The sequence below is a fragment of the Phascolarctos cinereus genome, unplaced genomic scaffold (assembly GCF_003287225.1).
Source record: "Phascolarctos cinereus isolate Bilbo 61053 unplaced genomic scaffold, phaCin_HiC Scaffold_726;HRSCAF=1367, whole genome shotgun sequence".
Classification (NCBI taxonomy): Eukaryota; Metazoa; Chordata; class Mammalia; order Diprotodontia; family Phascolarctidae; genus Phascolarctos; species Phascolarctos cinereus.
Genome location: NW_027556098.1, coordinates 315,845,754 through 315,948,302, shown reverse-complemented (window position 1 = coordinate 315,948,302; position 102,549 = coordinate 315,845,754). Strand labels below are relative to the sequence as shown.

The 102,549-nt window shown below is 40.2% G+C and overlaps 2 protein-coding genes, 1 long non-coding RNA gene and 1 pseudogene across 3 annotated transcripts; 3 read left to right on the top strand and 1 right to left on the bottom strand.

The window, feature by feature from the left end:
- Window positions 1–8,158: 8,158 nt before the first annotated feature.
- Window positions 8,159–84,459, bottom strand: LOC144454465 (uncharacterized). Its single transcript, XR_013482869.1, has 3 exons — window positions 84,388–84,459; window positions 15,335–15,451; window positions 8,159–8,296 (listed from the first exon to the last, which is right to left on the bottom strand). It is a non-coding gene; the product is annotated as an uncharacterized LOC144454465 (long non-coding RNA).
- LOC110210721 (olfactory receptor 2AT4-like) lies at window positions 59,333–60,287 on the top strand. The gene is given in 2 exon segments (XM_020989810.1): window positions 59,333–60,163; window positions 60,165–60,287. Coding segments are annotated over 2 exon segments (954 nt in total).
- Window positions 75,385–78,686, top strand: LOC110210573 (olfactory receptor 2AT4-like). The gene is made up of 2 exons (XM_020989558.1): window positions 75,385–76,307; window positions 78,680–78,686. Exons 1-2 carry the CDS (start codon window positions 75,385–75,387, stop codon window positions 78,684–78,686), a joined length of 930 nt encoding a protein of 309 aa, XP_020845217.1.
- An 11,203-nt stretch (window positions 84,460–95,662) lies between the features above and the next one.
- On the top strand, window positions 95,663–96,458 carry LOC110210757 (large ribosomal subunit protein eL8 pseudogene; annotated as a pseudogene).
- The last annotated feature ends 6,091 nt before the right edge of the window (window positions 96,459–102,549 follow it).

The following is a 102,549-nucleotide window of genomic DNA, read 5'->3' as shown; positions in this document are numbered from 1 at the left end:
GGCTAAAGCAATCTTTTCACTCCTCCATAATTAATTTTCTATTTCACTCTCTACAATAGCTATCATAAAACTCTCTTTCAAGTCTCCCATAGCATCCCCCTCCCTACATCCTTTCAACTAAGGTTCCTGGTTCTCATTTTATGGAGAAAATCTAGGTAATTTACCAAAAGCGACCTCTTTTCTCCTCTCTTCCTCATCCCACAACTCCTTGATAAAAATCTCTATTTCCTCCTTTATCACAGTCTGATGAAAAGGTAACCCTTCTCCTCACCCAGTACATTTCCTATATTTGTATCCTTGAAACATCCCTTCTGCCTTCTCCAGCACATTCTCTCTCTCTCTCTCTCTCTCTCTCTCTCTCTCTCTCTCTCTCTCTCTCTCTCTCTCTCTCTCTCTCTCTCTCTCTCTCCTCTTCCTATCAATTGGTTCCTTCTTTACTGCCTTGTTGTTTGTCCTTCATTTCAAAGAGGACCAATGGCATTGCAGATAATTACCACATAATAATATAGTTTGAGATCAGGTATTGCTAGACCATGTTTCTTCACATTTTTTTTCCATTAATTCCCTTGATGTTCTTGACCTTTTGTTTTTCCAGAAGAATTTTGTTATTATTTTTTCTAGCTCTACAACATAAGTTTTTGGTAGTTTGACTGGCATGACACTGAACAGACAGATTAATTTAGGTAGAATTGCCATTTTTATTATATTGGCTTGTCCTACTCATGAGAAATTAATATTTTTCCAATTTTTTAGATCTGACTTTGTGTGAAAAATATTTTGTGATCGTGTTCATGTAGCTCCTGCGTGTGTCTTGGAAGGTAGATTCCCAAGTATTTTATATTGTCTACAGTTATTTTAAATGGAATTTCTCTTTCTATTTCTTACTGCTAGACTTTGTTGGTGATATAAGTGTCCCTATCCTTAAAAAGCCCTCACTATATACAACCATCATTGTTCTATATATAGCCTCCCCTTCCCAGCCAAGCTCCTTGAAAATTCTGTCTCTATTCCAAATTCCATTTCCTCTCCTCTCATTCACTTGTAGACCCTCTGCAATCTGGTTTCAGTCCTTATCACCCAGTTGCAGCTGCTCTCTCCAAAGTTCACAATGATCTAAGTTGCCAGATCTAATGGGCTCTTTTCAGACTTCATTCTTCTTGACCTCTCTGTAATATTTGACATAGATGATCCTCTTTTCCTCCTGGCTACTTCCTCCTTTCTGAGTATTCATGGCATTGCTTTCTCTCCTGCTTCTCCTATCTGGCTCACCATTCCCTAGACTTCTAGGCTCTTTTCTCCCTATATTTTCATTTTATGATGTCATCAGTACTCAGGTTTAAATGTCATCTCTATGCAAATGACACCCAGGGATATATCGATACAGATATATGCATATCTACATCTATCTATCTCACCTCAGTCTCTCTCCTAAGCTCTATGCCCACATTATTAACTGCTTATTTGACATTTCATACTAGATGCCTTATAGGCATCTTAAACGCATCCTTCTTCAGAACTTCTCTATTATTGTCAAAGGTACCATCATCCTTTTAGCTTCCCAGTTTCACAACCTCATTGTTATCTTGAACAACTCACTCTCTTTCACCCACCCTACATATCCAACTCATTACCAAATCTGATTATTTATAGCTCCATGACATCTCTCACATATGTCCCCTTCTCTCTTTTCTCGTCACCACCACTCCTTAGTTCAGGCCCCCATCCTTTCTCACCTAGACCATTGCAATAGACTTCCTTTAGTCTCCTTGTTGCAAGTTTTTTCCCATTCCAATCCATCCTCCCTACAGCCACCAAAGTGATTTTCCTAAAGTGCAAGTTAGCCATTTCACATTTCTTATCCCATCTTGACTCAATAAATCAAAATTATTCCCTATTAATTCTAGGTTCAAACATAAATGCCAGTGTTGGACATTTACAGTTTTTCATGGACTAACCTCTTCTTACTTTTCCCTAATTCTTACACATGACTCCTTTCTACATGCTCCCCAGTATAACTAAACTGGCTTGTATGGTGTTAGTTACATGACCTTCCCATCATAATTCCTTTGCATTAGCTGACCCCCCTGCTTAGAATGCCCTCCCTCCTCACCTCCACCTCTCATAATCATTCCTTCAAGGATCAGCTAAAGTGTCACCATCCACATTGTCTTGGCAATGATTCCTCTTATGCCTGCCCTCTCCCAAATTATCTCATATTCAGTTTGCACACATTCTTCATATATTTGCTCAAGTTCTTCTTATCTCTCCTATAAAAATGTAAATTCCTTGAGGTCACGGACTGTTTCACTTGGGTCTTTGTATCCTAAGGGTTTAGCACAGTTCTTGGCACAAAGTAGATATCTGATGAATTGATTTCTCATTTTTCATCATCAACAACATATTTAAAGACGTCAGATTGTAATTGCCTCAATTGTCTTCCATATTTGCTTCTAATTTTTATTTTTTCTTATAGATTGATATGGATTTTGCTCTTTTCCTTTAAAAGTCCAGGGTTACAGAATGTACAGAGAGAACTAATTTTGGTAAATGGTGTGCTAAGGTCAATGCAAAGAACTTTGTTAGTTATGTTGATGGAAAGAGGAAAATGAAAGAAGGGATAAGATTCTTGCTTGGGGTAGATAGGATGATGATGCCAGATAATGAAGATAAGGTGAACTATCCAATTCTTTTTATTTATTTCATTAAATTATTTTATTATTCAATTATTCAATTGTTTTTATTTCATTAAATATTTTCCAATTACCTTAAACATTTTTAACATTCATTTAAAAAAAATTTGAGTTTCAAATTATCCAAAACTTTTTTTTTGGCCACTATTTTATCTTTCAAGGAGAATAATTTTCAGACCAGGAAAAACAGACTAAAATATTCGAGAGAGTTGACTTGTAAGATAAATGAGCAAATCAAGAGCAAGCAGCTAATTGTTCTCAGTAATTTTTAAGTCTCTAGGCCTGGATTTTTCCATTCAACAAGCATTTATTAAGCACCTACTATGTGAAAGGCAGTATGCAAGGTGACAGAAACAAAAAGAAATAGCTCCTTTCAAGGAACTGACATTCTGGTGGGGAGAGAATGTAGAATAGAGTCAGATAAGTGAATACAAACTAATTTTAGGAAAAAGAAAACAACAGGGCAGTGGTTCTCAAACTTTTTGGTCTCAGAATCCCTTTATACTCTTAAAGTTATTGAGGACCTCTAAAGGTTTTCATATGTTATATCTCTTGATATTAGCCATATTTGAAATTAAAACATCTTAGTATTATTATGAAAAATAGTTTTGATCTTGAAGACTCCCTGACCCAAAGTTTCCTGGACCACATTTTGAGAATGACTGAATCAGGGGGACCACTAACTAACAGGTTTCTGTAAGATTTGGTGCCCAGAACATAACTCAAAATTCCAGATATAGTCATAGCAGAAGAGAGAATACAGAATTACTATTACCTTCCTAGTCCTGGACATTATACTTCTCAATACAACCTAAGGTAACCTAATATTTTGGGACTATTACATCACATTGTTGGTGCATATTAAGCTTGTAGTCCACTAAGATCACCAGACCTTTATGCATGAAAACTGTGTCCAAGCACACCTCCCGTGTTCTGTGCTTGAGAAGCTGATTTTTTAATCTCAACACTAGAACTTGAGATTGATCCTGTCACATTTGAAAATTAAGAAAAACTGAGAGACAATCAATTTAGACTAGCAGTTAGACTAGCAGTAACCAATAAATTGGGTCAATGGCCTCTCTCAATGACCAAAGTTCCTGAGGTAGCCTTAATATAGTTTTGGGGAGTACAGAGTTGGCATGGTGGGGAAGACAATACAAGTGGCTTTAGGTTAAACAACATCATGGGGGTGTGAATAACATGATTGGTTATTTTAAAGAAAGCAGGCTAGTGCACGATGTGGGGCTAGTAACCACCTCCTTCTGACAATTAAGGAATGTTAATTATTTCATGAGACCCATCAGCATCTTGCAGACCTTGCTTGTAGACCTGAGTTAGCAGACTCCCTAGAGCCTGGGAGGGTCTGTTAGAGAGATAAGACCCTCAAGGACAGGCAAGGATGGATAATATATCTTTTGGGGATGATAGCAAGTTAACATAACTTTAAATTAACTCAGAAGAAAAGCTGACTCAATTATAAAATTAATATAGCATAAAATTGGTTAAACTCATACAGGGAGCATAGGTGTTATTTATTTTCATTTTTGTTGTTATTTGATTGTTTCATTCATGTCTGATTCTTTGTGACCCTTTTTGGGGGTTTTCTTGGTGAAGATACTGGAGTGGTTTGCTGTTTCCTTCTTTAGCTCATTTTACAGGTGAGGAAACTGAAGCAAACAGGGTTAAATGACTTGCCCAGGGTCACATAGCTGGTTAAGTGTCTGAGGCTGGATTTGAACTCAGGTCTTCCTAGTATGCTACGCACTGCATTGCCTAGCTCATTTTACAGATGATTAAACAAAGGATCTTAGGGGTTAAGTGACTTGCCCACCATCACAAAGCTAGGAAGGTTCAAAGCTGCAACTTGAACCCATCTCTTCCATCTTCAGGTCCTGTACTCTTTCTAGTGTAATCTATATCTCAAAGCCCATTGGCATTTATACTTATAGGCACTTAATAAATGTTTATTGAATTGAATTGAATTTATAAATATTATCTTATTTGATCCTTACAACAATCCTGAGAGATAGGTGCTATTATAATCCCCATTTTACAGTCAAGAAAATTGAGGCAGACAGAGGTTAAACGACTTCCCCCAGTCACACAGCTACAAAGTGCCTAAGGCTGGATTTAATATCATCTCATTTTGTCCTTACAACAACCCTGAGAGGCAGGTGCTATTATTCCTATTTTATAGATAAAAGAACTGAGGTAAACAGAGATGAATTGGTTTGTTCAGAGCCACAGGGGTAATAAATGCCTCATGCTAGATTTGAACTCAGATCTTCCTGACTTAAGGAGCAGGTCCCTACCCATAGCAATGCCTAGCTCTTTCTGACTTCAGGCCCAGCCCTCTGTCCTCTATACCACCTAGTAATCTTGAGGAGTGGGTGGGACTTCAAGAGAAGGAGAGGGATTGTGGACAGAGCTAAGGAGAGGCAGAAAAGAGCAGAATGAGTTTAGAAATGAATCCAATTTGACAAAATCACAGGGTTTAGGTTGGAGGAGTGTAATATGAAATAAAATCAGAAAGGTAGCTGAGGGTCATATTATACATCACTTTGAATTGAAGGCTAAGGTTTTTATCCCAAAGATGATAGGAATCACTGAAATTTATTTTTATCAAGAGAGTGACACTATTGAGTTAAGTTATAAGTCATAATATAATATGATATAATATAACATAACATAAGACAATATAATATAACAATATGTTATAAGAATACAAATCATTCTCCAATTGACAAATGGTCAAAAGATATGCACAGTCAGTTTTCAGACAAAGACATCAAAGTTATCTGTAGTCATATGAAAAAATGCTCTAAATCATTATTGATTAGAGAAATGCAAATTAAAACAACTCTGAGGTACCATCTCATACCCATCAGATTGACAAATATGACAGAAAAAGAAAGTGATAAATGTTGGAGAAATGTTGGGAGAAATAGGACACTAATGCATTGTTGGTGGAGTTGTGAATTGATCCAACCATTCTGAAGAACAATTTGGAATTATGCCCAAAGGGCTAGAAAACTGTGCCTACCCTTTGATCCAGCAATACCACTAATAGGTCTGTATCCCAAACAGATTTTTTTAAGGGAAAAGGACCTATTTGTACAAAAAATATTTATAGCAGCTCTTTTTGTGGTGGCTAAGAACTGGAAATTGAAGGGATGTCCATCAATCGGTGAATGGGTAAACAAGCTGTGGTATGTTATTATGATGTAATGTTATTGTGCTAAAAGAAATGACAAGAAGGATGATGTCTGAAAAACCTAGAAAGACTTATATGAACTGATTCAGAGTGAAGTAAGCAGAACCAGGAAAACATTGTACATAGTAACAACAATATTGCGTGCTGAATAACTGTGAATGACAGCTATTCTCAGCAATACAATTATCCAATACAATTTCAAAAGATTTATGATGAAAAATGCTATCCACCTCCAGATAAAGAACTGATGGCACCTGAATACAAACCAAAGCATACTATTTTTTCTCCTTCTTTCTTCTCTCCTTCCTTCTTTTCTTTCTTTCTTTCTTTCTTTCTTTTCCTTCCTTCCTTCCTTCCTTCCTTCCTTCCTTCCTTCCTTCCTTCCTTCTTCCTTCCTCTCTTTTTTTCTTCCACAAAATGACTAATATGGGAATATGTTTTACATGATTGCCTACCATCTCAGGGAGGGAGGAGGGGAGGAAGAGAGGGTTAGAATTTGCAACTCAAAACTTAAAAAAAATCCAAATGTTAAAAATTGTTTTTACATGTAAGGGGAGGATAAAATAAGAGAGTGACAGGGTTAGAACTGAGCTATAAGAATCTAGTGCTTCACAACTCCACGGAACATCCTCCCAGCTTAAAAAAAAAAAAGAAAGAAGGCAGAAAGACTAGTTCTTGCAGCTACTTAAAATAATTCTGACAAGAAGCAATGAGGGCCCGAACTAAGTAGGTGGTAATACTAGGGGAGGGGAGGGACAGCTACAAGAGAGATTGGGGAGGAAGAATTGACAGGAATTAATTGGGATGTGGGAGAGAGGGAACTATCCAAGATGACTCTAAGCTTCAAACCTGGATGACTAGGAGGGTGGTAGTGCCAGAAAAAGAAATCAGGAAGTTTGTAGGAAGGGTAAGTTTTAAAGACAAGAGGCTGAGTTTCCTTTCAGACATGCTGACCATGACGTGCTCCCAGTGGGTATTCAAGTGGGGATGTTTCAGTTGTTGGTTTAAAATTTTTCTCTCTCTAGCCACCAGACCTTGGGTCAATGGCGCATCCATTCTTCTCCTGGAATCTGTTTAGTCTCTCTCTAATCAAGCCTTTTCACGATGACCTCTCCTCACATCCCTCCAATCAATTCCTGGCCTTTTTATCCAATCCCTAATTCTTTAAAAAGGTTTCCTTCTCCCTCTTCCTCCCCTGACCCCTAGCTCTGGTCACCCCTCAATAAGACTGACTCTAACCTCTTATATGTGCATGCATGTATACACATATATGCACAGATATATACATAAACACACATGTATGTGTAAGACAGACAGATAGATCCTAGCTTCATTAGTGTCTCTGCCTTCTACCACCCAACTCCCATTACACAGAACCACAAAGGGATCTCAATGTCCACCTGGTCCAGCTCAAACCCACTATATATCTGCCATGTGGTCATCCAGGCTTTGCTTGAAGCCAACCAAGAAGAAGAGGAAACCACCATTTCGGGAGGCAGCCTGCTCCACTTTAGGATGTGCCTAATTATAATGTTTTTCATGACTTCCTGCTTAAATTTGCCTCTTTGTAATGTTGCCACCTATAGAAAAAGAGAATTGTTAAGCAGGGATAATTTCTTATTGTGTTGGTATATTCCTCAGCACCTAGTAGGTAGTTAATAAATCTTTATGGAAATTTAGAGGTGGGAGAGAACATCAGGACTGGAAGGAAGCTTAGAACAGAGAATGTCGGAGCTGGAAGGGAACCTAGTTAAGAAAATGTCAAGAATGGGAAAGACCTTAAAATACAGAATGTCAGAGATGAAAGAGACCTTTAAATTAAGAATATGGAAAGAAGCTTAGAGACCAGGAAAAATTCTTAGACATCATAGTCCAATTCCTTTATTTTAGAGGGGGTGATGTGATTTGCTCAGGGTCGTAGAGGGAACAAATACTTGTTGATTAAGTGAGTCAAGGGCAGGGAAAGAACTAGAATCAAGGTCTCCTCACTCTCAGCTAAGGACTCTTTTTTACACTGTACTGCATGTTCCAACACAAATCATGATAATTTGGGAGAGAAGGAACACTGGACAAGGTTTTCATTCCTATAAAACATAAGATAAAAGATGGGGCCCAAACACCTTCTCCTCCCTTCTTCTTTAATACCCTCTCCACCAAAGTCACCTCTCTCTTCTTTGAAATCCCACAGCCCTCTGTCTAACTTTTCTTTTTATGACCCCAGTCACATTTATTAACCGTATCAGGATTACCTGTGTCTGTGTCTTATCAGGGACCACCTCTATCCCATTCCCCAACAAACTGGGAATTCTTCAAGGCTCTCATCTTGTTCGTCTCTGTCTCTCCCACATCTCCCAATCACAGGCTCTGTCCAAGGTAAGTCCTTGATAAGTGTCTATTGAATTAAATAGGAAAATATTTAAATATCAGAAAGTAGATACAAAAAGGCAAAAGTGTGATACAAGGGAAAGATTTGGAATCAGAAGACAATGATACTACTGAAACCAAGGACAAATTGGTTCTTCCCCCTTTGAAGTATCAGTTATTTTCCTCCATGAAAGGAAGAAGTGGGGCTAAAGGCCCCTTCTAGGTCTGAGACACTCTTTTCTCTATTTTAAGATACCTTCTAATTCTAGCATTCTGTTTTCTATGTTTTAAGCTCAAGCACGAACATTCTCTGCTTGAAGTTCTAATATTTCATGATTTTATGACTTAATTGGGCTGTTGGCAAAGGGATGGTATGGGTCTTAAGTTTGATTTCTTCACTGTGTGGAACTCCTAGTGTGGAAAGTCCCTCTATCAATGCAGGTAAGCACCTCATCCTAACCTATGGTTTTAGAGAGTAGACTCAGACACAAAGGGTGACTTGCTCATGGTCCCACAGTTAGTATATGTCAGAGGCTTGAACCCAGATCTTCTTGACTCCAGGTCCAACACTGTCTTTCCTAGAAAAGACATCTCAAATATCTGTACTCCTCCCCTGTCTTTTGAAACACGGAGCTCAGAGAAGTCAGAACAAATGTACAGGCTGTTCTAGAAATACTGAATAGGCATAAATTGCCAAGATTTCAATTTGAGAGTTTTGAAGGAACTCTAGAGTGAAATTGTCAAGGACTGTGCAAATTGTCCTTAGGGAGATCCACAGAGCCAGGGGCTGGAAGTCTGCCTATCCTTGAGGAAGTCTCCAGAGAGGACCCTGCATATCCATCCAAGCTTGCTCTACCACTGTGTGACCTTGGTCAAGCTACTGAATCTCTAGGGGCCTCAACCTCCTCATCTGTGAAATGGGGTTAATGACCCTTTCTTTCCTGTCTCCCTCTCAGTGCTGCTGGGAGGTCTGAATGTGAAAATGAATTTGAAAAGTGTTTCAAGTACTCCTCAAAACTGCTACAGTCATTGTTACAGTTGTTGCTGCTTTTCACATTAGCTGAAAACTGGTCAGATTTCTCTAAAAGAGGAAAAAAGGCAAGAAATGGCTAAATGATCCTTCACAGCTGTAAATTGATATAGATTCAAATTCCAGTTCTGCTATTTACCACTGACAGTGTCTAAACCACTTCCTTCTCTGGGCTTCCTTTTCCTCCTCTATGAAAGGAGGGATTTGGATATAGATGATTTCTAAGGTCCCTTCCATCTTTGAAATTCTGTATTCTATGTTTTATGGTCAGGTATTCTCAGGTCTTTCCCCACTCCATACTCTACATTCTAAGGACCCTTTCACTCATGACATTCTGTGTTTCCTCCCAGCTCAAAAATTCACTGTTCTAAGGTCCCTTCCAGATCTAACACTCTCTGTTCTAAGTTCCCTCCCAGTCCTGGCATTCTCTGTTCTAAGCTTCCTCCAGGCTCTGACATTCCATGGTCTCAGCTCCCTTCTACCTCTAACATTCTCTATCACTTTAATACTCCCTCCAGTTTAGGCAGATTCTTTTCCTATAGGATACAAGGAGAATTCATCAGGTTTTTGGTGGATATTTTAAATATGTTGAATCTAGAGGCCAAGTGACCTCATCCAAAGGTGATCTAATTTATGCCTTTTCATAAATTGTCCCCTTGCCTGGAATGCACTCTTTCCTCACCTCTGCCTTTTAGAGTCCCTAGCTTCCTTTAAAGATTATGGCTCAAATGCCATTTCCTAAGTGAGACCTTTCCTAATCCCCCAGCTGTTATTTCCTTCCCTCGCTCGCAGTGACCTTGTATGTATTTTGTATAGATGTGTTGTTTCTCCCGATAGAATGTAAGTTCCTTGAAAATAAAGACGGTTTCATTTTTCTCTTTGTACCTTCTCACATAACAGGTGCTTAATAAATGCTTATTGATTGATTGAGTACTTAATTGAATACCGCCCCACCATAGTGCCAGGCCTACTCTTCCAGTATAACAAAAAAGAGATTTCACCCTTACATTACCACCATAGGTCTGTGGAACCCAGAGTCAGGCATACGTAGGTTTGGCTTTTGCCTTAGACACTTACTGTGAGAACGTTGGCAAGTCATCTAACCTCTCTCAAACTGTTTCCTCATTTGTAATAATAATAGTTATAATATCTTTCCCCCAGGGTAGACTGTAATATATTTGCATTTAAATGGAACCTGCCAGAGCTTGGGTTCTTCTGAAAAAGCCTTTGAGAATCCAAGGTCAGCTCTTCTACAGGGCAGTGTATGGCATCATAAGATGGAAGTCCTGCCCAAGAGAAAAGGGCCTGAGAGGACTGGATTGAGCATCTGTTCTCTAAGAAGCAACTGAGACTCAGCAGTAGGTTGGCTAGTCACCCCCTCCCTGACCAGCTCGTTTTTATGTGAACATTTGTCTGGCCACATTTCCCCAATCTTGCATTGGTACAAGTAATTTTTTTCTTTTTTTCTCATGTTGTAAAAAACTAAGCATATTTCCCTTCATCCTATCCCCCCCCTCCCATTTATTCTATTCTGTCTTTTGACCCTGTCCCTCCTCAGAAGTGTTTGCTTCTGATTAACCCCTCCTGCAATCTGCCCTCCCCTCTATCATCTCCCTGCTCTCTTGTCCCCTTCCCCACCTATGTTCCTGTAGGGTAAGATAGATTTCCCAGCTGAGTGTGTATGTTATTTCCTCCTTGAGCCAAATCCAATAAGAATGAGATTCATTCATTCCCTCTCACCTTCCCCCATTTCCCCTCCACTGTAAAAGCCTTTTCTTGTCTGTTTTATGAGATAATTTACCCCATTCTACCTCTTCCTTTCTCCTCCCAGTTTAATCCTCTCTCACCCCTTAATTTTATTCTCCAGATATCACCTCTTCATCTTCAACTCACCCTGTGCCCTCTGTCTATCTATCTATCTATCTATACATACATACATATAATTTTTACCCTCCAATTAACCCTAATACTGACAAAGGTTTCATGAGTTACAAATATCTCTCCAGGCAGGAATGTAAACAGTTCAACCTTAATAAGTCTCTTATGATTTCTCTTTCCTGTTTACCTCTTCATGTTTCACTTGAGTCTTGTATTTGAAAGTCAAATTTTCTATTCAGCTCTGGTCTTTTCATCAAGAATGCTTGAAAGTCCCCCTATTTCACTGAATGACCATTTTTTCCCCTGAAGGGTTACACTCAGTTTTGCTGGGTAGGTGATTCTTGGTTAATCCTATCTCCTTTGCCCTGGAATATTATATTCCAGCCCTCTGGTCCTTAATGTAGAAGCTGCTAAATCTTGTGTTATCCTGATTGTGTTTCCACAATACTTGAATTGTTTCTTTCTGGCTTGCAATATTTTCTCCTTGACCTGGGAACTCTGGAATTTGGCTACAATATTCCTAGGAGTTTTCCTTTGGGATCTCTTTCAGGAGGTGATCTGTGGATTCTTTCAATTTCTATTTTGCCCTCTGGTTCTAAAATATCAGGGCAGTTTTCCTTGATAATTTCTTGAAAGATGATGTCTAGGCTCTTTTTTTGATCATGGCTTTCAGATAGTCCAATAATTTTTAAATTCTCTCTCCTGGATCTATTTTCCAGGTCAGTTGTTTTTCCAATGAGATATTTCACATTGTTTTCTATTTTTTAATTCTTTTGGATTTGTTTTACAGTGTCTTGATTTCTCATAAAGTCACTAGCTTCTAATTGCTCTATTCTAATTTTTCAGGCAGTATTTTCTTCAGTAAGCTTTTGGACTTCCTTTTCCATTTGGCCAATTTTTCTTTTTAGGGCATTCTTCTCCTCATTGGCTTTTTGGACCTCTTTTGCCATTTGGGTTAGGCTATTTTTTAAGGTGTTATTTTCTTCAGTATTTTTTTGGGTCTCCTTTAGCAAGCTGTTGACTTGTTTTTTATGATTTTCTTGCATCACTCTCAGTTTTTCCTCTACTTCTCTTACTTGCTTCTCGAAATCCTTTTTGAGCTCTTCCATAGCCTGGGACCAATTCATATTTTTCTTGGAGGCTTTGGATGTTGGAGCTTTGACTTTGTTGTCTTCTTCTGGTTGTATGTTTTGATCTTCTTTGTCACCAAAGTAAGATTCTATGATCTGACTCTTTTGTACTGCTTGCTCATGATCTCAGCCAATTACTTGAGTTATAAACTCTTTGTTAAGGTAGGGGTCTGCTTCCAATGTGGAGAATGTACTGTCCCAAGCTTTGGGGGTTTTGTGCAGCTGTTTTCAGAGATACCTCTAGGGACCTGTGAATTTTCAGTTCTTCCAAGGTGGTATGATCAAGGGCAAGGTGTTTACTCCTTTCCTGGCCTGTGCTCTGAACTGTAAGTGACCACAAGTACTCTTTTCTGTCTTGGAACTGTGAGGAGAATTTTCTCTGTACCACCACTACAAGCTCCACCATGCCAGCACTTCTCCTTACCCCAGGACTGCCACCCAGAACTGTGACCCAGATCCAAGCATGGGCAAAGCAAGAGAATCCTGCACCAGCAGAGAGATCCCTGCAATCCCTCTCTGATTAGCCACTTCCTGAGCTTCCAGGAGCAGCTGCCACCCCAGGGCCAAGGTCAGGGACTGGGGCTAGGACCATGCTTCTCTCTCTCACTGCAGACATAGACTTTTCCTACTGACCTTCTAAGGCCTTTGGCATTCATGGGAAATCACCACAGCTGCCTGTGATTCAGTCCTCTGAAGGCTGTTCCAGGTTCCCTAAGGCCTGCCTTGCCTAAGCGCCCATGCTGAACTGTGGTCCTCTCACTGTCTTGCATGATATACCTTTTGGACCAACCATCCAGGCTCTCTTGGGCTGTAAATTGGTTTCACTCTGTCTTTTTGTGTGTTCCGCTGCTTTAGAATTTGTTTAGAGCCATTTTTTATATGTATTGGGAGAGAGCTCAAGCAAGTCACTACTTTTACTCCACCATCTTGGCTCTGCTCCCAGGTAATTTTTTCTTAACCCACATATAAGACTTTATATTTATCTCTATTTAATTTCATCTCATTAGACTTGGCCAATTGGTTCTAGTCTCTCAAGACCTTTCAGGAACTTGATTCTGCCCCCATAATGTTAGTTATCCCATTTAGTTTTATGTCATCAACAAGTTTGATAAGTACTAACCCAAAGCCTTTATATAAGTCATTGACAAAAAAGTTGAACAAAACAGGGTTAATGACAGAGCCTCAGGACCCTTTCCTAGAGACTTCTTCCCAGATTAACATCAGTCCATTAATCACCACTGAGTCTGGTTATTCAATCTGCTATGTATCCATTTAATTGCTACCATCCAGTCTACATTTCTTGGTTTTGTAAACAAGGATATTGTGAGAAACTTCATCAAATGCCTTACTGAAACCAGGGTGTACTATGTTAACAGTATTCCTCAGACTTACTAGCCTACTTACCCTATTAAAAAAGGAACAAGTCTAGCACGACCTAAACCCAGGCTTCCTCCTAGTGATCACTACTTCCTTCTCTAAGTGCCCATAAATCATTCTTTTAAATGATGACAATAATAATAACAGCTAGCAGTTATTTGGGTTTTAAGGTTTGCAAAGCACTTCATATCTATTAACTCCCTTGGTTCTCACAACAAGCCTGAGAGGTAGGTGTGTTTATTATTTGCATTTTACAGACAGGGGAACTGAGGCTGACCAAAGATCATGCAGCTAATGTCTATGAAAGGATTTGAACTCAGGTCTTCCTGATTCCAAGTCTAGCACTCTAGGTGCCATATTAAAGATATGTGTTATTGGGGCAGCTAGGTGGCAGAATGGATAGAGCACCAGCCCTGGATTCAGGAGGACCTGAGTTCAAATCCAGCCTCAGACATATAACACTTACTAGCTGTGTGACCCTGGGCAAGTCACTTAACCCTACTGTCTAGCCAAAAAAAAAAAAGAGAGAGAGAGAGAACAAAGATATGTATTGTAAAGATTCGGATGATTTGAGAATTTTACCAGGAACCACACCAAGCTCACTGGCCTATAGTTTCTAAATGTGCTTTCTCTGTGTTTCTGAAAATGAGCATATCTGTTGATCTCCAAATTTGCTGAAGAGTCCTTCAGCTTCTCTTCCATTCTCCATAATTCATCAGAGATCACAGATAGGTTTCAATGATTATATCTACCAAGTATTTTGGTACTCTGGAATATTGTTCATTCAATCCTAATGACTGGAACTCACTGAGGATAGCAAGGTGCTCTCTTACCATCCCCCTCATCATGGGATTTTGCACCACATTTGCCAGTCTGAAAGTCATCCTCCATGACAGAGAAAACAGAAGTTAAATAGGTAAAAAGTTCTGCCTTCTCTCATTCATTACTATTGTTCATCTATCTTGAGCAAAAGTCATCCTAACATTGCCTTGAAAAAAGCTCAAGAATTAAAAAGTGGAAAAGGACCTACTTGTACAACCTGTTTATAGCAGCTCTTTTTTGTGGTGGCTCAGAATTGGAAATCAAAGATATGCCCATCAATTGGGAAATGGCTGAACAAGTTGTGGCATATGACTGTAATGGAATATTATTTTCTATAAGAAATGACAAGCAGGATGATTTCAGAAAACCTGGAAAAACTTATATGAACCGATGCAGAGTGAAATGAGCAGAACCAGGAGAACATTGCACACAGTTATAGCAATATTGTAGGATGAATAACTGTGAATGACTTAGCTATTCTCAGCAATACAACGATCCAAGACAATCCCAAAGGACTTATGATGAAAAATGCTATCCACCTCCAGAGAAAGAACTTACATTGTCCAAATACAGACTGAAGCATACTCTCTCTCTCTCTCTCTCCCTTCCTTCTTTTTCTTTCCTTCTTTCTTGTTCATCTTCTTGCACAAAAAGACTAATCTGAAATTTTGTTTTACAAATGTATAGCCTATATCAGATTGCTTTTCAGGGAGGAGGATAGGAAAGGAGAGATAGAATTTGGAACTCAAAACTTTTTTTTAAAAAAAAGGTTAAAATTGTTTTTATATGTAATTGGGGGGAAAAATAAAATATTATTCTAAAAAATTACCTTAAGAATGCCTTTTTGAGGAAGAGCCACGTTCCATGGAAGAAATCAAGGTTGTGGTTGCCAACTGAAATCTGAAGCCAGCTTTTACGGAAATAGATGTTCACCAATTGATTAAACCTGCTTGTAAGGAGTAGGGCAGGAGGAAGATATAAAGAGATAATTAAATAATTGCTAGATGGTTGATTGTAAAGATTAGAGATTAGAGAACCAGGGAAGTAATGGTGTGGATCTTAATTGTTTCCTAAAAGAGGGAATATGTAATGGTGTCAAATGAAGTAGACAAGTCAAGGAACTAAATTAGCAAAACTTTGGATCTGGTTGGGAGGAGGGTAGGGAAGACTAGAGCAATTTGTCAGCAACTGTATTAAACACATTCTCTTTGGAGGTCTGTTAATGAGAAACATTTTGATAAGGGTCACTGGCAAAAAACAGCAGTAATGCTAGGTAGGAATATACTATGAACCACCTGTACAAGAGGAAGAACTAGATAAGGTAGGAAACCTGTAATGGCAGCAGGATATTGTTAATCATAGAGGGATTCAAGACTATTTCTGGAGTTATCCCTCTGCTCAGAGCAGATGACAAATTATTGACAAGCTTCTAAGATGACTTTGCTTTTGTCTTTTTTTTCATGCTTCCTTTTTTGTTTTATTTTTTAATTATGAATTTAACAATTATCAGCAAACTCAAACATTTTCTTACATAAAGAAGTGGGTTATATAAGAAACTGTGAATTGGTATGTATTTTAAAAGCATATATTAAAGGAAGTGACAAAATTGCTTTATTTGTGTCTACTTCTGTATTTCTTTTTTTATTAAAAAAATTATTTCCATAGAGTAATGGTTATTAATCTAAAGTCTATAGACCAGTGGTGTGGAACCTATGGCCTCAAGGCCACATGTGGCCCTCTAGGTTCTCAAGTGTGGCCCTTTGAATGTAAACTTTTTTAAAATATAAATTTATTTAGTTTTAGTTTTCAATATTTACTTCCAAGAGACTGTGAGTTTCAAATTTTCATCCCATCTTGCCCCTCCCCCGACCCCAAGATGGCATGCATTCTGAATACCCTTTCCCCTAGTCTGCCCTCTCTTCTGTCTCTCTTTCTCTATCCCCTTTCCTATCCCCTTCCCCTTCTATTTTCTTGTAGGGCAGGATAGATTTATGCACCCCATTTCCTGTATTTTTTATTTCCCAGTTGCATGTGAAAACTTTTTTTTTACTTTGCTTTTCAAAAGAAGAACAGGTAGAACTAATAGTTTGGGTCTAATTCTGAGTAATAAATGGTAAAACAGAAATGATGGGAGCTTTGGGAAAACATGACCATTTCATCTTATGAATTTGTGATAGGTAAAGAGAGAAAAGCCAGGAATAGAAGTACATTCTAGATTTTGAGAAAATTGAGTTTCAAATAATTTAGAGATAGGGAGGTTAGCATTCCAGAAAGGAAGTAAACCCAAGTGACCTACAGAATGAAGTTTTGACAACAAATGTTATTCTAGTGAAAGAGGAAATATCTAAGGAGACATGGATGCACAGGATACTCACTGACCACCTTATATTTCAAAGGCATGTACAGAAGACGGAAGTAATGGCAGATATCTTGAACAAATACAAGGATGCCAATGTTAAGAGAAATGTCAGAAGTCCTGACAACAAAAAGATAAAAGAAGGCACTTGAGTTACAGAAATGGTGTAGCTACATTTTATGCATTGCACTTCATTTACTTGAGATTAAATTTTAAAAACAAACCAAAAAGATGAATACCTTTTTGGTGTGCTTAATCATTTTCTCCTCAGGTGCTTTTCTGATCTATTTTCATGTAATGGAGGTGAGCCTGGATTCTTAAGTCTTGAAAGTCTGTGAAATGGATCCAGCAATGTGCTATGTGTCTTTTGGACCAGGACCAGCCTAGCTAAGGGCAGAGGGACTGATTCTTCACCAGAAGGCTGGTCACAAGGGAATGAGTTTTAAGGCAAGGAGAGACTGCTGTCTGTTTTGTTGTAGAGAGTGAGTGCCTTACTCTGTTGCAATCCCATTCATCTTTTAAGGTATAGGAGTAAACTTTGATCATGCCAAACCCAAGATTTTTCTAGGATTTGTCAAGCCTAAGCATATACTGGACTTTACCCTTCCTTGCATTGTTTTTAAGAAATCATTTGCTTTTGTTTTCAGTTTTTGTACATGTGCTTTTAAATTCTGAATGGGACTAACAAATGAGTCTAACAAAAAGATTTACTGAGTAACTGCCAGATGCTGGGCATTGTGCTAGATACTAAATATACAAAGACAAAGATGAAAGAAGTGATACTACACTTATCGATACTGTTGTTTGTTCTTCATCCTTGAAGGGGACTGTGATGTCAGGAAAGTGATGCCATGACATGCAAATGAATTGGATTTCAGTAAAGGAGGGTTGTGAAAAGCCACCAGTCTCATTTCCCCTCTGGAGTCATCTGGAGTCCAGTGGCAAGATATAGATCAGAATGAGTGGCAGTGACCCTGGACACAGTGGGAGACCTTAAGCCAATAGTCTTTCCCAGGTCTCAGTTTGTCTGAGGCAACACCCATTCAGTGAGTTAGTGTTTGCCTTACTGTTATTACATTCTACTAGGAGGGTGTGACCTGAACACACATAAGTATAATGTAGTACTAGTAATTGGGGATTGGATTGTGGAGGGCACAATTGGCCAGCTGACACTTATCATTGTCCTTTCCCCCTTAGTCTCTGGAGATTTAATCAATCACACTCTGTTTCCACAATTAGCTCCTTTTTTAAAATCTAGGAGCAATATAATGGCCCCTCAGGTCCATATGTCCCCTCCTCTGCCAATTTACAGTTTATATCAGATGAAAAGTTGGTAACACAATCACAACAGCTCCCATCTAGGAAAATTCCAACATTCAGGCAGAGTTTTGGTTTTTCTCCTTAATTTAATTTCATATTTATTTCTAGATAACCTCTGGTCACTTTATGTCTGAGGCAAAATCAGGATACAGGAAATATTTAGGTAGAGAAAGCAAAGAGAGTAATTTAGAGTATCTTTTACTCGATAGGCAGGGAGAGGGAGTCAGAGGAAGACAAACCTTAAAAAAACTGTCCTTCATCTTTGAAAAGTAAGTTTACCATGAAACTTCATACTAACCAAGTCTTCTGCTCTTCGATGGCTATAGGAGAAAGGCTATGGCCTCCCTTTCACTTTCTCCTTTTCACTGTTGTCCCTCTACTCCTGATTCTTTCTGGCTTAAGTCCTGAATAGGGCTGAGGAGACCATCCCCCACTCCTACTGCTGCTGCTGAACTCTTAAGACTCTCACTTCTTCCTCTGAGTATGTCTCTGGCAGACTATGTTTGTTCCTTTAAGAACTCTAGGGCATGATTCAGTTTCATCTTATGTCTCTAAAGCTTCAAATGGTCCTCAGGGTTGAGAGGAAAATGTTTGCCCCTCCAAACTAAAAATTCTAGGATACTAGTCAGTTCTCAAACCCTTATTACAATAAAAAAACAATATTACAATAAATACACATTTTGAGAAGGAAGAGAGTGCCAGCAACTGGAAGGATCTGGGAAAGCTTCATGGAGGAGGTGGCCCCTGATGTCTTTAGGGAATATAAAAATTCAGAGAAGTGATGACTAGAAGTAGTACAGTCCAGGTATGAGTAATATCTTGTTCAAATGCACAAAGGTGGGAGATACAATGAGCAGTTGTCAATCCAATATGGATTTGGAGTTCATGAAGGGGAATAATGAGAAATAAAGCTGGAAAGGTAGGTTGGAGTCAGATCATGGAGGGTTTCATTCTCATTAGAACTGCTTTTGGCTGTCAGAATTCTGGTCTTGAGAGCGCCCCAACCCTCTTGAGCCAACTTCCCCTTCAGAATAAAAGGTGGTGGGATTCTATCCAACCTTGAGCTAACTCTTTGAAATTAATTTTTCCTAAAGTCTAGGATACATGCCATAACCTGCTTTGCTCTCCTCATCACATGAACTCCAAGACTGAAGGGTTACTTTATGCCATGGTTCCCATTATTTCTTCTGAACCAATCATTTTCTCCCTCTCCTCATTGCCCTTAGTCTTACTTCTCCCCAGTTCCTATCCAGCTCTGCCACTGCCTTCCATTGTGGTTGTCTTGATAGGAACTACTACAGAGAATTATCATGGTCTGACAAATGCAGCATATTTGTGGTTGGCTTTCTTGCATAGGCTTTATTTTATTTATTTTAGGCGATTGGGGTTAAGTGACTTGCCTAGGGTCACACAGCTAGTAAGCATCAAGTGTTTGGTTTGAGGCTGGATTTGAACTCAGGTCCTCCTGATTTGAGGGCAGGTGCTCTATACAATGCACCACCTAGCTGCCCCTACAGGCTTTATTTATGGAGACACATATATAGGAGTTAGCACCCTCCCAATGGTCACGAGTACTAACAGCTGCTCCATATGCTCCTTATTGCCCCTAAGTACTTTGAATTCTAGGGACACAATAGCCAGTGCCACAAGTTTGTTCCACAAAGGGCTAGACACATGTTAGAACTGAAGAACCAACTGCCTGAGTTGGTGGTAGGAAGGGGTTATGATTTACAGAAAGTCTCTAGAATAGGAATCATATGCAAAGGGATTTGGATTAAGCCTAACCCATTCCAAGTAGTGTTTATTGCCTTACAATTTCTTTGCTCTGAGTTCAAGCACTAGGTATGTTTCCAGGCTCAATTGCTAAATGCAGGCTAGGAAAGCTATCATTATCTACACATACCTCTAAATATACCATGCAAAACAGTGGATTCCTCTACTCTGAGAGAATCTATAAATCAAATTCCCATCTTTGTCCATTGCATTCATGGGATTTGGGATATTCCTGGACAAGTAGGACCAATTAGAATAGCTACTACTGCTATGGTCACTGTAGAAATGTTAGTTTCTAATATTGTATCTTCGAGTAAATATTGTGCATGTTTAACCTTTATTAGATTCTGGGAGTCTATCCCAATTCTCAATTCCTACTCATACTGATGGGTCGGATCCTCAAAGGGATCATGGCTAGCTGTATTTCCCCCTCGCTGTTCTAAGGGTTCACTAGAGAGGTTGGGGTTTCCTTCAATGCCATAGGTTCAAGCCCCCATTGCAGTGTATTTTGACCAATATCAATGGCCAGTAATCTCTTCAATACATTCTAATCAATGCCAGTTAATATCTCTACAACATTATCCATGTCATTGATAAATGTCCTAGCATCATTTAGCCAATGAACATCAATTGGCTTTAAATGGATCTTTACTGCAAAGATATAGAAAGAAGTTGAAAACATTTCTTAAATTTAGGACCAAAGAAATATAGAGAGCATTATAAAATGTAAAATAGATAATTTTGATTGTATAAAATTAAAAAGCTTCTGCACAAACAAAACCAATGCAACCAAAATTATAAGGAAAGCAGAAAACTAGGGGAAATTTTGTAACAAGCATCTGATAAAGGCCTCATTTCTCAAATATATAGAGAACTGAGTCAAATATATAAAAACACAACTCATTCCCCAATTGATAAACGATCAAAGGATATGGTCAGTTTTCAGACAAAGAAATCAAAGCTACCTATAGTCATATGAAAAAATGCTCTAAATTACAATTGATTAGAGAAATGCAAATTAAAACAATTCTGAGGTACCACCTCACACTTATCAGATTGCCTAATATGACAAAGAAGGAAAATGTTGGATGTTGGAGGGGATATGGGAAATCTATGCACTGTTGTGGAGATTGTTCCAAACTGATCCAGCCATTCTGGGAAGCAATTTGGAACTATGCCCAATGGGCTATAAAACTGTGCATACCCTTTGATCCAGCAATACCACTGCTAGGTCTAAATCTCAAAAACATCCAGAAAAAAGGAAAAGCACCTATTTGTACAAAATATTTATATCAGCTCTTTTTGTGGTGGTTAAGAATTGGAAATTGAAGGGATGCCCATCAATTGAGGAATAGCTAAACAAGTTGTGGTATATATGATTGTAATGGAACATTATTGTGTTGTAAGAAATGACAAGCAGGATGATTTCAGGAAAACCTGGAAAGACTTGCATGAATAGACACATAGTAAAGTGAAAAGAACTAGAAGAACATTGTACACAGCAACAGCAATATTGCTTGATGAACAACTGTGAATGACTTAGCAATGATCTAGCATACGATCCACCTCCAGAGAAAGAACTGATATTGTTTGAATACAGACTGAAGCATACTATTTTCTACCCTTTCATTCTTTTTTTTATTTGAGTCTTCTTGTACAAAATGACCAATATGGAAATGTGCAATTGTGTATAACATTTCCATATTCTATATCTGATCTCTTACTATCTCAAGGAGGGGTGAGAGGAGGAAGGGAGGGAAGGAAAGAATTTGGAACGGAAACCTTCAAATAAAAATATTTAAATTTTTTTTTAAAAACAGTAAAATCAATTTTAAAAAAATTTAACACTTAGGCACACATTTTCTCCTATACTGTCTCAGTCTCTGGAAAGAGTGGGCTCAAACTTAGTATAGTTGCTACAAAGCATTCACCTCCACCAAGTTCATTTCCAAATATGGAGAACAACTAATCAGAGTTACTCCCTTTCTTGGAAGACCCAGGATCTTGGCTGTGGGATCAACCCATTGCTGGGCTGGATTCCAGTCATTCCTCTGGGTTTTTCTGGAGGACCAGGCTCAATTGCCCAAAGTTCTCACATTGAGTTTCTGGTGGCTTTCCTGACTGTTTTAAGTTCTCAAAGTCATAGCCCAGTCTGTTCCAACTCCAATACTCCTTTACCTAAGGCAGCAAATAATGGGTACAAGGGAGACAAAAACAAGGGCAGGCTTCAGGTAGCCCTTGGTAGGGACAGCAGACTGCTGATGCTATGTCTTTCAGGAAAAAAAAAAAAGAAAGGCAATATACTCAAAGCTTCATTCTGGCTCCAGGTGACAGAGGGCTGGAGGGTCCTCCCCAACCTGGAAGCTCACATCAGCTCATCCTCCTCACTCTGGCAAGAGAACAAGTTCTAATTATTTGGTCCTTTTGTATGCATGTTCATTTCCAGCTTGGAAGCCATTTTAAAAAGCTTTTCCTGCCCACGGGGTAAGCAGGCTAGAAATAGTCACAGATTATCTGCACATGCTCCAAAGCCCATGCAGAGCATTGCATCAGGTAAGCATGTGTGCATGTTCATAAGAGATGGCCTTTCATTGGTCATTCTCCTTTTATATAATCAAAGCAACTGTGAGGTGCTCTTTTTGTCAGTCACAGATTTAGAATTGAAAGGAACTCTAGAGGTTATCTAGTCCTCTTGTTTTACAGATGAGGGAACTGAGGCACAGAGATGTTAAATGAGTTCTTCAAGGTCACAAGAGTAGACAACAGCAGAGTCATGATATGAACCCAAGTCTTCTGCCCCCAGTGATGCACTCTTTATACTATCCCATCCTTCTTGCCCCAAGTCTACACCTTCTAACTCCAGATCTGGTGCTCCTTCCAGGACACCATATTTTACATCTTGCCTGGAAACTTTATCTTCACTGATAAGCCAGAACACAGTGAGTGATTCTTTTTCTTAGGTAACAAGATTATGATAAAATCAGTCTCCTCTAATTGTAGGTCAATATTGTCTGGTTATTGCTGTTAAATTGCAGGTCCTATTGTAAAACTGCAAGATAGGACTTTGGCTAATTATTCTCCAGAGGATCACAAGGGATAATCACTGAAGGGAACTGAACCAGGAAGGGTATGAATTTTGACTTAAGATATCTGTCATCTATTAGGATCCTGGGAGTTAGGGGGCACAATGGATAGAGTGCCTTGCCTAGTGTCAGGCAAGAAGACTCTTCTTCTTGAGTTCAAATCTAGCCTCAGACACTTCCTAGCTGTGTGACCCTGGGCAAGTCACTTATGCCTGTTTGTCTCAGTTTCCTCATCTGTAAAATGAGCTGGAGAGAGAAATGGCAAACCACTCCAGTATCTTTGCCAAGAAAACCAAAATGGGGTCATGAAGAGTTGGACATGACTGAAACTACTTAACAACAAATTAGGATTCTAGATGAGGAAACTGATGCCCAGAGAATTACTCGGAGGTTGTGAAGGATCCAACCTAGGGTTTTATTCTTTACTGACAAGATAATATGGCTTGGGGAAAAAAGCACAGGCTTTGGAGTAAGAGGGCCTGGGTTCAAATATGGCCTCTGTCACTTGTTTTACTTGTGTGATGTTAGGTTCTAGATGAGTTTCCTCATCTGTAAAATGGGAAGTTTAGATGAAATGGTCTCTAAAGTCCTTTCCATCTCTAAATCTATGATCTTTCTGCTCCAAACATATGATACTCCATCTCTCACCTCTATGCTTTTGCAGTGGCTGTCTCTCAGGCCTAGACTGTACCCTCTCTTGCTTCCTTTAAGGCACAACTTCACCACCACCTCCTGCGTTAAGCATTTCCTGAAACTCCCAACTGCTAGTGGCCTCCCTCTACAACTGTCCTGTATTTAATCGCCTCGCATTTATTCACTTCATATTTACGCTGTTTATATTTTTATATGCACTTGTTGTCTCCCCTACGTAAGTTCTTCTCGAGTAGAGATTGCTTTGTTCTTTGTACTTGTAACCCCAGTGCCTAGCACAGTGCCCGACATAACACAGTCAGCCCTTCCACATCGAAACTTTCCCCACTGAGGTTTCGATATATCATGGATCGGCATAAGAAATTAAATGGGAATTTTGGGGAAGTTTTGCGGAAGCCACAGACAACACATGAAGGCCAGCAGACGACACAGAAGTTTAGAAATGCAGAAATGCATAAAATACATGAACAGTATTATATAATATTAACATATTTTATCTTTTAATACCACAATAATTCAGACTTCTTCTCTGGTATGAAGGGAAGGCCAACAATTTTTATGCAGATTTTCCAGATCATGGGGATACTGTATCCCTCACCCCCTGAAATGTGTAAGGGATAACTGTAGCAGGTGTTTAATAAATACTTGTTGTTTAATGAATGATTTTATGAACTCAGGGGGAGGCCTTTGCCTTCCACTCAAAGAGGCTGGCTTTTAAATTCTTTCTAATCTTTTCTGTCCTGATCTTTGAATCCTCCAAAAGGCATCAAACTTCTGAATTTTTCCTTGTCCCAGAGTCTGTTTACCTACTGGGGTTCAAAGACCCGTGTTCAGTGATCTCTGATAGCCTTGACTCTTTTTTAGCTTACCGCCTTATCTAAATTCCATTCCTAGCCTCCCCTTCCACCTTTCCACCCCATCTCCAACACCATCACACCCACTCTGTATTGCCAGAATGTGTTTTGGGGGTCTTCACAAAGGAGAAGCAAATACACGGATTCAGAAACAGACACTGGGGTAAAGTTGTTAGTAGTACTGGTAAAAGAGAATCACACAGTCCCACACTGGGCAGTCCATACACTTTCCTTCAACAAATATTAATTAAACACTATGTCAGTCACTAGGAAAATAGAAAGATGAAGAAAAGAGTGTTACTTACAGTCTAGAAAAGGGGTAAGAATCACTGAATCTCAGATTTGGAAAGACCCTCATACTTGACCAAGTACTCTCTCTGTAATATCCCAAGGATTTGGATATCTTTCCTTGCATAGACTTGAAGGCCCCTAGGAGTTTTTAATTTGAGTCCCACGGATAGATTTTGGGAGGCCCATGAACTTGGATGGGGGAAAAATGCACCTTTTTCTTGGCTAATGTCTTAATGAAATTTAGTATTTCCTATAATTATGAATTTTAAGAAAACATTATTATGAGAAGGGGGCTGGCCAGACTTCGCCCAATTGCTAAAGGGTTCCATGACACAAAGAATGTTAAGAACTCCTGGTCTAAGCAGAATGAATCCAATACCTCCTAAAGAAGCCCATTCTATTTTTGGATAACTTGAATTATAGAATCACAGGAAATGAGAATTGGAAATGCTTTGAAAACTTTAAGTTTTATATAAATGCCAGTTATTTTTATATGGCATGAGCTCAATATTTTTCACCATCTTGGTTGTCTTCCTTTGGATATTCTACAACTTAGCAAGGTCCCAAAATATTCCAGATGTGCAGAGGGCAGAGTATGTTAAGACCATTATCTTCCTGTTTCTGAAAACTGTAACTCTTTTAATCCTAAGATCATTTTGTCTTTTGTGTCTAGGTAACACAGTGGTTAGAGTGCTAAGCCTGGAGTCAAGAAGAAATTAGTTCAAATCTAGCCTTAGACACTTACTAGTTGTATGACCCTGGGCAAGTCACTTTACTTCTGTCTGCCTTAGTTTCCTTATCTGTAAAAAGAGGATGATAATAGAACCTACCTCTCAGGGTTGTTTTGAGAACCAAATGAGATAAATGTTTGTAAAGCATGTCACATATTGTAAAATGCCAAATAAATCCTCACTATTATTAATATCATTATTGTTGTTTAGTCACTTTTCAATTGTGTCTGACTCTTTGTGACATCTTTGGGGGTTTTCTTGGCAAAGATACTGGAGTGGTTGGCTATTTCCTTCTCCAGCTCATTTAAAGATGAAGAAACTGAGGAAAACAGGGTTAAGTGATTTGCCCAAGGTCACACAGCTAGTAAGTATCCAAGATCAAATTTGAATTCAGATCTTCTTGACTCTAGATCTGGCACTCCAACCACTGTGACACCTAGCTGTCCAGCATTATTACAGTAACAATTACTTTACTATTGTTACTATGATTAGTTGCCATTGAGGTTGGAGTTAAAGCTCGTATTCAGATTAAGAATGGAGGTAAATTTTAGGAATAAGATTTGAGTTTGGGTTGGGATAAAAGCTGGACCTAAGGTAGCATTTGTGGTTGTGTTTAGATTTTGATTAGAGCTGGGCTCTTAATTGAAGTTTTGCTTAGCCTTGTCAAGCTTACAAATCTCCCAGATCTTTTTCAGATGAATAGACATGTCTCCCTCCCCATTTTGGGCTTCTGAAGTTTATTTTTGAACCCTTGTTAGGATTTTACATCTATTCATACTAAATTTAGTTTTATCTTATTTTATTGATATTTTGGGGGTTTTCTTTTAAAATTTAAAATTCTGAACTTAACATTGAATAAAATGGGCATTTCCATCCATATATATGGCTTAATAGAAGAGAATTGAACATGAAAATGTGAGTCTCTGTTTTATGAAAAGTTTAATGAATTAAACAAACTTTCAAAGCTGTAGCACTTGTCTGTAATTTTTTCTTGCCTATCCTATGCTTTCTTCTGTGTTTTAAAAAAAGATGCTTCAATGACCCTATTTTCTTCTTTGCTATCCTATCTCTATCACCTGTTTTCCTCCCACCTCTACCCCCAACTGGGGGAGGAGTTCTTATAATAAATATGCAGAGTCAGACAAAACAAATTTCTACATTGATTGTATTCAAAAAGGCATATCTTATTATGCATCTTGGTCCCATCACCTCCTTATCAGTAGCAGGTAGCATGTGTTATAATGAATACTTTGGAACTGCGTTTGGTCATTGCATTGATCTGAGTTTGTAGGTGTTTCAAAGCTGTTTTTCTTGATAATGTTGCTCTTGGTGTATAAAGTCTTCTCCTGGTTCCACTCTATTCACACTATATCCCTTTATACAAGTCATCCCGTTTTTTTTCTGAAATCTTCCATTCCATCATTTCTTATGACACAATGCTACACCATTGCATTCATATACCACAATTTATTGAGCCTTTCTCCAATTTATGGACATCTCCTTACCTTTCAATTCCTTACCACCACAAAAGAGCTGCTATAAATATTTTGTCTATGTGGATTTCCCCTCTTTCTTTTACAAACTCTTTAGGAGTACAGGCACCATGGAGTCAAAGGGTATGCACAGTTTAGTGACTTTGGGGAACATAGTTCCACACTGCTTTCCCAACCCCATCAAGTGTACTTAATTTCCCATAATCCCCTCCAACAACTGTCATTTTCTTTTCTATTCTTTTTTGTGTGTGTGTGGGGGGAGTCATCTTTGCCTATCTGATTGGTACAATGTGAAACCTCATAGTTGCTTTAATTTGTCTTTTTCTAATTATTAGTGGTTTGCAGCCTTTTTTCATATGGCTATTGATAGCTTGGATTTCTTCCCGTTAAAACTGCCTGTTCACAGCATTTGACCATTTATCTATTGGGCAAATTGCCTTTTGTTTTTCTATTACATTCATTTCTAAATATATCCCTTTCTTCTTTTTTTTTTTCACAGATGACTGGGTTTTATTCTAATAGAGCTGCTGTGGATCACATGGGCTCCCAAGCCTAAGGCCACAAGGCCTCACGTGGAATAACAGGACACATGGTCCAACAGCATTTGAGATCTACAGTGATGGGAAATGATGCTAATGAGGTGACCCTCTTCCCCCAATGGGGTAAAGCCTGGAGCAACTGACAGGTGCATGAAGACATTTACTTCATACATTCAAAGAGGAATTCCCCATTATAACAAAGACTTAAAATAAAGACAGGGGAAAAAAAACCAGTTAAACAAAATTAACCAATATAAAGTTCAGGTCAAAGGGTTTCTATGATGTAGCACACCCATAGTCCCCTACTTATATAACAGAGGGTAAGACGTACATTTTCTCTACCTTTCTGAGGAGCTAAACTTGGTATTATAATTACAATCAAGGATTTACTGGAGCCATTTTAAATAGGTTGGTGAGAGTTGATTGTTAAACTTTTAGTGTAAGGATTTATACCTTGTAAATCAGCAAATACTACAATCAGGGCTTGATTTACTGTTCTGTTGAATGTCCTTGCCTAAGAAAGTGATGAAGAAAATATTAATAAGCAAATTAAACTACAAAATGTGTTGTGGGTACAATTTTTTTTCAGAGATTCAGTTGTTAAACACCTACCAATACATCCCTGGCACAGGCATCAGTGTCATTTTTTTTTTAGTTCTTTCCATTCACGTTATTGCAGTTATCACATGTGTTGTTTTCTTGGTTTTCTTTATTTTGCTCTGTATCTTTCCTGAGTTCTTCATATTAATTGTTTCTTACAGTGCAATAATATGTATCATAATTTTATGTGTCACAATTTGTTTAGCCATTCCTTAATCAGTACTTCCAGGTTTTGCTACCATTTAAAGTACTGTTATAAGTATTTCCTTCTGTCTTTGACCCCCCCCCCCCCATGGGGTATATGCCTAGCAGTGGAATCTCTGGCCAAAGAGTCTGAACATTTCAGTCACTTTCTTCACATAATTCCAAATTCCTTTCCAGAATTGTCATATCATTTCATAGCTCTACCAATAGCATATTAGTATGCCTATATTTCCATAGTCCTCCTACATTGGCTGTTTTCATCTTTTGCCATCTTTACCAATTTGCTGGGTTTGAGGTAGAACCTCAGAATTCTTTTGATTTTCATCTCTCTTATTAACTGGAACAATCTTTCATATGATTCTCCTTTGGAGAACTATTTGTTCATATCCTTTGACCATTTATCCATTGGGCAAGGGCTGTTATATTTATTAATTCCCTATATATCATGGGTATCAGATCCTTATCAGAGATATTTACTGCAAAGATTGTTTCACCAATCAGTAACTTCCCTTCTTATCTGTCTACATTGATTTTATTCTTGGAAAAGCTTGCCAGTTTCTGGAACAAAAAAACCCCATTTTTCTATTTTTCTAAATCTTTTATCTCTTGGCTGATTAAAATTATCTCCCTAGACATACTTGTGAAAAGTATCTACATCCTTCTGTGCTAATATTCTTATATTTTATGTTTTTATACATTTGTATTCAGATCGCTCTTATATTCAGATCCATTTTGAGCTTATTATGGCATTTGGTGTAAGATGCTGATCTTAACCTAGTTTCTGCCAAACTATTTTCCAATTCCCAGAAATTTTTGTCAAATAGGTCATTCTTTCTTAAGGCATTAATGCTCTTGGGTTCATTAAATACTGGGTTCTTGAATTCAATTGTGGGTCTTTATTAGGCACAGCTTGATTTTCTTTTAAATATATTAATTTAATTGACTAAATTATTATTAATTAATTATATAATAAATCCAGGAAACTGTAAAAGCTTCTGAGAGGCAGCTAGTTGGCACAATGGTACAAAGCTGGAACTGAGGTCAGGGAGATCTGAGCTTGAATTCTGCCTCAGAGAATAGCTGTATGACTGTGGGTAAGTAATTTAACCTCTGTGAGTCTCATTTATATAGGAGTTTACTCATCCATAAATTGGGGGTGATAATAGCACTCCCTTCCTGGGGCTGTTGTGAGGATCAAGTGAGGTAATATATTTAAAGTGCTTTGCAAATCTTAAAGCACTATATAAATGCTAGCTATTATTACTACTTATCTGTGACTCTGTGGTTGCCTTCTGTCCTTATCTGTGCATTAAAAGAAAAAATGCTTCAGTATTTTTGATAATCTAGTTTGATCTATTTTTCTGTTATTTAAACATCATTGAATAGTTTTTGATGATTACTGATTCACAATATAATTTGAGGTCTGGAACTGCTATTCCCCCTTCATTCCTTTTTCCCCCATTACTTTTCCTGAAATTCTAAGTATTTTGTTTCTCCAAATGAATTTTGTTATAATTTTGTCTTATTCTATAAAGTACCCCCTTTGGTAGTTTGATAGATATTGCACTATCCCAATTGAATTCCCTTTTATTGGATTTGGTCCAATGTCCTAGGCTGTCAAGATCTTTTTGGCTCTGGCTCTGTCATCCAGAGCGTTATCAATCCCTCTCAGATTTGTGTCAACCACAAGCTTGATAAGCATGCTCTCTGTGCCTTTGTCCAGATTCTTAATAGAAAGTCTCCCCTAAGTTTTTTTTTCATTTCCTCAACCTATCACTATACATCAGGACTCTAGTCCCCTCTCCATTGTGGTCACTATTTTCTCAAATCTATTCCTATTTGTCAATATCTTTTTTAAATGTGGTGCCCAGAAATGAACAAGAGATTCAGGATGGACCTGGCCCCTGCCCATTGTCCAGCACATGGTAGAGACTCACTTGAATAAGTCTGTTGTAGGAATTTACTGGTGGTTGTGAAATGGACTTATCCAAACTTGGAATTTCCCCTTGTGACTATCATAGCAAAGTGCACAGGGCAAGTGCTTAATTGTGGGGTGTGTGTGTGTGTGTGTGTGTGTGTGTGTGTGTGTGTGTGCCCATGTTTGTTGAATAGAATTCCTGAATTTACTTGGAGGTGGGATGACTGACCTGTGTGTTCCTTTTGATTTATTCTAAATTCAACTCTTTTAAGATGAAAGAGATGAGGTGAGGAAGAAGAAGGGAATAAACATTTATATAGCACCTAATATTTACCAGGCCCTGTGCTAAGCCTTTACAATTATCTCATTTGATCCTCACAACAACCTATAAGGCAAGTGCTATTATTTTCTCCATACTATAGTTGAGGAAACTGAGGCAGACAGAGGTTATGTGACTTGCCCAGGGTCACACAGTTAATAAATGTCTGAGGCTAGATTTGAACTTAGATCTACCTGACTCCAGGTCCAGCATTGTATACATTGCCCCACCAACTACCCCAAGGTAGGGTAAGGAATGGAAGTAGGGGTAGAGGAGAGAGTGTATAAGAGGGGCATCTCATAGTTCTAGTGTTCCTAGGTTTGGTAGTTTAATTCTCATCCATCCTTGAGAATAAAACCTCATCATCCTTCCAGACTTGAAAGTCTTCATCTTTTTTTAGCCTATCTTCAGGCTTGATCATTTTAGATGTTCTCTCCTGGGTTAGCTGACTATACTCAAATATTGGATTTGGACATAGCGTTCTGGTGTGGCTGAACTTTGGCACAAAGAACAGCAAATTCCATGAGCTGGACTAAAGCACACAAGTCAGCCCTCCTACCTCCAGGTAAATACAGCAATTCTGCCCAACAGCTCCATCTATACACACACACACACACACACACACACACACACACACTGTTAACCACCCAACCTGTGCACTTCACTGCGAGAGTCATAAGGGGAAATAACAGGTTTGGATAAACCATAGTCCATTTGTTAATGAAGGCTAACAAACTATAGAGGAAGATGACATCTTTATACAATGGTTAAAATGCTGTACTTGGTGTCAAGATAGTTTTCTATTATGACCCAATTGTGAGGTCAGGTTCCTATCAGTGGAGTGGGTTCCTTATCTGCCCTTGTTTTCTCCCAGTGGGTTCAAAGCACCTTGCTCAGTCTAGATGTTTATGGATGAAGAAAGGGGAACAAAAAAGGGTCACTGGTTGGGTCAGTAGACATCTTCAACTCAATATGTCTAAAACAACTCATTATCTTTCCCCAAAACCCTCCCCCTCTCCCACCTTCTCTATTACTGTAGAGGGTAACACCATCCTCCCAATCCCTCAGGCTTACAAACCAGGAGTCATCCTTGACTTCTCATTAACTCTTACTCCCCATCTCCACGCTGTTGCCAAGGCCTATTGATTTTACCTTTGCAGTATCTCTCCTCTGACACTGTCACTACTCTGTTGCAGGCCCTCATTGCCTCATGACTGGATTAGTTCAGCAGCTTAGTGATGGGTCTGCCTGCCTCAAGTCTCTCCTCACTCCAATTCATCCTCCATTTAGCCACCAAAGTAATTTTCTTAAAGTGCAGATCTGACCACGTTACCACTTCCCCTCCCTCCCCACTCAACAGACTGAATTACCTTCAGAATCAAATACAAAATCCTCTGTTTGGCATTCAAAGCCTTTCATAATCCAGCCCCCTTCTACATTTCCTTACTCCCTGTGATGTACTCTTCAATCCAGTGACTGGTCTCCTAGCTATTCTACAAACAAGACACTCCGTCTCTGGGGTCTAGGCATTTTCTCTGGCTGTCTCCCATGGCCGGTCTGCTCCCCCTCCTCATCTTTGCCTATTGGCTTCCCTGACTTCCTTTAAATCCCAACTAAAATTCCATCTTCTACAGGAAGCCTTTCTAAATCCCTCTTAATTCTAGTTCCTTCTCTCTTTTGATTATTTCCTCCTCATCCTGTATAAAACTTGTTTGTACATATTGGTTTATTTGTCTCTCCCACTGGATTATGAGCTACTTGAGCATAAGGAACTGTCTTTTGCTTCTTTTTGCACCTCCAGGGTCAAGTATGGTACATGGCACATAGTAGGTGTTTAATAAATATTTATGGACTGACTGACCAGTGTAGGTCCTCATCATCTCATATTTGGACTATTTTGATAGCCTGCTGGTTGGTTTCCCTGCCTCGAGTTTCTCCCCACTCCGGTTTACCCCCTACTCAACTGCCAAAGTGATTTTCTTAAATCACAGATCTACTCGTGCCACTTCCCTTCCTCAATCAACTCCAGTGATTTCCTATTATTCTCAGAATTAAATGTTAAGTCCTTTGTTTGAAATTTAAAGGTCTTTTAACAACCTGATCCTTTCTCTACCCTTTAGTCTTCCACTACCCTCTTTATACTCTATGATTCAGGAACACTGGTTTACTGCTATTTTTCCAACATGATAAACTTCATTACCTGTCTCTGTGCTTTTATATTAGCTGTTTCCCAAGCTAGTAATGCTCTGCCCTCTGCTTCTTCAGTTCCCTGGCCTCCTTCAAGACTACGCTTATAGCCCACTATCTGCAGGAGGCCTTTCCAGGTCTCCCTGGCTGCTAATACCTTCCCCTCTGAGGATACCTTTCATACACACACACACATACACATACGATTATATATACATATGTATATAAGTAGGTATGTATATACACACACATATAAACACATACTTGCAATTATATATACATGCAACTATAGAGATAAGCATACATATATAGGTATATATTGCACATGTATAGTTACGTACATGTCAACTCCCCCATCAGAATGTGAGCTCCTTGCGGGCAAGAATTATGTTTATTTTTTCTTTGTGTTCTCAGTACTTAGAACTATGTGTTGGCATATAACAACCACTTAATAAGTACTTGCTAATAGACTTTCAAAGTATTAAGTGCATTAGGGTAAGTCCAGAGAGGTACAAAGTGCCATATGTGAGGTCTGAGGGGAGAAAAGAAAGGTCATTAACGGCTAGGGCACACAAGACCACTAACTATAATAACACTTTATTGTGAACAAGGGTACTAGAGGTGGACAAGGTGCTATGTGAGGTTTGAGGAGGAAAGTTATTACCAACTGATAAAGGCAAGCTTCCTGGATGAGACACCATTTGATTTGGACTTGAAACAGTGGATAGGAGTTTAACAAGTAAAGGGGTGGTGAGGGTGTTTCAGACCTAGGAAACTGCCCAAGCAGAGCCATGGAGGCAGGAGGTCTATCCGCAAGAAGCTGAGAGCTCTCCAGCTCGGCTGGCATGTAGAATACATGGAATGGTGGTAATGTAAGATAAGAATGGAAAGGTAGATTAGTGCCAGGTTGAGGAGAACTTTGAATGCCAAGCAAAAGAATTTGGACTTTACTTGGGAAGTAAAAAGGAGCCACTGAAAATCTCAGAGCAGAGGAGAGGCACGCTTAGATTTGTAGGGAGTATGTACAATTTTTTTTAACTTCCCCCACTTTCCTGGCATGAAGTAATAATGCTCACCTCTCCCTCCCTCCAAAAATGTGGTGGGAGAAGCTCTATGTAGTTTGTATAATCCCACTCACTTGTTTACAGAGGGAGTTGAAGCTACTCGAAAGACAATTTGGAGAGAGAATTGGCTTGCACTCACTCTGGTGGAAGAGCAGACATCAGGGTGTCCTGGGTGGGGGAGTCACCACTGACTGGTGTCAGTGACATGTCCATGCCCAGAAGTGACAAGGAGACAGGCACATTCTTAACTCGTGGGCGAACTTCTGCAAGACCGCAGGTCAACAGGGACCTTGGCACAAGGGAGAAACTCCAAAGTGCAGGGCCTCTAGTTTGGCACCACATTAAAGTTATACTCAGGGGCACCGTGTTTCCCGCCAAGACAGGGAAACTCTGGAATACTCCCTTGACATACTAGAGTGGGGCCCAGAACTGAAAAGAATTTTCTGTGATCAAGAGCTACATAAAGAACTGTGTTTATGCCATTTGTTGGGAGCAGCAGAGAGCTACAGGTACAGCACCATCCACTGGTATCTATAGGAAAATGCAGGAGGAGGAGCTACCCACTAAGGAACTACAAAAGGGACTTCACCTAGAGCATCTCTGGAAACCACTGAAGTTATCTAAGTCTGTGGGGAGGGGTTGCTCATTGGTAGATGCCGCTGCTCCCCACAGGTTCTGACAGGAGTTTATTTGTCTTCTTTCATCTGTAGAGAAATATTTTCTTCCTTGAGTTTTGGGAACTGTGAGCTTACAAAGGAAATTGATGATAACACAGTGGATGGGATCATATGCTGATAGTCTCAGATTTTCTGGGATTGGAGAGATAATGCAAAGAGGTGAGATAACCTCTAAAGCATGCCTGGGTCTTTCAAAATGTAAAGATCTTTGACAGAAGGTCTCTGTGTGCATGCACGTATATGTATACATACATACGTGTGTATATATGTATGTGTATATATACATGCACATATGCATATATCTATGTGTGCATATATATAAAAGAAATATTAGTTTGTTGGTAGTATGAACACTTTATTGGAGCAAAGGGAGAGTGGAGCAGGGGAGATCTATTAGGAAATTAGTATAAGGCCCAGGAGGATGGTGATGAGAGCACGGTACTGAGGTAGTTACAAGGAAGCTGGAGAGAAGGGGATAGATGTGAGAGATGTACCGCTAGACTAGATAAAAGAGGTGAGTGAGAGGGAGGAGCCAAAAGTCATCTCAAGATTTTGAACACAATAGTCAAGGTGAATGGTGCTGTCACACAGAGGGAAATAGTTAAATGAGAAAAAGAAGTCAGGTTCAAAGAAAAAGCTTCCGTTTTAGATGTATTGAGTCTGAGGGGCTGGTAAGTCATCCAGTTTAGATATCTTGTCAATCAGCAAATAAGCGATTTATTAAATTCCTATTACATGTCAGAGACTGTGCTAAGCACAGGGGTTACAAAGAAAGGCAAAAACCAGTTGCTGCTCTCAAGGAGTTTACAGTCTAATGGGGAAGATAACATGTAGGCTAAGTTGGAGATTGGTTGGTTGGTTGTTTCTTTTCCTTTTTTTTTTTTTTGCTTTTTGGTGAGGTGATCGGGGTTAAGTGATTGCCCAGGGTCACACAGCTAATAAGTGTTAGGTGTCTGAGGCTGGATTTGAACTCAGGTCCTCCTGACTCCAATGCCAGAGCTCTATTTACTGGGCCACCCAGCTGCCCCGTCCCTAATTCTTGAAGAGGACTAAAATGACATTGCCATATTGGAGTCAAGGTATAGTGTGTCTGACTATGGCTGATCAGACCAATATTTCACAGTTCCTGAGAATGGAAGTGGTGCGTTTGTGGGCGACAGTGATAGTAAGATCAAGGATATAACCATTGCTATGTGTAGCTCGGTAGGGTGGAGGAGTAGGTCATGTGAAATGAATAAATTGAACATTTGGGAAGTTAGGTTATTTGAGGGAGTATCAATATGTATGTTTAAGCGCTCTAGTATGAGGGGATGTAGGAGAGGAGAAAGAGTGTGAGCCAAGCACTGAACTCACTGAGAAGAGAGGACAGTCCTACCAATCCTAGATATTTGTGGACAACAGCCACTAGAATATTAATTTGGTAATAAATATGGATTAAATGAATCTCAGAGGAGGAGAGGTTACTCAATACATGATGGTAGAAGGAGAACATGGAAGTGGCACTGGGTAGCAAGTATTCCTCTCTAGACTGTACCCCTAACTCTCCAGACTCTCTCTACCATTTCATAGAAAGCTCTTCACCATGGAAGCTCACCATGCCCCTAGATTTCTCACACCAGAAGTACCCTTTGCATCTGGGACCTTTTCCTGTAATTGACTGGTTCCTCCCAGAACCTCCATTTCATGGAAGATGCCCAAGTTGGTTGGCTGTGTCTTCATTACTCTCTAGGCTGTAATCCTGGTTCAGGACATTTTCCATCATGCCCCTGTGGTGGATACCTTTATCTCTACCTTTCTTCCTCTACCCCATTTTTCCATTTTCTTTTATATGTTGTTTTCCTCTATTAGAATGTAATTTCCCTAAAGACAGGGACTATTCTTTCTGCTTTTATTTGTATTCACAGCACTAGTACAGTAACTGGCATATAGTATTTAATAAATGTTAGTTTTTCACTGATTTTAACTCCCCCCCCCCATTGTGACCACTAACTTAGGGGATATGAATGAAAAGGGCAACCAGTTCTGGAAAGGATAGCCAGGAAAGCTGTATTGTCAGGGGGGGGGCAGGCCTTAGTGACTGCAAGAAGATGAAATGTAGTTTGCTACCTATGGACCACATATTCCTGAGAGCACAGTGGAAGAGATGCTTAGCTTTGGAGTAGGACATTAGTGAGGTAGGATGAGGGGGCTAAGAACAAGGGTGCAGTCAATGTGGACTGAGAATGGAGTTTGAACAGTGGCAGCTGGGGTTTTAGAATAATTGGGATAGGGGAGTGATAGGGTAGGAGTATATTAATCATTGAGGAATCAGTTCAGCTAGGTTCTAATTGTCCATAGACATTCAACCTTGGGGTGGAGTTGTCTTAGGGTATTAAGCAACAGTGTGTAAGTTGGAAAGTTTGGTGGGCATGGAAGGTGCCCAGGTTTGAGGAAGGAAACTACTGTGGTGTAGTTGTAGGTGGCTAGAAATGGTGCTTGAAGTGTGATAGAATGGCTGCTCTGGGAGATCAGAAGCCTTCCTGGGCTGGAGATGACTGCTGTACAAAGTTGCAGGATATAAAATAAACCCACATAAGTCATTGACATTTCTATATATTACTAACAAAGCCTAGCAGCAAGAGATAGAAAGAGAAATTCCATTTAAAGTAACTGCAGACAATATAAAATATTCGGGAGTCTACCTGCTGAGACAAACCCAGGAACTATATGAACAAAATTGCAAAACACTTTTCACACAAATAAAGTCAGATATAAATAACTGGAAAAATATCAGTTGCTCATGGGTAGGCTGAGGTAATATAATAAAATGACAATTCTACCTAAATTAATTTACTTATTTAGTGTCATACCAATCAAACTACCAAAAATTATTTTATAGAGCTAGAAAAAATAATAACAAAATTCATCTGGAAGAACAAAAGGTCCAGAATATCAAGGGAATTAATGAAAAGAAATGCAAGGGAAGGTGGCCTAGCCATACCAGATCTAAAACTGTATTATAAAACAGTAATCATCAAAACTACTTGGTACTGGCTAAGAAATAGAGTGGTGGATCAGTGGAATAGGTTGGGTATGCAAGACACAATAGTCAATGACTAAGTAAGCTACTGTTTGATAAACCCAAAGACTTCAGCTTCTGGAATAAGAACTCACTATTTCACAAAAATTGCTGAGAAAACTAGAAAATGGTATGGCAGAAACTAGGCATAGACCAACATCTTACACTGTATACCAAGATAAGGTCAAAATGGGTACATAATTTAGACATAAAGGGCAACACTATAAGCAAATTAGGAAAGCAAGGAACAGTTTACCTGTCAGATCTATGGAGAAGGGAAGGCCAAACAAGAGATAGAGAACATTATGAAATGCAAAATGGATAATTTTGATTACTTTAAATTAAAAAGTTTTTGCACGAACAAAGCCAATGCAACCAAGATTAGAAGGGAAACAGAAAGATGGGAAACAATTTTCACAGCCAGTGTCTCTGATAAAGCCTTATTTCTAAAATATTTAGAGAAGTGAGTCAAATTTGTAATAATACAAGTCATTTCCCAATTGATAAATGGTGAAAGGATGTGAACAGGCAGTTTTCAGATGAAGAAATTTAAGTTACTTATAGTCATATGAAAAAAAAAATGCTCTAAATCACTGTTGATTAGAGAAATGCAAATCGAAATAACTCTGAGGTACCACATCACACCTATCAGATTGGCTAACATGACAAAACAGGAAAACGATAAATGTCAGAGAAGATGTGGGAAATTGGAACACTGATCCACTGTTGGTGGAGTTGTGAACTGATCTAACCATTCTGGAGGAATTTGGAACTATGCCCAAAGGGCTTTATGTTCATCAATTGTAGAATGGCTGAACAAGTTCTGGTATATGAATGTAATGGAATACTATTGTTTCATAAGAAATGATGAATGAGGGGATTTCAGAAAAATCTGGAAAGATTTACATGAACTGATGCTTAGTGAAGTGAGCAGAACCAGGAGAAGATTGTACACAGTAACAGCAACACTCTGATGACCAACTTTGATAGACTTAGCTCTTCTCAGCAATACAATGATCTAAGACAATTCCAAAAGACTCATAATGGAAAATGCTATCCACATCCAAAGAAAGAAATATGGAGTACGAATGCAGATCAAAGCATGCTATTTTCTCTATTTTTTTCTTTCTCATGGTTTTCTCTTTTGTTCTGATTCTTCTTTCATAACATTACTAACGTGGAAATATGTTTAATATGATTATACATGTATAGCCTATATCAGATTGCATGCCATCTTGAGGAGGGGAGAGGGGAGGGAGGGGGAAAAATTTAGAACCCAAAATCTTATAAAAGTGTATGTTTTACTAATGCATTGTTGGTGGAGTTGTGAAATGATCCAACCATTTTGAAGAACAATTTGGAACTATGCCCAAAGGGCTATAAAAATGTGCATACCCTTTGATCCAGCAATAGCACTTCTAGGACTATATCCCAAAGAGATCATACAAATGGGAAAAGGACCCACATGTACAAAAATATTCATAGCAGCTCTTTCTGTGGTGGCAAAGAATTGGAAATTGAGAGGATGTCCATCAATTGGGGAATGGCTGAGCAAGTTGTGGTATATAAATGTAATGGAATACTGTTGTGCTATAAGAAATGATGAAGAGGCTGACTTCAGAAAAACCTGGGAAGACTTGTATGATCTGATGCTGAGTGAAGTGAGCAGAACCAAAAGAACTTTGTACACAATAACAGCCACGTTGTGCGATGACTGATATTGATAAACTTAACCCTTCTCAGCATTACAAGGATCTAAGACATTTCCAGAGGCCTTGTGATGGAAAATGCTGTCCACATCCAAAGAAAGAACTATGGAAATTGAATTGCTATCATTTTTTTCTCTTCTGTTGAGTTTTGTTTCCTCTTTGGTTCCTCCTATTGGTTTTAATTTTTACTTACAACTTCACTAATGTGAAAATATGTTTAATGGGTATGTAAATGTAAAGCCTATATCAGATTGTGCGCCATCTTGGGGAGGGTGGTAGGGAGGAAGGGGGAGAAAAATTTTAAACTCAAAAGCATATGGAAGTGATTGTTGATAAATCAAAATAAATTAATAAAATTTTAAAAAAAGAAGAAAAAATGAAAAAGTGAATGTTTTAAACTAAAAATTAATTACTTATTTTTTTTTTAAAGGGAGATAACTACTGTAGACATTAGGTGGCCAAAGAGAGTACTTGGAGATTCTGTAAACAGATGGAGATGTGGGTCTGAAGAGGACAGAATTGGAGAGGAAAATTGAAGAATTATCTACTTAGAGATCAAGGACGGAACCTTGGGGAGCACCCACATTAAGCAGGTGGGAAAGGGTGAGAAACAAATGAAAGAGACACGAGAAAAAACAAAGGTCATTGAGTCTAACTTTCTAAACTGTTCCTTAACTAAAAGCTTCCTTAGTCCTTGCCTATGATCCTCTCCATGCTAGATGTCCTACACCAAGACATCCATTCTTCTTCTGGTCCCAGAGATGGGCATACCTTTATATATTCAACATATGATATATGTTATCGTATATGATATACGCATATATAATATAACATATGTATCCAAACAAATATCTGATATCATATATGTATTCAAATAACAACTCTTGGCAGTGACCAGGCAAATTCAAAACAGAATCACCTAGCGATATTCATTAGCTACTATTCTGTATACCTAGGGAGTTTTAATTGCCTATTGCTCTCTTCTGCTGTCATCTCTAAAACAAACTCAAGAGGTCTCTACCTATTTCTCCAATTATAACTAAATAGATAAGTGTTCATCTGAGCTCAAGTGGCTGTATTGCACCTGAGATCATTGAGAAGATGTCTCACATCCTCTTGTTAGATGACCTCAAGTAGATTGGGAACCATTCCAATCTCATATTTTCATTGCCCTCTACCCACCATTGAACTCAAAAACTGAGACTGGATTTGACCTTAGGTCTTCCTGACTCCAGGCTTAGCATTCTATTCATGGTGCCATCAACTGCCCCTATGTGTATATATATTCATATGTATATGTATGCCCATACACATATACATATACACATATGTATGTTTGTATATAGAGAGACAGAGAGAAACAGAGAGTGAGAAACAGAGACAGACAGAGAGGAAGTGAGGGAGAGAATATTTCTACTTCCTCTAGTTGCCAGCATCAGGTGAGCGGTACAGTGACTAGAGCACTGGACCTGGAGTGAGGAAGAGCTGAGTTCAAATGTAGCCCCAGATATTTACCCCCTGTGTGATCCGGGGTAAGTCACTTAACCTGTCTGTCTCAGTTTCCTCAATTGTAAAATAGGGACAATTAGAGTACCTATTTATTAGGATTGTTGTGAGGATCCAATGAGAATACTCGTAAGGCACTTAGCATAGAACCTGGCATATAACTGGTCCTTGATAAATGCTTGTTCCTTTGCCTATCCTTTTTTAGTTTAAAACGTTTTTGATTAGATTTGCACAATATCAAGCAAATAAATTCTTATGGACCTTTGTTAGGCATTTTCCATCTCTGATCAAGAATTTGTCATTTCTGCATTTTAAAGCATGGTCCAAAAGTCCAAATCTAATTTTTGGCCAAACATTCACTGTTCAGATTAATCTTTCTCTTTGGCCTCCTTTACCTTATAAAGGCAATAATTGGGAAAACACAACCTGTGTTCCAGTGGTCTCCAGTTTCTTGGCCTACATGGCTATTGAATTTCCTCCCAAGTTGCAAATTATACAATTCTGCGTCAGGAGCACTAAAGCTCAGAATGAACCAAGACTGATGGTGACTGTTAAGGACAACAAAAACTACTTTTTTCCCCAAAGCAATGTTGGGTGTTAGAGAAAGCTCAAAGGCTCAGCTTCTCAGAGTGGACAAGAAGATGAGAAGAGGCAGCAGGGGTATATATGCAGCTCTAATTTTGCCTTCTGCTTTCTCAATGAAGAAGAAGAATCTTTGGGGTGGGAAGTACAGAACAAAACTAATTTTGATTAGCAAGAAGGTGAAACACAAAATAAAGTGAGGCGATGAAGAGAGCACCTGGCTGTCTTTAATGAGCTCAAGACCTGAGATTTCAATGAAGTACATCTCAGAGAAGTAAGAAGATTGGCAAACATGATCGATCTCTGAAAAATGGCAGAATGGGAGAGCTGCATTAAGACTGTGGACAAGATGCAGTTGTGTTAGTTTTTCAAAAGGGAAAAGGGTAGAATCTTCCGATTAGATGCCATTGAGCTGGATTTCAATTCCTGGGTAATCATAGAAGATAATAAAGGGAATGTTTGTGAGTATCTAAAAAAAATAGAAGTGACTACTAAAACCTTGCATGCCTTCAGCAAAAGCTGGTCCTTTTTCTTTTTTTGACAGTATAACTTAATTGGTGAGTTAGAGGAGTGCTGTAGATTTTAGATACAGCTTACCTCTGTTTTAGACACTTCTCTTATGCTGTTCTTGGGGAAAAGTTGGAGAGTTGGGGGCAGCTAGGTGACGCAGTGGATAGAGCACCGGCCCTGAAGTCAGGAAGACCTGAGTTCAAATCTGGTCTCAGACACATAACACTTACTAGCTATGTGATCCTGGGCAAGTCACTTAACCCCAATTGCTTCACCAAAAAAAGAAAAGAAAAGAAAAGAAGAAAAGAAAAGAAAAAAGAAAAGAAAAGAAAAGAAAAGAAAAGAAAAGAAAAGAAAAGAAAAGAAAAGAAAAGAAAAGAAAAGGTGGAAAGTTGTGGGCAGAATGATAGTGCAGCTAGGTAGATTTGTAACTTGATGATGGCCAGTTCCAAAAAGTAGGATCATAAAAAAATAGGATCATATAGGCAATGAATCATGTACTTAGAGTTGAAAAGGACCTTACATATTGCCCTTATTTATCAGACAAGAAAACTAAGGCCCATAGAGTTAGAAATTTACCCAAGGTCACATAGTAAGTGGGAAACTAGACCTGGAACCAAGGCCCTCTGATCCTAAATTCATTGATCTGGCACCATATTCCCTCATTAAGGGTCATTAATAGGTTAATGTCAACTTGGAAGGAGGCCTCCAGCCTCAGGGATCTGTATTTGGCCCTGTGCTGTTGAACCATTCTTGTCAATGACTTGAATAAAGATTGTTGCTGTTGTTGTTTGGTCATTTCAGTTGTGTCTGACTCTTTGTGACCCCATTTGGGATTATCTTGGTAGAGATACTGGAGCAATTTGCCATTTCCTTCACCAGCTCATTTTACAGGTGAGGAAACTGAGGCAAACAGGGTTAAATGACTTAACCAGGGTCACAGAGCTAGTAAGTGTCTGAGGCCAGATTTGAACTCAGGAAGATAAGCCTTCCTGACTCCAGGCCTGGCACTGTATTCACTGTGTCACCTAGCTGCCAAATAAAGATTTAGATGACATAATTATCGTGTTTTATGGCAACATGAAACTGGAAGAGCATAGCTAACACATTAGTTGACAGAATCAAGATGCAAAAATATCTCAGTTGGCTACAACAATCTAATAAAAATTAAGTTTAATAGTCATGAATAGAAAGTTCCATAGAGTTTTGAGAGATGAGCCAACTTCTGGTTGGTCTCGTTCCAGTAGTCAGGACTCTTCTGACAAGAACCAACCTTAGGTTAACTTTTGTAGACTACTGCTCAATCATGTGATTTTAAATCTTTGCCCCAATCCTAACTGCTCCTACTTATGCTTTCTGGAGGGCAAAGCAGAACAAATTTAATTCCTCTTCTATATAATGAGAACTTCAAGTCCCAAAGATAGCTATCATATATCTTTTAAGTTTCCTCTTTTAAACAGCCTGTTCCTTCAACCAGTCAGCATATTGCATGATCTCTAGTCCATTCACTCTCTTATAAACTATTCTACTTTCCCAGACAAGTTTATCAATAATGTCACCAGTTTGAATGTTCCTTCCAATAATGCAGCTCACCATTCACCCTGTCCACATCTTCCCATAAATTCATCGTGAGGCATCGACCCAATGTGTTGGAAGTCTTTCTCACTTTTCCCTGACATTGTAAGTGTACCAGTGGAGACCCTGGGAGCTTGTTACCATCATTCCTAAGATGGCAAAAACAGAATACACTGTTAATAGGTATAGTCTGTTGAGGAAATGGATTCTGATCTATGGGGTGAGATTTAGGACAAAGGTGAGCAGCAGTAAGGTTGACAAGCCAGCTCAAAGAATAGAGTGGGGAGGGAGTATTTGATAAGGTAATGGGGAGAGTGGAATGGGCAAGGTATTGAAAGGGGAGTTGAAATGATCTAGCCTGGAGTAGGATGCCAGAGTACCTAAGGCAGCAGGTACAGTGGCCATTCTTGGGAGCTAAGAGGTTTGGGTTCAAATCTTGGCTCTGACCCTTACTTTTGGTAAGTTACTCCATCTCTCTATGTCTATGTTGTTTTTTTTAAATCTACACATTGAGAGTAATAGTGTACGACCTACCTCATAGAGTTCTTATGAGGACAGTGCTTTGTAAACCCTCAAGTATTATAGAATCGTGAGTTATTTTACTCTGAATAGTGTTGAATTCTGCATTTAATAATAACATAATTCTGTCTCTGTCACTGATTCACTCTTTGGCCTTGGACAAATCACTTACCTGCCCTGAGTCTCAATTTTCTCACTTGTCAAATGACTGAATAGCATAGGTAGTCACCAAGGCCCCTGGCAGTCTCAAAAGTGTGTGAGTCTGGGAGAGCAGTCAGCCTTGCTGCCTTATGCAAGGGTGTGGAGGCATAGCTGTGCACATTACTGCAGGAGGCTACCAATTGGTAGCTTGTGACTCCATTCAACCCTTCCTTCTCTCACACAGATCAGCATATTCCCACCAGGGATTCTTACTTTCTAGAGGGTGTGTAGCAAACCAGTGCTCCAGCCTAGGAAACATACACACACACACACACACACACACACACACGGCTGAGAAGAATTCACTAGAAACTGCAGGAGCAGATTTCCTTAGTAGAAGAGATCCATTTTAGACTCCTTAGCAAGCAGGCTGACTCTCAGAGACTGAGCTCAACAACTAAATCCTTCCATAGATCTAGAAAGTGGCCAGGTGAGATGAATAGCACGGGAAGGCTCCCATTGCTGGATCTTATAACTGTGGCATCATAGCCACTTCTAGAAGGCAATGGATGGCTCCCTTATGGTGTGGCTTTAGCTCCAGGGCCTGAGTAGCCCTTCCTATGCTCTTCTCCATCAATGGAGACTCTTTTGCTGATGGATAGAGAATACCATGATGTATGGAAGGCAGCATAATGTGTTGGGAAGAGTGATGAAGCTGGTGTCAGGGTACCTGGGTTCAAGTCCTGGATACTAATACTTCCTACCTGTGTCACTAGAAACAAGTTTGTCACCTAGCTTAACCCAGGACCAAGGTTTCATCTCTGGTTTTTAAACTTCTGTGGCAAAAATGCTCTGGCCTCACTATCCCAGAGTCAAGGCTGCTCCATATCCCCCTGCGCCCCCCCGCCCAGGCTTCTAGAGGTCTCTGAGGAATTGGGGCTATCAATGCTCTAATGCCATTACAACGATTCAAGCCCCTATCAATTGTTTTTACCCGCTCTGTTAGCATCAGTTATTAATGCTCGAGTTCCATTTAATCATGTAACATCTATTAGCTCCTACAGAAGGATATTTACTTTGAAGATATAGCAAGAATAAAAATATAAACATCCTCTCCACACACACTTCAGGGACACACTCTACCTTATTTCCACTTCAATATCTAAGGAGAGTGGGCTCAAACTTAACTCAGTTCCTATATAGCATTGGTACCACTTAAGTCTGTGTTCAGATGAGGCATAAAACATGAGTTCTTGTCTCAGCTACTATTGGGCTGGGCCTGAAAGTCACTCCCAAAGGTCATTTCTTGCTCCTTGGGGCACTGATGCTGAATTGGCTGCAAAACCTGGTATGAACATTGACTCAGACCCTGGGACACTGGGATAGCTACCTCCTGACCTTTTGAAATTCATAAATCTGGAGTCTCCAATCCCTTTGCCTAAAACAAAAAAGAACAAATAGCAGGCAGAAAAGATCAACTCCCCTTTTTCATGGGGCACAGGTCAGTCTTGGAGGGAGGAAGGACCAATGCTTCTCTCCTAATGGCATTATCTCTCACCAGATGCAGTCAACAGAGAAGTCAAACCCAGAGAGAGCAACCAAAGTGCAAAATGGCCAAGTCTCTGATCATTAGAGCCCTTCTGAAGGAACTCCTAGTTCTAGCTACATAGCCAGTTGGAAAGACTTCTCCTAACTATGTGGTTAGCAGATTGGAAACCAATTACAGAATGTCTACACATGCTCTATAGTTATTCCATGGCATTTACATCACATATCATCACAATTCTCTTGGAATTAGGCTCACTAACCTATTTGTTCTGTATGGGAAGACACTGACAGAGGCACTCTAAATATAAACCAGTCCCCCTGTTACATTTCCTAGCTGTATCACTTCTCACTAAGCCTCAGTTTCTTCATCTATGAAATGGGAATAATTATAATTCATACTACCTGTCAGAGTTGTTGCAATGAAAGTGTTTTTGCAAAGAAGTATATAAATGTAAGTTACTGCTGTTAGTATTGGATGTGACAGCTCGGAGGTGCAATGATAAAAGCAACCTTTGGATATCTTTGGATAAACTCAACCTTAACTTGCTTTTTCATTCTTTGTATTTGAATCCCCAATGTCTAACACAGTGCCTGGCACATGGTAGGTGCTTAAGCACAGGGCTTGACACATAATAAGCCCTTAATAAATGCCCGTTGACTGACTTGATTAATTGAGCTAATGGAAAGAAAGAATTATTGCGTGACTTAGCAGAGGAATGTGGGGGAGTTGAAGTGAGGGAGGACAGGATTCCTGGCTATCTTTAGATGCCCGACATGATGGATGTAGCATGATGGCACCTACAGATTCTTCCCTCTAGAGCTCCTTCAGTCTTATTTTCTTTTTCTGTAGCCAAGTGTCCAAAAGAAAATTCAATATATGAAATCATACAGGGTCAGTGGCAGAAGAAGCCTTGATAACAACAGTATACATCTCTATATATTTGAAGGTTTTCAAAATACTTTCTACACAATAACTCCAAAAAGAAGGTAGATAGTATAATTATCCCTACTTTACTATAAGGAAACTGGATCTTTGAGAGGCTAATTGATTTGCCATAGTCATATAACTCTGAAACTGGTATGTCAAGATTTGAACCTAGGTTTTCTGGGTGGAAGTTTAGTCCTCTATGTACCATAGCCACTGCCTCTCAGTGTAGAGCATAAATGAAAAATGTTCCATATTATCCCTACAGATTGAGTTTTCATGAGGTTGGAAGCTCATGGGAGCATCAGCCTCCAGAAATATTCTATATTTTGACTGTCTTAAAACATAGACCATAAATGTCAGAGTCAGAAGCATAGAATGTCAGAGATAAAAGGGGCCTCCTTTGGGTATAGAATGTTAGAGCTCAGAGGGACCTTAGAACATGGAATATCAGAGCTAGAAGGTACTTCAGAGACACTAGTCCAACTCATTCCTTTAAATACGTGGAAATTGAGGTCCAGAGGGGGCAAATAACTTGTCAAATGTCACACAGTGATTTAGTGGCAAAGCTGGAATTAGATCCTAGATCTTTTATTCCAGGCTCATGGCTCATTCCAGTGCACCATTCAATTCAAGTCAATAACTATTTATTAAGCACATACCATATGTAGGGAACTGTGCTAGACATGAAATATATACATAAAAGTCAAGTCAGAGGTCATTCTCTTAAAGAGATCACAACCCAATAAGGAGACAGCCATGTAAGTAAATAATTATAATGTAAATTAGACAGCAAATAACAAAGGAGTTACCCATGCAAACTGCTATTTGAAATGTGAGGAAGAAGAGATCATGGTTGATTGAAGAGATGGAAAGGCAGCATGGAAAAGGCATCTCAGTTGGGCTTTGAATGAAACAGGTAGAGTTGGGGGAAGAGGGCAATGTTTCAGGCATTAGGGTAAGGGGATAGTGTATGTAAGCAATAGCACAGACATTGGAAGGGGACAGGATGAAACGGGGCACAGAGAAATCACCCAGTTTCACTGAGGGTATTGTCTACAAAGGGGAGTAGTCTGAGATAACACTAAGAAGGCATTGGGAATCTGATTATGGAGATTTTTGAATGTCAGGACCAGGAGTTTAGACTTTATTCTGGGGAAAACAGAGAAGTTTCTGACATGATGAGTGGCATGGTCAGAGCACCTTAAGAGGTGTTTCACTTTTTGGGGGCCTCAATTTGTTAATCTATAAAATGAGAGAAAGGAATTGGACCAGATAACCTCAAAAGACCCTTCCAGTTCTAAGTTCTATGACTACAGTATAGTTTAAAAAAAAAAAGCACTGTTATGGGAGGACCTGGGTTCAAATCTTAACTCTTCTACTTATTACTTGTGTGATCTTGGGCAATTCACTTAACCCCTGTGAGCCTTGGTTTCTTCCCCTGTACAGAGGGTTCTAGACTACATGGCTTCTAAGATCCCTTCTAGACTGCATCTATGATCCCATGGAGTGATAAGATTATGCAAACACCCTGCTTCTTGGCTCACCCACTCTAGGCTATTCCAGCTTCTTACCTTCATAAACTCCTCTCACTGCAATATGAGCCAGTCATGACCTCTGGTCTTGTTCTTACCCACCAGTGGCATAAAACACACTTGTGTTGACTTCTTCCCTACATGTTTCACATTATAGTTGATCCTTCCTTCAGGAAAACATTAAATTGCCCTCCCATCATACCCTGTACCTGTCAGACTTGAACAGAAGCCCCTCTGTGTGACCTTGGGCAAGTCACAGCTCCCTCTCTCTGGGTCTTTATCACTACAACAAAGTCTTCCAGTCATTTCTCCCCCCATTTCACACAGGATTGAAAGGATAGAATGAGATCAGAACTGTGAAACTGCTTTGAAGATGGAAGTCATAGAGAATTCCATGGTGCTTATCAGAAGGAGCTGAAAGGCACTGCTTTTCTATAGGATTTATTTATGCGACTCAGATAAAGTTTATTCCAGCTATTATTAATCTGGTCTTAACTCACTGGAAAACAGGCTGTGTCCTTCATACAGGAAGATGACTCATCCCCTCTTTTGATAGCATTATTAGTCTAGTAGATCAGAGCAATGCTGCAGACAGAGTGCATCTGGATTTCAGGGAGGCATTTGACAAACTTTCTTGCAATATCCTCATGGACAAGATGGAACAGTGGGCTAGTGAAATCCAATAAACATTAGTTAAGCACCTATTGAATACTTCCTTGGGTTCTAGGTGATTCACTCAAGGTTACCCAGTGAATGAGTGGCAGAGCCGGAATTAGAAGCTAGATCTTATTCCTAAGCCAAGGCTCTTTTCCACTATTTTTAGTAAAAAATTAACAGAGGAAGATACAGTATGGAAGGTTGGGCCAGCATCTTCTCAGAGCTGAGGGGGAGAAAGTGACAGCCAAGCTCTGATAAGGGGAGTAATGACAGACAGGGACTTCTAAAGTTAGAAAATGTCAAGGCTAGAAAGAGTTGAAGCAATCTTGGGAAGGAGAGGGCAGGCAGAACAAGTAAAAGTGGCCCACTGCTCCTCTGAAACCTTAAAATGAGAGCACTGAATGACAAAATCTAGGAAAGTTTCTGAGTCTAGAAACCAAGTCAAAGTCGGTTTGTAATCCAAGCTTTCGATAAGAAGAGTTAAAGAAGGGGTAGTGGTAGAGTCAATAAGGCTACTACATTGTACCTAGATGTTTCTGTTTCTTTCAATCATGCTCTAAAGGATATTTTTTGTTTTAGACTGATATGCAGAAATGAATAATTCATCTTGAGTTACACATTGGTGCTCATTATAAATAAAAGCTTTATTTCCAAACATAAAAGCTAGTAATCTAATACAATTTTGCACCAAGGTCTCACAAAACAGTGGCAGGGGAATAGTTCATACAATGATGGAAAAATACACTGGAGCAGGCACCAAAAGATGCAGATTCCTGCCGGACTCTGTCACTTACTTAGCTTGTGATCTGGGGCAAGTGAAGTGCTTGACCTGAAATCAAAAGAACCAGGCGCAGATCCCAACTCTTATCCTCACTAGCCACATGACCTTGGATGGGTTGCTTTCTTTGGGCGTGAGTTTCCTTCTTTATAAAACAAGTATGTTCTAGATGATCTCTAAGGCCCATTCCAACTCCAAGATTCTTTGTCCTGGAGTCTCTTCCAACTCTGACATCCCGTATGGATGTCATGGCATGCTCCTAACTGCTCCTTTATTCCTCCACTCTAGCGATGCTCTTGCACTGGTACTATTTCCAGTCATTTCGATTTGGGTGTTGGCATAGCCTTACTTAATATCTTTGTAATATCCCCTCACTTGTAATTAGCACTTTAGAGTATGAAGTTCTTCCACAACCTTTCTTTCATTCAATCCTCCTAAATGTCCTGGATCTGCCACTTACTACCCTTTGACTATGGGCAAGTCACTTAACCACTCTGGGCCTCAGCTTCTTCGTCTCTAAAATGGAAGAGGGGTTTGGATTGGATTAGATGATCTTTAAGGCCCTTTCCTGCTATGGAATAAGCAGCACTGGAGTTATTTGCCCCATTTTTACAGAGGAGGAAACAGAGGCTAAAGTGACTTTCTCTAGACTGCCTAGTGAATGAGGGGTGGCAAATCTAGGGCATGAAACTAGGTCTCCTTCCTCAAAGTCAAGAGCCCTTTCTTCTACACCAGGGATAAAATGAAGGTGATAAGTAGCTTGTGAAAGGAATGAGCGTGATAATGGTGAAGGTGATGGTGCATGATGACAATAACTTGTAGGCGGATATCCAGTTGTAATTACAAAGATAGCACGTGGTTAGCTCCATTTTACAGATCAATAATAGCAATACTAAGTCTCCTCTATACATCTATGACAGGTAGTCACCCACCTCTACCTGAAGGCCAGTGATGTAGAATTTTCTACTTTTCAATGTAGTCTGAAGATTCCATTATTGGACAGATCTAATTGCAGAGAAATTTGTCCTTGTATGAAACTGGTATCTGCCTCCCTGATACTTGTGCCCCTTTTCTTCTTATTCTATCATCTGGAGAGGGGAGTAATAAGTCTGATACCTTACCTACATGGCAGCCCTCCAACTACTTGAAGAGGGATTGTACTGCCTATAAGCCTATTTTCTAAATTAAAAATTCCCAGGTCCTCTAAATCAGTGGTGTCAAACTCAAATAGAAATAGGGGCTATTCAACTGTACATAAGGATCCCTTCGGGTGCATTTTGCCTTAGAAAGCCACATATTAACATGATTTATGTTTTATCACATTTTTACTTATAATATTGTTAAACATTTTCCAATTATATTTTAATCTAATTTAGGCCACACTCAAGAGTGTTGTGGGCTGCATGCTTGACATCTCTGCTCTAAGTGATTCTTCCATGGAATGATCTCCATCCTTTTCACCATCCTAGTTGTTGTCTTTTGCCTCAGTTTGTCAATTTCCTTCCTAAATTATGGCTGCAGACTTGAACACAATTGCTTGGACATGACCTGGCTCAGGCAGAAACAGCAAGGCTATGGCTTTCTTCTTTGAGGATATTCCACTTCATTTGATACAGCTAGAGTTCCTACTAGCTCTTCTGTCTTTCTTGTTGCATGAGCTTACAGACTGGCTAAAACCCTCGGGTCTTTTTTTTTTTTTTAACAAAATTGTTCTTTAACATACTTATGCAAACACAGAATGCTTATCTATTCTGTGTACAATTGAGTTTTTGAACCAAAGGGAGAACTTTATATTTATCCCTATTAAATTTCACTTTAGTAGAGTCGCCCCATTGTTCTAGTCTCTTGAGATCTTTTCAGATGCTAGTTCTGTCACTCAATGCTAACTCTCCCTTTCAGTTTCATCCACCAATTTGATAAGTATTTCAACTATGCCTTCATCCAAACCATTAATAGAAATGTTTAACAGGATATAGCCAAAGAAAGAATGATGTGGCTGTCACTACAAACACCTCACCAAGTTAACATTGACCCATTAGTGACTAGTTAGTGAAAATCCTTGGGTCATTCAATCAGTTCCAGACTGTACTGTCATTTAGAGTCCATAGCACCCTGCTCCCAATATTGCCCATGGGGGGGGTGGTGGAAGAAATCTGAGACTTACAAAGATTGCAATGATGGCATGTATCAATGATGACAATAAAGGCAAAGATGATGCTGGTGAAGATAATACTGGCCATAATAAAAACATGGGTGAATATGCCCATCCATCTGAGACAGGACACTCAGAGCTCATCTGTCTGGCTTCAGTGTTTCCTTTTTGTCCTGATTATGAAATCTGTTTACAAATATCTGTGTACTAGCTTCATACCACCCTCCCGCCCCTTAAGAGGCTGGAAGGGTAATCAGATTCAATCAGAGGTATTTTTAACTTGGCTCCCGTCCTTCCTTCCTACTTTCCATTTTCAGCCCTGTGAGTCTGTCGGAGCCCCACACCACCCGGGGGAAAGGTGAAGATGAGGAGATAGAGACAGAATGTAACTGACAGTGTTTCCAGGGCAGACGTAAGGCATCACGGCAGGGAGGAGACGCGACAGCCACTTTGATGGAAACTTCAGAGCTTGGATGTGGCATTTTTTCCTTTAAAACTTTCCTTAGAAAATTGGCACTTTCAGGAAAAGTGGTGTATCTCATTGTATTAGGAAAAAGGACAAGAGATGGAGGAAGAGAGGGACAGACAGAGGGAGAGAGACAGATACAGCGACAGAGAGACAAAGAGAGAGACAGAGGCAGAGACACAGAGAGAGACAGAGAGAGACAGACAGAAACAGACAGATGGAGAGAGAGATGCTCTGGGTGTGCCAAATCAGCTATTGAGTGGTGATTTGAAGTATATGTATGTACACATGCATGTACATATTTACATCTGTCCTTAAGTCTCTGTCCTTGTACAGCTTCCCTTCCTTCTCTATACCAGGTGTTATTAAACTGGGTTTCATAGATCACCTAAAGGGTATGTAGGTAGATTTCAGGGGATCTTTGAACTTGGGCTTTATAAAAAGATATTTTGATTTGATTTGCTTTCTTTGCAATATAGACCAAGTCAGGGGGGTAATCCAGTAATGGAGAGTGAACAGTGTGGCTGAGCCTTCTCATTTCATGAGAACTGGTTCATAGGCTTCACCAGACAATGAAAGGGTTTTACAACACACTCAAAAAAGTTAATAATCCCTGCTCTGTGCTCTCCATTGGCCCTGTCACAGGTTCCACTTCTGTAAACAAGGCAGCTCTGTGGCACAGCAGATGGAGAACTGGCCCTGGAGTCAGAAGCCTTACTTACTAGCTATGGTGACCCTTGGCAAGTCACTTGACCTCTCTCTCTCTCAGTTTCCCTGTCTGGCAAATGGGGTAAATAGTAGTACCTTACCTACTAGTGTCATTGTGAGGCTCAAATGAAATAGTATTTGTAAAGTACTTTGCAAACCTTAAAGAGATAGATATATACATATATATATATATATATATATATATATATATATATATATATGTATGTATATATATATATATATATATATATATATATATATATATGTATGTATAGGAAGAGAGAGACAGAGACAGAGAAAGGGAGAGGAGAGAGAGGGAGAGAGAGAGACAGAGAGACAGAGAGAAATAGAGAGAGAGGAGAGAGTACTATATAGACATATAGATCTAGATAGGTCTCTCTAGATAGAGATAGATCTATATCACAGATATCACAGATATAGATATATATCTCACAGATAGTTATCTCATACACACACACACACATTCCTAATCCTAACCTATCTCTCGAGAGCCAAACCTCTATTTCAATCTACCTAAAGAAACTACTAGTTCCAATAGCACCTCAAATTTAGCACGTCTAAACCTGAGCTCTTTGTCTCTCCCCCTGAACCTTCTCTAGCCTTGAATGATTCCCCTCCCTTTCCATCACTGCCTCCTGGAATCTCTAGTTTCTTTCTAGAATCAGCACAGCTGCTACCTCCTCCAAGAAGTCCTTCCTGAACCCCCATATTGTTAATGCTCTTTCAAACCTCCTCAAACTATATTGTATTTACTTCTCAGTTGGTGTGTTGTATCATGCCCCTCCCCTAGTAGAATGTAAGCCCCTTGAGAGAGGGTCCCATATGTCTTTTTTTCCTTCATAACTTGAATGTCTAGCACACAGCAGATGTCTAATAGATGCTTACTGAATTGAGTTGGACCTGATTTTTCCTCTTAGTTTACAATTTCTGTGATAGCACCGGTCACCCAGTATATTGCCAGCTTTCTCCATTTGTCAACTTGTATCTGTCTTAGACTCTTCCATCACCCTCACCTCTCACATCCAGTAAGTTACTAGATCCCATGAATGATGCTTCCACAAAATCTCTCATCTCCATTTCTTCTTCTCTATTTCCACAGCTACCACACTGGCTCAGGCCCCAAGTTTCACCAACATGACTATTGTGATAATGTCTTTGCAGGTCTTCTTGCCTTTCTACCCCCCTCCCTCTAATCGGTCTCTCTTAGGCTGACAGACCTAACTTCAGCATCTTCAGGCACTCCCTAGAGCTTATGGAGTAAAGTTCAGACTTCTTGTTCTGACATTCAAAGCCCTCTACAGTTTATAATCACTCACTGTTCTAGGTTTTTTTCCCCTGTTCTTTCCTTAGAGACAAGCTTCAGACAGACTGGATGGCTCCATGTCCCCCAAACACAAACAATACTCTCCTCTTAGCCTTTGCTGAGGCTGTTTTTTCACACCTGGAATATCCTCCCTTGACATGTTAAACTTGTACCCATACTCTAATTTTTCTCCCACTAAACTGAATTTGTTCCAGGGGCTAACAATTCCTCACTATGGTTCTGTTCCTCATGAAAGAAAATCAGAGTGAAGACTATTATTGATATGGGATGGGAGAGGGGAGTGGCATAAAGAACAATGCAATGGCAGGTGCCATTGTGCTGACAAAGGGGGCAGCTCATCTCCCAGAGAGGCTAGCCCTCCCTCACCTCTGCAGAGGTTGGGGAGAAAGAAGAGGGCCATTTCAGTGACAAGATTGGGGAGGGGGGTGGTAGCTCAGATGGCAAAGAAGGGAAGGGGGAAGAATCATTCTTCCCAGGTTGCCCCCACCCACCCAAGTTGTCAGTGCCTTTGGGCAAAGCCCCCTGCACCCCCATGCTTGTTCTAGCTCTGGTGAGGCCTGTGCTTTGTAACACTAGAGAAATTGGAATTGTTGTCGATGTGTATTGTATGCATGTGCATGTTGGTATATGTATGCATGTGCTTTTGAATGTACTCTCTGTGTGAATACAACATATAGAAAAATTCTAAAAAATCAGAGGTAGCATACAATAGGGCTGCTGCTTCAGGAGAGCATGGGCTTCTTGACATTAGATACTCTAGGATTTAGAATAACAAGAGACCTTAGGATCGCCTACAATTCAACTCTCTCCTTTACAGATGTGGAAGCTGAGGCCCAGAGGGGGCAGTGATTTGCCAGGGGTCTCTCACATTTCAGTAATAGAGCTGGGATGTGAACTCAGCTCCTTGGGCTTCAGAGCCAGCTCTACTTTGGTGTTATCCTGGCCCCCCTAAAATGTGGTCACAGAAGTGAACAAAATATCTAGAAGAGTCTGATCTTCTCTGCTCCCTCTCAGAGGGGAGAAAGGCCTCACTCACGGCCACATGGAAGTTCCAGCTAAGACTAGAACTTAGTTTTCCTGGTGCCTAGGCCAGTGCTCTCTCCATTATCTCCATCTATATTTTGGGGCATATCCTGATACAGGCACCACCCCACCTGGCTACAGCTAGCTGTGTGACTATGAGAATTAACCCATCTCACCATTCTGTGCCTCAGTTGCCTCATCTGTGTAATGGGGATAATAGTCCCAGTTCTTCCTTCCTCACAGGGCTCATGTGAGGCCCCGTGAAATAGTATGGATGTGAAAGCTACCCTATAAACTATAAAAATCTGCCTACAAGTTAATTGGGACAACTAGAAGGTGCAGTGGATAGAGTGCCAGAACTAGATTTAGGAAGGCTCATCTTTCTGAGTTCAAATCTGGCCTCAGATGCTTACTAGTAGTTGTGTGACCCTGGGAAAGTCACTTCACCCTGTTTGCCTCAGTTTCCTCATTTGTAAAGTGAGCTGGAGAAGGAAATGGCAAACCACTCTAGTATCTTTGTCAAGAAACCCCAAATGTGTTCATGAAGAGTTGGACATAACTGAAAAATGACTAAACCACAAGCTAGTTATTGGTATTGTTATTGTTGTGGGAAGTGGGCCAGGATAACACTGCCCCATGCCTCTTTACTCTCAAATCAGCAAACCTCGCGGGCCCTTCCTTTTCCCTCTGGCAATAGATGCTTAATATTGTTTGTCTGACAGACTGCATCCCCAGGGTGAAAGGGAGGTCTGAGTCCCAAAAGCCTGGAAATATTTATTGGTCCCTCTTGGGACAGCCAGGGATGGAGGGGGGAATGAGGAGGGCTAAGTTCTGAGTTTAAAGAGGCAAGGGATCTTCCAGAACAAGATTCCTCCCCACAGAACTCCCCAGCCCAGTGCTGGTGGTGCATGTTCAGCCTAATGGAGAGGGGAGCTATCAGAGCAAGTTCCCCCCAGAAAGGCAAGTGAGTAGAAGCTGTGATACAGAGAGTTCTAGATCCCCAGCACCTCAGGATCACCTGGAGCTGTGGTGGGAGACCAAAGCAGAGAGGTGAGAAAGGGTCTTACTCTGGCTTCTTGGCTCTCAGCCCTGGGGGGGACAGGGGGAAGGCATTCAAGGCAACAGAGTGGGCTGCTTTGGAAATCCCAGAGGTAGAATGACCTGGGGATGTCAGAAGACTGAGGGGGGGAAGCCAAGTTGTCAGAATGATGGGGGTCAGGAGGTTAAGGATGGGGCTGTATAAGGAATGGGGTGCTGAGAAGGTAGGAATCAATATTTTTAGTGAGGAAGCTGAGGCATCAAAGGATCTAAGAGCCAAGAATGTTGGATTATGCAGCAGAATGTAGCAGGAATTAAGCCCTTTCTCTGCGTTGGGAAATACCAACAGCTCATATGTCGTTAACACTGTTATTTCCTGTCATTTCCTCCTCAACACTTCCATGATATTGTATTTCTATTCCTATTTAACAGTTGGGAAATTGAGACTTAAAGAGGCTAAGTGAATTCAATCAGGTCAGAATTAGTTAAGTGTTGGTGTCAGGATTCCAACTCAGTCTCCTTGCTGGTTCTTTCCATCTACTTCCTCTCCATAAGATGAAGTAACTCAACAAGATGTTCTCCATGGCCCCTTCCTGTGCTAAAATTCTATACTTTCTATGTTCTCAGGTTCATTTCTTTCCTATCATTCTCTGATTCTCTGACTGGGGCTAGGAAGAAAATCAGCTTGGATCCATACAATCTATGGCCATTGGAGGTAAGGGCAGGTTGGAGTGGGGAGGGAGGGGCATGCAGAATCAGGGAATTTATAGCTGGAAGGAAGTCTATGGACAATCTAGTGACTAGTCCAATCCCTTTATTTTAAAGTATGGGAAACTGAGGCCCTGAGAGAGGAAGTGGAAAGTAGAAGTAGGATTCATGCCAGGATCTTCCAGTTCCAGGCTCCATTTGGACCCTCTGGTTTCCAGAGCCTATCTTCTTTCTAGTACAACACACTATCTTTCTACTGAGTTTATTTGGCAGGGAAAGAGAAGACTTGAGAGAGGGAATCAATAACCTTCTCTGCTGATTATTAACATTCTAGTTCCTGCTCTGCTGCTAACTTCCTACGAGGCCTGGTGCATGTCACTTTCTATGTTTGGACCTCAGTTTCCTATTCTGTGAATCTATTAACATTGAGAGAGAAAAATTCTCCCAAAGTGTCAGATGTCCAAAAGGAAAATGGCAGATGCTTCCAAGATACAGTTTGATAAATCATGAAATCTCAATAGCTTAGAGTAATAAAGGAATTCAGAGAGTATTAGGTGAACATCCTTCCCATATACTTCTATAATAACTTTGACGATAGGACATTAAGTCTTTGAATGCCTTCAGTGACAAGGAATTTACTACCCTTTGAGGCAACCCATTCCCAACCAATGTGAAACAGCTTTTTCATTTCTGTTCTCAGTTCCACCTTTTACAATCTAGACTCATTGATGAGCTATCTCACAGTCACAACAGTCTTTAGATGTCTCCATTTTTTCTCTATTAGAATCATTTTGACTGTGTCAACCAAATTTTATTCTTTAGAGTTGTTCATTTCTCTTAGACCCATTTCCTTTATAAATTCTCAGACCACATGATTCCACCCTTTTTTCTTTAAACTCTTTGAAATCCATTTTCTTAAAGTCTACTAGAGTACAAGTTTTACTTTGCCTAGCTTTCCTCCCCTTATTCTATCAAGAACTCTAAGAAGACATGATTGTTTCTTTCTGGAGTCCCTGTAATTTCCTCTTCTTTAACAAGTTTGTTGTTCATCAAAAAACTATCAAATATCAGTTTACTTTGTTGTCTCTTCTACCTCTGAGAAATAAAATAATGATTAAGAAAAATTGAAAATTTATCAGATGGTCTGATTGTAGTAGAGCGACTACCAGAACATATCTAGATGACTGAAGTTTCTAATCACTACTATATCTGGACTGGGCTAATTTCGTAATCTGTTGTAGAATTTTATTGTCAGGTTCTTCTATCTGTCCCTTGGATCTGTAGTGTGCTTTCACTACGATATTCCTTCTGTTTCTCTTTCCTTTGATTCAAAACACAAATAGTCTCCACCACACTTTCTCATTTTTGTTGTCATTGTTCAGTTGTTTTTCAGTTGTGTCTGACTCTTCGTGACCCCATATGGGTTTTACTTGGCAAAGATGCTGGACTGGCTTGCCATTTCCTTCTCCAGTTCATTTTACAGATGGGGAACTGAGGCAAACAGAATTAAGTGACTTGTCCAGGGTCACACAGCTAGTTAAGCGTCTGAGACTGCATTTGAACTCGGGAAGGTGAGTTTTCCTGACTCCACACTGGGCACTGTATCCACTGCACCACCTAGGATCATGGATTTTCATAGAAGGAGATCTCTTCTTGACATAAAGCTCTACTCCGCTCCCTTTTTATCTAACCTAATGTTTATGAATAAGATGTACTTTTTATTCACTGTATTGCTGTCATGAATATCCCTGATGAATATTAGAAACATAAGAAGCTAGGTGTAGTCCTTCCTGGAGAAGAAAGGGAAAGTATTTATAAAAGCAACCTGTTTGAAAAGGGCAGGGATAAAAATATAAAGGTGTAGTTGTCTCTGGACCTTAGCCAGCAGAACTAACAATAAATACATTATTTTAAAAAAATTAATAGTCTCACTTACTGCAATTCTATGTGTTGTAGTTTTGCAATTTTGGTGGACAAGGGGTCACTCCGCTATGGGCGGAGTGAGCAAGGTCTAGGCAGAGGCTTTAGATTATGGACTTAGAAAAATTCAAATCACTTTTACTTATTTCATGGCCATGACAAAAGCATCTAGAAGAAACATCTGGTTCCTGGGAAATGGGTATGTGGGGAGTAATCACTTTTATCTCTCCCAGGGCAATGAGATGAGAACGTACTAGAAAGTCAAGCCTAGAGTTTGTTTCTATAAGAGGCAACATTTTTCCAGTTGTTTCCATTTCCAGATGTTCCTGTTGCCCACCTCCATGACATCAAGTTTCAACCTACCATGGCTACAAGAGCCTGTAACAGTTCAGATGACTCCCCCACCTCCTTTTATCTGATGGGCATCCCCTCCCTTCCAGAATCATTTGCCCTCCCAGTCTTCTTCATCTTCCTCATCCTCTATCTCCTCATTGTCACTGGCAACATTCTGATCCTGGTGGCTGTGGTGATTGACTCCAACCTTCACAAGCCCATGTACTTCTTCCTGACCAACCTCTCAGCACTAGACATCCTCTTTACTACAACCACCATCCCCAGAATGCTCTCCCTCTTCTTGTTAGATGATAGAATCCTCTCCTTCCCAGCCTGCTTCCTGCAAATGTACTTTTTCCATGGCCTTGGTTGTGGGGAAGCCTTTATCCTGGTGGTCATGGCCTATGACCGCTATGAAGCCATCTGCCACCCATTGCACTATACAGTCCGCATGACCCCACAGGTCATTGCCAAGCTGGCAGCTGGTGCCTGGTTAGCTGCCCTCCTGCTGCCCATCCCAGCTGTGGTCCAGTCATCCCAGATGACCTTTGGCACCCTGGCCCAGGTCTTCCACTGCTTCTGTGACTACCTGGCAGTTGTGCAGGCCTCCTGCTCAGACCCTACCTTCCAGACATTCCTGGGTTTCTGTTGTGCCATGGCTGTTTCCTTCATGCCCCTGCTACTGGTGGTCTTATCCTATGCTCGAATTCTCATCTCCATCCTGAAGATCAGCTCAAAGGAGGGCCAGGCAAAGGCCTTCTCCACCTGCACATCCCATCTCCTTGTTGTTGGCACCTACTATACATCTATTGCTGTGGCCTATGTGGCCTACAGGGCTGGCCTTCCTGTGGACTTCCACATTCATGGGGAATGTGGTATATGCCATCCTCACACCTGTGGTGAACCCCCTCATCTACACCCTAAGGAACAAGGATGTCAAAGCAGCCATCACCAAATTCATGATTCCCTGGAAAAGAAGACTGTGAGCTTCCTACCAGCTGCATCTACTTCTCCCCACCCACCCCACCAGCTGTTTATATCACCTGGAACATCAGTCACACACCTGGCTGACAAGGAGAGCCATTCAATTGTCCCTCTGGGTGTTAGTTCTTTCCCAAAGTTGCAACGCATCTACCTCCTGCCTTTGCAATTCTAGACATGTAAGGTCAACAGAGTAAACTGGTATTGTATTGTGACCCACATGCAGACCAGAATCATAAGTCTTTTTGATTACCTTAGATTCCTAGTGTTAAAAGAAACTTCAGAAATCGTCTACTATGCAACCCTTTCCCAAATCAGGAATCACCAGGATAGGATAGAACCACCAAGCCAATACCTCTTCAAGGTATCTTCCAGTGTCTGTTTGAATGCCTCCACTGCTGGGAAGCTCAATTCCTATTGAGGCAACTCATGTCATTGTTGGATAGCTCCAATTATTACAAAATCCTTCTTTATACTGTGCCCAAGTGTCAGCCACACCAGTTCACAAGCAAGGATCTTAGAGATCATCTTGTCCAGGGGTTCTTAATATGAGGTAGGTTTCATGAATTTGGATGGGGAAAAAATGACATCTTTAATTTTTTTTAACCCCTAACTGAAATTCAGCACTTTCTTCAATTTGGGATATTGTCAATAAACATGATTCTGAGAAGTGGTGCATTGACTTCCCCAAATTGCCAAACGATGACATGGAAAAGTTTAAGAATCCCTATTCTACTCCAATTCTGTTATTTTAAGATCAGACAAGGTAGAGTAGGGAAAAGTATGCTGGCTTTGGTGTCAGAAAGTCTAAATTCAAATCCTGGGTCTTTGGAATGATGATGAGGCATGCTGCCCCTCCCTTGACAGTGAAGTGATACATTCAAAATGCAGAGGGAGACATCCATTTTGGACATGGTTAATGCAGGAAGACTATGCTTATTTGTTACAAAGATTTTGTTTTTCTTTTTTCTTTTTTTTTATTTCTAGAACTTTTATTTTTGGAGAAACTTTAAGGGAGTGATTAGTAGATTCTATCATTACTTTGTACCCTGGTTTTAATAGATCTGACAGTTTTTGTTTATGATTTCTTTATATGTGGTATCCAGGTTTGTTTGTTTGTTTCTTTGTTTGCTTAATTGTTAGTTTTAGGGAGCCAAATGATTCTTAAATTATTGTTTCTTGACCTATTTTCTAGGTCAGTTCTATTTTTGTAATATCAGATATTTTATTTTTTCTTCTATTTGTATTCTCTTTTTTGTTCTAATGTTTCTTGCTGTCTCATGAAGTCATTGATTTCTGTTTGGCTTGTTCTATTTTTTAATGATTCTATTTTCTGAGTAAAATGTATTGCTTTCTCTTCCGGAGTACTTATTTTCTTTCCAATTCTTTTCTCAGCAGCTTTATTTCATTTGTTCATGTCTTGCTTCATTTCTTTCATTTGAGCCTCTCCTTACAGTTGTTATAGAATTAAATTGCAATGATTTTGATACTTATGTTTTATTTGATTTATAATATATCTCTCCAGCTTTAGTTCTTTCATTGGATCCTTACGGGACTAATCTCCACTCTCTGCTGTCCTACTGTGTTCTTGGATAGGGTAATAAGCCTGCTGACTTCCACCTCCTGAATTTACACACACACACACACACACACACACACACACACACACACACACCCTATATTGAATCTTGAGGGCACTCTCCGATGTCTCAGGACAGAGTTTTAAAGATTTCAGAACCCCTGAGATATCCCAGTCTAATTTTTGCTACACCATGCTGACTTGGTGGGCACTGAGCTTTCTGACCACTTTCCCAGGGGAACCTTTCACTCCTGATGCTTCTGGGTAGAGAGTGTTGCAAGCTACACATGTCCCAGGCTCCTTCTGGTTGAGCTGCGATGCTCAACTGTGATGGTGCTGGGGGAGGAGGCTGGAAGGAATCACTGTAGTTTCTCAAAAGATTTCTTGATCATTATTTGATCTGGTGAGAACTGCAAGGTTTTTCTGGAGTAAGTATATAAGAGCTAGACATCCTACCTTTCATTCAGATAGCCATCTTAGCTGAAAGTCTTAGAGGCTTTTTCAGTAACTGATGAGGTCTAGAGGTTTAGGGGTGCTGGAACCCCAAGATCACGACACGCAGGTCCTTCTCGAAAGAATTCGACCCAAGCCTTCTTTTAGCCAAAGACAAGGTTTATTAAAGCTCCACCATATTGGCCAGACCCTTAAGGAATCTGAGCACCTGTGAGCTAGTGGCCATTGTAAAAATCTCAGCAGTGGCTAGATTATAAGAATCAGAGCAGTGGCTAGATTATAAGAATCCCAGACTGTTTTTCTGTTTTTCAGTGGAGGGGAGTAGACATGGAGGTGAGGAAATGAATGCTTATTAAATCCTGGCCATATGAAATCTCAAGTAAGTCATCTCTCTGCTGACTTCAATTTCCTCAGCTGTAAAATGGGCCTAACAATCCTTACCCTCCCTTCCTCACTGGGCTTCTGTGTGGAAAGCACTCATTGGAATGTCGAGTGCCATAGAAATATGAACTATTGTTTACCAATGAGGAAAACGAGACAGAGATTTGCCCAAGGTCACATGGCAATTACAGAGCTGAGATCTGAACTCAGGTCACCTGGCTCTTTCCATTACGTCACAGAGGGTATCTGCTTCTGATTGTTGGGCTTGGAGGTACAGGATGCAGCCCACTGGGGTGATCAGCAGGGCTACAAGAGTCTCTAGGTTTGGAACACAAAGACGTCTGAACATGAATCAGACATGGAGCTGACTGACAGGCCACAACAGCTCTCAGCCTTCCCAAGAGCAGGCCTCTGAGGACGGCATTTTCCAGTGGCACATTCCCTCAGAGCCTATTGTCTGATGATGCTTCCTTGGCAGGCACCACATCGATGCAGGGGAAGAGCACCAGACTGAGCAGCGAGAGGCCTCAGCTTGGGTCCCAGTTCTCATCACTGATCTGCCAAAATCACTTCCTTTCTCTGTTTCCTCCTTTGAAAAATTGGGGTCAAAACCCCAACCTGCCAACTCCAAAGGGATTAAAGAAAGTCATGATTTTAAAAATGCTGTAGGGCATAGAGGAAAAGGTTCTGCACTTGGCATGGGGAGACTTCTGGACCCCAAACTTACTAGTTACATGACCTTGAGCAAGAACTATCACCCCTGGGCCTCAGTTTCCTCATCTGTAAAGTGTGCATGTGCATGTGTGTGTGTGTGTGTGTGTGTGTGTGTGTGTGTGTAAGACTACTTACACTCCTTGCTTCACAAGATTATTGTAGAGCTCTCATTTTTAATGAATTTGCTACCAGTGATGAACTTTGTAAACCACCCAGAGCCCTGCTCATAGAAGGCATGGAAGAGATGATTAATAGATTGAACTGCACTGAATTTCAGCCTTGAGCTCACAAATGTCTGTCTTTATGCTGCTTCAGCTCTCCCCTGCTAATAAGAATAACAGACATTTCTAGGATCCTTTAAGGTCACCTCACTCTTAAACATAGAGCTGAAACTCAAACTCAGTTCTCTATAGGCTAAGACCATGGTTGGTGATAGTTGTTGCCAGTAGAAGCCCTCCATTGGCCTAGTCACCCAGGACCTAAGGTCACCTCTATACCATGACAGAGACATCAGCGTAAAGATGATAATAATCACTATTAATGCTTTTTCTAGGACCATGAGGCACACCAGCCAACAAGAAATTGTTGCACATCAGCTGATACATTTTACTAAAATTGAGTCTGAACTAAGGATAAATTTTAACCACCTCTTCTGGTCTTCTTGACCTTATTATAACATGTCTCTGTCTCACCTTCTTCCAACAAATTCCTATCAACAATGAACAGGCACAAATCACTTTGAGTCTATCACTGGGATGATGAATTGAAATTCAGGTCAGTTCCACATGTTCCCCAGTGTTGCAACATTAACCATTAAAAACCACAAAATTAGACTTTTTTCCATCTTCCTGGCTCCAAAAGATATTTAAAATAAAATTTTCTCAACAATGTCTAGCTGCCTCCTGATTTTCTCCTTTCTTTACATGCTGATAATAACAATTATTGTCACAATAACAAGAACACTAAGAAGCAGCCTTGGCATAATTGAATTTTTTTTTTTGGCAAGGCAATTGGGGTTAAGTGACTTGCTTAGAGTCACACAGCTAGTGTTATGTGTCTGAGGCCAGATTTGAACTCAGGACCTTCTGACTTCAAGGCCACTGCTCTATCCACTGCACCACCTAGCTGCCCCTGCCCTGGCATATTTGATAGAGAGCTAGTCTCAGATCCAGGAAGACCTGGGTTGAAATCTTACCTTTGAGACATACTGATTGTGTGGGTCCTTGGACAAAGAACTTCTCAGTGTTTTAGGCAACTCTCTGACTACATGTTGAAGAGAAGGTGTCAATCTACATTGGTAGAAACTGGAAGTTTCCTAAATCAATAAGATCACATTTCCTATCCCTATCTCAATAATAGCACAAAAGCATTTCTATAGGACTTTACAAAGCACTTTACATACATTAGCTGATTTGATTCTTACACCAAACCTGTCAAACAAGTATGAAGAGAGTTATGGTCACCATTTTATAGACAAGGATACTGAAGGGCAGAGAGAGAAAGGGAGGGAAAGGGCCTTGTCCAAGGTCTTGCAATGTATAAGTGGCTGAGCCTGGTCTCCTAACCTACACCCAGCAAGAGATCATCCAGTTATATACTGGTCTAAGGCTATGCCTTTGACTGCTTTCTTTTCCTTTGCACGGAGGTTAGGAAGATCCTAGAATCATTCAGGGGAATTCTGTAGGGAAATTTTCTTTAGATCAGTTCCAACTAAGGATTTCCAGTTCCCTTTCTTACCCCCATCGATCCTATTCTAGGTTTTTTTGTCTGGACTGATGCTTACCTAGGCCCTTATCCTAAGAACCTCCCTTTTTCTATATGAGTACCTATTGTATTGTAGTAGAAAGAGCACCAATCGTTGAGTCAAAAAGTCTGGTTCTGACTAATATAAACGGTGTGACCTTGTCCAAGTCACTTAATGGCTATAGACCTGTCTGTTTCAACTGCAAAGTGAGTGGAGTAGGCAGACATAATGACCTCTAGGTCACTTCTAGCCTGGAAAGTAAGCTTCTATTTCTTAGGAAATTACTTCATAAACCTTAAGCACCCTAAAATGTGAATTATTATTATCATTACTCTACACTTAACTTTGACTGGTTAGTCCCATGTGATGGGATCAATATCTACCAGAGTTCCCTCTTTCCCTCCACCTCCAACATAGGTTATGAAAAGGCAACAAAGCCAAGACTGGATTGGCCTAGTGGTGGGTCAAGGTTCAAGCTATGCCTCCCTTGATGCAGCTTCCTGGTGATCTTTGGCTGTGTAGACATGCTTCTTGGTCACCAAGGGGTATAAAAGGTTCCCATGAGTCACCACTTTCTAACCTACTGACATGGTTCTATATGGAGGTGAGGAACCTGTGTCTGTAGAAGCTAAGTATCATTATATACTTGCTGCAAATCCTTTCTATGGTTGGGCTAAGTAACCCTCCTTTTGTTAAATGTTCAATGACTTACAAGTGCTTCATTTCATTACAACACCAAACCTGAACTAATAGGATGCTGGCTTCATCCAAAGGGCCCTTGGGAGGCAGCCCCATCCGGATCTCTCTTAATGTCACCAGTGATGCTTGGCTTCTAGGGTCCTCCACTTCTCCCAGGTTCTGTTGATTTCAGGGTAAATACCTTCCTTTTCCTCAGTGCATCTGACACACATCTTCAATATTTCCACACTTCAAAAGATTAATGATGTTTTTGCCAAGAATCCTCCCTTGATTCAAATCCTAGTCTCTTCCCCTTCCAGACATATACCTTGATACAGGGTTTCTTCATCTGGGGTCCATACAATAGATTTCAGGGAAGTCTGAATACAAAATACATTCTTAAAATGTATTTTGATAATTGTATTTCATGATACTTGGTTTCTTCAGCAATTTTAGGAATTTTATTTTATCCAATTAAAAACACTGTTCTGAGAAGGAGATCATAAGCTTCATACAACTGCCTAAGGGGTCTATGATGCAAAAAAAAAAAAGGCCCTTTAGTAGATGGCTAGTCCCTCTGATGATGAGTTTCTTTACAGTTAGCTAGGCTGGTTCTTGGATGACAAACACACAATCCATAGCTGGATCCACACTCAGATTTCTGGCCTGGCAGGACCTGCCAAAACCTGAGTTGCCCTGGCACCATGGTCTCTAGAAGATCAAGGAGACTTTCATGTTTACATTGGAATGTTTGAGGAAGGCTCAAGAGGGGACTCAAGGCAGAAGCTAGGGTTTCAAAGAGCTTTCCTGGCACTTAAGGGAGAGAAAGGGAAATTGATAAGTTGATAGAACCCATGACTGTCAAATGGTACAGCCAAGGTCTCAAACTATGAGATCCCTTTCATTTGTGGCCACTGAGGCTGGCTGAGAAAGAACTTTGAACACAGAACACAGAAAATTAGTGCTGTGAGGGACCTTAGGACAGACAAGACAGAATATCAAGGGTGGAAGTGACCTTAGAACATAGAATGTTAGAGCTGAAGAGACCTAATCCATTATGTAATAAAAGTTGCCAACATTTATAATGTACTTGAAGTTTTGCAAAACATTTTATTAAGGTGTCATTTGATCCTCACAACAACCTTGTTAGGTAGGCACTATGATTATCCCCATTTTACTGATGAGGAAACTGAAGGTAAGAGAAGTGGTGACTTGACCAGGATCACACAATAAGTGTCTGAGGCTGGTTTTGAGCATAGGTCTTCCTCACACCAAGTCTGGTACTATCTGCTATGAAACTTATGCAACTAAACTGTCAGGGGTAGTCAGAGGATTGATTGGTTGGTGGATTAGGAGATGGAAGAGAACTTGGAGATCACTTAGTCCCATCATTCATTTAATAGATATGGAAATTGAGTACCCAAGAAAAGAAGCTACTTACTCCCCCAGGGAGTCATTTTTAAAAATCCACTAGGATTTGAATCCAAGACCTCTAACCCTAAATCTAGTGTCCTTTTCACTAAACTATACTGTTTCTCATCTAAACACAGAGGCTGGTTCAGCTTCCTAGGCTCACCAACTGACTCTGGACTGGTTTTATATGTCCATAGCTACCACCATAGTGCTCTGGGAGAAAAGATCCTATCCATCAGGCTTAATGACTTGTAATACTGTATATAACTGTCATCTAGCTTACTACTCTAGCTCTCTACTAGGCTGTAAGCATCAGAAGGGAAGGAACCATATCTTGTTTAAACTTTGCATATTCCCCAGCACCCAGCACACAGTAGGCATTTAATAAATGTTTGTCAAATAAATAAATTAATGAATGAATGAGAAAGCTCCATCTAGGGAAGTATCATTTCTTCATAGTTTCAGCATACCCTGTCCCTCCTCTCAGCAAAATATAAGTTTCTTTGGGCCAGAGATTATTTGTATTCCCAAAGCCTACTGGAACAAGGCAGGTGTTTAGAAAATGCTTGTGGAGTTGTATTGAGTTATTTTATTATTACTACTACAAGTAGTAATAATAAATGGCAAAATAATAATTCCTCACATATTCAGGGCACACTGCAGTTCGAAAAGGGATTTATAGTTTACAAAACATTTTTCAGGTTACAACTACTCTCCTGGTTTCAAAGTGTTTTATTATTTCAAATAGCTCTACTATTTACAAAGCACTTTACAGATAATGTAGCCTTGTACAGGTTTCAAAGAACTTTATAGTTTAGAAAGTACTTTCATATCAATTATCTCCTTCTAACTTCATAACCACAGTGTAAGAATCAGAATCTCAGAGCTGAGGAGAGACCTGATTGATCATCTAAATTAAGCCCAACTTGAAGCATATCCTCAATGTGTGGTCATCCAGGCTTTGCTTAACTATTTCCAGTGATGAAGAACTCACTGCTCCTTAAAATAGCCCATTTTACTTTTGAGAAACTCTAATTGTTAGGAAGATTTTCCTTACATTGAGCCAAAATCTGCTTCTAAAAAATTTCACACACACACACACACACACACACACACACACACACACACACACACACACTCACTCCTATTGTTATTGATTAACTCCCTCTAGGGCCAAACAGAACAAATCTACACTCTCTTTTCTATGATAGCTCTTCAAATACGTGAAGACAGTAATTATGCCATCCCTGAACTTCTTCAGGCTAAACATCTTTAGTTCCTTCAATCAATTATCATATGATGTCCTAGTCAATCTCTGGATGCTCTTTGTTAACACTGCTTACCAATCAGATAGACAAGATAGAGATCATTAGCCCCATTCTACACATGAGCAATTGGGTCTTAAGATAGTTAAATGACTTTTTCAAGATCACACTGCTTGTAAGCAGAAAAACTAGGACACAAGTCTTCTCACCAATATACTGTGCTACAAGCCTCATAATAGGGTAATAATTCATAATTTGGAAACAAGGTGCTGACTCTAGCTACAGATACATCATTGCCCATGGCACTACTCCAGGTACAAGAAACAGGTTGCTAACCATGGTGCTGATTTAGCTTAGTTCCTGGTTTGTTTATTATTGTTTATGGATCTTAGGATCTGGAGCTAGAAGGGACCCTAATTAGAGGTCATCTAGTCCAATCCCCTCATTTTCTGGATGAAGAAACTGAAGCTAAGATAAATTAAGTAATTTGCTCAAGGTCATATAAGTAGCAAGTAGCAGAGCCAGGACTTGAAACCACATCCTCTGATTCACCATCAAATGCTGACTAAGCTGCCTCACATAAACAAACCATCCTCATATTAGAGTTGTTACTAGTGAGGGCTTCAGAGATGAACCAGAGACTCTGCCCCCATACAATCTATTGGCTGAGTTTGCAATTAAAGCATTCCTGGAGTCATGAGTGCTCTATGTCCTACCCTGGTCTAACATGTCTTCTTCAGCCCCTGGATAGTGGGCTCCTTTCATAAATAATCGATAAGTATTTATTGAGTATCTACTATGTTCAAAACACTATGTAAGAAATCCTTTTATGATGTCTCATTGATTCATGTGTGCAATTAGGGGTCAGATGTATTTACAGATGGGATAATTGAGCCATTTTAGGTCAGTGGCCTAGGATAAAGTTTGGCTCACAGGTAAGTTAGTCCCCTGGCTTCTGTCTGAGATATGACATTGAGGCCCCACTATCATTCACAAATTGAGTGGGTAGATGAAATAGAGTCAATATAAAAAGGATGGAAACTGTCACTTGTGGTCCCACATGCTTGGAATGTACTTCCTCCTTAACTCCACCTTATAGAGTCCCTTTCCTCCTCTAAGGCACAGCTCAAGTACCATCTTCTGCATATTTTCCTAAATTCCCCCAACTGCTGATGTCCTCCCTATAGACCCCTTTCTCAGAATCATGTTTTTAAATGCATAACAGGAAACTAAACATATTGAAATATAGTTATCACATTGTTTTTAAAAGTTCACAGACCCTAGGTTAAGAATCCCTTCCATAAACCCCTCATTATATAGAGAAGGAAACTGAGCTGCTTAAAGTCACACAGATCTTAATGGCAATGGGATTTGAACCCTGCTTATCTGACTGAAGATCTATGGATCTTTCCCCTCCACCACAAAGTCATGGATATATGAAAATGTTTTATAACGAGAAAGTATTACACAGAAGGGAGGCATAGTTATTGTTATTGCTATGGGGGCTGAAGCAGGAACACAATGCCCCCACTTCTGGTTAATCTCAAATAAGCAAACCCCAGAGGCTCTCCTCTTCTCCTCTGGTGCCAGACAGTTGTTATTGTCTGTCTGGCAGACAGCATCCCCAGGGCAGGAGGGAGAAGAAACCTCGGGGCAGAGGTGCTGGTGCTGATATCCAGTCGTCTAGGGGAGGTATCAGTCCCTCTGGGCAAGAGAAGAGGTAGAAGGGGGTGAGGAAAGATCATTGTCCCAGATTTAAAGGAGCTAGGGATCAGCCAGAGTTGGACTCCCCTAACCCCACAGAGCTGGGGGGCCTATGGCTGGCCAGGTGGGGAGGGGAGGCCCTGGAACCAGGCTTTCCCAATCTTGGCAGGTGAGCAGGGGCATAATATGTAGGGCCCCAGATTCCTAATGTCTCAGGACTTCCCAGCACTGTGCCAAGAGGCAAAGTCAGAGAAAGAAGGGACGCAGGAATAGGACAGCCTCTATCATATCCATCTCTGAGCTCTGAAAAGGGAAGCTCCAACTCTGTGTATCAACAGGGCAATATGGCAGCCAAAATAAGCTGATGTAATCTTAGCCTTCACTGAGAAGCACAGTGCTCAGGACCAGAGCAGTGACAGCCCTGGTGTCCTCTGCCTTGGTCAGACCACATCTGGAATGTTGTAGTTGGTTCTAGGGCAACACAATAAGAAGGATGTTGATAAGTCAGAAAGCATCTGGAGAAGGGAGACAAGGTTGGTGAGGAACCTCTAGACTACAGTATTTAGTAATCAGTTGAAGGAACTAGGGATATTTAACCAAGAGAAGAGAAAAGAGGACTTAGGGGGAACATGAGAATTATTTTTAAGTATTTAGAGGGTGTTCTTGGGAAGGAGAGATTAAATGAGTCCTGCTTGGTTCCTGGGTACAGAACTCAAAAGGCTGTAGGAAAGCTGATGGAGAGGCACATTTAACCTCACCGTAAGGAAAACATCATAATGACTAGAGCTGTCTTATAGTGGAATGGGCTGCCTCCACCCATCTTCAAGCAAAAGCTGGATGACTTGCTGGGGGGTGCTGTGGAAGGAATTCCTGTTCAGGTAGGGGTTAACTAGATGGCCTCCTAGTTCTCTTTTTGATTTGGAGATCCTGTGAAATTCTGTGCTCAGAAGTTTGACCATTAGATGATGTGGTTCTTGACCACAATAACTCAGGAAGACCATTTCCTAAGGTGCTGAGAGAGTCATGAACTGCATTAATAAAAGGAGTACTCACATTTATAAAACCATGGAGCCTTGAGGTTCTCTTTAGCAATTAAACATGCCTTCTATATTCATTCCTATACTATTCTTTTGCTCAGAAACCTTGTCTTTATACAACATAAAAAAGATGAGCCCCAGCCTCAATTCACAACAAAATTAAGTACAGAAGATAGAATGAAGTGAATAACATAGAACAGAATTTAGAGCTGGAGATTAACCACAGAGAACTAGCCTAACCTCCTTATATTTTAAAGGAGGTTAAATGACTTGTACAATGACACAGTGTAGCAGAGTCAGGATTTGGACTTCCCTGCCCTGGTTTCCAATCCAGTGCATTTTCCAACACAGCATTCTCTGTAGCAGCATGGATTGGAATGGTTCAGAGAGATACCTAGTGTCCCCTGTCATACCACATAGACAATCTCCCACCATACGTGGGTCCCATCTAAAATATTTTTGTGTATATGAGACATTTGTACATTGAATCTCAGTGACTTCTATTCTCCCCCAAGGGCTTCCTTATCACCATTTCTAGTCATATCACAGACTCCATTGATTTAGAATTTGTTCTTAATTTCACTTCCCAAATTTCTTAGGGCCACTATGGGAGGTCTAAGGCAGTTGGAGATGTTCATCCTGAGGAAAAAAAGGATTTTTGGGAAAGTAATCTCTATCTTCAAATAACTGAAGAGATGTTGTAGAGAAGAAGGAGATTTATTTTATTTGAATCCCAAGTAGAGAAATAGAAATAATGGATGGAAAGATTCCTGGACTTGGAATGAAGAGACCTGAGAGGGGTGGTATGGTTTAGTGCAGGGGTGGGGAACATGTGGCCCTCTAGGTCCTCAGGTGCAGACCTTTGACTGAATCCAAACCTCATAGAACAACCCTTGGTCTAGTGAATAGGAAAATGGACCTGGAATCAGGAAGACATAGGTTCAAATCTTACTTTGGATACTTTTTAGCTGTGTGACCCTGGACAAGTCACTTTAACTCCATTGTCTTCCAGTTTCCTCATCTGAAAAACAAGGAAATAACTCTAAATCTATGATCCTATGAGTTCTAGCCCACTGCTGAATCACTGTGTGACTTTTAACAAGTCACTCTCTTTGAGCCTGTTTCCTTATCTATAAAATGAGAGAACTGGGCTAGATCTCTGGTGTTCTTTCAGTTATGACAGCCCATAATTCTGGTCTTGGATCATCCTCCTGAGTTCAAATCCAGCCTCAGACACTTACTAGCTGTGTGACCCTGGGCAAGTCGCTTAATTCTGTTTGCCCCAGTTTCTTCATCTGTAAAATGAGCCAGAGAAGGAAAGGGCATATAGTAAATGACGTTTCAATTATTCAGGTGTTCACCATGTACTAGATACTGTTCCAGATTTTCAGGATAAAAAGATAAAATAAAAAATCAGCCTTAACCTATTATTATCCACATTTTACAGATAAGGAAATTGAGGCAAACAGTAGTTTAAGTGGCTTGCCCAGGGTCACACAGTAAGTATCTGACAGTAGATTTGAATTCAAAGGATGAGATTTCAACCCAGGTCGCCCTGACTCCAAGGCCAGCTCTCTGTCCATGACACAGCACAATGCACACAGCTAAGTAATGACAATGCATATTTAAGAAATTTAAAGAGGGACAAAACACTAGAAACTGAAGGAATCAGAAAAGGACTGAAGGTATCCCTTGAGCTGCACTTTGGAGGAAGCTAGGGACAGCTAGGTAGGACAGTGGTTACAGTGACAGGCCTAGAGTCAGAAGACCTGAGTTGACATCCAGCCTCAGATACCTACTAGCTGTGTGACCCTGGGAAAGTCACTTAACCCTGTTTGCCTCAGTTTCCTCATCCACAAAATGAGCTGGAGAAGGAAATGGCAAATTACTCCAATATCTTTGCCAAGAAAATCCCAAATGGGGTCAAGAAGAGTCAGAAATGAGTAAAAAAACCAAAAACCAAAAAACAAAACACGACTGAACAACAAAGGATTCTAACAGGTAAAGAAGAAAAGAGAGAGTGTATTCCAGGCAAAAAGGACCACCTGTGTCTTTACACAGAAGATATGAAGATAAGAGATGGAATGTCTGGTAAGGGGAACAGCTAGTTGGGCTGTTTCATGGGGGCATAGACTATAGGAAAAGGAGTGATATGAAACAATACTTTAATCCTTCCATAACTCACCTCCTGAGGTGGGTACAATGAAAGGACTCTCTGAGTCTTAGAAACTATTAGAGACACCTGGAATTAATTTTTTTAAATAAATGAAAAAACCTTTACTCAAGTGTTTAATATGCACCCAGAAAAGTATGTGTTGGGGGGAGTGGGGGTGAAGAAGCAAATACAGTTTGTGCCCTGAAGGAGTTTACATTCTAATGGGGAAAACAACACATATGGGGAAGTGGTGGTTACAGGGGTCTGAAATTACAGAAAGAGGCATGGTGAGTGGAGCTGTAGGGGAGTCACGGGCAGAAATAAACAGCAGGTCTAAACAACTGAAGAGGAAATTAATGTCCAGTTTCCAAGAAAACCCAATAAAGGACAATGCTACAGGTCTCTTTGTCTATATTCATGTCAAGGAGGTCCATTGTAGGAAAGGAACAGACTCCTAAGGCTAAGACAGAAACAATAACATAAGGCCAAAAAAATTGTAATAGACAGGGAGGAACAAACATTTATTAAGTGCCTACTATGTGCCAGGCACTGTACTAAGCACTTTACAAATGATATCTCCTTTGATTCTCACAACAACCCTTGGAGATAGGTGCTATTATTATCCTTATTTTACAGTTGAGGAAACTGAGGCAGACAGAAGTGAAGTGACTTGCCCAAGATCCTATATCTAGTAAGCATCTGAGGTTGAATTTGAACTTAGGTCTTTATGGTCCATGGTTCAGGACACAACATAACTGTTTTTGACAGGTCAAAGGAAAGATCTTACATTGGTCAAACAGCCTGCCCTACAGTATTTGGTGGGATTCAGCCAACTGGCACCACCTGCAGGGTTTTAAGTCAGAACCAACTGCCATGCCACACCTCTTGTCCTTAGTCTGATGATTCTAATGGATGACCACTGAAGGAGCTCACTTTCATACCATCCTTGTATAACTGAGGTTTCTCTAACACTTGTGTCTTCCTTGCAGGAAAAGTGTAGGTATTCTCTCCATTTTCCCCAGTGTGAAAATGGAGATAGAAAGAGGTCCTAAATCACAAATGTTTAGAGCTGAGAGAGAGCTTAGAGGTCATTTAGTCGCACTCCCATTGTACAAATGAAGAAACTGAGGTTCAAAGAGGCTGTGACTTGACCAAAGGAGGACAGGTTAAAAGCGGCAGGGGCAAGATTCAAACCCAAGTCCTCTGACTCCAAATCTAGCATTCTTTCCACTAGAGCCCACTGCCTTCTCCAGATGGCTTGATTTCTCTGGGATTACAGATCTGGTAAGTCTAATCTACTCCAAAAACATTTATTAAGTGACTACCATGTGCCACGCACGATGCTAAGTGCTGGGGATACAATTAATAAATATATAGTCCCTGCCCTCAAGGAACTTACAATCTAAGAAGAGGAGACAATGCACAAAAGGAGGCAGGAAAGCAAGGTTGGGGGAAGGGGGAAACACCAGGGAACATCATATTGTGGGTAGTTGAAACCAGGCAGCAAAGTGGAGTGACTTGAGTCCAGTTTCTGCCATCTACATAGAAAGGTTTTGGAGGGAGTTTGGTACCCCACCCTTCAGCCCTCCAAACAGAGGGGTAAGGAGGCTAAGGGAGATGGTGTCAATCAAGACTTGAGTTGGCAGCATATGGTGGTGAGAGTAGAAGTGATGAGTTTATCCTGGAAGAGGCATCTTGTTCCTTGGAGTTGAAACCAGGCAAAGTAGCAGAAGCAAAATGGTAAGTGGAAGACCTTCAATTGGAACTCGAGTCTTGTCAGACTAAGAACATTGCTCTTTGAAATGCATCATGCTCCCTTCCACTTGGCAGTGGCTGCAGTAGAGATGATAGTAGATAGACATTTGACCAAAGAAAGGCAAAGATACTAGGCATCTCTTCAAGGACTAACATTTTTCTAATGGTTCCTATCTCCAGACGTTCCCAGCATTAGTCTCCATAAAGCCAAGCTCTGTCTCATCATGAATGCATGGACCTGTAACAGCTCAGACGGCTCCCCCACCTCCTTTTACCTGATGGGCATCCCCTCCCTCCCAAAGTCCCTCTTCCTCCCTGTCTTTTTTATCTTCCTTATCCTCTATCTCCTTGTCATCACTGGAAACTCCCTGATCCTGCTGGCTGTGATGATTGACTCCAACCTTCACAAGCCCATGTACTTCTTTCTGACCAACCTCTCAGCACTGGATATCCTCTTTACCACAACCACCATCCCCAGAATGCTCTCCCTCTTCTTGTTAGATGATAGAATCCTCTCCTTCCCAGCCTGCTTCCTGCAAATGTACTTTTTCCACGGCTTCTCCTGCTCTGAGGCCTTTATCCTGGTAGTCATGGCTTATGACCGCTATGAAGCCATCTGCCACCCATTGCACTATACAGTCCGCATGACCCCACAGGTCATTGCCAAGCTGGCAGCTGGTGCCTGGTTAGCTGCCCTCCTGCTGCCCATCCCAGCTGTGGTCCAGTCATCCCAGATGACCTTTGGCACCCTGGCCCAGGTCTTCCACTGCTTCTGTGACCACCTGGCAGTTGTGCAGGCCTCCTGCTCAGACCCTACCTTCCAGACATTCCTGGGTTTCTGTTGTGCCATGGCTGTTTCCTTCATGCCCCTGCTACTGGTGGTCTTATCCTATGCTCGAATTCTCATCTCCATCCTGAAGATCAGCTCAAAGGAGGGCCAGGCAAAGGCCTTCTCCACCTGCACATCCCATCTCCTTGTTGTTGGCACCTACTATACATCTATTGCTGTGGCCTATGTGGCCTACAGGGCTGACCTTCCTGTGGACTTCCACATCATGGGGAATGTGGTATATGCCATCCTCACACCTGTGGTGAACCCCCTCATCTACACCCTAAGGAACAAGGATGTCAAAGCAGCCATCACCAAGTTCATGAGCCATTGGAGCAGAGGTTACCATTGAAGTCCTTGATAATGATGACAATAACAATAACAACAACAATAATAGTAGTAGCTAACATTTATATGGTACTTATGTGTCAAGCACCATGCTAAGTGCTTTCCAATTATTACCTCATTTGCTCCTCACAACAACCCAGCAAGGTAGGTACTATTATTATCCCCATTTTACCAATGAAGAAACTGAAGTAAAAAAAGATGAAGTGACTTGACCAGGGTAACACAGGTAGTGACTGAAGATGGATTTTAACTCAAGTCTTCCTGACTCCATGCTTGCCCTCCACCCATACCTATCTCCAGAGCCACCAAGATGGAAAAAAAATGGAAAAGCAATCTTCAGGTCTCCCACTAGATATTACCAATTAGCTGAAAAATTAAAAGGCGCATTCACCTATCTATTGGTTAGGTGTTTACATTTCTTGGACTTAGCTAAAAGAGATCTTAGAATCTTGCTCATCCTAGACCTTTATTTTACATTTTCCCAGATAAGGGAAGTAAGGAGCTTCAAGGTCACAGAAGTTGTAAGGAGCAGAACTAGGACTGGGATTCAGATCATCTGACTCCAAATCCAGCATTTTCTCACCCAAGGCAATGAACAGTCAACCAGTATAGTGAATAGTTGTTTGATTATGCCCAGTCTTCCAATGCTCTTAGTGACTTTCTCATTCCCCACAGCTACTCAGTGCAATCCCTGTTCTAACCAAATTGGTCTACTTTGTCTTTTGAATATATCATGAGCCCCCAGTCTCCAAGGCTTTCTTACAATAATCCCTATGGCCCAAATATCTTCTTTCCCCTCCCCTCACTTATCCAGCTTTTACATCCCTTCCAGAAAGGCTTCCATGATATCCTTATAGTAAAGCACTTCAAATAGTACTTTGTTTCCCCCAGGTTTATGTGCTTATGTTATACTGTATACTATATTTATCTTATTTATTATTATCTTATCTTATTTATGTCTTGTCCCTCTACTAGACTCTCAATCCAAAGAGGGCAGGGCCCATGCACTTACATAAATGCTAACCATTGTTATTATTATCATTATCTTCTAAGCTTTGTATCTACCCTGGTGATGAAAGGGCAGTCTCTTTCCACTGCAGGTGTTGAATATATGTTTATCCAATGAACCTTGAATGAACATCAGGGACACCTAGATGGAATCATTCAGTCTAACAACTAGTTTCAGATTTGCCAACTGGAAGATAAGAAAAGAAACAGCTCCCATTTACTTCATGCCTTTAGGTTCCCGACAGGCTTTCCTCATGACAACCCTAGGAAGGAGGTGGTATAGGTATTATTATCCACATTTCAAAAGATAAGAAAGGTAAGGCAAAGTGGCATGTCCAGTGTCTCACAGTTAGGAAATGTTGGAGCCAGAATCTGAACTCAGGTCTCCTAACTCTAAGCCTAGCATTCTCTCTGCTACATTGTACTGTTTCTCCTCAGCAACACGGATTTCCTATTTTTGTGTTTATAGTGATTTTGTATTGACAGATTAACATTGGCATTATAAAGTAACCCTTAGCCAGGGGTAGAGAACCTGAGGCCTTGAGGTCACATGTGACCCTCTAGGTCCTCAAGTGTGGCTCGTTGACTGATTCCAAGTTTTGTAGAACAAATCCTTTTATTAAGGGGATTTGTTCTGTGAAGTTTAGATTCAGTCAAAAGGCTGCACCCAAGGACCTAGAAGATGCTTAGGGACTAGATCATGAATGTCAAGTTCTCTTGATTATCACAAGCTTCTGGGTTATAAAGGATATCAGAGGCAGGAACCTTTATAAAAACCCCAGCAAGTGATCATTCAGTACGTGGTTGAACAGATCCAGTGACAGGAAGATCACTACCTCACAAAGCACTCCATCCACTATTGGGAAGTTCTGATTATTGGAAAGTATTGAGTCCAAATTAATCTACATGTGATACTTTCATATTATTCTATAGTTTTCCTCTGAAGCCACATAGAATGAATTTAATTAGGACTATATAAAATTTGGAATCTAATGTAAAGTACCCTTCTGATAACAGGTCTAGATTAAGCTAGATCTTTAACACTCTAGGAAAATTCATTAAAAGCAGAGCATGGCTTGGGAGACCATAGGACCTTCTTGAAATTACCTTGCAGATCTATGGATAAGGGAAGAATTCATAACCAAACCAGAGATAGAGAGCTTTGCAGGAGGTAAAATGGGCAATTTTGATTACATAAAATTTAAAAACTTCTGCAAAAACATAATCAATACAGGGAACTTAAGCCAAAATTAGGAGAAAAGAAGGAAACCAGGAAGAAATGTATTTCAAATTTCCCTGACAGAGGTCTTATTTCTTAAATATATAGGTAACAGAGCATAATTTATAAGAATAAGAGCCATTTTCCAATCGATAAATGGTCAAAGTATATGAGCAAGCAATTTGCAAAGGAAGAAATCAAAGATATCTATAATCATATGAAAAATGTTCTAAATGACTAATAATTAAAACAAATCTGAGGTATCACCTCATACACATCAGATTGGCTAAGATGAGAGAAAAGGAAAATTATAAATGCTAAAGGGGATGCGGGAAAATAGTTATATTAATGAACTGCTGGTGGAGCTGTGAATTAATTCAACCATTCTGGAGAACAACTTTGAATTCTTTCTAAAAAGTTGAAAAACTATGCATACTATTTGACTCAACAATACAACTACTAAGTCTATACAGCAAAGAGATCAAAGAAAAAGGAACATACAAAAATATTTATAATACCTCTTTTTGTAGTGGCAAAAAAATGGAAACTGAGGGGATGTCCAGCAATTGGGGAAAGGCTAAACAAGTTGTGGCATATGATTGTGATGGAATACTACTGTGAAGTAAGAAATTATGAATGAGCTAGTTTCAGAAAAACCTATAAAGACTTATATGAAATAATAAAGAGTGAAATGAGCAGAACCAGAACAATTTTCACAGTAATAGCAATATTGTAACAATAATCAATTGTGAAAGACTTAATAACTGACCAATACAATGCTCCACCATAATTCCAAAGGACTCATGACAAAAATGCTATCCACCTTCAGAGAGAGAGGTAAAGGACTCAAATTGAACCTTTTTTCTCTTTCTTTTTTTTTTTCAGAACATGGCTAGTGGGGAATATGTTTTGTATGACTTCATATGTATAATGGGTATTGTATTTCTTGCTGTTTTAACAGGTGGAGTAGAGATGGAGGCAGGGAGAAAAATCTGAAACTGAAAATAAAAATAAAATTGAATTTTAAAAAGAGGGACAACAGGACCTTCTTGAAATAGGATTTGAATGGGATCTTATAATAATGAGCTTTGCAAATATATATTTGTATGTATGTATGCATATGATACTTTTCACAGATTATTAGAACCAAGATTTGTCAGAGCTGGAAGTGGCCTTAGAACATAGAATGTCAGAAATGTAAGAAGAATGTCAGAATTAGAAAGGATTTTAGAACATAAGTTGTTAGAGCTAGAAGGGAATTTAATTAAAAATTATTCAGTTTTTAATAGTGCTTTAAAGTTTGCAAAGTACTTTCTTCAGAACAATTCTATGACATAAGCAATATGCTCTAAGTATCATTATTCTTATTTTATCAACAAGGAAAGTGAAGTTCTGGTTGTTTTAATGACTTGTGCAGTGTCGTAAGCTAATAAATGTCTGAAGCAGTATTAAAAATCATGTCTCCTAATTTCAAAGCAGCACTCAGCTAAAGAAAAGATCTTAATATGGAAAGTTATAGCTAGAAGGGATACAAAGTATCAAATATTAAAACTGGAAGGGTCCTTAGAATTCATCTAATCCAAACCTATCTTTTACAAATGGGTAAACTGAGTCACAGAGGGAGTAAAATGACTGAAGGGAGTTCCTCTGCACACCAATTATAGAGCTGGAATTTGAATGGAGGACTTCTGACTACCAGTCCAGGGTCCCTTGTGCCATACCTCACTGCTCCTTTGCTTCCATATACAATGGAAATGACACCTAAAGAGAGACCTGGATACAGAATAAGTGTATCCTAATCACTCATCTCTATGCCTTTGCACTGGTCATCCCACATTTCTGGAATACACATGCTCTATAACTTATAGTCTCTTAAAATCTTCATAGAGGCTTTCTCTTACATTAAGAGGCAGCTCAAACACCATCTTCTGCATAAAGCCTTTTCTGATTCCTCTCCCCCCCACTGCTATCGCCCCCCCCAAACTGTCTTGTATTTAACTTCTTTGTATGTATTTATTGATGATATTTATGCTGTAGATGTGTGTATATGTGTACTTGTGGCTCTTCCATTAGCACACTGCAAGTAGGGATCGTTTCATTCTTTGTTCTTAGTGTATCCCCAGTGACTAGTGTTGTGTCCAGCATATAGCAGGAACTTAATATTTATTGATTGAATGATTGTGAAACATGGGGTCTTAGATGTGGAGAATTGACAGTTGACAACTGCTACCTCAAGAATAAATTTGTTGCCAACACCTCTAACCAACTTTTAATTTTTAAAAGATTATCCTGATGTTGGAGGGAATGGCTTAAAATGTGGTTGTGACATAACGAATTTATCTATTTCCTAAATGAGTAAGGAAAGTCATTAGTGTAAAATGTACTGCAAGCTCCAAATTATGTGAGTAGCCTAGAGACCACTGCACTCCATGACTCAGTGGTAACAAGATTACTACAGAAGCAAAAGGTTGCTAGTCACAGTACTATTGGCATGAAGAATATGCAAACCAGGTTTTGCCTGGAGTTCTACACCACTGAGGGGAACCAAGGTGTTATCAGTGGGTTCAAGATCTATAGGAGAGCCAAATTGTGGCTACAGAGATGAGTATCAGGAGTTCTACCCACAAACTTTTTTTACAGCAAGTGTCTCTGATAACAGCTTCATTTCGCAAATATATAAAGAATGGAGTCAAATTCATTTCCCAGTTGATAAATGATCAAAGGCTATGAACAGGCAGTTTTCAGAAGAAGAAATCAAAGCTATCAATAGTCACATGTAAAAATCCTCACTATTGATTAGAGAAACACAAATTAAAACAGCTTTGAGGTACCACCTCACACCTAATCAGATTGGCTAGCATTACAGAAAAAGAAAATGATAAATGTTGGAGGGGATGTAGGAAAATTGGGACACTAATGCACTGTTGGTGGACTTGTGAACTAATCCAATCATTGTGGAGAGCAATTTGGAACTGTACCCAAAGGGCTATAAAACTGCACATACCCTTTGATCCAGCAATATCACTACTAGGTCTGTATCCCAAAGAGATTTCAAAAAAGGAAGGGTGGACCTATTTGTATAAAAATATTTATAACAGCTCTTTTTATGGCGGCAAAGAATTGGAAATTGAGGGGATGTCCATCAGTCGGGTAATGGCTGAGCAAGTTGTGGCATATGATTGTGATGGAATACTACTGTGATATAAGAAATTATGAAGGGACTAGTTTCAAAAGAAAACCTAGAAAGACTTACATGAACTGATACAAATGAGCAGAACCAGGAGAACATTGTACACAGTAACAGCAATATTGTATAATGAACAAATAAATAACTTAGCTCTTCTCAGCAATACAATGATCCAAGACAGTTCCAAAAGACTCATGATGAAAAATGCTATCCACCTCCAGAGAAAGAACTATTGGAGTCTGAATGCAGACCAAAGCATACTACTTTTCACTTTTTAAATTTTGTCTTTTTTTTTTTGGTTTGTGTTTTCTTTCACAACATGACAAATATGGAAATGTTTTTGCATGATTCACATGTATAACCTATATCAAATTGCTTACTGTCTCAGGAAGGGGGAAAGTGAGCGAGGGACGGAAAGAATTTGTAACTCAAAATTTAAAAAAATTTGTTTTTACATGTAATTGGAATATATATAATATACACATATACATACATACATACATGCCTATATATTTACTATATATATGTATATATACACACACACACACACACATACATACATACATGCATATATATATATATATATATATATATATATATATATATACATATATATATGTATTTGAATAAAAGGAGTCCCACCCAAATCCAGTGGAACAGGAGTATATAGACTGGCTTTGAACTCTCTTCAGAAGTGGTATACCCTGGTCAGATAAGCCCTTTGTTTGAGTAAGAATATAGGATTTGATATAATGAAAATATGGATGAGAAGGTAAAACTCTGGGAAGTTTCCAACCTCTTGGGTGTGGTGGTTCAGGTTTTTCCCTTCCTGACTTTCCTAGTACTGATTGTTGTTTTTGCCTCTAGCTGCTACATCTCTGAGAAAGTCAGTCCAGACCTTGTATGGCATGTCTTTATTTTCCTGGAAATCATGTGTGATCCACAGTCACATATCCTTGGGAGCCAATACACAAAATACCTTCAAGGTATGACCAATATGTACTTCAAACATGGTCTCCCGGAATTTAGAAACAAAGTTACACATAAGCAAGAAGTTACTAGCCACAGTGCTGGCATATCTATTCTTTCATAATTTAACTTAATCTTCCACTAGTGGGGAAGTTTGTTCAGTGGTGTACATCCTCATGAGGGCAAATAGTTGAATCCTGGAACAGACTGCTACCCAGGGTGCTGATTTACTTACACAGATTTTAAGTATGGACACTAGGATTGGAATCCAAGTCTCCTGACCTCAAATCCAGAGCTCTTTTTCTCATACCATGAGTCTGAGAAACAGACAGTTGGGCATGAAACGGAAAGAGGAATCAACTTCATCACAGCAGACAGACTAATGACCATAGTAGAATATTCTTCTGAAGCTGTTGGAGAACAAACACCACATTGACTGTTCCTCGGCCCTTTCTGAAGCCACACTGGCTCTCAGGTAGATGACCATCTTCCAGGTGAAGGATCAGCCTATTAAGAAGGACTCTGGCAAGAATCTTGCCAGCAATGACTAAGAGACAATATATTTTCTTTATCTTTATAGAGATGGAAAATGGAGACATCCTTGAACTCCTGAGGGATAACCTCCTCTTGCCATACAACCAAATTTTGGTCAGCTTTTATATGACCAATGGACCTCTACCCCCACCTTGTATATCTCAGCTGGAATAGAATCAGCATCAGATGATATGGTGTTTGCTGCCCAGCAACTCTAGAAGAGATGCCAAGAGCAGAACAGAGGTCTGTACCATTTGTAGATCTGACCAATGCCTTTGATACAGTCATTTGTGAGGACTTGTGAGGTAAATTATGTCAAAATGTGGTTGCCCAGAGAAGTGCCTAAGTATTGTACATCAATTTCATGATGGCACGCTTGCCCAGATTCTGGACAATGGATGATGCTCTTCTGCTTTCCTAGGCACCAATGGAGTGAAACAAAGCTACGTGCTCGCTCCCATGCTTTTTAGCCATGTTGTCAAATGCCGTCAAGAAGGGCAAACATGGCACCAAGGTCATCTCCCTGCACTGACAGTAAATTCTTCAACTTGAAACGACCAAAGTGGAGGGAGTGTTGGTGTGTGAATTTTTGTTTGCAGATGATTGTGCACTCAATGCAGCCTCTGAAACGGAGGTGCAACAAAGTATGGATCATTTCTCTGCTGCTTGTGCTAATTTTGGCCTAACAACACCACGAAAACACAGGCGCTCCATCAGCCAGCACCACAGCATCCATATGTGGAACCATTAGTTACAGCAAATGTAGAAGTTTTGAATATAATTCCTGGCCACAGAGTAGACTCCTGACCATGGGTGTGGCTTGGCCGAACTCCCAGAGGGATTGATTTTTCTGTTCCCAAAGTAAACAAACTGCGCCCAAGATACAACTGTTGCTATTAAATTCTTTGGAAGTGGAGCAGTGAGTAACCTCATCTGTGTCTGAAGCAGACACAGATTCAAAGAGGCAACCTAGGAGCTCCACCTATTGCTGAGCTTGTACACTACCCCACCCTCTGTGCTTTAGACAGAAATACACATAGAGCAGAGAAAGACAGTAGTCATTAGACAACCACATGTTATAATAAATATCCCTTAAAGACATCCAATTCCCTGTGGTCTAATTCTGTGCTCACCAAGCAATCTTCTGATCTCTGATTCTGATCTCTGACTTATCCTTGAGAGTAAGGGTCCAGTCTGGATTTTCTAGCATGTCATAGAAGCCACAGTAATAGAAGATGATGAAATAATACTGATAGGAGGGAAGAAATCTAAGTTCTGATCTGAGCTCTCCCCATATGTAGCTGTATGACCTCAGACCTTCAAGGGCCTAATTTTCTTCTTTGTAAAACGAAAGGGTGGACCACCTGTTCTAGACCTTCAATATACTTCTGAATACTATACTTTATGTTCTAAGATCTCTTTTAGCTCTACTGTAGCCTACATATGATTTTGCACAGAAAAAGACCTTGGTAATCATCTAGTATCATTTTCTCAGAAAATCAAGGTCCAGGGAGGCTAAGTGATTTTCCTAAGGTCACAAGATGAGTCAGTTGAAGAGCTAGGTATATAACTCCAGTGCTACCACTAACTCAATATGTGACCTTGGACAAATATAAGATCAAAGGACCACTTCTCTAAACCTTGGTGTCCCCCATTTCTTACCGGTACCTCGATTTTGAGGAAGGGCCCAGGCCGGCCAAATTTCAATCCCCTCTCCACTATTCTTTTGATTTTCTAGACTTCTATACTATGACCCAACACAGATAACCTTCACCCCTCTCCCATTTCATCTCCCTTTTGCGTGTCATCTTCTCCAATTAGAATGTAAGCTCCCTGAAGACAGGAACTGACTTTTTGCTTATATTTATATCCTCAGTGCATGTCTGACACAGAGAAAGCACTTAATAAATTCTTGTTGCTTTGCCTTGCCTCTGTAAAATGAAAATGGAAGCCCTTGACAAAGCTACATCATGGAATGATCAGGCAAGGGACTGCAAGTACAGGTCCTTTGAAAAATGGAAGAAAAAAATGGTTACAGTGGAAAGACTTCTGGATTCACTTGGGAGATGTGGATTCTAGTCTCAGCTTTGTTCCAGACTTGGGGTGCTTCATGCAAGTATTTTCCCCTCTCTGGGTCTCAGGGTCCCTATTTGTAAAACAAGGGGTTTTAATTATATGGTCTTCAATATCCTTTCTATCCCGGTCATCCTATATCCTAAGATTCTTTCTAACACGGGTATTCTATGTTAATAATAGCAGATAGCCTTCAATCAATGCAGCCTCTGATCAATGCAGTGACCAGGCCTGACTTCAGAAGGCTTCTTACTTTTTAACAGAGAGGTGATGGACTAATGAGACACTCATTTCCATACACAAGGGATGTGCTGATTTGATTTGCTTGATTATGCTTATTTGTCACAGAGGAGGGCTTTGTTGGCAGGGTGGGGGGAGGTTATGGATATTGATCGTGTTGGGAAAAAAAGAAGAAACAAAAGGAGAAGAAGCATCAATGGAACATTTTAAAAATACTCAGAAGAGAGCAAAAGGGATCTCAGAAAGTGGCACAGACAAGGAAAGAAATTTTGTAAAAATAGAGCTTTATTGATATGTTTCGTTTTTATATCACAAACATTGATAGATCACCCCCCACTCAATGAGAGGTCTCTGGTAAAACAATTATGTAAAACCAATAATTGCAATGACATCATTTGAAAATGCATTCAACATTCCACATCTGTAGCACTTCCCTCCTTTTAACTAATACGTATATTTTCTCTCTGCCACCCCCCCTACACCCAACTGGAAAAAAAAAAAAGAAAAGAAAAACAAATTCCTTGTAATAAATATGCATAGTTAAACAATACAAATAACCTCAATGGCTATATACAAAATATCTGTCTGTGTATATATGTACATATATATATATACGTAGACACACATATATATACAAACATTGCGCGCACACACACACACACACACACACACACATATATGCCTGCCTGTCTGTCTACCTGCCTGTCTGCCTGCTGCCTATCTATCTGCCTGTCTGCCTGCCTGTCCGATTCTGTACCCTAAATCTATCATATCTCTCTAGTGAATAGCATGTTTTCTAATTGATCCTCCAAAATCATGAACGGCCATTGTATTGTCCATAGTTCTTGCATCTTTCAAAGTTCTTTATTTTTACAGCATTGTTGCCATTATAGAAATTGTTCTTGTTCTGATCCTCAAAATTATTCATTTTTATAATATTGAAGTTAGAGTTTACATTGTTCTAGTCCTACTTATTTCACTTGGCATCAGTTTACACATACATTAGTTGCCCTGCTTGTCAGTGTCACCTTCTGAGATTCCTTTTGCTCTCTTCTGACTATTACTTCTTCTGAGCATATAGTTACAGAAGTCTTTCCATGTCTTTTTGAAATCATCTATCTTCTTGCTACCCCCGTTCAGGCCCTAACTCCATCTCATTTGAGGTTTTAGAGTAGATGGCCTTGAAGACCCTTCTACCTCTGAGAATCTGTGAAGGAGCTCTTTTCTAGCAACCAGGATGGTGAATAGTCTCTAATTCATTCTATATGAGTATCAGTTAAAAGAATTGAACTTGTTTAGCCTGGAGAAGGGGATATTTAAAGGACACATAGCAGCTGTCTTTTAGTTGTCTTTCTAGTTCTGAAAGAAAGGCTGTTACATGGGAAAAAGACGCATCCTTCCCATTTCTTTCCAAGCTACAATCCAGACTCTACCATCATGCCCCAGAAAACATCTTAGAAGATCATTTCAGCCTTTTGAGTTAACAGCTGGAAGTATCCTAAGCCCCTAAGGTTCCTTCCTCTGATTTTATTTTTTTAGTTTTTTCTTAGGCAATTGGTGTTAAGTGACTTGCCCAGGGTCACACAGCTAGTAATTGTCAAGTGTCTTGTCTGAGGCTGGATTTGAACTCAGGTCCTCCTGACTTCAGGGCTGGTGCTCTATCCACTGTGCCACCTAGTTGTCCCCTTCCTCTGACTGTGTGGCTCTTCCAGAACCCCCATTTCAGGGGGGGGCACCTAAACTAGCCATCTCTTCATTTCATATGAGGCTGTAACCTCCACTCCTCCATTCCTTCCTTCTCCCCATTGACATTTTTTCATCTTCCTCTTTTGTGTGGCACAGGGGATATAACAGTGCATCAGGAGTCAGGAGACAAGTTCAGATATGATCTCAGACACTGACCTGTGCAAGTCCCTTAACTTCTGTTTGCTCAGTGACTTTACCTATAAAATGAAGACAATAACAGCACCTACCTTGCAGGGTTGTTGTGAAGATCAAATGAGATAATATTGGTAAAAGTGATTAGCACAATGCTTGACACATAGTAAGTACCATATAAATGTTTATTCTCCTCTCAACCCCCATCAGAATATAAGCTCCTCTAGGGCAGGAGTGGACTTTCTCTCCGCTTATATTTGTATCTCCAGTATTTAGCATAGTGTATGGCATGCAGTAAGAGGTTAATAAATGCTTGTTGACTGATTGACCAAATAAGCTTGCTAGAAATGTGGTACAGTGGAAAAAGCAACAGATTTGAAATCAAAGGTCTCAGATCTGCTATTCACTGGCTGTGTGACTTTAGTTAAGTCATTTAACCTCTCTAGGCTTCAATTTATTCATTTGTAAAGGAGGGTTGGATTATCAAGGGTGGGGAACCTGCAGCCTCAAGGCCCTCTAGGTCCTCAAGTGTAGCCCTTTGATTAAATCCAAACTTCACAGAACAAATCCCTTTAACAAAAGGATTTTTTCTGTAAACTCGGACTTAGTCAAAAGGCTGCACCCAAGGACCTAGAAAGCCACTTGAGACCTTGAGGCCGGTTCACCACCCCTGGATTAGACAATCATAAAGGAGTTGGACTAGATGACCTTTTGAATCTATGATCCTTGAAAGGATCCAAGAAAAGGAGCTAGGGATCTACGAAGCAGCAGTGAGAAGGGAGAATATCCCAGGAATGGAAAACAGCCATCCTGTGCAAAGTCATGGAAATGGAAGGTGAGATGTTATGTATGAAGACCATTGAGTAGGCCAGTCTGACTGGAATGCAGGGTGTACTAAGGAAAACAGTTTGTAATAAGCCTGGAGAGGTAGACTGGAGCCAGAGTAGGAAGGTGCTTTCAATGCCATAAAGAGGATTTTGTGTGTTAATCCCAGAGACAATAGAGAACCACTGGAACCTCTTGAGCTAGCAGCTTCAGAGTTGTGCTTTAGGAATCTCCATTTGGCCGAGGTGTGAAGTAGATTGGAGAGGGGAGAGATTCATGGTCAAGACACCAGTTAGGAGACTACTGCAATATCCCAGGCAAGCGGCCTAATTTAGGGAAGGGGCCATGAGGGCAGACAGAAGGAGAAAGATGCAGGAGAGGTTTTGATGGCAGAATTGGCAAGATTTGGAAAATTAGTGCTGGAGTGAAAGAGAGTAAAAAAGTCAAGGATGGTCCTGAGGTTGACTAGAATAGCATGCACTTTCTCCTCCTCTGTGCCTTAGAGTCCCTATCTTCCTCTAAAATGAAGCTCAAGGACTGAAGGAGGCGGTGGTTAAAAGCAAAACACTAGTGGGGGGGGAAGGAGAAAGGAGAAAGAAAAGCATAAACAGGGGGGGAAAAGGATGCAGAAAAAGACACAGATAGTAATCATAACTGTGAATGTGAATGGGATGAACTCTCCCATAAAATGGAAGCAGATAGTAGAATGGATTAAAAACCATAATCGTACAATATGTTGTTTACAGGAAACATGTTTGAAAAAGAGTGACACATACAGGGTAAAGGTAAAAGGCTGGAGCAGAATATATTATGCTTCAGCTGAAGTAAAAAAAGCAGGGTTAGTAATGAATGTAATGGAATACTATTGTGCTATAAGAAATGATGAACAGGCTGGCTTCAGAAAAACTTGGAAAGTCTTGCATGGTCTGATGCTGAGTGAAATGAGCAGAACCAAGAGAACCGTTGTACACAGTAACAGTCACGTTGTGCGATGACTAATATTGATAGACTTAACCCTTCTCAGCAATACAAGGATCTAAGACATCTCCAGAGGCCTCGTGATGGAAAATGCTATCCACATCCAAAGAAAGAACTATGGAAATGGAATCACTACCTTTTTTTTCTCTCTTCTGTTGAGTTTTGTTTCCTCTTTCTAATGGTTCCTCCTATTGGTTTTAATTTTTACTTACAACTTCACTAATGTGAAAATATGTTTAATAGGAATGTAAATGTATAGCCTATATCAGATTGTGCGCCGTCTTGGGGAGGGGTGGTGAGGAGGAAGGGGGAGAAAAATTTTAAACTCAAAAGCATATGGAAGTGATTGTTGATAAATCAAAATAAATTAATAAAAAAGACAAAAAAACCCTAAATAAATAAAATGAAGCTCAAGCATGTTCAGCACGAAGCCCTCCCTGACCTCCCCAACTGCTAGTGTCCTCCCTGACTACCATGTATTTAGCTATTTTGTGCATATTTGTATACCTTCATTTTATAATTATGTTACGAATGATCTTATATGCTCTTGTTGTCGCCCCAATTAAAATGTGACTGAGAGTAGAAATTATTTCACACTTTGTACTTATATCACACAGTGCCTAGAATAGATTAAGTGCTTAATAAATGCTTGTTGATTGATTTATTTTGTTGTTCAGTTGTTTCAGTCATGTTTGACTCTTCGTGACCCTATTTGAGGTTTTCTTGGCAGAGATTCTGGACACTGGTTTGCTATTTCCTTCTCCAGCTCATTTTACAGATGAGGAAACTGAGGCAAACAGGGTTATGTGACTTGCCCAGGGTCACACAGCTAGTAAGTTCTGAGGCCATATTTGAACTCAGGAAGAAGAGTCTTCCTGACCTCAGGCCCGGCGCTCTATTCACTGCACCATTATTTTCCATGTATAGGGAAATGATCAGATATTGACAGTTTTAAAGCATGTGGTTTGGAATGAGAGATTAATGGTGTGGGGATGGTTTGGGTTGCTTGCTTTGGTCCCCGCTGTATTACAGAAACAAGAAATGAAAAATCCTGGGAAGATGGATAAGGGAATTAGAGACCATGTAGTAGAATCAGTTGAAGGAGACAGAAACATTAGCCTGGAAAAGAGAAGACTTAAGGGGAATAGGAGAGCTGTCTTCAAATATTTGAAGCGCTGTCATGTGGAAGACAAATCACACTAGTTCTGTTTGGCCCCAGGAGGCAGAACAAAGAGTAGCAGTGAAGCTTATGGGGGCCCCCATGAGCATTTCAACTTCCTAACAATTAGAGTTCCCCAAACATGGAGAAAGTCACATTGTGAGGTTGTGAGCTTGAGGCCTCTGGATGCCCTCAAGAAGAAGCTGGAGGATTCTCTGGCAGAGATGTTTAGAAGAGATTTTTGCGCAGGCACCCATTAGGATACGCACCTTCTAAGATACCTCTTATTGTCTGTGATTCTATGGCCATATCCCAGAGTCTCAATTTCCTTGTCTGTAAAATGGGGATGATAATACTTGCACTACATACTTCACAGGAATCACATATGAAGGAAGCACTTGTGGGAGCTCATCCCAGTTCAAATCTGGCCTCAGACACTTACCCTAGTGTCTGCGACCCTAGGCAAGTCACTTAACCCCATTTGCCTCAGTTTCCTCATCTATAAAATGAGCTAGAGAAGGAAATGGCAAACCATTCCAGTATCTCTTCCAAGAAATCCTCAAATGAAGTCATGAAGAGTCAGAAATGACCGAAATGAATGAAAACAAATCCCAGATCTGACAAATGCCAGCTTTGTGGCCTTGGGCAAATTGCTTCTTTCTAAATCTTAGCTTTTTCATATACAGAATAAGAATAAGAACACATGCCCAGTCTACAACCCATGGCTGTTGTGAGGATAAAATAAGATGGTAGAGGGGAAAGTGCTTTGTTACTGGAAAAGCACCAGACATGAGGAATAATGATAATGGCAATAATGATTACATCACCACCCGCCTTGAGGCCTTGGTTTTATCTGGCTTTAAAACTGGGGAATCATTCAAGCCTTATAAGAAAGTAATAATAATATTGTGGGGACTAGACCTGAAATTTCATTAGTATATGGAACTCCCAGTGAGGGAAAATCCCTCCACCAACAATCAGAAGTATCTCCGTAACTTCTTGTCTTAAAGGGCAGCCTAGAATACTGAGAGGTGAGCCCCACCACCATATTTCTGGACTGCTTTAAGGTGTGCCAAGTGCTTTCCTCACAATAAAACTGGACAGAGGATCAGTGCAAGTTCATTTTACAGCTGAGGCCACTGAAGCCCGGAAAGATTAAAGCAATTTGCCAAATTAACGTAGCTAGTTAAATATCAACTGAGACAATTGCTGTCACATTTTACTTGTGCCTCTGTTGTCTTGCATATAATAAACAGTTAATAAATTTTAATTTTTTTTTAATGTTTTCTTCAGACAGGATATAGCACAAGTTAACTAGGTTACCCTGCTGGCACTCTATGGGTGTAGGAACTGGGTAGGAGATTGTACAAGGTTTTCTGATGAATTTGCTACCCTATGGGTTCAGGGAAGGCTCAGTGTCTAAGAAATCAAGGCAATGGGTTGTTGAGCATTCGAAGCCTTTCCTTTAATACACAAATAATCCTATCCCTGCCTTGTCTTTTCCTTGGTACTTCCTACTATGGCAGAAACAAACAAAAACAGCTTTCCTGACTCCAAGGTTCTTTCCACTATAACACATGGTAGCAGGATTTAGAAAACTTGAAAAAAATTTAGTTATCCTGATGTTTCAAATAGCAGGTATTTTAATTCAATCAGTCATAGACAGGCCTCCCCTGGAGCCGTTGTGATAATAAATAACCAAGTCATTTCCTCTTCTCTGGACAGGAGTCCCCTTATTTCTAAAATGAGTGGGTCAGAGCAGATGTTCTCTAAGGTCAGTGCTAGCGCTGCCGTTCTACATTCTAGGACATCTGAGATCTAGGCCTTGCTCTGGCATTGGCTAGCTCTGCTACCTTGGACAAATAGCCTCAGTTTCCCCCTCTATAATAACTGACATGTACCACAGGACTCTACAATTCGCAAAGTATTTTACTTACGTTATCTCATTTGGGTCACAAAATAACCCTATGAAGTCATTATTACGGGTATTTTTCCCATTTTAAAAATGAGACAGCTGAGACCCCGAAGGCACAGAGGCTTGGCCCCTGTCACATTACTAGTGAGCAGTCAGAAGGAAGATTAGAAATAAGCTTGTTCTGGAGCAGCTAGCTGGCAAGCACAGTGGGTAGAGCACTGACCCCAGAGTCAGGAAGACCTGAGTTCAAATCCCACCTTAGATACTTACTAGCTGTGTAACCCTAGGCAAGTCACTTAACCCTGATTGCCTCAAAAAAAGAAACAAAGAAAGAAAAGAAAAAAGGAAGCAGCTTATCCTGACTCCAGGACTCTTCACTATACTGTGCTGCCTCTCTACAAAAAGAAGGGTTTGGGGCCGTTTGTGGGGGATGTGCACCTGTCATCTCCAAAACCACAGAGGCTGATGATGGCAGATGTAAAGCTCAGGCATTCTGAGCTGCCGCAGGCTAAGCTGATCTGGTGTCTGCACTAAGCCTGTCATCAATAGGTCAAGCTTTTAGGAGGGGGAAGTGAGGACATGCCAGGCTGCCTAAGGAATGATGAGCCAGGCCAGGTCAGAAACAGTGGCTCAGAGCTCCTGAGCCCATCAATAGTGGGATTGGGCCATGACTAGCCCCTGCACCTCCAGTCTGAGTGAGACAGGGAGGCCCAGTCTTTAAAAAGAAATTAAATAGAATAAAATGAGGGGTTTGGACTAAACGTAACTAAGGTCTGTTTCATCTCTAATGATGTAAGTTATATACATAAAAGTCTGTTAATTCCTTTCTTCATTCTCACTAGGCCACCACCTCCACTGACCCCCTTTTCCCATGGGCTTTCAACCCCCTGGAAGCCTCATTAACAACCTCAGTCCTTTAAAGGTCTCCTAGGGGTTCCCTCCCCTGTGTCGCCCAAAAACTCCTGCAATCTTCGGGAAACAAATCAAAGCTGGTAGGGGGAATTGGGACACAAGGGAGGAAAAACTGGTTACTTCACTCCCAGTGGGTTAATTAGAACTCTTTAACAAGACCTGCTATCTCTCCTCCTGGGGACTAATTTACCAAGTCTAGGTCAGCAGACAAAGCAAAGAGTGGGGAGGTTAGAACCAGTCTGACAGAATAGGGAAGCTGAGTCCCAGTAGAGGGACCCCAGCTAGGGACATGCTTAAAGGGAAACAGCCAAAGAAAAGTCTTGACTATATCCCTCACCAACTGCAAAACAAAGTGTTTCCCACCACCTCCAAGGTCATCACAAAGTAATAAAATCACACAGTGTTAAAGGCAGAGTGTCACAGCAGGAAAAGCCCTTAGAATATCAGAGATAGGTGAAACCTTAGAACATAGAATGTCAGAGGTGAAAGAGCGCTTATAATAGAGAATATCAGAGCTGAGTGGAACCTTAGAACCTAAAATATCACAGCTGAGAGGGGCCTTAGAGCAAAGAATATCAGAGTAGGGAGAGACCTCAGAACATAGAATGTCAGAACTAGAAGGGACCTTAGAATGCAGAACATCAGACATGAGAGGAATCTTAGAACCCTGAACATCAGAGCTGAGAGGAACCTTAGAACCCAGAATATCAGAGCAGGGAGAGACTTTAGAATACAGAATGTCAGAGATGGATGAAATCTTAAAGGGACAGTAGAAATAGAATGTAAGAGCTAGAATAGAAAGGATATAGGGCATCAGTGGTAAATGGATCGTAGAACATAGAATAATGGACCTTCGAGCTGAAAGGAGCTTTAGAACATGGTTATTACCAAATGCTGCAGAGAGGTATGCTCTAACACATGACACTTTACACATATCATCACATTTGGCCATGTTGTCATCCTGGATGTTGTGTTCTGGTTGAGTTTTCATTACACTACTCTTTCAGTTCTTCTCCCATCTGTCTTACAGCTCCTTCTCTACCACCTTTCTAGCATCATCCTTTTATACCCTGATCCTTAACTGTGTGTACACCCCAAGGGTCTGTCCTGCCTCCCTCAGTCTCTCGACTCTCTTGGTGCCTTAATCAGCTCATGTAGGTTCAGTTATCATTCCTATATAGACAACTCTCAAATCTACATAGCCAGCTCCAGTCTCTCTCCCGAGCTAGGGTAATGGCTTATCAGACATTTTCAACTGGGTGTCCTGTAAGCATCTCAAACTGAACATGTCTAAAATGGAACTCATTATCCTCTCCCCCTCTCATACCCATCTTCGGAATTTTCCTATATCTGTTGAGGACATTGCCATCTTTTCAGTTGCTCAGGTAACCTTGAGTGATGCTCAGTTCCATATTCTTATTCACCAGATATGCATCTGGATGCCAAGTCTTGTCAATTTTTACTTCTGCATCTTTCACTTCCATTCCCTTTTCTCCTCTCACAAAATCTACTACATTATTAGTTCAGACCTTCACAACTTCTTGTTTGGACTACTGTCATAGCCTGCTTATCCCAGGTCCTTGTCCCAAGTCCCCTGTCTACACAGCTGCCACAGTAATATTTGTAAAACATTGGTGTGACCACATGATTCCCCTGGTCAATAAACTACAGTAGTGCTCTACCACCACTAGGACCCAGTACAAAATTTCTATGTTTGGCATTTAAAGCCCTTCATAATTTGGCTGTAACCTACCTTTCCAAGACTGCTACACATCACACCCCTTTATGTACACTTTGGTCAGGCCATATTGGTCTTCTTGCTTCTCCTCACATGTGATATCTCCCATCTTTGTGCCTTTGCATAGGGGCTATCTCTCACTTCTGGATTACTTTCTGTCCTGACTTCTGCCTCTTAGAACCTCTGGTTTCTTTCTAAACTGAGGTCAAGCACCCTCCTATTGCATGAGACCCTCCTTTACCACCCCCTAGTTGCTGATACCTTTCCCCCTAAAAATTATTTTGTGTTTATTTTTGTATATAATATAATCAGAACTTGAGTCTTCTGATTCCAAGTACAGGCTCTTTCTGATACACTAACCAAGTCATATTTAGGTTTGATATAAGGAAAATCTTTCTAAAAAAAGAGTTATCCAAGAGTGGAATGGCCACCTCAGGGATTAGTATTTATCCTCCTCCACCCCGATTAGAGATCTTCCACTGAAGGCTGGATGACCACTCGTCATGGATGTTAGAGAGAGTATTCTTAAAGAAAGATAGGTTTTATTATAAATGGTCAAAGGAAACGAACAGGTAGTTTTCAGAACAAAAAAATCAAAGCTATCAATAGTCACATAAAAATGCTCTAAATCACTACTGATTAGATAAATGAAAATTAAAACTACTCTGCTTTCTCATTCAGCCGGCCAAGATGCCAGAGAGGAAGAAGGCCAAGGGGAAGAAGGTGGCTCAGGCCCCTGCTTGTAGTAAAGAAGCAGAAGGCCAAGAAGAGAGAAGCGGCCCAAAAACTTTGGCATTGGTCAGTACATCCAGTCCAAAAAGGACCTTACTCAATTTGTCAAATGGCCTTGGTACATCAGACTGCAGCGTCAAAGGTCTATCCTTTATAAGCGTTTGAAAGTGCCACCAGCAATTAATCAGTTCACCTAGGCTTTGGATTGTCAGACAGCTACTCAATTGCTTAAACTGGCTCATAAGTACAGACCTGAGACAAAGCAAGATAAGAAGCAAAGGCTGCTGGCTCGGGCTGAACAAAAAGCTGCAGGCAAAGGAGATGTCCCCACTAAAAGACCACCTGTCCTCAGAGCACGCGGTAACACTGTTACTGCCCTGGTAGAAAACAAGAAAGCACAATTGGTGGTGATTGCACACGATGGGGACCCCATTGAGCTAGCAGTCTTCCTACCTGCCTCGTGCCAAAAAATGGGGGTTCCTTACTGCATTGTCAAAGGTAAAGCCACACTGGGTCGCTTAGTTCACAGAAAGATGTGCACAAGCATTGCCTTCACACAGGTTAACCCTAAAGATAAAGGAGCCCTGGCTAAGCTGGTAGAAGCCATCAAAACCAATTACAACAACGAATATGATAAGATCCATCGTCACTGGGGTGGCAATGTTCTGGATCCAAAATCAATGGCTTATTGCCAAGCTGGAAAAGGCAAAAGCTAAAGAACTTGCAACCAAATTGGGTTAAATGTATATTTGATTTTTCCCTACGTAAAAATAAAAATTTAAACAAACAAAAAAAACTACTCTGAGGTACCACTTCATACCTATCAGGTTGGCTAACATGACAGAAAAAGAAAATTACAAATGCTGGAGGGGATGTGGAAAAATACGATGGAGTTGTGAATTGATCCAACTATTCTAGAGAACTATTTGGAACTATTTGGAACTATGCTCAAAAGGCTATCAAACTATGCATACTCTATGACCCAGCAATACTATTACTAGGTCTATACCCTAAAGAGATCAAGGAAAAAGGAACAAGATCCATGTGCACAAAAATATTTATAATAGTTCTTTTTGTGGTGGCAAAAGATTGTAAACTGAGATAATTCCCATCAATTGGAGAATGGCTAAATAAATTGTGGTATAGAATTGTGGTAGAATATTACTGTTCTATAAGAAACGATGAGCAGAATGGTTTCAGAAAACCTGTGAAGACTTACATGAACTGATACAAAGTGAAGTGAGCACAGTCAGGAAAATGCTGTGTACCATAACAGCTATATTGTAATGATGATCAAATGTGAAAGACTTAGCTACTCCGATGAAGACAGTTCCAAAGGACCCATGATGAAAAATGCTATCCACCTCCAGAGAGAGAATCGATGAACAACTCTGAGTGCAGATTCAGGCAAACTTTTTTTCCACTTTATGTTTCTTGCTTTTTTGTAACATGGCTAATTTGGAAATATGTTTTGCATGATTTCACATGTATAATTGAAATCATATTGCTTGGTTTCATAATGGGTAGGGGAGGAAAAAGAGGGAAAGAATTTGGAACTCAAAATTTTCTTTAAAAGAATGTTAAAAAAATAAATATTTTTAAAAGGAGGATACGTTGGACTAGTGCCCTCTGAGGTATCTCTCTCAGCTCTTAAGAATCAGATTCTGTGACTCTTATGATGTCTGATTTCATTAACCTGAATGTGATTCAAAAGAGTGAAATTCTGTGCTGGGATGGGAAGACCCAAGGATGTTTGGGGGGCAGAGATGCCTTTGCTGTTAACTCCTTGGCCTCAGTTTCTTCATATGCAAAGGACAAAAATCAAAGATGATTTCCAATGTCCCTTTCAGCTTGAAAATCCTATGAAGGACTAGGAGGTTAGTGCTAAAAGGGACCTTAGTACAACAGAGCATCAAATCATCTTAGAAAATACATAGTACACCCCTTCCTTTTAAAGAGAAGGAAATTGGGGCCCATGAAGGTGGAATGATTTTTCTAAGGCCACATGGCTACCTTTGGGCAGAGCTCAGATAGATCAGAATTTAGGTCTCTTCACTTCCATCAGTATTGTGTCCACATCTTCATAATTATATACTTGACTGGAGAACCCAGACTGAACTCTTACTCTAGTGAGTAAGAGCACTCATGAGACTCAATTAGAGACTGACAGATTGCTTGGTTAAATTCAAATAGAGTTAGACCAAAGGGAGTTGTGTGTCTTTAAGGGACACTTCCAAAGAAATGTGGTTGTCTAAAAATACCACCCTTCTCTGCTTTAGGGATATTTCTGCTCAAGCGCAGAGGGTGGGGCTTCCACATTGCTTCTTAGAATCTGTGTCTGCTTTTGCCATTGCCCAGATGAGGTTACTCACTGTTGTACTTCCAAAGCATTTAATAACAGACATTGCGTCTTGGGGGAGGTTTGTTTATTTTTGGGGCAGAAACACCAACACTTCTAGGAACTCAGCCAAGCCAGACCCATGGTCAGGAGTCTTCTCTGTGGCCAGGGACTGCAGTTCCACTATAGTGATGTGATTTCTTGAAGACTTTTAATTAGGGGAAAACATTTTTCCTAAGGCAGGCCATGCCTCTTTGGGGAAGTTAATATTCATAAGAAGATTTTCATCAGATGCAGCCTACATCTGCTGACCTTATGCCACAGCAAGCTTCTTTCCAGCCTCCCTGCTGGTGATCTTTTGGACCAAGGACCATGCCCTGGAGGAATTCACCCCTTCAGATCCACAATTCTTACCCTGGGACCCCACAGTCCTTGGTGAGTGGCTCACATGGACTACTATATAAATAGGCAGCCCTTGCCATGTTCTCCTATTTCATCCTAGCAATATTTTCACCAGCTACCCTTGCTGTACCTTGTACCCTGTGTGCCCCACTGCTGTCCAGAAATCTGTGACTACTTATTCCTGGCACATAGAAATCTACCCTTCCCTTGAAGACCTCCAGTGAGGGGAAGCCTTGGAAGCCTCAGAAGACTCTAGAATGAGGTGTTCATATTCCAATATTCCCACATTTTCTAAGGACATCATTCTACCCTCAGTTCCTCAATCTAGCATTTCTGAAACACTTTGGGTCAAGGTCTCCTCCCTCAAATCTGGCCTGTGGGAAAGGAAGGAAAGAAGGAAGGAAATAAGCATTTATTATTTCTTATGTGCTAGGCCCTGTGCTAAGCACTTTACAATTATTATCTCATTTGACCTTTAAAACAACGCTGGAAGATAGATGCTATTATTAACCTCATTTTACAGATGAAGAAACTGAGATGAAAAGAGGTTAACGATTTGTTCAGGTTCACCCAGTCTAAGGCTGGATTTGAATTCAGGTCTTCCTGATTCTAGGCACAGTACTATATCCACTGTGCCACCTAGAAGGGCAAAATGAACTGGTATTATTTATCCTAGAGAGAGTGAGGGTGTGACAGGAAACAGAGCAGATGAAAGATTACTTAGGCCCTAACAAGGACTTTCTTAGGACTCAGTCTGCACCAAGTCACTTCTGTGGGTTCTCTCCTGTGCACATCTGGGCTTTGGGGAAGAAGAATGAAAAAAGAAATGGAAGACCTGCCTATGGGATGCATGATGAAGCACACACAAGATGGTTGGAGAATAATGTAAAAAAGCACAATAGTAATAATACATATGTACTAATTTATACTTTCAAGGAACTTCAGCCCTTGGGAAAGAAGCTCAGAGGATATGTGGTCCAATCCATACCTGAGTAGGAATTCCTCTAATTTAGTAAGTGGTTATCCAATCTCTATCTATCTATCTATCTATCTATCTATCTATCTATCTATCTATCTATCTATTGGCAATTGGGGTTAAGTGACTTGCCCAGGGTTACACAGCTAGTGAGTGTCAAGTGTTTGGTCTGAGGCCGGATTTGAACTCAGGTCTTCCGGACTTCAGGGCCGGTACTCTATTAGCTGCCCCTATCCAATCTCTATTTAAAGAATTCTAGTGATGGGAAATTACTACCTCCCAAAGCTGCCCAGTCTTTCCTTTAGATCGCTCAAGTTTTATTTTACATTAAGTCCAATCCCACCTCTGACCCTTACTACTTATGTGACCTTGGGCAACTTACTTAATCTCCCTAGTTCTTAGTTTCCTCAACTGGAAAATGATAGGGTTGGACTTAGATACCTTCAGAGGTCCTTTCTAGACCTAGATCTATGATGCCTCTCATCATCATCGCCCCCACCTCCCCATTGCTCCTGATTCTGCTTTTTGGGGCCAAGGAGGACAAGTCTAGTCTTCCTCCCAATACTTGGGGACAATACTCATATTGCCCTAAAATTTTTCTTCTCCCAAGTTCAATATTGTTCCTTCAACCAACCCCCTCCAGCTCCTTCCTTATCCTGGTTGCCTTCCTCTGATATAGGCTGAAGTGTGGAAGAAGAAAAGGAAGGGAAGAAGGGTCACTACATATACATACATACATATATGTGTGTGTACATATATACACACACCCCTATATAGAGAAATGTGTGTGTATATATGTATGTGTGTATGTGTGTGTATATATATATATATATATACATATGTACATATATATATATATATATACATATGTACATATATACACACACACACATATATATGTATGTATCCAGAGAGAGTGTGTATTTTATAAACCTTAAATATATGTGTGTGAAATATCATTTGATACAACAAACCTTAGAACTGCTGTTATTATTCTCATTTTATAGATGAGAAAATTGAGGTTGAGAGAGGTTAAGAAAGGTCACATAGCATCTGAGGCAGGATTTGATCTTGGGTCCTTCTGACTTGAAGTTGTAAATCCTACTCAAGTAATAGAAAGGGCGACTCCCCAAATATGGGGAGCTGAACACTTTGAGGAGGCAGCAGTTTCTTGTGCCCCATTAATGAGGTCAATCCACAGGTAGAACCTGCCAGGAAGGAGATCATCTAGTACGGGTCTGAGGAAGAAGAGAGAAAGCAGCACCCAGTCATACAAAAGCAGCCATTTGTCCACCAGACAAACCCTAAAGAAACCTTGTCATTCTGGGGCACATATCCAGGACATGACAAAGAGACTTATCAAACCTGACAATCATTACCTGTTTCTATTGATTCATGTCAGAAGGAAAAGTACCAAAACAAGGAACCCAGACAAAATACAAGATAATTAGGAATTTTAGGGTCCTGGGTAAGAAACTGAAGGTTTTAAAACATCACTTCTAGCAAATGAATATGGGATTATAGAGGAGGAAAAAAGCAAATTTCTGAAATTAACAATTCATTAAAATTGTATATGAGTAAAGGATTTAGTTTGCTAGACCATGGCTTAAAATAGAGGCTCTTGACTTTAAAAAAAAATACAGGAATGATGAGTTATGAGATATGGAGAAGAAATTTGGGCATTGACTGATAAGGACTTTAGATATTAGGAAAGTAGATCTTGGTGTTCAAAGAAAGGGAGAACCCTGTGGGCTAAAATTCTACAGGACAGATCTGCCCTAAAGCATTCAGAAGCTCTCAAGAATGAAATCCTAAAGAGATCAACAACATTAATTCTCATGAGGAATAAAGGGAGGAGCTGTCTAGAGAGATTGATGTGACTGCACAAGGAACTCATTAACTAACTTAAGTTAATATATAGGAAGCAGGGGAGGGAGCAGAAGTGGAATACCAAAGAAAGATACAGTCAGGCATATTTACACTCAGAATGAGTGAGGCTGGTGACAATTGCTCAGGACAAGAAGAAGGAGCCTTTCCCCCCTAGATATTTTAGGCAAGAAAAGGATCAAATTAGGGGTAGGACAACTACTCATCATGGATGGGATAAAGATTTTGGACCGGGGAGAGAAGACAGAACTCATTTGGCTCAGGAAGTCTGGCTTTCTTCAAAAGGAGCAGGATAAAGAGAAGGAACCTACTTTGCCCTTGGTCTCTGAACGCTGGCTTCTGAATGTTGAGAACACTGCAACCCCCTGCCTTCCTCCTCGAGAAGGACTCAGGAAAGAGAGAGCTGCACCTAACATCAAAAACCACCGTGCTCTCCACCTCTTCTCTCTCTCTTCCCCTCCCCCCTCCCTATCCCTCTTTCCCCCCCTCCACCTGCTCTACCCATTGCTATCACTGAACCTCTATGCCTGGAATGGCAAGTCTCCTTGCCCCATAACCTTCTCACATGTGGGGGGATCATATTGATCGTTGCCCGAGTCATGGAATTATCAGAGAAAACCATAGCTTGGCTATTTCTGTTTCCACTGAGTACCATCCAGGACCCCATCCAGGACCAGAGCATTGCAAAGGCCATTTTCCTTTTTTTTTTGTCCTCATTTTACAGATGAAAAAATTGAGACTTACAAGGGTTAAGCGACTTGCCCAGGTCCCATAGCTGGTAAGTGTCTAAGACTAGATTTGAAGGCAGGTCTTCCTGACTCCAAGTCCACAGTTCTATTCACATACCAGGTAGACACCACTGAAAAAAACTGCCAGACGTAGATGCTGAGCTGATGTCAGTGACTTCCAAAAGACCTCTGAGAATGTGAGAGATGCTGTAGGACTAAAGAAGGGCCAATATTATTCTTATTTTTTAATTGGAAGAAGGTAGAATCAGGAAGATCTAGTCCACTGGTCTTGACTTTTGATTCTTGGCAAAATTCTATAATACATTATTAAAGCGTTGGTAGGTAAGCATTTAGAAAGAAAAGCAGTGATGACTAAAAACCAGTATGACTTCATCACAAATACCTTTTATTAAATATAATTTTCTTCTCTGCCAAAGTAACTAGACCAGCAGAAAAAGAGAATGTTATAGATATGCTGTTGTTGTTCAGTTGCTTTCAGTTGTATCCGACTCTT

What these genes read in the sequence shown, in the direction of transcription:
- LOC110210573 (XM_020989558.1), top strand. Translation starts at nt 75,385, where the DNA reads ATGAATGCATGGACCTGTAACAGCTCAGACGGCTCCCCCACCTCCTTT.